The 123,880-nt window shown below is 60.1% G+C and overlaps 2 protein-coding genes across 2 annotated transcripts; both read right to left on the bottom strand.

Moving 5' to 3' along the window:
* Nucleotides 1–9,088: 9,088 nt before the first annotated feature.
* CTDP1 (CTD phosphatase subunit 1) lies at nucleotides 9,089–27,314 on the bottom strand. Its single transcript, XM_054382024.1, has 14 exons — nucleotides 27,276–27,314; nucleotides 25,191–25,274; nucleotides 24,179–24,272; nucleotides 23,650–23,778; nucleotides 22,850–23,000; nucleotides 17,780–17,870; nucleotides 17,043–17,209; nucleotides 15,766–16,275; nucleotides 15,128–15,730; nucleotides 14,438–14,579; nucleotides 13,847–14,077; nucleotides 12,699–12,858; nucleotides 11,100–11,290; nucleotides 9,089–9,866 (listed from the first exon to the last, which is right to left on the bottom strand). Exons 2-14 carry the CDS (start codon nucleotides 25,229–25,231, stop codon nucleotides 9,713–9,715), a joined length of 2,664 nt encoding a protein of 887 aa, XP_054237999.1. The 5' UTR covers nucleotides 25,232–25,274; nucleotides 27,276–27,314; the 3' UTR covers nucleotides 9,089–9,712.
* Nucleotides 27,315–47,912: 20,598 nt separating this feature from the next.
* NFATC1 (nuclear factor of activated T cells 1) lies at nucleotides 47,913–117,924 on the bottom strand. The gene is made up of 12 exons (XM_054381943.1): nucleotides 117,849–117,924; nucleotides 116,706–116,720; nucleotides 109,322–110,510; nucleotides 97,780–97,939; nucleotides 85,180–85,382; nucleotides 82,689–82,861; nucleotides 81,914–82,054; nucleotides 69,798–69,853; nucleotides 68,607–68,739; nucleotides 62,712–63,070; nucleotides 62,402–62,600; nucleotides 47,913–47,962 (listed from the first exon to the last, which is right to left on the bottom strand). Exons 1-12 carry the CDS (start codon nucleotides 117,922–117,924, stop codon nucleotides 47,913–47,915), a joined length of 2,754 nt encoding a protein of 917 aa, XP_054237918.1.
* Between the last annotated feature and the right edge of the window lie 5,956 nt (nucleotides 117,925–123,880).

The raw sequence follows: 123,880 nt of genomic DNA, 5'->3' as shown, positions 1-123,880 counted from the left end.
CAGGAGGCTGGAAGGTCTGGGCCTGACCTCATCTGCCTGGCATGCAGCAGGACCCTCCCTGGGGGTGTGGGGCTCAAAATACTCCCTGCATGCCAAGGCTGTCCAGGGCACGCAGCTGCCTTGGGAGAGCAGCCACTGAGGAGCAGCTCCACAAGGCAGCACTGCCAGAAATGACCCCATGGCATCACCCATCTGGCATCTGCACTGCCCCAGCTGCCAGGGGTGCAGGGGGCACCAAGCTGCAACAGTCACTGGCCACAGTGCAGGGGCAGGAGGCAGCCCTGGGCTGTGCTCCTCAGGGCCTCACAGTGTGCCAGAGTGAGGAGCATGCCCAGGGAGCACCACACACAGCCTGGTGCTCCTCTCCCTTTCCAGGAGAGCCAAACAACCTCTCCTGACTCAGCAGTGCTGCCCCTGAGCACCCAGACACAGAGGTTCAGCCAAGCTCTGCCACAGCTGCAGGTGGCACTGCCCAAGCACAGGGACTTCTCACCACTGGCTTTGGAGAGGGGATAAATGCCAGGAGAAGGCAGCTGGCCCAGGTTCTCCTCTTGGGCACTTCCTCAGAGGGACTATTTCCCTGCTCAGTACTCTTCCACCCAGTGGGTGCTGCTTGCTGGGGCACTGCAGTGCTGGCATGACCAGGGAGCAGGAGCTTGGCGCTTTCTGCAGGAGGCAGCTTGGTGCTGCCAAGAGCTCAGGTTCAGCTCTGTACTGTGGCAGCTCTTTGGCCCAGCATCTCCCTGATCTTTGTGCCTGCAGGATCCCAGAAACCCCCAGCCCCAGCACTCCACTACCCCAGAGCACGACTGCCAGGCAGGACTCCATCCCTGTTTGTGGTCCCTGCCCTCTCCTGCTGACACAAAAGAGCCTCTGGAGCCTTACCCCCAGCACCACTTCTGCCCTCTCTCCTGGAAACCCTCAGTGAGGACCAGCTCATGAAATATGAATTCCTCTTCCATCTGCCTGCCCAAGCAGCACAGAGCAAACGAGGCCATGGGGCTGCACAGCCCTGAACCGAGCTCAGGGAAGCAAGGAGCCAGCAGCTCCTTGGTGGAGGAGCCTGAGAGGAGAGACTGTCAGCTGCTGCCTGCAGCAGGGCTCTGCCTCTGCTATTTCTGGCACGCTGGAGGTGACCTCATTTCACTGGATGCATCCAGCACTTGCTCAGCTAACTCACAGCCACTTGGCTTAAGCCCTGAGCAGGCAGCAAGTTTGTTCAGCCCCCTCCCTCCTCTCCCCACACTCAACCCCAAACAGCCACATCCATGCCCTGCCAGGACCCTGCAGCCCTGGTTGGGCTCAGAACCCTCTGAGGAAGCAGAGCATCACAGCCCAGGAGAGCCTGCAGGGCAAGAGGCCAAGGAGGGAATGGTCTGGAGCTGAGGCAGAGCAGGGTCAGAATGGAGCTGAGGAAGTTCTTCAGTGCCAGGATGGTGAGGCTCTGGCACAGGCTGCCCAGGGAGGCTGTGGATACCCTCTGCAGCCCTCCCAACCCTCCCAGAGGGTGTCTTCATGACCCAGAAGTGTGCAATAAATGCAAGAGCTGAGCAATGCCAGCTGTGAGTACAGAGAGAGAGTGGGAGAGAGGCAGCAGAGAGCCAAACCCCTGGTGGTCAGCCGGGAAATGCAAACGGTGCTGGCTGCTGCTGAGATGTGGTAACCACCCAGAGCACCTGGGGGCTTCATGCCCACAGCAGCTCAGACATCAAAAAGAAAGAAGAGATTTCCTGCAAGCCTGTGCAGGAAGAGCAGCAGTGAAGGACAGAAGGCTCTGGAGAGAGAGGGATGTGGCCTGAAGCAGAGACTTGACTATTTTAGAGCCTGGTGCCAGCCTGTGCTGAACCCCTGCCCCTTGCCTCTCAGGCAGCTTGTGAGAGGCTCTGTGCCCCTGCTAGGATCAGGCCCCTGGACTGCTGTATCTAGAAGCAGACTCAGAGCACCTCAGGTCTCCCAAGAAAGCCATCACCAAGTAAATGCACAACAGACCTGGGGCTGAGACATGGAATGCTCCAGGCAGAGCCCTCAGCAAGCACCAAGGCTCACACCAGCCCTCAGCTCTCACTGGCTGCCAGGGCAAACCAGCAGCTCCAGGCTGGTGCCTGCACAGAGGCACCCAGTGCCACCTGAGGGTGGCAGAAGTGGCACAAGTGCCACAGCTGGGTGCCCAGCAGGCACCTAGAAGAGCACTGGAGGCACATCATTGGGCAACCAAAAGTGTCCCAAAGGAGCAGAGGCCTCCAGGCCCTTTGAGAAGCTGCCCAGGGAGCCTGTGGGGATCCACTGCAGGTTTCTGGGCAGCAAGAAAAGATCCTCCACACTCACAACTCTTTGGAGCATGGCAGCCTGGCATCAGCCCTGCACTGCTCCATGGAGAACAGAGACTCCCTCAGACAGCACCAGCGTGGCTGGAAGCCTCCCTTCCTGCCCAGGGTCACAGTGTCCAGGCAGCTCTGGCAGCTCTCCAGGGAAGGAGACTCCATAGCCTCTCTGGGCAGCCTGCTCCAGCACCCTCAGAGCAGGGGCTGAAATGCAGCACTCCTGAGGATGCTGTGAGCCACCAGAAGCAATCCTGAGTGGGTAGCCCAGGCAGGACCTCAGCTGCCTTGAGCTGCTGTGGCCATACCTGGTCTGGCTCTGCTCCAGCCACATGGCTCTGGTGACCTCAGTGGCTTCCTGCTCTCCACCTCATGGCAGTGCTGCATGGACTTGCTGATCCTGAGGATCTTTTCCAACCTGAATGTCTCTGCAATTCTGTGACTCTGTGACCTCCCCAAGGCAATTCACAGAGCACAGGATCCAGATCCCAATGCCAACCTCCCCAGAGCACAGGATCCAGACCCCAATGCCAACCTCCCTGTGCAGCTTGCCAGGCCAGCCACAGCTCCTCACCTTCCACCCAGCTCCAGACTCCTCCAGCCCAGGGACCTCAGAGAGCAGGAGGGAGGAGGGGCTGTGAAGCAGCCGCAGGCTGCAGAGGTCTCCACAGCTAAGTGAGGCTTTTCCTTTGGGTTTGTCCAGCTCAGCAGCAGCTGGAAGCCACTCAGGGGACATTTTTTTTGGCTGTGACTCTTCTTTCTGCATTCCATTATTCCTGCAAAGCTTCCCAGATGTCCCCTCAGCCCTAACCTCCTGGTGTGCTGCCTCCCAAAGCTCCCCTCCAGCATGTGCCACTTGCCTTGGAGCTGGTGGTGCCTTGGAGCTGGTGGTGTCTTGGAGCTGGTGGAGCCTTGGAGCTGGTGGAGCCTTGCCATGTGCAGGAAAAGCCTCAGACAGGGCACCACCAGACCCAATCCATTCATCTCCCCAGGAGAGAATCAGGAGTTCCACCAGCCCCAGTCAAAGGCACCACAGAGGAGGCTGTGCAGGAGGTGCCAGCTGGCAGGGTGCCTTCTCCAAGCCCAGGTGCCCTATGCTGCTGCCTGCCCCCCTTCACTCACAGCCTCTCAGGAGGCTCCAGTCCCCCCCAGGCAGCCTGCCCCTTGCGAGTGGTACCTGGCTGCAGGCAGCCCTGGCAGCAGCACCTCCTGCCCACATGGGACACAGGCAGCAAGGGGCTGCTGGGGAGAGCTGCCAGTCAGTGCCTGTAGGGCTGACACTGAGGAGCTGGAGGGAAGCCACCAGGGTGCTCTGCATCCTGCAGCACAGGAGAGGCAGAGGGAGCAGAGCTGAAGCTCTGCTGGGCTCAGCCTGAGGCCAGCCCTGCAGCATGTGCCCCATGGGGCACAGCCAGCAGCTTGGCCACTGTCCCCCAGGCTTAGCAGCAGCTTCTGCACAGGCACAGCTGCTCCAAGGGCCCCACACCACCACTGCCCACTGCAGGGGCACCCCCAGCTGGGACCCTGGCTTCCCAGCATGCACCCAGCCCAGAACACCTCCTGCCCTCTGCAGCACAGGCACAGTGAGATGGAAGAAGCAGCACCCAGGGCTGAGTTGTGCTCTCCTGGGCATCCAGGCAGACCTGGACAGGCTTTGGCTAACCTCAGCATGGCCAAGGAGAACCTTTCCTTGTGGCCTCACTCCAACAGCTCTGTGCCTTCTGTGCCTTCTTTTTTCCAGCCTCACTGTGTCAGCACCCCCAGCCCCTGGGCAGTGATGGGGTGCAGATGGAGAAGGGCACCAGCAGCACACCACAGCTGCAGCTCCCACTCCCCAGAGGGTGAGCAGTGGGCATCCTGGCACAGGACTGCATGCTCCAGTGCTGGGCCTCAGTTAGGAGCAGTCCCTTTGCTGAGGGTGACAGCAGTGGCTCTAAGTTGGCAGCCAAAGCCCCCACCACAGCCCCCTAGGAGTGCCCCCAGTGGGTGCCCCCTCAGCCTGGCCACCCTTCCCCTCTCCTGCAAGCCCCAAGCTCTGCAACAGCCCCAAGCTCTGCACAGTGCACAGCACCTGGAGTCCCTCACCCCTGCAGGGATGCATCCTGAATGCTGTGCTTTGGGCTGGCCTGGGCTGCTCCAACATTCCCAGCACCTGGAGCACTTCCAAGTGCTGCTGCTCTCTCGGTTTGGTCTCCTGCTGGTTTGCCTCCTTGTCTCTCACTGAACTCATCCCCAGCTGCACCCCTGGCCCTCCACAGACATCCCCAAGGCTGCCAGGAGGACTCAGGGGATGTAGGGCAGCAGCTGACCCAGCATGGAGAGCCATGGCTGGTGGAGCTCAGCACTGCTGTGGCTCCCTCTGCACTCTCCCCATCACAGCCCTCACCTCCCTCGTTCCTCATGCAGTTCCTTAGAACCTGAGCTGGTCTGAGACCTTTCCCTACTCAGGAGCAGGGCCACATGAAAGTGACTTCAATTCAGCTCTGGATGTAGCCTTCTGTCGTGTGGCAAAGCCACGACAAACCTCTCAGCTGCTGAAAGTTTCAGGTCTTATCCCCAGAGGGATGTGGAGAAGGTAAAATGCAGCTGGCTGCTGTGAGCAGAAGTCCAGCTGGGACACTCCACACCTCTCAGCTTCTTCCAGGGTGAAAAAAATAAACAAAAAAACCCTCAGATTTTAAATATTTGATAAGAAAAATAAATCTGCAAGAATGGCTCTTGGGTGGAAGAGCTGCACCCCAGGGTTTGGAGTGCAAAGCACTCACCCTGAAGGCTCTTAGTGAGCCCTCAGAGATGGGCTCTGGGCTGGGGAGGGCAGAAAGCAAAAGGCCTCTGGCCCCTCTGTCATCTTGAGCACCATGGGCAGTGGGCACCAAGCCAGGGCACAGCCACTGGTCCTGCATCAGCCACACTGACCTGTACCAGAGCCTGAAGAGATGGCCTCATCCTGCTCACCATTTACCCACACTGCACAGAGCCTTCCTGTGCCCTGGGATCTTCACTGCCAAAGGAGAAGGTGAGGGGCAAGGAAAGGCCTCCACAGGCAAGACACCACACAGGGGGAGGGCAGCACCAAACCTGACCTCTTGTAGCACTCAGCTGCCTCCTGGGATGGGGAGCTGGCTGCAGATCTGGAACAGGGTAAGAAGGCAGCAGGAAAGCAGTGCAAAGCCCCTGGAGGTTGGCAGCTTCCCCCAGGAGCTCCTTCAGAAAGCACAGATGACAGAGCAGGGAGATGCTCTGCTCCCCAAAGCTGTCCCCAGCCAGCTGGTGATGACATCCACCTGGGCAGGGAGACCTGCAGGCCACACAGCCCCAGGCAAAGCAGCTCCTGCAGGCAGTGCAGGGCACCCTGCAGAGGCACTGCCCAGGGCCTCTCTGGCCCTTCAGTGAAGCCACAAAAGGTTTGGGAAGGCATCAATCCCTCTGGCAAGGCTCCTGAACCCCCTCCTGACACCCACCTGTGCCACAGAGCCACCAGCCTGGTCCTGCACTGGAGTGGGAGGAGGGCTCCTCAGCCACACCTGCAGATTCCTGCTCCCTTCAGCTGTCCCTCTCCCCCCTCAGTGCCATGAAACTGAACATTTATCATCTGCTGAGCCCTGAGGTGCTTCTCCCTCTGCCAGCAGCCTTAGGACGCAGAGCTCACCCAGGATGCTCCTCCCGCCAGCTGCTCTGAACAAGCCACCAGCAGCTGCCAGCACAGCAGTTCAGAAGCTGAGAGCTCTGCTGAGCATGCAGGAGGCAGCACCCTGCAGCCCTTCACCAGCTGGGCACCCTGCCCCTGCAGTGCCCACGGGTGGTACCAGCACAGGGCAGCCACAGCACTGCCAGTTCCCAGCAGCTCTTCCTGCTCCAGCACCTCCAGCCAGCAGGCTCTGTGCTGCAGAGGTGTGAGAGGTGCCACAGGCTGTAGGGTTCACCAGCACCAGCTTGGTGCCTGGTCCTGCCTGCCCCGGGCTGCCAGCTCTCAGCCTCTCCTGCAGTCACAGCCAGGAACTGAAGAGGACTTCTCCCAGGACCAACCACCAACAAGAAAGGGAAAGATGAGAAGCACCCAGGGAGCAGCAGCAGCCTGCCTGAGTGCCCTGCTCAGCACAGAAGCCCGGCAGCTGCTGGAGGGAAACACAACACAGAGCTCCTCCACCCGAGGGCTTCAGAGCCAAAGCCACAGGACCACAGCAGGACTTGGGTGGTGTGGAGGCTGCTGGCAGAGCCCAGGAGCTGTTCACAGAGCGCTGGAGCTCTCCTCAGGGCGCTGTGCTAAACTCATTCTGTGAGTGGAGCCCCAGAGGTGCTGGACATCTGCTGCAGAGCTGCCACCACCTCTCCTCTCCTTCCCCACCAGGGCAGCGGCTCAGGACCAGGTGCTGCTCCTGTGCCAGGCTGCCCCAAAGCATCTCCTGCTGCACAGCAGTGCTGGGGGTAAACCCCCCCAGGATCATCCAGCCCAGCACCACCATGGCCTCTGGGCCATGGCCCAGGGTGCCTCTGCTCACAGGCAGGCCTGGAGCTGCCACAGAAACTGAGTGACCCCCAAAGGTGTCTCAAAGAGAGGTGCTGAGCCACTCCCCTGCTTTCTGACCCCTAACACCTCACCAGCAGTGGGGGATGAAAAAGGGCTGCCCTGAGCTGCTCCCTGCCCTGCTCCCTGCCCTCTGCCCTGCTCTGCTCCCCTCCTGTTTAACTTCTCCAGTGCCAGCCCTGATCTGCTGTCCCTGCTTAGAAACCTCTCCAAGGGCAGAGGGAAGTCTTCCCAGCTTGTGCCCAGGGGAGAGAGTGATTCACTCCCAGTTTCCTTTCCAAGTGCTCTCTCTGATTGCTTGTTTGAGGGAAGCCTTCAGAAGAGCAAAATGAAGGAGGTCTGAAACCCCCTGAGCAAAGCTAACTTCTGCCTCTGAAGGTCACCCTCAAGGCACTTCAGAACCACAGAAGTAGCTGGGGGGGATAAGCAGACTTGAAGGACACCTCCTTTCCCTCTGGTGTGAACCACAACCGCCTGGGGTGGTTCTGGAGCAAGGCAGATCCCTGCTGCCCCTTCCCCGCATGAGGTCTGATCCGAAGAGGACACTTCAGTGGCACTCTGAGCAAACCTCTGCCTGCCAGGCAGGCAGGAGGGAGACCTGCTCCGGACCCAGACTGAGACCCACCCGAGGTGCACAGGTTCTGGCCAGGGGTCCCAACCTGCCTAAGAGTCACTTGGTGTAAACCCTGACAGAAACCCCAGAGCCCAGCAGCAGCTCTGCCTAAACGACAAGCCACAGGACTTGGGTCTCCAAGCGACTCCGATGGGATTTGGGGGTCCTGTGGAGCTGCAGCAGGATTTGGGGCTCCTGAGGAGCTCCGATGGGGTCTGGCACCCCCGCGCAGCTCCGTGCTAGGGTTCCCCACCGTCACTTCCAGCGCCAGCCCAGCTCACCCCGACACCACCACTGGTGCTAACTACTGGTGTCGACCCTTCACGGACCCCACACGCACCCGAAGTGCCCTCAGGGCCGAGCAGTCACCGCCGTTGACGCCCCCCCTCCCGCTCCGAGCGCCCCCGGTCCCCGCTCCCCGCGCAGACCCCGGGCGGTACCTGGGGCTGCCGTCCACCCGCCGGAGCCGTGCCGGTGTCCGGCGGGCAGCAGCAGGGTCTTGTCGCGGCGATTCCCGGCGGGAGGGACAAGGAGGGAAGGAGGCAGCGGGACGGCTCCGGCTCCGCTGCCGGCGGACACAGCAAGCTGTCGTCCGGCGCCGCCTGCCAGCCGCGAAGTTGCCGCTGCCCAGAGCCCGGCGGGAGGCACCGGCGCAGCCCCCGCCCCCCGACTCCGGCTCCTCGCCCACTCTCCGCCCCCCGGCTCCGGCTCCTCGCCCACTCCCTGCGCCCGGCCCCACTCTCACCTGGGGCACCGCCTGCTCCCCGCTCCATCGCCGCGGCCGCGCACCCAGGGCAGGGTCCGGGGGCCTCTGGATGACTCCAGAGATGGAGACTCCACCACCTCCCTGGGCAGCCTGCTCCAGGGCTCTGCCTCCCTTCAGTTGCAGAAGTTCCTCCTCATGTTCAGATGAACTTCTGATGCTCCCCTTCGTGCCCACTGCCCCTTGCCCTGTCACTGGGCACCACTGAGCCTGCTGCCACCTCCTGGCAGCCACCCCCTGGCAGTCACCCCCTGGGGCACTGAGCAGCTCTGGGGAGGTTCCAAAGGGCTACAGCTTTCTGAGAAGGGTCAGAAACCACCCAGTTGGGGCCCCAGCCCTGGGCATCTCCATATGCCAGGGCCAGGAGCCACCTCTGCCAGCTGGGGAGGAGCTGCTTTGGCAGTGGAACCTCCTGGAGGCCTCCTGATGCCCTCACAGAGAGCTGGCAGCTGGCAAGTCCCTCATGGGGGCTGTGCCCACAGGCAAGGCAGTGTCACATTCCCCCTGGGGGATGCTGCCCTGGCACCCTGGGCTGGCCAACCAGTGCCAGCCTGAGCAGCTTCTCCACCTCCCTTTGGCTGGTGGCAGGGAGCTGTGTGCCCAGGCAGCTGAGGCTCTCTGGAGGTGCCCTGTGCTTTACTGCTCAGGGGCAGAGTTCAGCATCTCTGAAGCCTCAGAAATTCCACAGCAGAGCAGCAGCTCTCGAGGGACCTCAGCAAGGTGCCAGAAGGCAGGAGGACATCTCCTGAGCCACTCTCCTCAGGGCAGAGGCCCTGGCACAGTGCCCCTTGCTGGGTGGAGGCCAGGGAAGGAGCACCCAGGGGCTTACAAAACAAATATTTTATTAAAGGAGAGAACAAAATCTGCTCTGTGGGTCAGGTAGGAAACAGAATGTACAAAACTTTACAGCAGGCTCCTGGCCAGGGGTTGAGGGCTGCTCCCAGGGCACTGCAGGTCACCAGGGACTGTGCCACACCTCTGGCAGCAGCTGGCAGCATGGGAAGGGATCTCCTGGCAGCAGATCTGGGGCAGGGAGCCAGGTGTGGAGGCCCAGAGCTGGCAGCTGAGGCCCTGCTGCACACAGCCCCAACCCTTGGCTAAGCCTTCAGACCCAGGAGGTTGTCTGGGTGGCACAGGGCACCCAGTTCAGCAGGTCCCTGCTGTGCCACCCAGGCCATGCCACCTCCTCTGCCTGACAACCCATGGCCCAGGGGTGTTCAGTCACTGCCCTGGGGTCACTGCCGCCCTGCAGCCTTTGGCACAGCACAGCGCCAGCCCAGCTCAGCCCCCAGCGGGTTACAAAAGTAGAACCTGCTTTAGCAAAACCCTCAAGAGAGCTCTGTAAAAACACTGCCCCTAAGCTGCTGCTGCTGCAAGCTGCAAGCTGTGCACAGTTCCTGCAGAGCCCTCGGGGGCAGCTCAGCTCCCAGCTGGGCAGCAGCAGGGGTGGGGAAGCTCTGGCTCCAGCTCCAGCCCCAGCTGCAGCTCCTCCCTCACATGAAGTCGTTCAGCTCTGCCTCCAGGGCTGCTGCCATCTCGTCTGCCTCGGAGCTGCTGCCCTCCTCATCCTCGTTGCTGGAGTCCTTGCTGGAGTCACTGCCACCTTCATCCTCCTCCTCCTCCTCCTCCAGCTTGCGCTTGTGACCCCTGCAGCTTGGGCACAGAGGGTGGACATGAGCCCAGGGACCTCCCTGCTCACCACCAGCCCTCTGCTCTGCTCTGGCCCCACCTGGAGAGCCACCTCCAGCTCTCCTGGCCCCAGCAGCAGGAGGACACAGAGCTGCTGGAAAGAGGCCAGAGGAGGCCACAAAGATGCTGCAAGGGCTGGAGCAGCTCTGCTGGGAGCACAGGCTGAGGGAGCTGGGGGTGTGCAGGCTGAAGAGGAGAAGGCTCCAGGGGCAGGGCCTCAGCTCCAAACCATTCCCACTTGTCCTGTCTCCAGAGCCCCTCAGCAAAAGTCACAGGATCAGAGGATGTCAGGGGTAGGAAGGGACCCAAATAGATAACATTGAGTCCAAGCCCCGCCAGAGCAGGACCAGAGAATCCAGCACAGGGCACACAGCAACACATCCAGACAGGGCTGCAAAGGCTCCAGACAAGGAGACTCCACAACCTCTCCGGGAAGCCTGCTCCAGGCCTCTGGCACCCTCCCAGTGCAGAAGTTCCTCCTCCTGTTGAGGTGGAACCTCCTGGGCTGCAGTTTCCATCCATTGCCTCTTGTCCTATGCCAGGGTGCAGCTGAGCAGAGCCTGTCCCTGTCCCCTCCCTCCTGACCTCCAGCCCTCAGCTCTTGAGAGACATTGAGCAGATCCCTCTCAGCCTTCTCTTCTCCACACTAACCACGCCCAGGGCTCTCAGCCTCTCCTCCCCAGGCACTGCTCCAGGCTCTTCATCATCCTTGCAGCCCTCCCTTGGACTCTCTCCAGGAGCTCCCTGTCCCTCCTGACCTGGGCAGCCCAGAGCTGGATGCAATATTGCAGGGGAGGTCTGAGCAGGACAGAGCAGAGGAGGAGGAGAACCTCCCTGGCTCTGCTGGCCACACTCCTCTGAATGCCCCCCAGGACCCCCTTGGCCTTCTTGGCCCCCAGGGCACATTGCTGTGCCATGCAGAACTTGCTGCCCACCAGCACTCCCAGCTCCTTCTCCTTGGGGCTGCTCTCCTAAGTCCCCCTGCAGCTTTCCTGCAGGATCCCTTCAGGTATTGACAGGCAGCTCTGAGGGCCCCCTGGAGGTCTCCTGGTGCTCCAGAGACATTCCTGAGGCTCTCCTCCAGCCAGCAGGGCACTGCCAGGGTGCCAGTGGCTGCATGCAGAGCTGGGCAGCACTGCTGCACACCAGGGGACACCTCCCCAGGCTGTGGTGGCCCTGGGGAGCTCCTACCTGAGCACGCTGCCTGCTGAGCTCCTTTCACTGCCTGCTGCTGAGGAGGAGGATGATGATGATCCAGACCTCTGCTCTGCTTTCACCCCCAGGGGCGCTGCTGCACCAGGCTCTGGCTTCTCCCCTTCCTCTTCTGGCTTTTTTTTTTCACTGTCACTCTCATCGCTGCCCTCTCCCAGGATGTCATCCACCTGCCAGGGAGCAGAGCCAGGCCAGGCCCTCTCAGCCTCCCACCACTGCTGGGCTGCTCTGAGCTCCACCCGGCCTGGGCCTTCTCCCCCACAGAGCAAACAGACCCCAGGGCACCTTCTGGAACAGCTGTGGCCACCTCCTGCCTCAGGTAAGGACATCTGGGCTGGGTCTAGCTCCAGCTGCTGCTGGCCCAGCCACCACTTGTGGCTTAGAGCACATCACAGTCACACAGCCACAGGGTGGAAGGCTGGGAAGAGACCTCTGGAGGTCACCCAGCCCAATCCCCCTGCCAGAGCAGGGGCACCCAGGGCAGGGCACACAGAACACTGCCAGGTGGGTCTGGAATGACTCCAGAGCAAGAGACTCCACAGGCTCTCTGGGCAGCCTGCTCCAGGCTCTGCCACCCTGGGAGCCCAGCAGACAGAATCAGCATCCCCACGGCCTGCCCCACAGGTCCCTGTCCCTCCTGACCTGGGGAGCCCAGCCCTGGCCCCAGCCCTGCAGCTGTGGCCTCAGCAGGGCAGGGCAGAGGGGCAGGAGGAGCTCCCTTGCTCTGCTGCCCACACTCCTGCTGCCCTCCCCAGGATGCTCTCCTGGACGTTCCCTGTGGAGCTTCCCACCAGGGCTGGACATCTGCCCACAGACTGCTTCTGTGGGGACAGTGACAGAGCCAAGTGCCTGTGGCTGGCTGCTTCCTGCTGGCACTGCCAGCCTGTGCCTGTGCCCCAGGGAACAGGCTGCTGAGCAGCAGGGAACCCAAACAAACAGCAGAGCCAAGAGGGCTTTGTCCCTGCCCTTGGAGGCTGGCACCCTGCGTGGGTCCCCTCGGAGCCTCTCTGTGCCCTTCTGCAGGGTGCAGGGAGGGAGGAACCAGCAAGGAGAAGGAACTGAGGCCAACAGTGCTGCAGGCACAGCTGCTGGATCTGTGCCCAGCATGTGGAAAAAGGCCTGAGCCCCCTTGGCCTGGTCAGCCACCTGCTGCCCAGGCAGTATCCACCTTGGCACCAGGGTGGCTAACTAGAGGGACAGGGCCAAGCTGTGCATCCCTTCAGCAGCTGCACCTCTGTGCTGCAGCTGGCACAGGGCACAGGAGTCCCTGTGGGGATGCCCACACTCCTCTCTTTACCCACCCTCCCCCTGTGCCCACATTCTTCTCTTTACCCACCCGCCCCTTGTGCCCACACTCCTCTTTACCCACTCTCACCCCTGTGCCCACACACCCCGTGCCAGGCTCCCCCCTGGTGCTCACTCACCTCCCTGTCTATGCTCTCCTCTTTACCCAGGCTTCCCCCCGAGCTCATGCCCCACCCTGTGCCCAGCCTATGCTCTCCTCTTTACCCACCCTCACCCCCATGCCCATTCACCTCTCTGCCCATGCTCCCTGTGCCCATGCTGGTGCTCGCTCACCTCCCTGTCCATGCTCTCCAGGTCCTCCTTGCAGAGGGTGTAGAGTGGCATCGTCTCGGACATGCTTGGCTGCCGCTTGCGCCTGCAGGGCACTGCCTGCTCCCTGGCCTGCCCCGCTGCCAGCTCCTCTGCAAACAGCTGCTGCTGGGGCTGCACCACCCTGCAAAGGGCACCAAGCTGCCTGGGCTGGCTGGGAAAGGAGTCCTGGCAGCCACGCCAGGCTGCAGGGCACCTCTGCCTTGGCCCCTCAGGGCCTGGTGCCCACCAGCAGCAACCACCCCCCAGCACTACTGCCCCCTGCAGCCTGAGCACTCCAGGGCCTAGCCTCAGCCCTGCTGCTGATCTCTGCTTTAACAGATTCCCCCAGAGCCAAGAGGCTCAGGTGTGGGCACAGCTCCTGGCTGCAGCTGCTGGCACCCATGCAGGCCCAGCACCAACGCTGCAGTGCCCAGAGCAGGACTGAGGCATTAGCTGCCCCGAGCTGCCCTGGCAGTGCTGCACACACCCAGCCCTGCTCTGCTCCTCCCAGCACCACTGACAGCCCAGCTGGCAGCCTCCAGCTCCTGCTGCTGGCTCCATGCCTCAAGGTCCTTGCTGCCATCTCAGGTGCCAGGCTGCAGTGCCACCCAGACCTCACCCACACAGCTTCTAGAGACAAAAGGAAACTCCCCAGGTGCTGCAACAGCCAGCACAGAGCACCAGGTGCCTCCCCCCTCCTCCTGCCCCTCTCCTCCTCCTGCCCCTCTCTTCCTGCCCCTCTCCTCCTGCCCCCCCTTCCTCCTGCCCCCCTCTTCCTCCTGCCCCCCTCTTCCTCCTGCCCCCCTCTTCCTCCTGCCCCTCTCCTCCTCCTGCCCCTCTCCTCCTCCTGCCACTCTTTCCAGTGCCCAATCTGCCCTGGTTTGTTCTGAGGCCCCAGCTGGGTGAGGCCCAAGCAGGACCTGCACCCCCAGGCCCCTAACCTCCCTTCAGCTGATTTCTCATTTTCTATTCCCTGAGTTTTTTTTTTTTTCCCTCAGGAAGCAGCCAAGCTCCCCCACCAGCACAGATGCCCACAGAGAGCAGGCCTCCAGTGCCCAGCAGGCAGGAGGGCTGCAGGGTGCCTTGGCTGGCTGCAGGGTGTCCTGGCTGGCTGCAGGGTGCCCTGGTACCTGAAGGAGGAGTGCTCTCCATGGCCTGGCAGGGTGATGGCAGCAGCTGGAGCCTGTGGGAACAGGGCCTGGCCTGGGCACTGGGCGCCCTTCCTGATCAGCTTGCCCGTGGTGGGGTCGTAGAGCCGAACCTCAGGGCCAGGCTGGCACCTGGGGTGGATGGGGGTGGGGTGGAAGAGAGCTGTCTGGCAGGAGCTGGGAGCCTCAGGGAAGGTGGCAGGGCTGCTCTCCCTGGGGGACAAGAAAGGCAGAAGAAAAGGCTTCAGGGCTTCAAAAGCAGAGGTGGAACCAGAAAAAGACAAAGTGGCTCTGGAGGCTGAGGCATGGAATGGGCTGGAAGAGGCCTCACAGACCACCCTCTGCCACCCCCTCCCACCAGCACAGCCTGCTCAAGGCCTGATCCAGCCTGGCCTGGGGCACCCCCAGGGAGGAGGCATTCCCAGCCTCCCTGGGCAGCCTCTTCCAGAACTACCTACCCAGCAGGTGACAAAATGGCTTTGGAGGCTCGGGCATGGCACAGGTTGGGTTGGAAGGGACTTCACAGCCCTCCCCCTCTAGACAGGGGCCCCCTGCTCCCCACCTTCCACCCACCTGTGTGTTTTGATGTAGTCATCTTTCAGGGGGAAGAGCTGCTCCTCCACCCTGTCCCAGCGCTCCAGGCAGCTCCACAGCCAGTCAGGGTTCACCACGTGCAGGTCCTTGCAGTGCTGGGCTTGCCTCACCTTCTCTGTGCCTGCAGCACAGCCAAGCACCACATCACCACCCCCTGAAGGCAGCCAGCACCAGCCCCAGGCAGGCCCACAGGGCACACCACACAGCCCTGCCCAGCAGCACAGCGGTGCCAGGGATGCCAGGCTGGGGGGGACCCTTCCCACCCCTAACATCCTCTGATCTGTGACCATCTCCAGAGGTCCTTTCCAACCACCACCATCCTGTGAGCCTGGGATGCTTCTCCACTGCTCCAGGAAGAGCCAGCCCTGGGCTCCCAGCTCTGGGCCTGGCTACAGCAGAGCCTCTGCTGCCTGCAGAGGGTGGCAGAGGGGCTGAGCAGGGCAGCGGGTACCACAGGGGGACACACAGGGGCTGGGCAGGGCAGCGGGTGACACAGGGGGACACAGGGTCTGGGCAGGGCAGCTGTTGCCACAGGGGGGCACAGGGGCTGGGCAGAGCAGCTGGTGACACGGGGGCACAGCGGCTGGGCAGGGCAGCGGGTGACACAGGGGGGCTCAGGGGCTGGGCAGGGCAGCTGGTGACACAGGGGCAGCCCGTGTGCCCACTGACCTGTCCTGGCAGCGATCAGGTGCGTAGCCTTGTCAGGGGCGCCGGCGCTTAGAACCAGGTTCTTGACGATCCTGGCGCCCAGGGCCGTGGCGTGGTAGTGCTCGCGGGTGCGCTCCATAGGCACGCCGGTGGGGTAGAGGCCGGAGAAGAGGATGGTGACGTCGGCCAGCACCTTGCTCTTCAACTCGGGCACGATCTTGCGGATGTCGGGCGGCTCGGGGCTCTCCCGCCGCAGGAAGCGGTCGTAGCGCCGATAGTAGTCGGAGTGCACCCGCGCCAGGATCTCCTCCAGGTGGATTAGGTGGTCGTCGTCGTCCGTGTCCTCCTCCTCCTCCTCCTCGCCCACGCTCTGGTCCAGGGACTCGCCCATGGTGATCCCCGACTGCTCGCTGTTCTGGGACTCAGTCTCGGCCTCCTTCTTGTCTGCACAGCCGTTGCCCAGCTCGCCCAGGCCCTCCTCCTGCTCGCTCTCCTCCTGCGCCTCCAGCTCCGCCGCCCCCTGGCTGCCGCCCAGGGCCTCAGCCTCCCCTTTGTGGTTCCCCAGGCACCCCTGCTGCCCCCCGATCCCCTGCTGTTCCCCGATCCCCTGCTGCCCCCGATCCCCTGCTGCTCCCCCCCCATCCCCTCCCCACTGCTGCCCTTCTGCAGGAGCTGTTTGGCTTTCTTCCAGCTCCTCCTGCCCTCGTTCTCAGGCAGGGCAGGGGGTGCCCCCCTGGTGTCCATACCAGGGGGTGCCCCCCTGGTGTCCATGCCAGCCTCGCTCTCACTGTCACTGGACAGCTCAAAGTCCAAGTCACTTCCTGCCTTGGTCTGGCTCTGCTGCTGCTCTGCTGCTGCTCCATCCACCTGCTCCAAGGCCACCTGAGAGCCTCCTGTGCTACTCGGCTCCTCCAGAGCCTTGCTGTGCGTCCTGTGCTGGCTGCCTCCACACGAGGGGTGCTGAGCACCCAGGGGCTCTCCAGAGTCCATCTCCCAGCCAGGGCTCTCCTGACTCCCAGAGCTGCTGCCATTGGCCCTGCAGGAGTCCTTGGGGGCCTTCCTCAGGCCGTTGCTGTGCTCCCCCACACACACCATGCTCCGAACCTCCTCCCCATCCCTTGCTGCTGCCACCACTGGCTCCAGGGCCTCTGCTCTCGGGGAGTGGTTTGCTGAGGCACAGGAGAGAGAAACATGGAGAGGGCTGCTCACTGGGGCTGGTGGGAGCTGATGGGTTGGGCTGGGGCTTCTTTGGGTTGGGTTGGGGCCTGGCTCTGGAGGGATTGGGGCCAGCAGGTTGAGGGAGGTGATTCTCCCCCTCTGCTCCATTCTGCTGAGACCCCACCTGGAGCTCTGTGTCCAGTTCTGGAGCCTCTGTCCCAGGAAGGACCTGGAGGGGCTGGAAGGTGTCCAGAGCAGGGCCGTGAGGATGAGCAGAGGGCTGGAGCTGCTCTGCTCTGAGGACAGACTGAGAGAGTTGGGGTTGTGCAAGCTGGAGAGGAGAAGGCTCCCAGGAGACCTTCTGGTGGCCTTCCAGGATCTGAAGGGGGCTACAGGAAAGCTGGGGAGGGACTTTTTAGGTGTCAGGTAGGGATAGGAGCAGGGGGAATGGACGCAAGCTAGAGGAGAGGAGATGTAGATTAGACCTTAGGAAGAAGTTCTTCCCTATGAGGGTGGTGAGAGACTGGCAGAGGTTGCCCAGGGAGGTGGTGGAAGCCTCACCCCTGGAGGTTTTTGCAGCCAGGCTGGATGTGGCTGTGAGCAACCTGCTGTGGTGTGAGGTGTCCCTGCCCATGGCAGGGGGATTGGGACTGGATGAGCCTTGAGGTCCCTTCCAACCCTGACAGTTGTGTGATTCTGCTGAGCTGCTCTGCCTGGTGCCACAGGAGCCCTCCCCATGGAACAGAGCAGCCTGGGGCAGCCTGCACCCCAGAGTTACCTCTCCTCTTCAGCTGGGGGTCCCTGGAGGCAGGGGGGGCGTTGATGTCCCCAATGCCCTGGAAGTAGACATACTTCTTGACAGTGATCAGGTTGGGGGCGAACTTCCAGACGTCCTCCCGGTCGTCAATGATGCAAACCATGGAGTCCCCGCAGGGGAACAGATCCCTGGGGGCACAGCAGGGACACTCTGGAGCCAGCGTTGGAAAGCTAAGCAGGGCCTGGTGGGGCTCTGCTCTGGGGGGTCTGCAGGCCATGGCCGTGTGTCTCAGCAGTCTGGGCTGGGGGCAGGTGTCCCTGCCCATGGCAGGGGCTTGGAACTGGATGAGCTTGAAGGTTCCTTCCAACCCAAACCAATCCATGGTTCTTTGGCCTTCAAGGTCCCTTCCACCCAGCCCATTCTGGGATTCTATGATCTCTGAGGTCCCTTCCAGCCCAACCCATTCTATGTTTCTATGGCCTTCAAGGTCCCTTCCAGCCCACTCCATGGCCCCAGGAGATGTGGCTCACTCCTTCCAAGAACACCCAAGCAGCAGTGCCAGCACCACTGCCACTGCTGCACTCTTGCTGCTCTAGCAGCAGCTGAGCTGCTGTGGTGCTGTACTGAGCCAGTGGTGACCTGAGGAGTGGCCCTAGGCACCTCCAGCACAGAGAAAGCAATGCCCCTGCTGCTTCCAGAGGTGCCTACAGAGGTGCCCCTTTGCTGCCCTGGCCTCATGCCAGGCCCCACAGACCCACCTGAGGTTCCCTGTCTTGGAGAAGGGGTCGATGCACTCATCCCTCGACAGGATCCGGTGGGAGAAAAGCTTCTTCTCAGGGTCCAGAAAGCCTTGGGAGAGAGGAAACATCCCCAGGTCAGTGCCCAGGGGCTTGGCTCCTTCTCTCACCTTCAGCTCAGGACACAAGGTCAGGGTCAGAGGCAGTCTGCAGTGAGCAGAGTGGATCAGGAGCTGCTGCCGTGTGGCTGAGGTTCAGGATCCCACATCAGGTCCCTCCAAGGCAGCAGCTAAACAGGAGCTGAGCTGGTGCAGGCTGGCAGGGGTGCAGAGGTGGTGGCTACAAAGGACCTGTGCCACTCCCATCCCTCTCCAGAGATGGCTGTCTGCAGCTGACAGCTCTCCTGATCTCCTTCTGCCCTGGGGCTGCAGAAGAGTCTCCCCAGAGCTGGCATGCAGTGGGCAAGGGCGGGAAGGAGCTCCTGCCCTGGCAGGTGCTAGGTTGGACCTCTCATGACTCAACCCATCCAGTCCCACACAACCACCAGCTCCTGGGCTCCCTAGGAGGGGCTGGGCCTGGCTGAGGGAACCTCTCTGGCTGCCCTTTTTAATCCCAAAGGGGAGGAGCTGAGCTGGCTGAGCCTGCAGCCAGCCCAGGGCCCCTGCAGCAGCACCTGGCTGCCCCCAGCCAGCAGCTTCACCCTCAGCAGCAGGACACAAGGAGAAGTTGGCACTTCAGGTGCTCAGCTGGCACCTCTGCCTGGACTGGCACTGCAGCTGGCATCTGCCCCCCTGCTCACCTGGAGAGCACAGAGGCAGTGAGCAAGGGACACAAAGGCTGCTCTGGGAACCCTGTCCTGGGCATTTCCTGCCTTTGCCTTTCCCTGGCAGCCACCTCCCAGCCAGCACCAGAGCTCAGCACCACTCCAAGCTCTGGGGGCAGGCTGGTCTTCCTAGGAACTTGGAGATGTACACAGAAAAAGAACCTTTGTCACTGTGAGGCTGCAGGAGCCCTGGGGCAGGCTGCCCAGACAGGCTGTGGAGTCTCCTTCTCTGCAGACTTCCCAACCCCACCTGGCTGTGCTCTGTGTGCCCTGCCCTGGTGCCCCTGCTCTGGCAGGGGGCTTGGGCTGGATGATCTCCAGAGGTCCCTTCCAAGCACTCTGAGGTTCTCTGACCTGCACAGAGCCCAAGCTCAGCTCCTTGGAGGCAGCTCCCAGGGCCACGCTCTGCTGGCTCTCCAAAACCAGAGGAGCCAGTGAAAAATGAGGAACAAATCACGGAACATACTTCCAGCCACCACCTGTGACAAGCTGCTGCTGAGGGCCCTGACTGGCAGTGGGGAGCTGGAGCAGCTGAGAGGCCCTCCCAGCAAGGCCATTCTGAGTTAAGGACAGAGGTTCAACCTTAACTCACCGACTATGCTTAACAATTGCTGCAGGCTGGAGGAAGCATCCCTGCAGGGGGCCCTGGCACACCTAGGCACAACGGATGAGACAATTAGCTGCAGGCAGAGATGGCTGCACACACACAAGACACAGCTGCACACAGCTGCACACAGCCTGTCCTCAGCAGGCAGGGACCTGTCTGGGCTAGGGCTGCACCAATGAGCAGAGAATGGCAATAAAGGAAGCTCAGAGCTCCTCTCTCTCAGAGCCCCTCCATGCCCAGGGACACCTCTCAGCTACATTCAGCTGCTCAAGGCTTCATCCAGCCTGGCCTTCAGCACCCCCAGGCAGGAGGCAGCCACAGCCTCTCTGGGCAGCCTGTGCCAGAGTCTCACCCCCCTGGCACTGCAGAACTTCTGCCTCAGCTCCAGCCTCCCCCTGCGCTGCCTCAGCTCCAAACCATTCCCCCTTGGCCTGGCTCCTCAGCAAAAGTCCCTCTGCAGGATCCCTTCCTGCAGGATGCCTTCAGGTCCTGGCAGGCAGCTCTGAGGTGCCCCTGGAGCCTCCTCCTCTGCAGGCTGCACACCCCCAGCTCCCTCAGCCTGTGCTCCCAGCAGAGCTGCTCCAGCCCTTGCAGCATCTTTCTGGCCTCCTCTGGCCTCTCTCCAGCAGCTCTGTGGCCTCCTCCTGCTGGGGCCAGGAGAGCTGGAGGCAGGACTGGAGGTGAGGTGTGAGCAGAGCAGAGCCCAGGGGCAGAATTCCCTCTGCTGCCCTCTGCCCACACTGCCCTGGCAGCAGCCCAGCCATGGCTGCCTGAGGGCTGCAGGAGGGCACTGCTGGAGGCCTTCAGAGCCTGCTGGCTGCACAAAGAGTTTGTCACTGACTGAAGGAAGCCTGAAGGGCCATGGCCTCAGCCTGTGCTTCCATTCCAAGCTCTACTCTTTGCCTCCCCAGAGTGATTGGACACTGCCACTGAGCTCAGCAGAGTGGGCCCAGGATGGGGGTTGGGAAGTGGCTGGAAACAGAGCTCAGAGAGCAGCTCAGAGCCCAGCTGGAGGCCTATGTCCAGAGGTGCTCTGCAGGGCTCAGGGCTGGGTCCTGCTCTATCCAACACCTTCATCAGTGACCTGGGTCAGAGCATTGAGAGGACCCTCAGCAAGGTCTCTGATGGCACAAAGTGGGGTGTGGCTGGCACCCCTCAGGCTCTGCTGGCATCAAGGAGTCCTGGACAGGCTGAGAGCTGCCTGGGGACACTCAGGAGACACAAGGACAGCACAGAGCTCTGCACCTGGGGAGGGCAACCCCAGGCACCAGTGCAGACCAGGGGTGGTCCTGCTGGAGAGCAGCTCTGTGGGGAAAGACCTTGGAGTGCTGTTGGGCAGCAAGTTCTGCATGGGGCAGCAATGAGCCCCTGTGGCCAAGAGAGCCAAGGGGGTCCTGGGGGGCAGCAAGGAGAGTGTGGCCAGCAAGGCTGGGGAGGTTCTGCTGCCCCCTGCTCTGCCCTGCTGAGGCCACAGCTGGAGCACTGTACCCACTGCTGGGCTCCCCAGTTCCAGAAGGACAGGGAACTGCTGGAGAGAGTCCAGAGGAGGCTGTGAGGATGCTGAGGGGCCTGGGATATCTCTGCTCTGAAGAAAGGCAGAGAGCCCTGGGGGTGGTTAGCCTGGAGAAGAGAAGGCTGAGAGGGATCTGATCAATGTACATCAGCAGCTGAGGGGTGGGGGGCAGGAAGGGGCCAGGCTCTGCTTGGTGGTCCCCAGACAGGACAAGGACAATGGACACAAAGCGGAACCCAAGAGGAAACTTCTTTGGTGTGAGGCTGCTGGAGGCCTGGAGCTCTGCAGAGCTTCCAGCCCCACCTGGAGGTGTTCTGTGTGCCCTGCCCTGGGTGTCCTGCTCTGGCAGGGGTTGGGCTGGGTTACCTCCAGAGGTCCCTTCCATGCTGTGGTCCTTACTGCCTACTCAAACCTCAGTGGCATTGCCTTTTACAACCAGCAGCTGAGCTCAGCACCAGCCTCACTGAACTTCACCACACTGACTTTGGGGCAGGGGAGGGAAAGCCCTGAAGTAACAACTGACCCAAACCACCTCTGGGCAAGAGAAATGCTGCAGGGGCTCAGATCCAGACCTGCCCTTCACACACATCCTGCCAGACACCAGCCTGGAAAGGGGTCAGGGCCAGCAGCTGAGATCTGCTCCTCCAGCAGCTGTGATGGAGCTGGCAGGGCCCAGGCAGCACCAGGCAGCAGCTGAGGGCAGGCAGCTGGGACCAGAGGATGGCACCTCTGTGCCCCAGGGAAAAGCCTCCCAGGAGGGGGGAGGAACAGCTCCAAGTTCAGCATTCACAGGGCAGCAGAGGACCCTGGGGAGCAGGGAGGACCCCGGGGGAGCAGGGAGGACCCCACCCAGCTCTGTTTTGCTTCTGATTCCTGGTGTCTGATCCCAGCCCTCCCCCTGTGACATGCGGTCCACCCAGCAGCTCCCAGAGCCATCCTGAGCCAGCAGTGCCACCAAGTGTTCCCAGCTGTGCCACCAGGTGTGCCCTGCAGGCAGTCTCTGTGGGCAGAGGGCAGGATGTGGCCCCCAGGCTGCCCCAGCCCTCACTCCATGCCACGCATTCAGTTGCTGAAGATCCTGTTAAGCTCTGGAGACCTCTGCAACCCCTGCCAGATGTGGGCTGCTCCTCAAGGCAGCTGCAGACCACAGCTGGGGAGCTGCTGCAAAGGGACCTGTGGCAGCCAAACCTCCTTTGCTGGAAGGACTCAGTGACCTCAGAGGTCTTATCCAATAAACCATCTGTGACTCTGGTGCTGTGCCTTTGTCTGTCTGCTCCACAGAATTACCCCAGGCAGGGTGAGTAGAACTGGAAGGGAGCTCTGGAGGTCATCCAGGCCAAGCCTCCTGCCAGAGCTGGGACACCCAGGGCAAGGCACAGAGGACACAGCCAGCTGGGGCTGGAAAGTCTCCAGAGATGGAGACTCCACCACCTCCCTGGGCAGCCTGCTCCAGGGCTCTGTCACCCTTCAATTGCAGAAGTTCCTCCTCATGTTCAGAAGAGCTTCTGATGCTCCAGTTGTGCCCTTTGCCCCTTGGCCTGTTCCTGGGCACCATGGAACCCAGCCTGGTGCCACCCTCCTGCCACCCACCCTTGAGGTATTGATCAGCACTGCTCAGATCCCCCTCAGGCTGCTCCTCTCCAGGCTCAGCACCCCCACTCCCTTGGGTCTGGATGTTCTAGAGATGTTCCAGTCCCCACTCCACCTCCCCAGCCCTTTGCTGTCCCCTATCCAGCAGTTCCCTGTCCCTCTGGAACTGGGGAGCTCAGAACTGGCCACAGCACCCCAGGTGTGGCCTCAGCAGAGGGGGAGAGGCAGCTCCCTCAGCCTGCTGCTTGCTCTCATGCTGCTGCTGTGGCTGGAACTGCTGCTCCCCAGGCAGCTGATGTGCAGCACAGTGCTGGACCCCAGCAGCCTGAGCCCCTCAGGGACTGCTGCTGCTGTGCCAGCAGCTGACTCTGATTCCCCAGCAGGGAAAACAAGGAAGGGTGATGGGAAAAGAGAGAACAGGAAGAGACCTGAAATGATGGAGCCTGAGCTGTGCAGAGGACCTGCTGCCAGAGCTGCAGCCATGCAGAGGGCACTCTGCTGAACTGGTGTGTGCAGAGAGCCTGCTGCCAGAGCTGCAGCCATGCAGAGGGCACTCACCTGCAATGGTGTGTGCATAGAGCCTGCTGCCAAAGGTGAAGACATGCAGCTCATACAGCTTGGCAATCTTCTCCAGGAACTCCTTGCAGTGAGGCCGCAGCCTGGTGTGCAGCATCGGCTCCCCCCGGCCCAGCTGGAAGTGGAAGATGCCCTGCAAGAGACCAGCAGGCTCTGGACTCACAGAGTGGCTCAGGTGGGAAGGGAGCTCAGAGCTCTTCTCCTCCAAGCTGCCCTCCATGCCCAGGGACACCTCTCAGCTACACTCAGCTGCTCAAGGCCTCATCCAGCCTGGCCTTCAGCACCCCCAGGCAGGAGGCAGCCACAGCCTCCCTGGGCAGCCTGTGCCAGAGTCTCACCCCCCTGGCACTGAAGAACAACTGCCTCAGCTCCAGCCTCCCCCTGCTCTGCCTCAGCTCCAAACCATTCCCTCTTGGCCTGGCTGCAGACCCCCTCAGCAAAAGTCCCTCTGCAGGATCCCTTCAGGTCCTGCAGGATCCCTTCCTGCAGGATCCCTTCAGGTCCTGGCAGGCAGCTCTGAGGTGCCCCTGGAGCCTTCTCTGCAGGGCTCACCATGGGCCCCTCAGGCCTGCAGGGAACAAAGGGCTCAGTCCTGAGTCCTCAGCTTCAGAACTGCACAGGCAGGGCAGCAGAGCTTGAAACTGTCACTCTGCCAGGCTGAAAGGTGGCCCCAAGCCCTCCCTGTGCCAGGCTGCTGGGTGTCCCCAAGCCCTCCCCGTGCCAGGCTGTGAGCTGGCCCCAAGCCCTCCCCGTGCCAGGCTCAGGTGCCCACAGGCCCTCACCTTGTTGGACATCTGCTGACAGTGCTGCTCCGTGGTGTGGATCAGGGTCTGGTCCAGGTCCACCATCAGCACCAGCTTGCGGCTGCGGTGCAGGCGCTGCTGATCCTCCCTGCCCAGCTGCTCTGCTTGCTGCCAGGGCACAGGGGCAGCCTCAGCTGGCTCACAGGGCACTGCCCTGGCACGCACTGACTGCCCAGCAGGCCTCTGCTGCGCCCAGCAGGCCTCTGCTGCACCCAGCCACCCCCTGGCCTACCCTGGGGCTCAGTGCCACCAGCCAGAGGCACTCAGCACAGCAAACTGAGCAGCAGCCACCAAGGGAGCTTCAGGGCAGGAGGCTGCAGGGGGCTGCAGGGGAGGGGGCAGTGGGAAGCGGGGCTCCAGGAGGCCAAGCCCAGGGCTGGGCTGCAGCTGCTGCTCTCCAGGGAGAAGCCAACCTCTGTGCAGAGCCCTGAGCCAGCTGCTGGGCTGAAGCTGATCAGCTGTGGGGCCACAGGGTAGGTGTGGGGCAGGAAGGCCGAGGGGGACTCACCTCAGAGCTGACCTTCAGTTCTGGCACACTGTGCACCATGGACACAGTTGCTGTGGACAGAGGCAGATTCTGCTTCCCGTTCTTGCTCTGGATCCTGCTCGCCAGGGGGAGAAGAGCATCAGCAGAGCAGCAGCTGGGCAGGGGGCTGGGCACCCCCAGACCCCAGCTGACTCCACTGCAAGCCTCCAGAGGTCTCCTGGGACACCAGCAGCTTGGATGGGCTTGGATGTGGCTGCACCCAAAGCTCACACCAAGCACCCTGCCTCCAGCTCTGCTGAACCTAGCAGGAGGAGGCCACAGAGCTGCTGGAGAGAGGCCAGAGGAGGCCACAAAGATGCTGCAAGGGCTGGAGCAGCTCTGCTGGGAGCACAGGCTGAGGGAGCTGGGGGTGTGCAGCCTGCAGAGGAGAAGGCTCCAGGGGCACCTCAGAGCTGCCTGCCAGGACCTGAAGGCATCCTGCAGGAAGGGATCCTGCAGAAGGACTTTTGCTGAGGGGTTCTGGAGCCAGGCCAAAGGGGAATGGTTTGGAGCTGAGGCAGAGCAGGGGGAGGCTGGAGCTGACGCAGAAGTTCTGCAGTGCCAGGGGGGTGAGATTCTGGCACAGGCTGCCCAGGGAGGCTGTGGCTGCCTCCTGCCTGGGGGTGCTGAAGGCCAGGCTGGATGAGGCCTTGAGCAGCTGAGTTTAGCTGAGAGGTGTCCCTGGGCATGGAGGGCAGCTTGGAGGAGAAGAGCTCTGAGCTCCCTTCCCACCTGAGCCACTCTGTGAGTCCATGAACCTCCCTCTCCCTCTCCTCACAGCACCACTCTGGGCAGCCTCACCTGTGTGGGGCTCACTTCTGAGTCACCTCCCCAGGTGCAATTTGAAGGCTGTTGCCCTGCCAGGCTCTCCAGCAGTGCCCTCTGGGCAGCTGCTCCCTGCCAGGGCCTCCAGGCTCAGCTGCCCCTGCAGCCAAGGCTCAGAGGGAAGGAGGAGCTTGGGGCCCCCAGCAGAGGGACAAAGCACAGCACTTACTGGGTCAGGTCCTGGCCACACTCTGCACAGAGGCCTTTCATCACCACGGGGTGGCTGCAGCCCTCCAGCCTCACCAGGACACCCCTGCAAGAGACAGATGGCACTGCACTCACTGCTGGGCACCACTGCAGCCTGGCAGAGCTCAGGGCACAGCCACTTTTGGCTGGAGGCTGAGTGAGTGGCAGCCCCCCTGGCACTGGGCTTTGCCCCAGCCTGGGGGAGTCACCCAGCAGGCAGATGGCTCCAGACTGCTGCCAGCTCCTAGCCCCAAGGCAGCCAATGCAGTCATCCCCCAGGGCAGGCCTGGGGGCCCAGCAGAAGCTGATGCCCACAGAGGGACAACCACCTGGGACCTGCTGCAGAGCTGCCCAGGCCTGGAGCGAGCTGGGACTGAAGAAAGTGAGGAGAGACCCTCTGGAGTCTACTCAATCACAATGGGCTGGCAGGGACCCTCCATGGTCAGCTGGCCCTGCCCAGAGAGCAGTGCCACTGCTGTCGTGGGTCAGGGTGTTTGCAGGGCACTCTCCTTCCCCTCCTCCCCAGCCCCTCTCCTCCTTCTCCTCCTCCTCCTCCTCCTCCTCCCCAGCCCATCCCAGCAGTGATTATCCATCAGTGGTTACCTCTCAGTATTTATTATCTAATCAGTAGGTTATCAGCATTTACCTATCAATGTTTATTATCTGCTCAGTGATTACCTATCAACATTTTTCTGATCAGTAATTCCCTGTCAGTATTTTCCCCCTAATGGCCTCAGCCTTGTCAGCTCCCAAGTGCCTCACAGCAGACATTGTACACCATCTGGTGCCCCCCAGCCCTGAAGCTTGCCCTGGGCCCTGCCAGCCCTGCAGTGCTGCTCCCCCAGCCCAGGCCCTCACTAGTGCCTTCCCTTCCCCATCCCCCACCCCTTTTGGGGTTGGTTTTCCTCCCCAGAGCACAATGAGAGCTACCTTCACCTCCCACCCAGAACCAGGCCAGGCTCTGCTTTTAAGGCGTTTTAAGCCTGCCATAGCCACAGGCTGGCCCTGCTCTGCAGCAGCTGCTGGCACTGCCTGGCACCAGAGGACCTCTCTGGGCACCCCCAAGTCACAGGTGGCTTCCATGCACTGCTGATCTGCAACCAGCAAAGCTCAGGACCCCCAAAATCAGAAGAACTGCAATAAAAGCAAACTTGCTGCCATCTCAGGGAGCAGGTTGGCAGTTCCAGGAGGTTCCTGCTGAGAAAAAGATCTACTTGAAGTGCAGGGCAGAGCAAGCCATGGGCACAGCCTGCCCCAGAAATCCAGGAAGTCCTGCTTGGGAGCCAGGGGAGAAGTGAAACCTCACCCACAGCCAACCCTGGCCAGGCAGAGCCCTGGGTAAAGGGTGGAAAAACCTCCCTCAGCAGCTCCCCTGCTCCCCAGCAAGCAGAGCCCCATCTGGGCTGTGGTACCGATGAAGATCCCTCCAGCACTGCCCTGCCTGTGGCACCTCAGATCCCTCCTGCTGCGGCACGGCCCCAGAGTGAGGCCTCCCGCCGAGCCAGCCAACGCTGCCTCAGCTCTGCCCCAGCCCGGCCGGGGCTGCCAAAATGCGCGGAGAAAGCGATTCCCCCCGGGGCTGCAGCCAGAGCAGCCTGCAGAGCAGCCCACAGCACCTCCAGGGGATGCTCAGCTCCCAGGCAAAGCTCACAGCGAGGGTCCCAGCCCCGAAACCAGCAAAGGGACCACGACCTCCCCTGGCCCGGCCTGCCCTGCCCCGCCTGCCTCCCGAAGGTTGGCCGGCGCGGAGCTGCGACGGAAGGGCTCTTCCGGGCCCGGTTTAAGCTCCGCCCGAAGGGGCAGCGGAGCTTACGGCCGGGACAGGGCTGCTGCTCCACGCCGGCGATCCCATGGAGCCCAAGAGCAAGCAGCGGCGACAGAGAGCGCCGGTTCCACGGGTGGCATGGTCGCGGCAGGTCCGGGCTTGCCGCGGCGCCCCGGCAGCCAGCCGCCGTCCTTCCGGACGCCCGGCAGGTCCGGCACGGCGGGCGGAGAAGCAAGGGCCCGGTGCAGTCCTGCTGAAGAACCCTGATCCCTGCTCCCGGTGACAGCTCCTGCTGGCACTCACCCTGGCGCGATGACCTGTCCAGGCCGCGCACACAGCTCCCGCACCACTCCGGGCCGCTCCGCCTTCAGCTTGCGCTCCGGGCCCGCCCGCTGCGGCCGGCTGCTGGCGCCGCTGGCGGCCGGCGGCGGGGCGGTGGGCCCGGCGGCGGGCCGCGGGGCGGGCGGCATGGGCGCACACAGCGCCAGCACCGACCCGATTTGCACCGCCGTCCCCACCGACACTTTCCACTCCAGCAGCCGCAGCGGCCGCGGGCCCGGCGCCCGGATCTCCGTGATCACCCCTCCCGGGCCGTCCGCGCAGGCCTCGCCGCCCCTCTCCGCCGGCCCCTCCATCGCTCCAGCGCGGAGCGGAGGGGCGGGTGCGTCACTACGGCCCGGCGGCGGGGCCAGAGCCTGGGCCCCGGGGGAAGTCGGGGTCGCCCCAACAGCCACCGGCAGCAACGCCGATCCGCAGCGAGGTCACGGCCGCTCTGCGCAGGCGCGGGGGCTACCGGACGGGCTTAAAGGCACAGGCGCGCCGGGCCCGGCCCGCGCCGGCGGCGGGGCGGAGGCTGAGGAGGGCGAGGAAGGGGAAAGAGCAGAGAGAGCAAAGCAGCCCCTGGCGCGCGCCTGCCGCGCTCCTAGCGCCTTTCCGGGGCCGCGCTGCGGAAACTACGGCTCCCGACAGGGGTCAGGAAGGGTGCCGCGCGGGAACTACGGCTCCCGACAAGGGTCAGGAAGGGCCGCGCAAGGCCTGCCGGAAGCGGAAGTGATGCGGCGGGCGGGAAACGCCGCGGCCTGGCTGGGCGGTGAGTGGTTCCTGGACTCTGAGCAGCCCCTGGCTGCCGGGAGGAGAGAATCTCGGAGTCAGCACCACGAGAGGGCACTGCAAGATCTGCAGCTCGGCGGCTGGCAGCCGTGCCCTGTGCTTGCCAGGGCCGCCGAGAGGGCAGAGGAAAGCCAGCAGAGCGCAGTGGCTGCCTGCAGACACAACCGAGGAGGGGACAACGGCGCTGCTGCTGCTGCTGGAGTTGTTCTACCCGGGACCACCAAAGCCTGTCCTGAAGTGCCCTGAGGCTCAAGATTTCCTTAAAATTCATTTTTTTCATTCCTTGACGCTCACGATTTCCCTAAAATTCCATTTTTTATTCCTTGAGACTGCAGCCATGCAGAGCAACGGAGAGGTGTTGGCATCAGTGGCACCTTTGGTCCTCTGCTGGTCAGGACTCCATTCCCGGACCCCTTCTGCTGGTTGGGCTTTGGTGCAGAGCCCCTGCAGGTGCTGCAGCCTGCAGGGCTTTGGCAGCCTGCTGCTTTGGCAGCTGGTGGTACCCCGCGATGGCACTTCTGGGCTGCCAGGCTGGTCCTAAAGCACCTTCTGTCATCAGGCAGGCAGAGGGCAGGGGGTGTGTGAGCTGCCCTGGCAGCAGGCAGAAGGCAGGGGGTGTGTGAGCTGCCCTGGCAGAGCGTAGGGGTTGTGTGAGCTCCCTGGCAGCTGGCAGGACGTTGGGCACAGGACTGAAGGGGAAGGAGGAGGAGAAATGAGCAGGGCAGAGGAGCTGGCGGCGGGTGGGGAGCGAGCAGGCGAAGTGGCCATCAACAACGCAGGGGCAATAAAAAGATAAAGATCTTCGCATTCCGGTGCGAGGAAAAATGGTTGCGGGGATCGGAGGTGTTGGAGAGGCTGAGTCGTCCTCTGCGGGCAGCAGATAAATCCCTGGCCCGCCCCTCCGGGCAGGTGTTAACCCCCGCGGCTCCGGCAGCCAGCGGCAGAGAACCACCGCAGGGCTTTATCCTGCAGCCCCCACGTCCCCCTCCTCCTTTGCTGGTCTCTGATCAAAACTCGGGGCCAGTGCACGAGTGGGGTACAGGCAAACCAAGCTGCTAGGAGGTGAGCATCTGGGGAAGGTCTGGAGCAGGGTGGTTTGCTGATGGCACCATGCCAGGGGGTCAGCTCTGCACAACAACGTCTGAGGAGAAGCAGAGCCAGGAGGTTGCTCACCCAGGCTCCAAACAGCAATCCCCAGAGTGTGGGGTGAGCTCTGTGACACCTGCACAGCTGCGCAGCCAAGGGGCCCACAGCAGCTTTGCCTTCAAGGGGGTGCCCAAGGGTTAAGCACACGACCTGCCAGTGCCAGTGCTAGGCAGCTGGAGGGATGAGCAGGGAGCCTGGCAGCTCCCCGGCTGGCCTGGGGCATCCATCCTGCAGATTGCTGCTTTGTCCGGAGTCAGGAGCTGGCATTGATGCAGCTCCCGGGGCAGGATGCTCCCTGCTCAGCCCAGGTGCCAGGGAGGAGGTGGGCAGTGGGCAGTGCTTCACCCTCAGCTGCCCAGGGTGGCCCTGCAGCCTGGCAGGGGCTCGGGAGCTGTGTGGCAGCTGGGAGCTGTGTTTGGGGCAGGGGCACAACAGAGGGGGGCTGCTTCCCAAGGAGCAGGGGGATGGAGAGAACCTCAAAATGTGGGAAACACAAAATTCCAGCCCCAGTCTGAGTGCCCCTGGGAAAGGCAGAGCAGGGACTAGGGTCCCACAGTATCCTCCAGAGCAAACCTCCCACTTTGGGTCCAGCTCCTGCTGGGGACAGGATAGAGGTGTGGGAGGGGTGGGCTGAGTGGTGGACATTGCTCAGGCAGCTGGGAATGCTGGTGGGAAGGGAACAGAAGAAACATGGAATATAGGAAATATAAACTGTATGAAATGAGTGAAAGTTGAAATATGTGACATAGAGTCACAGAATGGCTCAGGCTGGAAGGGAGCTCAGAGCTCCTCTCCTCCAAGCTCCTGTCCATGCCCAGGGACACCTCTCAGCTACACTCAGCTGCTCAAGGCCTCATCCAGCCTGGCCTTCAGCACCCCCAGGCAGGAGGCAGCCACAGCCTCCCTGGGCAGCCTGTGCCAGAGTCTCACCCCCCTGGCACTGCAGAACTTCTGCCTCAGCTCCAGCCTCACCCTGCGCTGCCTCAGCTCCAAACCATTCCCCCTTGGCCTGGCTCCAGATACCCTCAGCAAAAGTCCCTCTGCAGGATCCCTTCCTGCAGGATGCTTTCAGGTCCTGGCAGGCAGCTCTGAGGTGCCCCTGGAGCCTTCTCCTCTGCAGGCTGCACACCCCCAGCTCCCTCAGCCTGTGCTCCCAGCAGAGCTGCTCCAGCCCTTGCAGCATCTTTGTGGCCTCCTCTGGCCTCTCTCCAGCAGCTCTGTGGCCTCCTCCTGCTGGGGCCAGCAGAGCTGGAGGCAGGATTGGAGGTGAGGTGTGAGCAGAGCCCAGGGGCAGAATCCCCTCTGCTGCCCTCTGCCCACGCTCCTCTGGCTGCAGCCCAGCAAGAAATAAATGAAATATGGAATACATGAAACATGAAATACAGGGGGTGTGAAATGCAGGGAGCTTGGGATGCAGGGAATGTGAGGTGAAGGCAGTATGGAGTGCAGGGAATGTGGGGTGCAGGAGCACTGCTGCTGGCTCTGCAGGTTGGAGGCTGGAGGCCCTCCCTGCCCTGCTGACCGATGTCAGTTTCCAGTGGCACATCCATTCCCCAGGCTCTCTGAACAGTTCTTATATTCATCAGCTCCCTAATGCCAGAGCCTCTCCTCCAGCACTCCCTTTCCTGTGACAGCCTCTGATAGCTTCATTCCTTCCCCCTCATTGCCTCATCCTTCTTGCCAGGTGCAGCCCCAGCTCCACTGCAGCAGCTCTGTCTCCTGTCCCCCCCGCCAGCAGCTCTCAGCAGCAACCTGAGCTGCCAAAGCTGCTGAGGAGGCAATCAGGGCTTTGTGTCCCTGGGGTGGAAGGAACCTTCGGGATCATGGAATCATGGAATGGGTTAGGGTGGAAGGGACCTTTGCACCCACTGCAAAGTTGTCTTGGGCAGCCCATGACCAGAGCTTCCTGAGCAGCACTTGGCAAGTCCAGTCCTGGGACCACTGCCTGCCCCTGCTGCAGGTGTGAGGGGAGTGCTGCAGCAGCTCAGCTCATAGAATCAGAAAGGTTTGGGTTGGAAGGGAGCTGCAGAGGCCACCCACCCCCACCCCCTGCACTCAGCAGGGACATCCTCCCCTACAGCAGGTTGCTCACAGCCTTCTCCAGCATCCCCTTGAACATCTCCAGGCCTGGGGCCTCAACCCCCTCCCTGGGCAACCTGCTGCAGTGTTCCAGCAGCCTCCTGCTGCACAACTTGTTCCTCACATCCAATCTCCATCTGCTCTGCTCTCATTTCAAACCATTGCCCCTGGTGCTGTCCCTGCAGCCCTTTGGGAGCAGTCTCTCTGCAGCCTGCTTGGAGCCCCTGCAGGTCCTGGCAGGCAGCTCTGAGGTCTGCCTGGAGCCTTCTCCTCTCCAGGCTGAACATTCTCCAATCCCTCCCTGGCCTTGTGGCAGAGCTGCTCCACCCTTGGATCATCTTGGTGGGGTGTCCCTGGTGGGGTGCCCTTGGTGGATGTTTATTCTGCAGTCTCTGGGCCAAAGCAGCCCCCACCTGTGGAGCTATCTATAAATACAACCCCAGCTGCTGTTCCAGGCAAAGATTCCTCATGCACGTCCCCAGCTGGTGTCTCACACTCATGCCCTGTGGTCAGTGAGTATGGTGTGAGTCCACCCTTAGTAGCAGGCTGAGAGTCACTTCCTCATGCCAGGGGAAAACCCAGAGCAGGGCTGGCAGCTGCCAGCTGCAGGAGCCTTGTCCAGCTGATGGAGCCTTTGCCTTCTGCAGCTCTCTATGGAAACATCTCCAATGCTGCTTGCACCTCACCTGCTGGGTGGTGCAAAGAGGCTTTGCAGTGCTGCACAAAGCCTGAGGAACCTTCTCCTAGCCCTTAAGAGACTCCAAGAGTCACCTTAGCAGCTGAGGTGCCTGAGAGCCAAGGTTAGCCCTGATGGAGCCTCATGCAGAGCCCAGAGAGCCTAACTCCCTCTGCCAACTTGGGTGCCCGAGGGGGAGTCCTCCCTGGTACACAGCTTCCATTGATCTCAAAGATGGAGCTGGAACTTGGTCTCTAGTGGCTGCTGGAATGAGCAGGCTGCTGCCTCATGGGGGGCAAACCTCTACCACCCCACTGAGTAAATGTCAATGCCAACAAAACTCCCCCACCCCTTAGTATCTATAAATACCAACAAACCTCTCCTACCGCACTTAATAAATACCAACAAACCTCTCCCACCCCACTTGGTATCAATGAATATCAATAAACCTTTCCCACCCCACTTGGTATCAATGAATATCAATAAACCTCTCCCACCCCACTTGGTATCAATGAATATCAATAAACCTTTCCCACCCCACTTGGTATCAATGAATATCAATAAACCTTTCCCACCCCACTCGGTATCAATGAATATCAATAAACCTTTCCCACCCTACTTGGTATCAATGAATATCAATAAACCTTTCCCACCCCACTTGGTATCAATGAATATCAATAAACCTTTCCCACCCTACTTAATAAATATCAATACCAACAAACCTCTTCCATCCCTCCTGGTATCAATAAATATCAGTAAACCTCTCCCACCCCACTCGGTATCAATACTTTGGTGCTTATTGAGGGGATCCTGGGCTCTGCCCTGCTCTGTTTCCCCTCTACGAGGCCAGAGCCCCCTCCTCACTGCCCCCTGCAGCGCAGCAGAGCTTCATCACTATGTGAGGTGGGGCAGTGCCAGCAGTGAGGACGGGAAGCAGGCAGCCCCTCGGTGCCTATCTCAGACCCGACCATGCCCCTAAAGAGAGCTCTGGGAGCAGAACCTGGGAGCCTGCAGCTATCTTTAGACAGACAAAACTTTGCGTCCAGCTCAGGCTGCTTCGATAGAGTCGAGCTCAGCACTTTATGGCTCTGCTCCTCCTCTGCCGGTGCCCTCCTGCTCCCCTGGCCCCTTCCCCACACGAATTCCAGGGGAAATGAGGGGAGGCTGAGCCAGAAGAAAAACCTATTTTAGGAGCTCTCGCCTCAAAAAAAAAAAAAGGCAGCTGGGAGCTGGCTGACTGCGGGGCTGCTGCCTTGGGAGGCTGTGCTAAATGGGTTCCCCCGGAGCTCCTTCCAAATGTTATGTTCCTCCCCCTGGTTATTTTTTGCTAACTGCCGATGCCTGCTCCTGCTGCCGAAACGCTGCGGTGCAATTTCCAAAGGTTAAGGTTTCCTTTTTCTGCTGCCCTTCCCCCGCCCCCACTTTGCATCTCCGGGGCTGCCAGAAATGCCAGCAGGATGCGAGCGCACCCTCGGCCCGGGCTTCTCCTCTGCCTCCGCGGATTCCGCTCCAAACTGAGGCCGGGAGCAGACACCTGGCAGCCTGGAGGGGCAGCTCCGGGAGAGCCTGTCAGGCTCTGCCTCGACGGGCACCAAGGGCTCTGTCCCCGACGGGCACCGAGGGCTCTGTCCCGACAGACAGCAATGGCACAGCTCTGTACCGACGGGCACCGAGGGCTCCGTCCCGACAGACAGCAATGGCACAGCTCTGTACCGACGGGCACCGAGGGCTCTGTCCCGACAGACAGCAATGGCACAGCTCTGTACTGACGGGCACCGAGGGCTCTGTCCCGACAGACAGCAATGGCACAGCTCTGTCCCGATGAGCACCGAGGGCTCTGTTCTGACAGACAGCAATGGCGCAGCTCTGTCCCGACAGACAGCAATGGCACAGCTCTGTCCCGACAGACAGCAATGGCGCAGCTCTGTCCCGACAGACAGCAATGGCACAGCTCTGTCCCGATAGACAGCAATGGCACAGCTCTGTCCCGATGGGCACCAAGGGCTCTGTCTCGACAGACAGCAATGGCACAGCTCTGTCCCGACAGACAGCAATGGCACAGCTCTGTCCCGACAGACAGCAATGGGGCAGCTCTGTCCCGACAGACAGCAATGGGGCAACTCTGTCCCGACAGACAGCAATGGGGCAGCTCTGTCCCAACAGACAGCAATGGGGCAGCTCTGTCCCGATGGGCACCGAGAGCTCTGTCTCGACAGACAGCAATGGCACAGCTCTGTCCTGACAGGCAGCAATGCCACAGTTCTGTCCCGACAGGCAGCAATGGGGCAGCTCTGTCCCAACAGGCAGCAATGGCGCAGCTCTGTCCCGGTCGGCTCCCCCCGGGGTGCCTGGAGAGCTCCCTGACCGCAGCACCCTGCAGTTCCCATGTCCCCTGCAGGTTTCTCTGCAGGCTGTGGGTAGGCCCAACCCAGAAGCTGCTCAAAAAAGGGGAAGTTCAGCTCAAGCACAACTTATTTTCATCCTGCTGCTTCCTTTTTCTCCTGCTCTGAATAGTTTGCTGAGTAGTGGCTGAGACGCCTGGGCCAGGAAAGTCCCTGGGGGAGTTCAGGCACCACTTGTGCCCAGGGGTTTGGCATTACAAAAGATCTAAGCAGCAGCTGGCACTTCCCTGGCAGCCTGTCCTGCAGCTTCGGTGACCCTTGGGCAGAGCTCTCCTCTGGGGAGACCATCCCCAGGGTTCTGCAGCTCCTTCCCTGGGAGCCAGCAGTGCCACCCCAGCACCAGGTGCTGTGACTTTGGCTTGAGGGCCCCCAGGGCTGGGCAGGGTCCTGCCATTGACAGCTCCCAGGCAGTGCTCTCTGGGGACGGAACAGAGACACCTCAGCTGCTGCTGGGCCACCAAAGGCCCCTGAGGAGGTCAGGTGGAAAGAGCACCACAAACCAGGAGGGGTTTGTGACATCCTGGGGACTGTGGTGCAAAGAGCACAGGAACAGGAAGGGCTGGGGCAGGGCCAGGGAAGGAAAAGCCCTCCAGGACCATCCAGCCCAACCCCACCCATGGCCACCAAACCATGGTCCCTAGTGCCATGGCCATGCCCTCAGAGATCACCCAGCAAAACCACCAACCCACCCCCACCATGGCCACCAAACCATGGTCCCAAGTGCCATGGCCACAGCTTCCTGAAGCCTTCCAGGAATGGGGACTCCACCACCTCCCTGGGCAGCCTGTGCCAGTCCCTGACCACTACTCCTTCCACTCTATCTTTGGAGGGGGAATGGAACATCTTGCTGGTAGCCATTGCCTTGGTGGCCACCACCTCACACTGGGCTCCTCCCAGGAGAGGAGATTCCTGACCTCCTGGGGGTTAACATTGGCCATGGTGGTGTTGGGTTGATGGTTGGCCTGGATGAGCTCAGAGGTGGTGGCCATGGCTCAGCAGGGCTTGGTTGGAAAAGCTCTCTAAGGTCACAGAGTGCCTCCATGAACACAGGACCACATGGCCATCAAACCATGTCCCAAAGTGCCATGGGTGTGACATGGACCTTGAGGGTCATAGAATCATGGAATGGTTTGGGTTGGAAGGGACCTTCAAGCTCATCCAGTTCCAACCCCACCAGCCCAGGTTGCTCAAGGCCTCATCCAGCCTGGCCTGGAGCACCACCAGGCAGGAGGCAGCCACAGCCTCCCTGGGCAGCCTGTGCCAGTCTCACCCCCCTGGCACTGCAGAACTTCTGCCTCAGCTCCAGCCTCCCCCCTGCTCTGCCTCAGCTCCAAACCATTCCCCCTTGGCCTGGCTCCAGATCCTCTCAGCAAAAGTCCCTCTGCAGGATTCCTTCCTGCAGGATGCCTTCAGGTCCTGGCAGGCAGCTCTGAGGTGCCCCTGGAGCCTTCTCTTCTGCAGGCTGCACACCCCCAGCTCCCTCAGCCTGTGCTCCCAGCAGAGCTGCTCCAGCCCTTGCAGGAGTGTGGGACAGAGGAGATGAAGAAGAAGAAAGAAGAAGAAAGACGAAAGAAGATAGACGAAAGAAGAAAGAAGAAAAAAGAAGAAAGAAGAATAAGAAGAAGAAAGAAGAAGAAAGAAGAAGGAGAAAGAAGAAGAAAGAAGAAGGAGAAAGAAGAATGGAGACCATGAGCAGGAACCAAATGTGGGAGAAGGGAAAAAGGCAGAGGGAAAGGGGAAGGAAAAAAAAACTGTGGGACCAAAATACTTAACAGGGAGGGAAATGATGTGGAGGGGAAAGAGCCCCTGGAAAGGAGCCAAGAAAGAAGAGCAGGAGGTGAGGGCTTGGCAGGGAGATAAGGAACAGCAACAAAGGAGCAGATCGGAGACTTTATCTGCTGGGGACTGCTGCCAAAACAAGATAGAGCCCCGCGGGAGCCTCTGCTGCTCAGCTGCCCCGGGGCATTGCCACGGGGGGGGAGGGCACGACCCAGGAACGCAGCTCTGGAGGGCTGCCAGCGCTGGGAACCCCACGGGAGGGAAGCCCAGACCTGGCACAACCCAGACCCAGGAGGACAGCCCAGGCCCAGGAGCTGTGGCTGTGCCAGGGCCTGAGAACCCTTCCAGACCTCTCCTCACCTCCAGCCCATGCTCAGGTGGTGCTAGCACAGCAGCAACTCTTCCCTGCTCCTCCTGCAGCAACCTTGCTTGGCACAGTAATCCTCCCTCACCACCACCACGCTGCAGCCTAGTTACAGCCTGAGCTAATTGCAGCCTCCCTCAGCTGCCAGGAGTGCCACACCTCAAAGCCTTCTGAGCATTCCTCCAAGCCCTGCTCTGCTCCAGCCACTGCTGGTCTGCAGGGTGGGGATGGTCATAGAACCACAGGATGGCTTGGGTGGAAAAAGCCCTCTGAGGTCATCCAGTGCAGCCACCAGCCCAGCACCACCATGGCCACCAAACCCTGGCCCCAGGTGCCACAGGTCCCTTGAACCTCTCCAGGGATGGGGACTCCACCACCTCCCTGGGCAGCCTGTGCCAGTCCCTCACCACTCTTGCAGCAAAGAAATTTTTCCTCCTCTCCAACCTCACCCTCCCCTGGCACAATTTCAGGACATTTCCTCTTCTTCTATCACCTGATCCCAGGCAGCAGAGCCCAACCCCCACCTGGCTCTCAGGGAGCTGCAGAGAGCAATGAGGTCTCCCCTCAGCCTCCTCCAGGCTCAATCCCCCCCAGCTGCTCCTCCCCAGCCCTGCTCTCCAGACCCTTCCCTGAGGCTGCCCCTCCCTGACCCTCTCCAGCCCTCAGTGTCCTGTGCTGGTTGGGGCTGGAGCAGACTCTCAGCTCATGGAGCCCAAGCACAAGGCAGTGATGCCAACTGCCCTGTGGGCCCTGCAGGCAGAGCCCTGCTGGGGGAAGGTTCCTGATGCTGCCAGAGGGACATCTGCTGAGTCAGCACCACCCTGGCACCTCAGGTGCTGTGCCAGCAGAGAGCAGGGCAGGGCCCTGCTATGGGGGATGCTGAGGAGGAGAAGGAGACCAAAGTGCCCAGTGCTGACCAAGAGCAGGCCTGCCAAGAAACAGCTTCCAGGGCCCAGGAGTCCATGGGGCTGGTGCCAGTTGCACTGTAGGGCACTGGGCACAGGGATTGGCTGCAGCCTGCTCTGCTCACTGTGCCTGGTGCCAGAGTTTGGTGGCCATGGTGGTGCTGGGCTGCTGGTTGGAGTCAATGACCTTCCAGGCCCCTTCCACCCAGAGCAATTCTCTGATTCCCTCAGGGTGCCAGGCTGTGGTGTGACACCCACAGCAACCACCTGGTGCCTCTCCCTTGTCCTCTGCACCCAGGGCAGGTGCCCAGGCCCCGCTGGGGTCTCCTTAAGGGGGCTGCCCTGTGCCTGCTGCCAGGCTGCAGCCGGGCATGCTGCGGGCAGGTTCCTTTGGCTGCCTGGCGCCTGGGCTTGGGGAAGAAAGGAGCCTTGGAGAGAGCCCTGAGGGCTGCGGCTGCTGGGGAGGGGTCGCCACAGCCGCAGGGAGCAGCGAAGCGGCTGCAGCAGCGCCGTCTAGACAGACTCCCACGGCCTGACCTTTGGGGTGCTGCCCGCCCGGCCCCGCTGACTCAGCGCAGCCCCTCCGCCCCGCGGCCCTAGGAGCGCCCGGGGAGGCTGCAGCCAGGCGCCGGGAACCGCCTCCGGCTGCCGGGCAGCTCCCGGTGGCGCCCTCCAGGGGCAGCCCTCCAGCGGTGTCCTCCAGTGGCGGCGGCCTCCAGTGGCGGCCTCTAGCAGTGCCCTCCAGGTGGCGCCCTCCAGCGGCGCCCTCTAGCGGCACCCTCCTGTCTGCCTCCTGTCCTCTGAGCTGTGCCCAGGGATCCTCTGTGGTTATCACTCAGGGCTCTGTGGCACTTTGCATTCACACATTCTTCGCACGGCTTGGGCTGGAGGGGACCTTGGAGACCATCCATGGCCAACCCTCCTGCCATGGGCAGGGACCTTGGAGACCATCCAGTCCCAGCTTCCACCTCCCACTAGCCCAGAAGTGCCCTCCTGCACTGGCAGCCATGGCTGGGCTGCAGCCAGAGGAGTGTGGGCAGAGAGCAGCAGAGAGGATTCTGCCTCTGGGTTCTGCTCTCCTCAGACCTCACCTCCAATCCTGCCTCCAGCTCTCCTCTCCCTGAGAGGAGGCTGCAGTCAGTGGGGGTTGGGCTCTGCTCCCCAGTCTGAAGTGACAGAAGGATAGGAAATGACCTCAAGCTGCACCAGGGGAGGGTTAGATTGGAGAGGAGGAAAAAAATTCTTTGCTGCAAGAGTGGTCAGGGATTGGCACAGGCTGCCCAGGCAGGTGGTGGAGTCCCCATCCCCAGAGGTGCTCAAGGGAGCTGTGGCCATGGCCCCTGGGGACAGGGTTTGGTGGCCCCTGGGGATAGGATTGGATGTCCCCTGCAGGCCACCCCAGGCCCCCACAAGTCACAGGCAGTTCCCAGCCTGCTTTTAGCAGCACCTTTGCCATCCCCTTGGCTCTGGTGGTGCCACCCACAGCTCTCAGGAGGGGGCTGTGGGGAGCCCAGCCCCATGGGCATGAAGGGATCAGCAGAGGACAGCTGCCCTCCTGTGCTGTGCCCTGGGGGCTGCCCTTCAGCACAGCTCTCAGCTCACACTCACAGGCGTAGGAAGCCCCAGAGGAGGTCCTGCCAGGTGGCATCCTCCTCCTGCCTGCTCCTCAAGGTTGGAGGAGGGCTTGGCACAGCTGGCAGGAGAGGAGGCTGCAGAGCTTCTCCAAGGCCACCCTTGCCTGAGGTCTCCTGTGGGGACCAAAAGCTGCACCACGAGGCCACCAGAAGAGAGGTTCCTCTGCTGCCGGCTGCCTTGGTGATGCTCTGCTGCTCTCCAGGCTGGCTCTCACCCGGGGGCTCCTGTGTCAGGGCTGGGCTGTGCTGGCAGTTGGAGCTCTGCCAGCCCTCCACCAGCTCTGCCCAGGGATGAGCTCCAAGTTTCCCTGCTCCCCTCCATGTGCCTCCAGGGGTCTTCTCCCCACACCTGGCTCCAGCTGTTTGCTGCCCACTGCCTGCAGGCTACTGCTCTGCTCCTCCCGCACAGCCTCCTGGGCTGGGCCCCCCCAGCGCTGCAGCCCCCTCGCCCCTGCCCCCTGCCCTGCTCAGCAGTGCCCAGCAGTGCCCCAGCTGGGGCTGTGGGGTCAGCTGGGTGAGGGGAGGGCAGCACCATGTTGGTGGTGCCAAGGGCAGGGGCAAGGCAGCAAGGAGCAGCCTGGCTTGGTGAGGCTGCTCACAGCTGGCTGAGTGCCAGATTGGCTCTGCTCCTGCCAGCCTGAGAGGAAGGGGCAGGAATCTTGGAACCATGGAGTTGTTTGGGTGGGAAAAGTCCTCTGAGGTCATGCAATCTGCCATCAGCCCAGCACCACCATGGCTACCAAACCATGGCCCCTGGTGCCATGGCCATGACCTCTAAAGGTTATGGAGTCCAAGCATCAGCCCAGCACCACCATGGCCACCAAACCCTGCCCCAGAGTGCCATATCCATGACCTCTGAGCTCATCCAGGCCAACACCAACCCAACACCTCCATGGCCACCACATGTCCCCAAGTGCCATGGCCACAGGGTTCTGGACCACCCCCAGGGGTGGTGACTCCACCACCTCCCTGGGCAGCCTGTGCCAGGCTCAGAGCTCCAAGGCTCAGAGGCTGCTTGAAGCTCCTTAAAATGAGTGCCAGAAGGAGCAGGAGGAGGCCCAGCCCCTCTCTGCCTCCTCCTCCTCCTCCTCCTCTTGGGGAGCCCTCCCTGGGGTGCTGCTTGGGGTCTCCCCCAGCTCTGCTGCCTTGCTGCCTGCAGCTGCCCTGGCAGCCCCCAGCTCATTCCAAGCCGAGCCTGGGGCTGCTTTGGTGCCAACCTGGGCTCAGTTTCACCTCCACTTGCTGCCCTGGCAGCCCTCCAGCACATTTTTGAGGCCCAGAGGAGCCAGAGAAGGGAAATTCTGAAGTTTTTAACAGGTTGAGGTTTTTTTCTTTTTTGGGGGGGCTTGTTTTTTATCATCCAGCCAAACCTGGCTGGAATTTCAGGGATGAAAGGAAAAAGGCTCTGCTCCAGCCCAGGGGCTCTGTCCCTGCCAAGCTCAGACAATGGAGGGGTTGGAGTCTGCAGAAGGGTGAAAGGAGGCTGTTTTACAACGGAAAAAGTGAGGCAGGCTGGGCCCAGGCCAGCTGGTAGCAGGCAGGAGGACACAGAAGGGGCTGGGAGCAGAGCTGTGCACAGCAGTGGGTACCCAGCACCACTGCCCTGCCGCCTCCAGGCTCCTGCAGCTACCCTCTGCAGGTGCCCAACCTGCCCAGCTCCAGCTCTCTCCTCAGCTCTGGGCTTTGCTGCTCCCTCCAGCAGGTTTCCTGCCCACACCAAACCCTCCCTGCACCTCCAGCTCACCCCTGGCTTGGCTCCTGAGGCCTCCTTCACCACCTACCTGGAGCCTGCAGCTCAACCTTGCCCCAAGCCAGCCTGGCCTGAGAGCTTCCCCTGGCAGTGGGCAGGGCAGCCTGGCCAGCAGCTGCCACAAGCCCTGCACCAGCCCCTGGGGGGCTGAGAGGCTCAGGAGGTGGTGGTTGTCAGGCTGAGCCTTCACTGGACCTGCAGGAAAAGGGCCTTGGGGGTGCTGGGTGCCAGCAGCTGGATGTGAGCCAGCAGAGTGCCCAGGTGGGCAAGGAGGGTACCAGCAGCCTGGCCTGGAGCAGCAGCACCAGGGCAGGGATTGTGCCCCTGGGCTGGGCACTGGGGAGGGCACACCTTGAGAGCTGGGTTCAGTTTTGTGCCCTCACTGCCAGAAGGACACTGAGGGGATGGAGCAGGGCAAGGGAAGGGCAACCAGGCTGGGGAAGGGTCTGGGGAACAGGGCTGGGGAGGAGCAGCTGAGGGAGCTGGGGAGGGGGGGTTGAACCTGGAGGAGGCTGAGGGAGACCTCATTGCTCTCTGCAGCTCCCTGAGAGGAGGCTGCAGCCAGGTGGGGGTTGGGCTCTGCTCCCTGGTCTGAAGTGATAGAAGAAGAAGAAGAAATGACCTCAAGCTGCACCAGGGGAGGGTTGGGTTGGAGAGGAGGAAAAACTTCTGTGCTGCAAGAGCAGTGAGGGACTAGCACAGGCTGCCCAGGAGGGTGGTGGAGTCCCTGTGCCTGGGGGTGCTCAAGGGAGCTGTGGCCATGGCTCCTGGGGACAGGGTTTGGTGTCCCCTGGAGACAGGGTTGGGTGTCCCCCAGGGACAGGGTTTGGTGTCCCCTGCAGGCCACCCCTGCCCCTCAGACGTCAGAGGCAGTTCCCAGCCTGCTTTTAGCAGCCGCTTTGCCTTTTCCTCCCCTCTGGTGGTGCCACCCACGGCTCTCAGGAGGGGGTTGCGGGGAGCCCAGATTTGGTTTTACCAGGCCTGAGCTTCTCCTGCGTGGTGGCCCTGCCTGAGCCATGCACTTTGTCCCCACACCCCCCTGGCATTGCAGCAACCCCCAGGGGTGGATCTGCTGAGGGAAGCTGGGGTGGCTGCTGGAGGTACCCCTGGCACCCTGTGCCCAGCAGCACTGCCAGGGCTCTCCTGTGCCTGCTGCCTTATGCTGAAGCCAGGTGGGCACTGCCATGGATCAGCCTTCAGGTGATGCCTTGGGGGTGAAGGTGGCACTGGGCAGGGGCAGGGGCAGGTCCCTCCTGCAGAGCTGCTGTGTGCCAGGAGAGCAGCAGAGGGTCCTGGCCCAGGCTGTAGGCTCAGCCTGGTGGGTCCAGCCCCTGACTCCCCAGACACTGAGTGAGGGCTTCCTGTGCCCCCTCCCCTCCTGCTGCTGCCCTTCCAGGGCAGTGCTGCCACCCACAGAGAACCTGGGGCACAACCTCCCACACCACTCTGCAGCCTGGGGCAGTGCCAGGGCCTGTTTGCATGGCAGAGCTCAGCAGCAATCATGTGAAGGGCTGCACCCAGGGCAACACCTGGGCCCCCCATGCTGCCAGGGCAGTGAGGAGGGCATGACCCAGTGCTGGGCTCCCCTGGCAGGGCTCCTGTGCCCAGGTCAGCTCCACCTCAGCTCAGCTCCACCTCCCCTCAGCTCCATCTCACCTCAGCTCCAGCACAGCTCAGCTCCACATCACCTCAGCTCCATCTCAGCTCAGCTCCACCTCCCCTCAGCTCCATCTCAGCTCAGCTCAGCTCCACATCACCTCAGCTCCATCTCAGCTCAGCTCCACCTCCCCTCAGCTCCATCTCAGCTCAGCTCAGCTCCACCTCAGCTCAGCTCCAGCACAGCTGAGCTCCATCTCAGCTCAGCTCCACCTCAGCTCAGCTCCAGCACAGCTCAGTTCCACCTCAGCTCAGCTCCATCTCACCTCAGCTCCACCTCAGCTCAGCTCCATCTCACCTCAGCTCCAGCACAGCTCAGCTCCCCTCCATCTCAGCTCAGCTCAGCTCAGCTCCATCTCAGCTCAGCTCCATCTCAGCTCAGCTCCACCTCAGCTCAGTTCCATCTCAGCTCAGCTCTACCTCACCTCAGCTCCACCTCAGCTCAGCTCCAGCACAGCTCAGCTCCACCTCAGCTCAGCTCCACCTCAGCTCAGCTCCATCTCAGCTCAGCTCCACCTCAGCTCAGCTCCATCTCAGCTCAGCTCCACCACACCTCAGCTCAGCTCCATCTCAGCTCAGCTCCACCACACCTCAGCTCCACCACACCTCAGCTCCACCACACCTCAGCTCCATCTCAGCTCAGCTCCATCTCAGCTCAGCTCCACCTCAGCTCAGCTCCATCTCACCTCAGCTCCACCTCAGCTCAGCTCCATCTCAGCTCAGCTCCACCACACCTCAGCTCCATCTCAGCTCCACCACACCTCAGCTCAGCTACTCCTCAGACCCACTTCAGCGAGGCAGGTCCTGGCCAGGTGCCCATTGTGCCCAGCTGTGTGGGCAGCATCAGCCCCAGACCTCCCCCCCTCCACACCCCAGGCTGCTGGGGCACAGCTGCAGGCAGGGCAGGGCTGCAGCTGCCACCACAGCACCACACACCTCAGGTGAGCCAGCACCCAGAACTGCCCCAGAGGACCCTCCTTAGCCCCCAGCACGATGCCTGCCACGAGGCCTTTCCCCTCCATACCTGGTGGGGGGAACCATGGTGAGAGGCTGCCAGCAGGACGCCCCGTCCTCCCCTGCTACCCCACAAAACGAGATGGTGTCCAAAATGTTCTGCTTTTGGCTTTATTTCATCAATACAGAGACAGGAGAGGCAGCATCTTCCATTATCCAGCCTTGAAGGGAGGGAACACCTGCAGTGGGTTGGGTTGGGTTGGGTTGGGTTGGGTTGGGTTGGGGTGGGGTGGGTTGAGTTGGGTTGGAGTTTGTTTTCCCCCCCCTCCCCCCCAAAATAGCTTAAAGGGGAAAAATCCCAAGAAGGATGCAGGAGGTACAACATCTGCAAGCCATGCAGCTGAGAACCTGGCTGAAAGGGAAGCTGTGGAGCGTCCTGTGCTGGACAAGCCTCACCCAAGGGCTTTATCCAAGTCCCACAGCAGGCAGGTTGGAGCAGATGACCTCTGGGGGCCCCTTCCGACCTGGGCCCATTCCATGAGCTACGAGTTTAAAAAAAAATAAAAATTGCTTTGGCATGAGCAGAGGTTCCCTGTCTGCACTTTGGGGACCTTTCTGAGAGAACAGAAGGTGAGGAGTCTGTGGAGCCCATCCCCTCCCCTCCTTGGCAGCCAGCATCCTTGGGTGGAGCAGAGTCTGTCTAGAGCAGGCTGCCAGGCCAGGCTCCAGGCTGCTGCTGTCAGCAGGCTGCAAGCAGAGGAGCTGGAGGTACCTGGGTTTGTCTACAGGCCAAGGAGAAATGCTGGCTTGAGGTGAAGAGAAGGAAGATTTGTCGAGATGCCTTCAAAGGAACCACTCTAAGGCTGGTGCCCAGCAGAAGGTGGCTTCAGTGAGTCTATGTCCTAGCTACAGGGCAAAGCTGCTCGGCTGGCAGCCTCCGGGAGATGCTCCATGCAAGGGCTACAGAGCTGAGTACAAGGGCTGGGCTTAAACAGGGCTGGGGGTACACAGCTGAGCAGGACCAGGCCACGAGGAGGACCTGGCTGTGGGGAGGCCTAGGCCACGAGGAGGACCTGGCTGTGGGGAGGCCTAGGCCAAGAGGAGGACCAGGCCAGGAGGAAGAGCAGGCCAGGAGGAGCCCCAGGCCATGAGGAGGAGGCCCAAGCCAGGAGCTGTCCTGCACAAGCCAGGAGCTGTTCTTCACAAGCCCCGCCGGCTGTCCTCGTCCCCCAGCGGCGTGCCAGCCGTGCCCGCTATGGCCGCGGCGGAAGCTCCCTGCGTCTGGCGGCGTGAGGGCGAAGCGCGCAGGGAGCTGCAGTGCAGGCGGAGGCCAGCAGGGGGCGCAGAGGCCTAAGGCACAGGGCGGCTGCAGCGCTTCCTGCGTGTGCCGAGGTCCGGAGCCCGGCGGCTGCCGGAGCGCTCCCGCGGGGCGCGGGTGTGGGAGCACAGTTTGTTTAATGTTAACTTTATTCTTAGTTCAATTTTAATTTATATTTAATTTTAAAAGGCTTTAATTTTTATTTTTTATTCTCCTTTTTCTCTTATTTTAATTTTAATTTTTTAACTTATAATTTTGTTTTCACCTTCATTTTTTCATTTTAATTCGCATTTTGATTTTTATTCTGTTTAAAATTTATTTTCCTTCCATTTTTATCTTAAATTTTGATTATTTTCCTTTTAGCTTTAATTGTAATTTTAATTTCATTGTTATTTCTCATCTTTAATTTTAAATTAAACTTTATTATACATTTTATTTACAATGTAATTTAAAAGTTAACTTCAGTTTCATTTTAGTTTAAATTTAAATTTTAAATTAAATTTTAACTCTTCATTTTATTTTTCTTCTAAATTGTTTAAAATTTTCATTTTCGTTCAAATTTAATTTTTAATATTAATTTTTCATTTATATTTCATTTTATCTTTCATTCAAATTTATTTTATCTTTCATTAAACTTTAAATTCTATTTTAAAATTTCATTTGTCATTTAAATTTTCATTTAAATGTTAATTTTAAATTGAACTCTAAATTTGATTTAAAATTTCCATTTAATTTTATTTTAAATTTAAAATTTAATTTCAATTTTAATTTTTATTTTAAAATTCTGGTTTAATATTTTTATCTTTAAAATTAAAATGAGAATGGAAACAAAAATGAAAACGAGAATTCAATGGAAAACAGAAAGAGCTGAGTCCCAGTGCACACCTGGGCCGTGCACACACCCCTCTGCCATGCCCACACCCCGCTGTCCTGGGCTGCCTGCTGGCTGTGCCCAGCCCTGCAGTGCCCAGCCCCAGCCCGGGGGCAGCCCCTCCAGAGCCGCAGGGCAGACTGGGGGAGGAAAGGAGGTGGGTTGGAAACCTCTGCCCCTTGCCAGGCAGGCAGCAGCAGCTCTGGGGCTGAACATCAGAGCTCAGCGAATTGTCCACCTCCATAGCTCCAGAGGTTACCTCCTGGGTCCACATCCCCAGAGGTTACCTCCTGGTTCCACATCCCCAGAGGTTACCTCCTGGTTCCATCTCCAGAGGTTGGCTCCTGGTTCCACATCTCCAGAGGTTAGCTCCTGGTTCCATCTCCAGAGGTTAGCTCCTGGTTCCACATCTCCAGAGGTTAGCTTCTGGTTCAACATCTCCAGAGGTTAGCTTCTGGTTCCATATCTCCAGAGGTTAGCTTCTGGTTCCATATCTCCAGAGGTTAGCTCCTGGTTCCACATCTCCAGAGTTTAGCTCCTGGTTCCATCTCCAGAGGTTAGCTCCTGGTTCAACATCTCCAGAGATTACCTCCTGATTCCGTCTCCAGAGGTTAGCTCCTGGTTCCACATCTCCAGAGGTTAGCTCCTGGTTCCACATCTCCAGAGGTTAGCTTCTGGTTCCACATCTCCAGAGGTTACCTCCTGGTTCCATCTCCAGAGGTTACCTCCTGGTTCCATCTCCAGAGGTTAGCTCCTGGTTCCCCATCTCCAGAGGTTAGCTCCTGGTTCCATTTTGAGAGGTTAGCTCCTGGTTCCACATCTCCAGAGGTTAGTTCTTGGTTCCACATCTCCAGAGGTTAGTTCTTGGTTCCACATCTCCAGGGGTTAGCTCCTGGTTCCCCATCTCCAGAGGTTAGCTCCTGGTTCCACATCTCAAGAGGTTAGCTCCTGGGTCCGTCTCCAGAGGTTAGCTCCTGGTTCAACATCTCCAGAGGTTAGCTCCTGGTTCCCCATCTCCAGAGGTTAGCTCCTGGTTCCATCTCCAGAGGTTAGCTTCTGGTTCCCCATCTCCAGAGGTTAGCTCCTGGTTCAACATCTCCAGAGGTTACCCCCTGGTTCCATCTCCAGAGGTTAGCTGCTGGTTCCCCATCTCCCGAGGTTAGCTCCTGGTTCCACATCTCCAGAGGTTAGCTCCTGGTTCCACATCTCCAGAGGTTAGCTCCTGGTTCCATCTCCAGAGGGTAGCTCCTGGTTCCATCTCCTGGGGCTCAGCTCAGGAGAGTCCTTTCCCTGGTGCCCAGGAGGTTCCTTTCCCTGGTGCCCAGGAGGTTCCCTTCCCTGGTGCCCAGGAGGTTCCTTTCCCTGGTGCCCAGGAGGTTCCTTACCCTGGTGCCCAGAAGGGTCCTTACCAAGCTGCTCTCAGGACTCCAGGGCTCATCTGCAGGGCATTAAGGTGCAGATGCAGGGCAGAAGAAAGCTGAGATGATGCCACCAGCCAGGAGGCCTCCTGGCGTGGGCTGGGCTCTGGTGGCCGAGGCCAGGCACAGCTAGCAGAGGCTGGGCACAGCTAGCAGAGGCTGGGCACGGCTGGCAGAGGCTGGGCACGGCTGGCAGAGGCTGGGCACGGCTGGCAGAGGCTGGATAGTGCCAGCAGAGGCTGGACATGGCTGGCAGAGGCTTGGCACTGCTGGCAGAGGCTGGATAGTGCCAGCAGAGGCTGGACATGGCTGGCAGAGGCTAAGCACAGCCAGCAGAAGCTGGGCACCGCCGTCAGAGGCTGGGCATGGCTGGCAGAGGCTGGGCACTGCCAGCAGAGGCTGGGCACAGCTGGCAGAGGAGGAGCTGCAGGAGCTCTGGAAGGCCTGCAGCTGCCTGGCTGGAGCAGGAGCTCCTCTCCACACCCTGCCCCAGGATGCCAGGCTCCAGAGCTCCTGCACCTCCCAAGGCTTCCCAGGCTCAAAGCCTGCTCGGGTAAGGCACTGCCAGGGCCGTGTGCCCCTGGGGCCATGCCCAGAAGGGCAGCGCTGGGCAGGAGCTGCCAGGCTTTAGGCAACCTCCCCTGGTTCTGTCCCCTCTGAGCCTCTCCTCTCCTCCCTCCCTTTGAGATGAAGTCCTTCCAGGGGCTCCTGCTGCAGCAGCTGGAGGCTGAGGAGCTCTGCTGTGAGCCAGAGGTGAGTCTTCAGTTCCTGGGGTGGGGTGAGGTGGAAGAGCGGAGTGGTGCCAGGCCTGGGTGCCTGCTGCTGCCCAGCAAGGCCAGAGGTGTCTGTGGGTTTGATGCCAGGTCTGGGGGCGACAGCTAGGAGTGGGCATTGGTGCTGGAGAGGTCGTTCCTTATAATCTCATTTACTGCAACGAGAGAAGAGAAGAGGACTTGGTCAGCAGTGTCCTGCTGCAGGAGGTTCTCTGCAGCACACAGCCCCCCCCCCAGGCCTGGCATCTGCTCCTGGGCTCAGCCCGGGGCCTGTGGCACCAGCAGGAGGTCAGCAGAGGGCTGCCCAAGGCAGGGGAGGTACTCAACGCCCTGGGCAGCAGCACGACCACAGCAGCTCCCTGCAGCCCGGGGGGCATCCAACACTTCCCATTCCCAGGGGCACAGACTGGGCACTGTCCTGGGCACAGGCAGCAAAGAGCAAGCCAAGGCAGCCCAGAGGAATCCACTGCCCTGGAGCTGGCAGCAGCCAGGAACCCCTCCTGCCATGGTGCCCAGCACATGTGGGCATCCAGTCCCTGCTGCCACCCACACAGACACATCACAGAATCATTCTGGGGCTGGGAGGGACCTCTGGAGGTCACCCAGCCCAACCCCTGCCCCCAGGGGCACCCAGGGCAGGGCACACAGAACACAGCCAGGTGGAGCTTGAAAGTCCCCAGAGCAGGAAACTCCACAGCCCCTCTGGGCAGCCTGCTCCAGGCCCCCAGCAATCTCACACCAAAGAAGGTTTTCCTCATGCTGAGGTGGAACCTCCTGGGTTCCAGTTTGTGTCCCACCACAGGACACCACTGAGCAGATCCTGACCCTTCTCCTGGTCCCCACCCTCCAGGTGCTTGCAAACACTGCTCAGGGCCCCTCTCAATCTTCTCTTTCTGAGGGGAGGGCTGAGCAAGCTCCAAGCCTTGGCAAGAGGCAGAGGACAAAAGACCCAAGCCTGCCATCTCCACTGACAACGTCCTGTTTGCTCTCCTCAGAAGCCTTCTCCTCCCCCTCCCTGTGTCCCCCTACAGCCCACCCAGCTCCAGAGCTTTCCCACACTCCAGCCCTGGCCCTTTATCAGCTATGAGCTCTGGCAGAGGGGCAGGAAATGACTGCACTTGGCCAAGGCCCTCTGCAGCCTGCACAGCACTCCCACCCCTGCCATCTCCATCCTGCCATTTCCACCCCACCCCTGTCAGCTCAACCCAACCCCTGCTAGCTCCACCCACCCCCTGCCATCCTGCAATGGGTTGGATTGGGTTGGACACCATTGCATTTGGTTGGGTAGATTTGGGTAGGATTGGGTTTGATTGGGTTGGGTAGGGTAGGGTTGGGTTGGGTTGGGGAGGGTTGGGTTGGATAGGATTGGGTTGGGTAGGGTAGGGTTGGGTTGTGTTGGGTTGCATTGGGTGGGGTAGGGCAGGGTTGGGTTGGGTAGGGCTGAGTTGGGTAGGGTTGAGTTGGGTAGGGTAGGGTTGGGTAGGGTAGGGTTGGGTCTGGTTGGGTTTGATTGGGTTGGGTAGGGTAGGGTTGGGTTGGGGAGGGTTGGGTTGGGTAGGGTTGGGTTGGATAGGATTGGGTTGGGTAGGCTTGGGTAGGGCAGAGTAGGGTTGGATTGGGTAGGGTTGGGTTGGGTTGGGTAGGGTAGGGTTGGGTTGCGTTGGGTTGGGTAGGGTAGGGTTGGGTTGGGTATGGTTGAGTTGGGTAGGGTAGGATTGGGTTGGGTATGGTTAGGTTGGGTTGGGTTGGGTCTGGTTGGGTTGGGTTGGGTTAGGTTGGGTTGGGTTGGGTAGGGTTGGGTTGGGTATGGTTAGGTTGGGTTGGGTTGGGTAGGGTTGGGTTGGGTCTGGTTAGGTTGGGTTGGGTTGGGTAGGGTTGGGTTGGGTAGGGTTGGGTTGGGTTGGGTTGGGTCTGGTTGGGTTGGGTTGGGTTGGGTTGGGCTGGGTTAGGTCTGGTTGGGTCTGGTTGGGTTGGGTTGCGTCCCACACTGAGGGTTCTCAGCTCTGCAGCCACCAGGCTATGGCAGCCACCAGGTTATGGCAGCCAGGCAAGAGCAGACTTCACAGACCCATAGGAGATCATCTTCCCTCAAAACCATCCAGCCCCAACCCCTGCCATGCCCAGGGACACCTTCCACTGGGGCAGCTTGCTCCAGGCCTCACCCAGCCTCGCCCTGAGCAGCTGCAGGGTGTGGGGAGGGGAGCTGGGAGCTGAGATGTGCAGCAGCTCCTTCCCTTGGAGCCTCTGACTTTCCAGAAACAAAGGGGAGCAGCAAGCTTAGCCCTGCATGGTGGTGCCAAAGCCTGCCCTGCATGGTGCCAAAGCCTGCCCTGCGTGGTGCCAAAGCCTGCCCTGCGTGGTGGTGTCAAAGCCTGCCCTGCGTGGTGGTGCCAAAGCCTGCCCCGCATGGTGCCAAAGCCTGCCCTGCATGGTGTCAAAGCCTGCCCTGTGTGGTGGTGTCAAAGCCTGCCCTGCATGGTGCCAAATCCTGCTCTGCATGGTGGTGCCAAAGCCTGCTCTGCATGGTGGTGTCAAAGCCTGCCCTGCATGGTGGTGCCAAAGCCTGCCCTGCATGCATGCAAATCCAGCCCAGAGCACTCCTGCTTGGTGGCAAGGAGCAGCCAGGCCTGGGGTGCCCATGCCAGTGCTCTGTGCAGCTGGGCAAGAGCAGAGTGGCCTCAGGGGGCAGCCAGACCTCAGCCCAAGGGCAGTCACTGCCAGCAGAGCTCACAACCAGCCTGTGCCAAAGAGGATGCCCAGCACCCCTCAACCATGGTGACACATGGGCAGCGTGGCTCAGGCACAGGGCTCCTGATGTCACTGCCACCTGCTCCCCTGCTCCCACACACCCCAGGGGAAGGTCTGCAGGGAGGGCCAGGGGGCAGGGAGCAGGCCCAGGGGGCACCATGCATGGTCCAGCAGGGCAGCCAGGCTGGCACAGCTTCAGCACCCACAGAGAGTACCGAGGCTGGGTGTGCAAAGGGGAAGCGTGCCCAGGGTGGACTTTCCCCCCCCAGGGCACCTGGGGCTGGGAGGAAAACCCTCTGGTGGGTGGCAGTGGTGGCAGCAAGGCCACGTGAAGGGACACCTGCTGGGGGGGCTCAGAAGGTTGCTCCCCACCCTGGCTCCAGCTCTGTGCTCTGGCACTGCCATGCTGACAACTGCTCCTTCCCTGCAGCTCTGAGACACACAACCACGGAATGCTTTGGGGTGGCAAAGCCCTCTGAGCTCATCCAGCCCAGCACCAGCCCAGCACCAGCATGGCCACCAAATCCTGGCCCCAAGTGCTATGGCCACAAGTTCCTTGAACCCCTCCAGGGATGGGGACTCCACCACCTCCCTGGGCAGCCTGTGCCAGTCCCTGACCACTCTTGCAGGCAAGAAACGGTCCCTGGCACCCAACCTATCTGCAGGTGTCGTGATTGGGACCACACAGGATGGGCTGGGCTGGGCTGTTTTGCACAGCCCCAAGCTGCTGCTTTTGGTTCTGTCAAGAAAACATCAAATATCCTGTGAGAGATTGGCCTCAGGTTGTCCTTCCCAACAGCAAATCACAGAATGGGTTGGGCTGGAAGGGAGCTTCAAGGTCTTGGAATGGGTTGGAAGGGCTGATCTTGAAGGCCTCTTCCAACCCAACCCATTCTGTGACTCCTCATCGCCCAGGTCAGCAGAAGCCTCCCCTGAGAGCAGCAGGCTGGTGCCAATCAGATGAGACCCACAGCAGGCTCTGCAGCAGCTCTGTCAGCAGCTCTGGCTTGAGGTGGCTCTGGGGGCAGCCCTGCTGCTCCCAGGGGCACCACCCATGGGGGAAATCCTGGTGGGGATTTTCCATGGCCAGCTGCAGCCTTTCCACCCACAGCACAGCCCCAAGAACCCACAGTGGTGCAAAGGGAGAGGGCTGAGGGCAAACAACCCAGGATGGGAGAAAACTGTGAGTGCTGGGGGGTTCCACACTTAGCTGTGACCTTCCTGGGGAGTGAAAATGGATTTCTAGCACTTGGTGGCTCTGTGTGAACTCTAGCACCTGGCAGAGCTTGCAGCTTCTGCAGCTCCCAGCTGCCCTCCCCCTGGCTGGCAGCAGAGATGGCAGCACGGCCCTGCTGTGCCACCTCCCAGCTCCCATTCTGCTCCCACTCACCCCACGGAAGCTGCAAGGTCAGGGGTGCATGGCCCGGGGGGATCCCACCTCTGGGGATCTCTCTGGGGCTACAGGAGCCTGGGAGACTTCATGCTCCTAAAGATGTGACCCCAAGAGACTGAAACAATGGCTGGCAGGAGACTGAGCCAGCCCAGGTGACCCTGCTTGGGCTGGGGGTTGGACCAGGACATCTTCAGAGGCCCCTTCCCACCCCTGCCACTGGGAGACTGTGAGCTGAGTCTATAACCATGGAGTGGTTTGGGTGGGAAAAGCCCTCTGAGGTCATGCATTCCAACCAGCACCCCAACACCACCATGGCCACCAACCCATGGCCCCACGTGCCATGGCCATGACCTCTGAGATCCTTCACTGCAGATGAAAATGCCACAGGAAGGCTGCCCAGGGAGGTGGTGGAGTCCCCATCCCTGGAGGGGCTCAACAAAGGTGTGGCCATGGCACCTGGGGCCAGGGTTTGGTGGCCATGGTGGGGTTGGGCTGAAGGTTGGAGTGGGTGGTCTTAGAGGTCATGGCCATGGCTCCTGGGGCCATGGGTTGGTGGCCACGGTGGTGCTGGACTGCTGTCTGGATTGGATAATCTCAGAGGGCTTCTCCAACCTTAATGGTTCTGTGATTGCAGAGGAACTGGAAATAGAGGGGGGGAGGGGAGGGAAATGTTCTCCCAGCTCCCCAGCCAGATTCTGCTTAAAAGAGAAAAAAAATGGCCAAATATAGACAAAAATCAGCCAGGAAAGAAGTTCAGCTGCTGCCATCAGCTCCCCAAAATGAGGAGAACCCTCCTGCTCCTGTCACTTCCCCACTAATTAGCAGCAACCCTCCCCAGGAGCTGCAGGCTGCAAGGAGCAGCCCTGAGCTGGGGCTGAGATCCTGGAATGAGTCAGGAAAACTCCTCCTGCAGAGCTGCTCCTGGAGACATCCTTTCTGCAGTCACAGAACTGCTTGGGTTGGAGAAGCCCTCTGAGATCACCCAGTCCAGACAGCAGCCCAACCCCACCACAGCCACCAAACCATGGCCCCAAGAGCCATGGCCATGACCTCTGAGACCATCCAGTCCAACATCACCCCAACCCCACCACGGCCCCAAGAGCCATGGCCATGACCTCTGAGACCACCCAGTCCAACATCAGCCCAGCCCCACCATGGCCACCAAACCATGGCCCAAAGGACCATGGCCACTATCTCTAAGCTCATCCAGTCCAACCATTAGCCCAACCCCACCATGGCCACCAAACCCTGTCCCCAGGTGCCAAGGCCACACCTTCCTTCATCCCCTCCAGCAGCTCCCTAAAGAGCAGCAGGGCTGAGGCCACCTCATGGCCCCAGGTGCTGGCAGCTCCTGAAGCCCAGAGGCAGTGGGGGACACACTGCAGAGCTCTGAGCCCAGTGCTGGAGGTGGCTGCTTGGGGGCCTCGTACCCTGCCACAGGAGCATCCCATGGGCATGAACCCAGCACCAGAGCACCAGCAGCTGCCCCCAGCCCTTGGCACCTCATGTGGCAGCAGGCAGCAGGCACATGGCACAGGAAGAGGTTTCTCCATGTGCTGGAGAAATGACCACCCAGAGGTGGTGAAGCCTCCCTCCCTGGAGTCACTCAAACCCCACCTGGATGTGGCCCTGCTCTGGGTGATCTCCAGAGGTCCCTTCCAGCCTCCACCACTCTGGAATCAGGTTTGGAAACAAAAAATACTGCTGGGAGAACAAGAAAGGGAGGGGGAACGGGAAGGTGAAAAGGAAAGGGAAGGGGAAAGGGAAAGGGGAAGGGGAAAGGGAAAGGGGAAGGGGAAAGGGAAAGGGGAAGGGGAAAGGGGAAGGGGAAAATGGAAGGGGAAAAGGGAAGGGGAAAATGGAAGTGAAGGCGTCAGGCAGACCTGCAGGCTGCAGAGGGACTGCTCACAAAGGAGCAATGGTTTGAAATCAGAGCAGAGCAGATGGAGATTGGATGTGAGGAACAAGTTGTGCAGCAGGAGGCTGCTGGAACACTGCAGCAGGTTGCCCAGGGAGGGGGTTGAGGCCCCAGGCCTGGAGATGTTCAAGGGGAGGCTGGAGAAGGCTGTGAGCAACCTGCTGTAGGGGAGGATGTCCCTGCTGAGTGCAGGGGGTGGGACTGGGTGGCTTCTGCAGGTCCCGCCCAGCCCAACCCATTCTGTGACTCTCAGGTCTTGAAGGTCCCTTCCAACCCAATCCATTCTAGGATGCTCTGACCTAGCTCCTCCTTCAGAAGCAGCCCTGTGACAGGAGCAGCCCAACAGCAAGGGCCAGCTCTAGAACCTCTAGGAGCACAACAAAGCCTTCCTGGGTGGGGGCCCTGGGGGCACAGAGGGCATTCCAGGGAAGGGAGTGTGACAACAAAGGCCCAGGCAGTGCAGGCTGCTGCTTGTGTGTGCCACCACTGCAGCCCTTCTGCTGCACCAGGCCTGGTGCCCAGACCAGCCAACATCAAACAGCCACTGCAGCAGCTCCACCTGCACACATTGCTGGCATTCCTTCATCCCACCCTGGGGCAGGGGGGACCACAGGAAGTCGTTAGGAAGAGTGGAAACCTGGCAGGGATGGGATGGAAACCTCTGTTTGCATTGAGCAGAGCAGGATGAAAACAGCAGGAAAAAAAAAAGAAGATAATGAAAAAAAAGATTAAAAAAAAGAAGATAATGAAAAAACAAGCAAAGAGGGAGAGATCAGAACCATGGCATGGCTCAGGCTGGAAGGGAGCTTAGGGATCAGCTCCTCCAAGCTCCCCTCCATGCCCAGGGACACCTCTCAGCTACACTCAGCTGCTCAAGGCCTCATCCAGCTTGGCCTGGAGCACCCCCAGGCAGGAGGCAGCCACAGCCTCCCTGGGCAGCCTGTGCCAGAATCTCACCCCCTGGCACTGAAGAACTTCTGCCTCAGCTCCAGCCTCCCCCTGCTCTGCCTCAGCTCCAAACCATTCCCGCTTGGCCTGGCTCCAGACCCCCTCAGCAAAAGTCCCTCTGCAGGATCCCTTCCTGCAGGATGCCTTCAGGTCCTGGCAGGCAGCTCTGAGGTGCCCCTGGAGCCTTCTCCTCTGCAGGCTGCACACCCCCAGCTCCCTCAGCCTGTGCTCCCAGCAGAGCTGCTCCAGCCCTTGCAGCATCTTTCTGGCCTCCTCTGGCCTCTCTCCAGCAGCTCTGTGGCCTCCTCCTGCTGGGGCCAGGAGAGCTGGAGGCAGGACTGGAGGTGAGGTGTGAGCAGGGCAGAGCCCAGGGGCAGAATCCCCTCTGCTGTCCTCTGCCCACACTCCTCTGGCTGCAGCCCATCCAGGGGCCAGCAAGTTGCTTGCCCTTGGAGGTGGTTGTGAAGTGGGACCTGACATGTCTTTGCTGCTGCCTCTCCTAACCCCACACCTTCCTGCCAGCTGCAGATTCTATTTCCTCCCCAACTCACCAAATAACTGCCCTGAAATTGATTTTTTTCTTTTCCCTTTCTTTTTTTTCCCCTGGCCAAGACACAGAGCAAATATTTACAGGTGCTGGGGAGACTCTGCTTCCTCCTGCTGCCTGCCACAGCTCCTCCTCCCCTCCACTACACTGCTTTAGGGCTTTGATATCCCTTTTTTTTTATTTCCAGGCAGCTGCCAAGAGGAAATAACTTTGCTGGATGGGGAGGCTGGGGACCCTCGGAAACAAATCTTCCATCCATAAAAGAGCTGAAGTGCAGCTTGGGGCTGGGGGATTTGCAGCTGAAGCTGCTTCAGTCTGAGCCCTGATTTGGGGTTTTTATTGCAATGTCAACAAGGAGTTTAATTTGGTCTCAAGGTTTGGGTTCTTCAGGTCTGAGTGAAATATGGGAGGGCTGCAGCTGGCTGGCAACAGCTACTGTGGAAAAGGGGAAAAAGAAGGAGGGGAAAAACCTCCAAAACTTTCAGTTCAGGAGAAAAAGAAAATCTCCAAACCTTTCAGTTCAGGAGAGAAAATAAAACAAACTCCAAACCTCTCAGTTCTTGAGGGAAAAAACCCAAAAACCTCCAAACCTCTCAGTTCAGGAGAGAAAATAAACCCAAACTCCAAAGGTTTCCATTCAGGACAGAAAGCTCCTGAACTGCTTTGGAGCTGAGGCAGAGCAGGGTTAGACTGGAGCTGAGGCAGAAGTTCTTCAGTCTCAGGGTGGTGAGACTCTGGCACAGGAGGGAGGGAAAAGTGGCTGAAGGAGGCTGGAAGGAGGCTGTGGCGGCGAGCAGGAAGCGCTGCCAAGAGCAGCAAGCGGAGAGGCTCCCCCAGCCCTGCTCGGGGATCCAGCTCCCTGCTCCATCCCTGCAGCTACGAACCAGAGAAGTGCCTCAGAGTTGGCTTGGGCTTTGGCTCTCTTTTCTCCCTCTCCCCTAGAAACATTCACAGACGTTGAGGAGCTGGCTGAGCGAGTGGGGGACGCCCGGGGAGGGCATCTGCCTCTGTGTCTGCTGGGGCAGGCAGGAGGATGCTCCACAGCCAGGTCAGAAAGTTAGAGCTGGGGAAGGGGGTGGAGGGTGGGGGCCTCTCTTCTTGTATTCTGAGAGGTTTTGCTGAATTGAAAGGTTTGGAATTTTTGGTTTTCTTTTTTTTCCTTTCCTGAACTGAAAAGTTTGGAGTTTGGTTTTGGTCTTTTTTTATCTCCTGAACTGAAAGGTTTGGAGTTTGGTTTTGGTGTTTTTTTATCTCCTGAACTGAAAGGTTTGGAGGTATTTTTTTCCCCTCCTGAACTGAAAATTTTGGAGGTTTTCTTTTTTTCCTCTCCTGAACTGAAAGGTTTTGAGACTTTTTTCCCCTTGAACTGAAAGGTTTGCAGATTTTTTCCTCCTGAACTGAAAGGTTTGGGGATTAATATATAAATAAAATAATAATAATAATAAATAATAAAAGTAAAATAATAAAAAAGGAAAATAAAAAATAATTAAAAAAAAAAAAAAAACAAAAACAGAAGTTTCTTGCTCTAGAGACTTGTCCCTCCCCATTGCCTCTGGCTGCTGCCCTCTGCCAGGTGCTGCTAAAAGCCTTTCTGGACCCTGCTGGGTGAGCTGACCTGCCCCAGGTGCCCACTGGGCATGAGGAGGGAGAGCTTCAGGAAGAGGAGAGCTTCAGCACTGCCCATCCCTGGCGACGTGAGAGAGGTTCTCTGGGCTGGCAAAGGAGGGCACCAGGGCTGCCCAGGTGCCGGAGTGCCAGCAGGGCACCCTCCTCCCAGCCAAGAGCATCTCCTGCAGCTGACCCTCTCCTCCCTGGCACAGGCAGCCCAGGCACAGCTGTCTGCTGGGGCCCTTCCCAACACCCCCCTTCAGCTCTGCCTTTAATTTTGGGTGGCTTTGGTGGTTTTTTGGAGCCAGCCCTGCCGGGGGGCAGAGCCCAGGGCAGGGCAGAGGCACTGCGGAGCTGCCCCTGGCCGCCCCCTGCCACCTTCCGCCGCCTGCTTCCTGCCCTATCTGCAGCAGCAGCAGCTGCCAGGGCCTGATAGAGAGCAGCTGCAGGGGGCCAGGGCTCACAGCTGGTCTGGGAAACACCAAACCCCCCCAGAGCCCAGGGATGGAGCTCCCGGGGGAGCTGATAGCAGCCAGGGCCAGTGCCAGGCACAGCTCCGCGGCGATAGCAAAGGCCCTGCCCGGCCATGGGAATGGTCCCTGGGTGCCCGCTGGGTATTGGGGGGGGGTGTCTGCAGCCCCCCTCCCATTGTCTGCACTATCTGCCTCCAGGAGCTCCTGGCTCCGGGGCCAGATAAGCAGCGCTGAAGGCTCTGCCCCCAGGAGCTTTCCTGCTGCCCCTCGGTCATGGCTGCCTGTGGAGGGCTGCAGCAGACAGACAGAGCCCTGCAGGGACAAGCAGCACAGGGAGGGGGCAGTGCTGCAGGGACCCTTCGGGGGTGGTGTCCTTGGCCTCCTGCACAGCACCGGGCAGGGGGCAGCAACTCAGGAGAGCTCCAAGAGGGCACAAAGGGCCTTGCCTACCTGGGGAGCAGCTACTGCAGGAGATCCATCAACTCAGAATGGTCTGGGTTGGAAGGGACCTTAAAGGTCATCTACGCAATCCCCTTCAAGATCAGCAAGTCCCAAGCCCCTTGAAAACCATCCAGCTCCAACCCCCTGCCCTGGGGGGTTCCCTCAGACCAAGTTGCTGAAGGCCTCATCCACCCTGGCCATGTACACCCCCTGGGAGGGGACATCCAGCACCTGCCCCAGTGCCTCCCAACCCTTCCTCACTCCACCCTGAGCCCCAGGCAGCCATTTGCAGGTGGTGCTCAGCTGCAGAGGGCAGAGGCCTGGGGGCTCTGCAGGGCAGAGTCAGTCACTGGGAGCATCCTGCTGAGCTCAGCACTCCACAGACTTTGTGAAATCACAGCACCACAGAGGAGCAGAGACTGGAGGAGGCCTTGGACACCATCACCCAGCTGCTCACCTTCAGCTCCCAGCCTCTTTGCTGCTGAGCCACTGCCACTAAACCACAGACCATGGAACTGCTTGGGGTGGAAAAGCCCTCTGAACTCAGCCAAGCCACCAACAGCCCAGCACCACCATGGCCACCAAAGCATGGCCCCAGGTGCCATAGCCATGACCTCTGAGCTCATCCAGGCCACCAACAGCCCAGAACCACCATGGCCACCAAAGCATGGCCCCAGGTGCCATAGCCATGACCTATGAGCTCATCCAGGCCACCAACAGCCCAGCACCACCATGGCCACCAAGCCATGACACCTTTCTTGACCCCCTCCAGGGACAGGGACTCCACCACCTCCCTGGGCCACCACAGCCATCAGACCCTGCCCCTCAGCACCACATCCTGGGGGTCTCCAGGGATGGTGACTTCTGCCTCAGATGTGAAGCCTGCACAGCTTCCCTGATGCCACCAGACCTACCTCTGGCACCTATAACCAGAGAGGACATCCCTGTGTCTGTCTGTCCTGCAGGGTGTGGAGGGGCAGGTTGGTCCTACAGCTCTCCCCACCTTCCAGGGGCCACTTGGAGAGCCTTGTCCCCAAAAAGAGGCTCCCTGTCCCCCAAAAGAGGATTCTTGCCCCTTGAAAGAGCCTGGCCCCCTCCCCTTGCCCCCAAGCCCTCAGCTCTTGAGAGACATTGATCAGATCCCTCTCAGCCTTCTCCTCTCCACACTAACTACCCCCAGGCCTCTCAGCCTCTCTTCACAGGCTAGATGCAGGGACGGGGGCAGGGGCAGGAACGGGGCGGGGCCGAGGGTGGAGGCTGCGGGGCAGGACCTCGGCCAACCCCGAGAGGCACTGCCAGGCTCGGGGACCAGGGAGCAGCAAGGAAGCAGCTTCAGAGCGCTGCAGAGCTGCCAGAGCCCCTCAGGAACAGGGGGAAAGGAGTGGAGGAACAGAGGGGAAGGGGGAGGAAGAGAGGAAGAGGAGGAAGAGAGGAGGAAGAGGGGAAGGGGAAGCGGAAGCAAAAGAGGAGGAAGGGGGAGGAAAAGAGGGGAAGGGGAAACTAAAGAGGGGAAGGGGAAACTAAAGAGGGGGAGGGGAAACTAAAGAGGGGAAGGGGAAACTAAAGAGGGGAAGGGGAAACTAATGAGGGGAAGGGGAAGGGGAAGGAAAAGAAGGGGCTGAGAGCAAGCTCAGCCAGTGTCACCTGCAGCTGGAAATGTCACCTGAGTGCCAGGGTTGGCAAGGCTGGCAGCAGCTGGAGCTGGCAAGGCTGGCAGCAGCTGGGCCTGGTAAGGCTGGCAGCAGCTGGGGCTGGCAGGGCTGGCAGCAGCTGGGCTGCCACTCCCCGGGGGCTTGGTGCTGCCAATTTCCCTTCCTCTGGGGTTTGCTGAGGGGAAGTGGAAGCTGCTGGCAGCAGCCAGAGCTGTGCTAAGCTCTGCAGCAGAACAAAGGCCTCCTTGTCCTGCAGCAGGGGATGGGCAGGAGGAGGAGGAACAGGAGGAGGAGGGTCTGGTCCTCTCTGCTAGCCACAGACCAAGCTTGGGACACCTCCCTCCAGGACCTGGGCACTGCCAACTCCCTGCACTGAGCTTTGTGGCTCTGACCCAGCCCAGGGCAGGAGAAAGCTCCTCCCCAAGCTGTGTGGAGAGGAGGAGGCTACAGAGAGCTGCAGCCAGGTGCTGCCGTGCCAGGCAGGGCTCTGGAGGGCAGCTGCTTCACCAGGGGGTGCTACCCTGTGCCCCACTGCCTGCTTCAGCAGAGCTGAGCTCAGCACCAGCTGAGACCTCCCTCAGCTCCAGGCCTCCAGCACAGCTTGAGCAGAGTCCTCTGCTCTGCCCTCAGGGAAGATCTCCTTTGGGCAACCTCTGGGCACAGGAGAACCTCAGGAGGTTTCACAGGACCCTCAGGGGGCTTGGACCAGATGATCTCCAGAGGTCCTTTCCAAGCCCTGCCAAGCTGTGACCCTGATTCTGCCCTGTCCCTGGGCAGCAGCTCCATGGAGCAGGACCTTGGAGCCCTGCTGGGCACTAAGCTCTCCATGGGCCAGCAATGAGCCCCTGTGGGCCAGCAATGAGCCCCTGTGGGCAGAAGCATCCTGGAGGCAGCAGGAAGAGTGTGGCCAGAGGATGAGGGAGGTTCTGCTGCCTCCACTCCACCCTGCTGAGGCCACTTCTGGAGTCCTGTGCCCAGTTCTGGGCTCCCCAGTTCAGGAGGGACAAGGAAAGAGTCCAGGGGAGGCTGTGAGGGTGCTGAAGGGCCTGGGACAACTGAAGGACTTGGAGCTCAGCTCTGTGTTCCCAACTGGGCCCAGGAAAGGGCAGGAGGTGACAAGGGAGGTGGTCTGAGGTCACCTTTAGCATCTCCTGGCCTGAACCTGCTGGGAGCTGAACTCAACCCCTCTGCCCTTGGGGCTTCTTCGACCACTAAGGAAAGCAGCAACCCCTTGGGGAGGTGACCTGAGCTGCCCTGGTCACCAGAGAAGCAGCAGGAGCAGGCCAAGAGCATCCAGCCTGGCTCCTGGGTGCCAGCCAGGGGGCCATGGAGAGAAGCAGCTGTACCCCAGCACATGCCCTTGGCAGCAGGGCAGGCTGGGGGCACCAGGAGCAGGTGCCAGCAGCTTCCCCAGGCTGAGCTCCATCTCAGGGCTGCACCTCAGACCCAGCCACTCCCAGGTGAAATGTTTGGAGCTCTGCTGCAGAGGTCCCCCAGGCCTGCCCAGCCACGAGCTCCTCCAGCCCAGCACCCCACAGGTCAGATCTGGCAGGGAAGAACATCAGTGTGCAGGGCAGGGCTGGCACAGCCAGAGCCTGTGTGCCAGGCTGGCCTCTGCCAGGCTGCTCCAGCACTCTGCAGCCCCTCCTGGTGTGGAGGGCAGGAGAGAGCCTGCGGCTAAGGAGCTGCCAGAGAGGAGCAGCCCAGGGCAGCCCTGCAGGGAGAGCAGCACAGGGAGAGCAGCACAGGGAGAGCAGCCACAAACCTTCCAGGGAGGCTGAGCTCAGAAGCCTCTCAAAGGAGGGCTGGGGGCCAGGCCAGGCACCTTCCAGGGGTCCCCTCCTGGGGTGGTGAGGTCTGAGCACATCCTCCATGGTCACTCTCACAACCACAGGGGCAGAGCACACTTCCTGCTGCAAACTTCCTTCTCCACACCAAGCCTCTCCAGGTGCTCCCTTCAGGTCACCCCAGGTGACCACCACTGCCAAGCAGAACCCCTGCCTGGGGCTTTCCCATCTGGATGGTCCAGAGCTGGAGGCTCTCCAGACCCAAAGGAGTTCAGATTTGCTTTGATTCCAGAAGCTGAAGCCCAAACATCTTCTGTTAGATTCACTGAGGTTGGGAAAGACCTCCAAGATCATCAGCTCCAACCTCCTACCAGCACCTCCATGGCCACCAGACCATAGAGTCATTAAGGTTGGAAAAGACCTCTCAGATCATCAGTTCCATGGTACCCACCCTCACTTAGTGCTTAGATGACATCCACCGGGGGTCAGAAGGGACCCTTGGCCAACCCCCAGCACAGCTGCATCACCTCACACAGACCTAAGGAGGCCCTCACTGTGTAGAGGCAACCCAAGCACAAATCCACAGTGTCCTACCAGGCTCTTCATGGACCCTTTTTGATCATCACCAGGCTGCTCCTGGACCTTTCTTCCACCAGGCAGCTCCTGGACCCTTTTTCCCACCAGGCTGCTCCTGGACCCTTTTTGATCAACAGGCAGCTCCTGGACCCTTTTTTTCCAGCAGGCTTCTCCTGGACCCTTTGTTCCTGGACCCTTTTCCCACTAGGCTGCTCCTGGACCTTTTGCTCCTGGACCCTTTTATCCACGAAGCTGCTCCTAGGCCCTTTCTTCCAACAGGCTGCTCCTGGGCCCTTTTCCCACCAGACTGCTCCTGGACCCTTTGCTCCTGGGCCCTTTTCCCACCAGGCTGTTCCTGGACTCTTTGCTCCTGGGCCCTTTTCCCACCAAGCTGCTCCTGGACCCTTGTTTCCCACTGGGCATGAGAAGGAGCAGAGGTTTAATGGAGCTGACTGAGAGAGCAAAGAGGCTTGAAGGCCAAACCTATGCTGTGGAGGACTCACCATCATCCAGGTACATCTGGTCCAACTCCTCGGGCTCCCTCTTGATGGTTACAGGGATTGGGGCCAGGCTATGCTTACTTCCCTCGTGCCCCTCTGGCAGTGCCAGGGCTTGGCCGGGCGGAGCCTCCCTCCGGGGAGCCTTCGGCAGGAGCTGCTGCAGCGGAGCCGTTATGGAGGAGCAGTGAGCTGGGCTGCAGGGCTGCAAAGAGGTCGGCTCTTGGGTGAGAGGTGGAGCTGGAGCAGAGGGGCTGCCGGGACAGAGTGTTTGCTGGAGGCCCAGGGGACAGCTACCGCTCCCGTGCTGACTCACCTGCGGCTCGGGGGGGCTGGGCTGCACCACCAGGGGCCTGGGCACCTCCTGGATGGTGGCGACGCCTCCAGCGGGGTGCTGAAGTCCCAGGTGGCCATAGGGCGAGGAGGAGGAAGAGGAGGAGGAGGAAGAGAGGTCGTGCAGCTTGGGGCTGGCGCTGGGGGCGGGCGGCAGCAGGGAGCTGCGCTGCTGGCAGGAGGCGAAGACTGGCACCAGGCACGGCCCCGGCGGTGGCTCGGGGGGCAGCAGCAGCCCCTGGCTGTAGTAGGGCTTGGAGAGAGGGCTGAGCCCTTGGGGCATTGGTCCACAGGGCTGGGCAGGCTCGTAGTCATCCGTGGGCTCTGTCTTGATGATGGGAACTGCGCGGGGAGGGAGGGGGAAGAGAGAAAACACAGACCCCGGCAGGGGGCTTGAGCCGGGAGGGGCCGCGGGGCTCTGCCCAGCACACCCTCAGCCAAACCAACAGCCCTGAACAAGCCTCTCTGTGTCCTGGGTGGCTGCTCCCACCCCACAGAGAGCCCAAGAGAAGCCAAAAAAGCTCTGCAGCAGCAGTGAGTCAGCAGCAGCCTGAGAAGGGCTCTGTTTGCCTTGGCCCTCTCATCCATCCCTCCTGCACTCACAGCAGAAGGAGATGAGCTGCATGGCAAGCTCTGCACCCAGGGGTTCTCCGTGGGCTTGGAGCAATCCAAGCAGCAATTCCCACTTGGATCTAACAATTCCTGCATGGCTCCAACTGCTGGTGGCCTGGGCACAGCAGTGTCCACACCAGAGATGGAGATGGGAAGTCACAAAGGTCCCAGGGACTGCTGGGGCCAAGGAGCTCCCAGTGGTGAGGAAGCTTCTGAGACAGAGGATTTGATTCATTCTCTTTGCATGACTCTGCTGAGTCCTGACTGAGCAGGCAGAGAGGTGCAATGCCCAGCAGGCTGCAGCCAGCTCTCTGTGATTGCAGGATCAGTGCATCCTGGAATGGGTTCAGCTGGAAGGGACCTTAGAGATATGGAATGGGTTAGGTTGGAAGAGACCTTAAGAGATATGGAATGAGTTGGGATGGAAGGGACCTTAGAGATATGGAATGGGTTAGGTTGGAAGAGACCTTAAGAGATATGGAATGAGTTGGGATGGAAGGGACCTTAGAGATATGGAATGGGTTGGGTTGGAAGAGACCTTAGAGATATGGAATGGGTTGGGTTGAAAGAGACCTTAGAGATATGGAATGGGTTGGGTTGAAAGAGACCTTAGAGATAAGGAATGTGTTGGGTTGAAAGAGACCTTAGAGATATGGAATGGGTTGGGTTGGAAGAGACCTTAGAGATATGGAATGGGTTGGGTTGGAAGAGACCTTAGAGATATGGAATGGGTTGGGTTGAAAGAGACCTTAGAGATATGGAATGGGGTGGGTTGGAAGGGACCTTAGAGATATGGAATGGGTTGGGTTGGAAGAGACCTTAGAGATATGGAATGGGTTGGGTTGGAAGAGACCTTAGAGATATGGAATGGGTTGGGTTGAAAGAGACCTTAGAGATATGGAATGGGTTGGGTTGAAAGAGACCTTAGAGATATGGAACGGGTTGGGTTGAAAGAGACCTTAGAGATATGGAATGGGTTGGGTTGGAAGAGACCTTAGAGATATGGAATGGGTTGGGTTGGAAGAGACCTTAGAGATATGGAATGGGTTGGGTTGAAAGAGACCTTAGAGATATGGAATGGGTTGGGTTGGAAGAGACCTTAGAGATATGGAATGGGTTGGGTTGAAAGAGACCTTAGAGATATGGAATGGGTTGGGTTGAAAGAGACCTTAGAGATATGGAATGGGGTGGGTTGGAAGAGACCTTAGAGATATGGAATGGGGTGGGTTGGAAGAGACCTTAAGAGATATGGAATGGGTTGGGTTGGAAGGGACCTTAAGAGATATGGAATGGGTTGGGTTGGAAGGGACCTTAGAGATATGGAATGGGTTGGGTTGAAAGAGACCTTAGAGATATGGAACGTGTTGGGTTGAAAGAGACCTTAGAGATATGGAATGGGTTGGGTTGGAAGAGACCTTAGAGATATGGAATGGGTTGGGTTGAAAGAGACCTTAGAGATATGGAATGGGTTGGGTTGGAAGAGACCTTAGAGATATGGAATGGATTGGGTTGAAAGAGACCTTAGAGATATGGAATGGGGTGGGTTGGAAGAGACCTTAGAGATATGGAATGGGTTGGGTTGGAAGAGACCTTAGAGATATGGAAGGGATTGGGTTGAAAGAGACCTTAGAGATATGGAATGGGTTGGGTTGGAAGAGACCTTAGAGATATGGAATGGGTTAGGTTGGAAGAGACCTTAAGAGATATGGAATGGGTTGGGTTGGAAGAGACCTTAGAGATATGGAATGGGTTGAGTTGGAAGAGACCTTAGAGATATGGAATGGGTTGGGTTGGAAGAGACCTTAGAGATATGGAATCAGTTGGCTTGGAAGGGACCTTAGATTTATGGAATGGGTTGGGTTGTAAGGGACCTTTGATGCGATCTAGTTTCAAACTAGACCCAGGGACCCCTCCCAGGGACCCCTCCCATCAGCGCAGGCTTGTGAAGGCCTCATCCAGCCTGGTCCTGACCACCTCCAGGGTGCTGGGAGGTGAAGGCAGAGCTGATCTTTCTCTCGACACTCCCATGGAGTCCACCTCAACTGTTCCAAACCCAAAGGGAACCCAGCACCACCATGAGCACCTAACCTTGGCCACAAGTGCCATGGCCACAACTGCCTTGACCCCCCCCAGGCATGGAGACTCCATAACCTCCCTTGGCAGCCTGTGCCAGTCCCTCACCACTCTTGCAGCACAGAAACTTCTCCTCCTCTCCAACGCCATCCTCACCTGGCACAATCCCAGGCCATTTCCTCTCCTGTCACCTGAGACTGGGGAGCAGAGCCCAACCCCACCTGGTACCAACCTCCCTTCAGCTATCTACAGAGATTCAGGAGCTCTCCCCTCAGCCACTAACTGCTGGCTGGCACCAATTAACAGCTTGTTGCTGGCACTGCTTTGAACTGCCCCTCCAAACAGATCAACAAATGCCAACAGGCCTGGCCAAAGTCTGCATTTCCAAACTGCCCTGCTGGGCGAGCAGACCCTGCCCTGCTGGGGGCTCAGATCCTGCCTTGCTGGGGGACCAGACCCTGCCCTGCGGGGGGCTCAGATCCTGCCCTACTGGGGGCTCAGTCCCTGCCCTGCTGGGGGACCAGACCCTTGCCCCCCAAGAGAAGACCCTCAGTGCCAGCTTGGTCCATGGGGTAAAGTCTGAGGCTAAGGCACTGAGGTAACTTCAGATGGCCCTGAGCTGTGAGTACTGCACCCTGGCAGCTCTCAGCACCTCCAGGGGTGCTGAGTGCTCTGCCAGGGCTGCCCCAGGCCTGCTCAGCCCCTGGGCTCCCCTCAGGATCTCACCAACTCCTCAGCAGCTCTTGCTGGCAGCAGCCCCAGGGGGCTACAAATCAAAGGCTCTGAGTCAGAGCAGGGCTGTGACATCACTCTGGAGGGCTGGGGACAATGGAGCCTCTGTGTGGGGCTGGCAGGGAGCCTGTGTGGGGCTGGAGGCTCAGCACCCCCAGGCCCCTCAGCCTCTGCTCACCAGAGAGGTGCTCCAGACCCCTCAGAGCTTTGTGGCCCTTTGCTGTCCCCTCCCCAGCAGGTCCCTGTCCCTCTTGACCTGGGGAGCCCAGAGGTGGCCACAGCTCTCCAGGTGTGGCCTGGGGCTGTGGATGCTTCCTCCCTGCAGGTGTTCCAGGCCAGGCTGCAGATCATCCAGATCCAACCCCCCTGACATGGGCATTGCCCAGTGGGTCAGAACAAGATGGTCTTCAAGGTCCCTTCCAACCTATTCCATGGTTCCATGACCTTCCAGGACCCTTCCAACCCAACCCATTCCAGGACTCTGACATTCAAGGACCCTTCCAAGCCATTCTACGTCCTCCAAGGTCCCTTCCAGCCCAACCCACTCCCTGATTCTATGACCTTCCAGGACCCTTCCAACCCATTCCATGATTCTATGACCTTCCAGGACCCTTCCAACCCACTCCATGATTCTATGACCTTCCAGGACCCTTCCAACCCACTCCATGATTCTATGACCTTCCAGGTCCCTCCCAGCCCACTCCATGCCACCCCTGATGCCAGCAGGAGCAGCTTCACTCCACCTCTGTCCTGGGAGCACTGCAGGGGCTGTGAGATGTTCTCAGCAGTGCCAGAGTGAGGAGTGCCCAGCCCGGGGGGCAGGGGAGGTGCCATGGGCACCAGGACCATCTGCTGCCCTCCCCCCTGCTCTGCTCTGCCAGAGATCAGGGCCCTGGAGCAGAGGAACCCAGAGGCAGCAGCAGCCCTGCAGCAGCCACAGCAGCAAGGGGGCAGCAGCAGACTGCAGCTGGGGCTGTGCTGCCTGGCACAGGGCACAGAGCACAGAGCACAGCTGGGATCACTGCTGCCTGGCACACAGCACAGCTGGCATCACTGCTGCCCAGCACACAGCACAGCTGGGATCACTGCTGCCTGGCACAGGGCAAGGCTGGGATCACTGCTGCCTGGCACAGGACACAGCTGGGATCACTGCTGCCTGGCACATAGCACAGCTGGCATCACTGCTGCCTGGCACACAGCACAGCTGGGATCACTGCTGCCTGGCACAGGACACAGCTGGCATCACTGCTGCCTGGCACACAGCACAGCTGGCATCACTGCTGCCCAGCACACAGCACAGCTGGGATCACTGCTGCCCAGCACACAGCACAGCTGGGATCACTGCTGCCTGGCACAGGACACAGCTGGGATCACTGCTGCCTGGCACACAGCACAGCTGGCATCACTGCTGCCCAGCACACAGCACAGCTGGGATCACTGCTGCCTGGCACAGGACACAGCTGGGATCACTGCTGCCTGGCACATAGCACAGCTGGCATCACTGCTGCCCAGCACACAGCACAGCTGGGATCACTGCTGCCTGGCACAGGACACAGCTGGGATCACTGCTGCCTGGCACACAGCACAGCTGGCATCACTGCTGCCCAGCACACAGCACAGCTGGGATCACTGCTGCCTGGCACAGGACACAGCTGGGATCACTGCTGCCTGGCACACAGCACAGCTGGCATCACTGCTGCCTGGCACAGGGCACAGCTGGCTCCCAACATTTCCACCACCCCCCAGGAGCCTGCAGTCCTTGTGCCAAGAGCTCTGTGCCACCAATAGAAAGACCAAAAGTCCTTGCCCCAGGAACTCTCTGTCCCCAAATCAAGGGAGAACCCCAGAGGCCTTGCCCCAGGAGCTCTGTGCCCCCAGAGGCCTTGCCCCAGGAGCTTTGTGCCCCCAGATTCCTTGCCCCAGGAGCTCTGTGCCCCCAGAGGCCTTGCCCCAGAAGCTCTGTGCCCCCAGATCCCTTGCCCCAGGAGCTGTGTGCCCCAGAGGCCTTGCCCCAGGAGCTCTGTGCCCCTAGATCCTTTGCGCCAGGAGCTGTGTGCCCCCAGATCCCTTGCCCCAGGAGCTCTGTGCCCCCAGATCCCTTGCCCCAGGAGCTCTGTGCCCCTAGATCCCTTGCCCCAGGAGCTTTGTGCCCCCAGATCCCTTGCCCCAGGAGCTCTGTGCCCCTAGATCCCTTGCCCCAGGAGCTCTGTGCCCCTAAATCCCTTGCCCCAGGAGCTCTGTGCCTCTAGATCCTTTGCCCCAGAAACTGTGTGCCCCCAGAACAAGAGGCAGAGCTCCTGCAGGGATGGTTGGGGGGCTGCAGGGGGTGGCTCTGATGCCCTGCTCCTCTCCTGCCCCTTCCCAGCCGCAGCTGTGCCCCCAGGTGCTCAGAGCCAGCTGCCCCAGCCCTCCCCGTGCTGCCTGTGGGTGCCAGGGAGGAGCAGGCAGGGTGGGTGGTTACCAGTGGCAGGGAGGTAGGTGAATAGCTGGTACTGGCTCCTCTTCCTCTTGCCATTGCACACGTAGAAGTTGACCTGCACAGGGCTGCTGATCCTCTGGTTGCGGAAGGGAGGCACCTCGACCACCAAGGAGTTCTGCCAGGGCAGGAGGGCAGCAGCAGGTCAGGGCGGGGCTGGGGCAGGCCAGCTGTGGGCAGGGGTCTGCTCCCAGCACCTTCCACCCCCACACCAAGCAGCCCAGGGGTAGGGAGGGAAGAGGTCAGCCTGGCTGAGCTCTTCACAAAGACCTTTGCCACCGGGCACCGGGCACAAGCTGGGCACGGAGAAGGCTCTCTCTGGGGTCAGCAGCTCAGCCCCAGGATCCCTCTCCCTGACACAAAGCTCCCCAGGGCAGGCAGGTGGGCACTGAGGCACTCCCACTGCCACCCAACACCAAGGGGAGCTGGCAGCAGGCAGCTGCTGCAGGGATACCTCCTGCTGCAGGGCACAGGGCTGGAGGGCATGGGGATGGTCTCCCACTGCCAGGAGCCACAGGGCTAAGGGAAACCCTAGGGATGCCTCAGGGATGCCTTAGGGATGCACTAGGGATGCCTATGGGATGCCTCAGGGATGCCTATGGGATGCCTCAGGGCACAACTGCACAGTGCCATCTGCTGTGGCCACCAGAAGCTGCCTTGGCACCATGTGCCAGAGCAAGGGGCAGACTCCTCTTGGCCTGCCCTCAGCTGAGCTGCTCAGCAGCTCCTCCAGCAGCTCTGCAGCTGCCCAGCTGCCACCTGCTCCTGCAGGGGCAGAGCAGTGGCCCTGGCTCCAGAGGGACCTCCCCCAGCACAGGCTGACCCTGCAGTGAGGGCACTCAGCAGCTCTTGTGTTGCAGGCAGAGCCCAGCAGCAGCTGTGGGGAGCAGAGGGCTCCCAGCAAGGCAGAGGAGGCGCAGGCAGGGCTGGCCCAGCCTGGCCCAGCCAAAGACATTTTTCCAAAGGGCCTCTCCTGCTCCTTGGGATGGCTCCCAGCCCAGTCTCCCTGCCCCAGGCTCCCACCAGAGAGAGGCTGCCAGCAGGGGAGGCCTCAGCACTTGTTCTGTGTCAGGGAGGGGAGACAGTGCCAAGGGCTTGGAAAGTCTTCGGCAGCAGAGCTGGAGCAGCCCAGGGCCACTTCTCCCCCTGCTGCTCCCATCCCCCAGGCAGACTTACTGGCTTGCACAGCTCCTTGTCAGTCTTGGCTTCCATCTCCCACACGTGGTGACCATCTAGGAGGCAAAAGAGAGCAGAGCTGAGCTCCTGGCCTTGGCTTTTTCTCTCTCCCACACCTACACCAGAAGGACTTTGGAGGAAAAAGCCCTCTGAGATATTGGCATCTGTGGGGAGACACTGGAGGCCCAAGGAGGCTGTGGATGCCTCCTCCCTGGAGGTGTTCAAGGCCAGGCTGGATGAGGCCTTGAGCAAGCTGGGCTGGTGGGAGGTGTCCCTGCCCATGGCAGGGGGTTGGAACTGGATGAGCTTTAAGGTCCCTTCCAACCCAAACCATTCCAAGATCTCTCTGGTCCCTTCCAACCCAATCCATCCTAAGATCTTGAAGACCCTTTCCAGCCCAACCCAGTCTATGATCCTGAAGGTCCCTTCCAACCCAAACCATTCTGTGGCCTTCAAGGTCCCTTCCAACCCAACCCATTCCATGATCCTTAAAGCCCTTTCCACCCCAATCCAGTCTATGACCTTGAAGACCCTTTCCAACTCAACTCATTCTATCAACCTGTGAACCTCTGAAGGACACTGCCTGCTCAGAAGGGTTGGACAAGATGACCTCTGAGGGTCCCTTCCCCCCCATGCAATCTGTGAACATATGGAAACAGCTCAGTGCCCTGCCCAAGAGCTGCCCAACCAGAAGAACATCTCTGGGTACCTGCCCCAGGACTCCACTCAGCCTTTTCTGAGGAGGGGACCCACAAGGCAGGGTGCAGGGAACCATGATGGGGATCCCCAGGGCTCCCCAGGACACCACTGAGCTGTTTTTGAGGAGGGGACCCACAAGGCAGAGTGCAGGGGTCCGTGATGGGGAAGCCACCAGCAGTCTCTCATGCCACCAGCCTGGACAATTTAACTCTTCTCCACCTTTCAGACCAAACCCCTGCCAGGCCTGTGGCTGTTTATGAAGCAGGTGACAGCCACAAGCATGAGGGCAGCTCCTCAGCCCTGCATGGCTGCATTTTAATGCCCTCCCAGTCTGGCTTGGCCCTAGTTCTGCTGCTTGGATCAAAGCTGCTGGGAAGGAGAACTTCTGACCCTGCTTAGTTGGTTTCACTCAGCCACAGTTGGTGCCACCACCGTGGAGCTGCCTTCAGTGCTGTGCTGGCTCCTCCTAACCTGTTGTATTTCTGCTTTCCAGCAAAAGCCACAGCTCTAAGCCACTGCTGCCTCCCTTGGTGAGGACTCATCTTCTGGAAGGCATTGTCTGGTCATGCTGCCTAGGGACAGGCTGGGGTTGGGTTGATGGCTGGACTTGATTCTGACTCATGGAGTGGTTTGGAATGGAAGGGACCTCAAAGATATGGAGTGGGTTGGGTTGGAAAGGACCTCAAAGGTCATCGAGTCATAGAATGGGTTGGGTTGGAAGGGACCTTCAAGATCCCAAGAGTCACAGAATGAGTTGGGTTGGAAGAGACCTCAAAGATCACAGAATCAGAGTGGTTGAGGCTGGAAGGGACTTTCAGCATCCTGGAATGGGTTGGGTTGGAAGGGACCTTCAAGCTCATCCAGTGCCAACCCCTGCCATGGGCAGGGACCCCTCCCACCAACCCAGCTGCTCAAGGCCTCATCCAGCCTGGTCCTGGACAACCCCAGGGAGGGCGGCACATCCACAACCTCCTTCCCACCCAAACTAATTCCCTGCTTCCTCCTGTGCTCATTGACACTGAGTGGACGAACCCAAGGCTCTTCCCCTTCCTGGTGGCTCCCAAAGCCAGCAGCCAGCAGAACACAAACCACACCACACAAAGCTTCCATTCTGCAGCTCTGGAGAAGCACCAAGGTGTGGGAGAGGCCTCAGGCTGGGATCCATGGAGCTGCACCAGTGCCACCCACTGCCAGCTGCCAGCCACCCGAGACTTGCTGTCCTCTGCCTGTGTGCACTCAGTGCAGCACCAGGAGAGGAGAAGGCAGGAATGGAGCTGCTGGGAGCTTCCCCACCTAGGCCTGGGGCCTGCCTTACACCAACACCTCTGGGGAAGGGGGAAAAAAAAGTGCCTGCAGTTTTTCTTCTGCCTCTGCCTGCACAGCCAGCAGCTGGAGGAGACACACTGGGAGCTGCCTGATTCCTGAGCAGGGTCTGCAAAGAACATCTCTGTGTGCAGCTCTGTCCCACTGGGGCAGGAACACTGCAGGGACCAAGGCCAAACCTAACCCAAACCCTTCCCTTGGGAATGCCTGGGAGGGGCAGCACAAAACCTGCTCAAATCCCACCTGCAGCACTGCCTCCAGCTCTGCTGAACCCAGCAGGAGGAGGCCACAGAGCTGCTGGAGAGAGGCCAGAGGAGGCCACAAAGATGCTGCAAGGGCTGGAGCAGCTCTGCTGGGAGCACAGGCTGAGGGAGCTGGGGGTGTGCAGCCTGCAGAGGAGAAGGCTCCAGGGGCACCTCAGAGCTGCCTGCCAGGACCTGAAGGCATCCTGCAGGAAGGGATCCTGCAGAGGGACTTTTGCTGAGGGGGTCTGGAGCCAGGCCAAGGGGGAATGGTTTGGAGCTGAGGCAGCGCAGGGGGAGGCTGGAGCTGAGGCAGAAGTTCTGCAGTGCCAGGGGGGTGAGACTCTGGCACAGGCTGCCCAGGGAGGCTGTGGCTGCCTCCTGCCTGGGGGTGCTCCAGGCCAGGCTGGATGAGGCCTTGAGCAGCTGAGTGTAGCTGAGAGGTGTCCCTCGGCATGGAGGGGAGCCTGGAGGAGAGGAGTTCTGGGTTCCCTTCCAGCCTGAGCCATTCTCTGATTGTATGAATTAGCCTCCTGGAGCAGGGCAGCTCCTCCTGGAGCAGAACACTCACCTTCGTTTCCTTCTGCTTGCTAAAATTGTGATGCTGGGGAAAAAAAACATCAAAAAAAAGCCTTGCAGTGGTCCTGCCACGTTCTGCTGGGGTGGGGGAGGAAAGGAGGAGCAGCCAGACCATGCTCAAAGCCTCCTTAATGAGGTCTTCTGCGAGTGCCAGCAACGAGCCAGACTGCTCAGGAGGACTGGCAGCCACTCCACAATTTATCTAACAGATGCTGTCAGGAGTGAAAAAAAAAAAAACCGACAAACCAACCAAACCTAAACCGACTGAAATTCAGTGAGCCAGGACCCAGCCCTTGACTGGGACTTGATCTCTAGGCTCTCCCCCTGGAGCCCTTCCTCCTCTCCCCATCTGTTGCAGAAGCAGCAAAGCCAGGACCCATCCCTTGCCTGGGACTTGACCTCCGAGGATCTCCCCCTGGAGCCCTTCCTCTGCTCCCCACCCCCCAGGGGATTCATTCAGCTTTCGAAGGGGCAGAGCCAGGGCTGCCTCCTGCAGCCTGGAGGAACTTGTGCCGTGGCAGGCAGGGCTGGCTGGGGGCTGCCCGGGAGCCTGCAGCCAGCCAGGCTGGAAGTCACTCTCTGCTCAATCTGCTTTGGAAGTGGATTTCCAGAACCTGCAGGGCTTAGGGAGGGACTTTTTGCCCCCCTCTCTTTAGCTGTTTCATTTCTGCTTTGCAAGACGAACGATGTGGGTTCAGGTTTCTGGGGTTTTATTTCCTGCTGATCCTTCCATAAAACAAAACCCCTAACCCCAAGCAGCTCCAACCTCTAGCTAAGCTCTCAATCACTTCAGCCCTCGCTTAGCTCCTGAGCTGCTTGGCCCCCACAGAGAAAAAAAAAGCAAGGTTTTGGTTCAGAAATCTACTCAGGAGCCTCCACTACGAGGAAAAAAGCAAAACGCCTTTGGCAGCTGAGTCAGAACAATAAAGGTTTTCAACTCCAAGGAAGCCTCTTGAGGCTGTCCAGACCGTGGCTGCTGGGGCGAGAGGGAAGAGAGAAGGAGGGTGGGGGGAGAGCAGGGAACAGACAAGGCATTAACAGCTCCCTGACATTCCACTCAACACAAACACAAGCAGGAAAAGTTGTTATGGAGCAACAGACACCAAAAAAAAAAAGACAATTCCTCATCTTACGTCTGGCGAACCAAGAGGGAAATCTCAACGCCCACGGCCCGGGCGCGGCTCCAGCAGGGAAACCTTAGAGCTCTACGTCAGCCTCCCCCCCCAACCTGCCCCCAGCACGTTCGGAGCCAATTAGCAACCCAAGAGAGCTACCAAAAGGGAGCAGGACAGAAGCTGCGGCAGGCTCTGAGGCAGCCCCGCAGCACCACAGCCATCTGCGGGGCAGGATTTAACCCCCCCGACCCCCGGCGATGGGCGGGAGGGATGCCGGCGGCCGGCGGCGCTCCGGCTGCGGGAGCTCTGCGCTGCTCCGGCCACAAAAGTTTCCATTGTCCTCCTGCCACATCTGCAGCAGCCGCAGCAGCAGCCCAGGCAACTCCCTCTGGCCGCCTGCCCAGCTCCACTTGCACGGCAGAGCGATTTATACCTTCCCCCCACCCCCCAAAAGGGAAATAGCTGCCCCGGGCAGACACAACAGCGCGGCCGCCGCAGCGGCTCCCACGGCGCTCCCGGGAACGATGATTCCCGGAGCCCCCCTGCCCCGACGGGACGCTGCCGGCACCGGGCAGGGGCAGGTGGGGCAGGGAGCACAGTCTAGAACCATCATAGAATTGTCACGGTTGGAAGAGACCTCAAGGATCATCCAGTTCCAACCCCCCTGCCACGGGCAGGTCCACCTCACACTGGATGAGGTTGCTCAGAGCCACATCCAGCCTGGCCTTCAAAACCTCCAGGGAAAGGCTCCCAGAAGGGAAAGGCTCCCAAGATCCCCTCTCACTGCCTTCTTGATTCCAGCAAGCAGCAGGAAGTCTCCTCTCCACGGCAGGGATGGAGAAGGGCTGGGAGTGGGGAGGGACATGAACGCTGGAGAGGGTCCAGAGGAGGTGATCTAAGGGCTGGAGAACCTCCCTGTGGGACAGGCTGGGAGAGCTGGGGCTGTGCAGCCTGGAGAAGGCTCCAGGGAGACCTCAGAGCAGCCTTCCAGTACCTGAAGGGGCTCCAGGAGAGCTGGGGAGGGACTTTGGACAAGGGGCAATGGATTGGAGCTTGAGGAGAGCAGACTGAGACTGGAGATGAGGGAGAAATTCTTGTGAGGGTGGGGAGACACTGGAACAGGTTGCCCAGGGAGGCTGTGGATCTCCATTCCTAGAGGTGTTCAGGACCAGGCTGGATGAGGCCTTGAGCAGCTGGGTTGGTGGGAGGGGTCCCTGCCCATGGCAGGGGTTGGCACTGGATGAGCTTGAAGGTCCCTTCCAACCCAACCCATTCCAGGATGCTGAAAGTCCCTTCCAGCCTCAACCACTCTGATTCTGTGATCTTTGAGGTCTCTTCCAACCCAACTCATTCTATGACTCTTGGGATCTTGAAGGTCCCTTCCAGCCTCAACCACTCTGATTCTGTGATCTTTGAGGTCTCTTCCAACCCAACTCATTCTATGACTCTTGGGATCTTGAAGGTCCCTTCCAGCCCAACCTATTCTATGATCTTTGAGGTCTCTTCCATTCCAAACCATTCTCTATGATCTTGAAGATCCCTTCCAACCCAACCCATTCTATGACTCGATGACCTTTGAGGTCCCTTCCAATCCAACCCATTCGATGGTTCTATGATCTTGAAGGTCCCTCCCATTCCAACCCATCCCATGACTCTATGATCTTTAAGATCCCTTCCAACCCAACCCACTCCATGATCTTTGAGGTCCCTTCCATTCCAAACCACTCCATGAGTCAAAAGCAAGGGCTGGAAGAAGGTCCCTGGAGTCCCTCCTGTTCCAAAGAGGCAGGAGGGTGATAGTGACTCTCCCACTGTCCTCAGGCTCTCTGCACAGACAGGTGGCCCCCAGCAGTGTCACCAGCTGAAGACACCAGGCTGTGCCAGGCAGCCTGGCACTGCCAGCCCCATCCCTGCTGTTCACAGCCAGCCCTGCTCTGCCTGCACCCCACCAGCAGCCTCTCCAGCTGTGTTCTGCTGCTGCTGCCACCCCAGCAGCACCTGGGGGTGCTGGTGATGGGCACACCACAAACCCCCCATGCCAGGTGGGGTGGGACTGCAGCTCTGCAGAGGAGAACCCCTGCCCCAGACTGGGCACTGGATGTGCCTTGGAGGCTGCTGCCATCAGCCAGGCCAAAGGAAACTGCACAGAGTCCAGGAGTAAAAATACCCCAAATCCATCAGGGAATTCCCTGCAGCCTGACTCACTCCCTGGCTTCCCCACCACACCCAGCTCCAGGAGCTCCACAGGAAAGGGCCCTGTGGAGGCCTCTTCCAGCTCAGCAAGGGAGCTGCAGAAGAGCCTGGGGCAGCGCTGGGCTGGGCACTGCAGGCCAGGGCAGGGGAAGGCTTCCTCCTGGGAGGGCAACACCAAGAGCCTTAGGGACCTGCCAAGGAGGGTTTGCTGTTGTCTTCTCCAGCAGATGGCACAGAGCCCTCAGGGGCTCCAGGGCTGGGCTTGCAAGGGGCAGTGGCTTGGAACTGGAGCAGGGGAGGATAGGTTCGGGCTGCAGCCAGAGGAGTGTGGGCAGAGGGCAGCAGAGGGGATTCTGCCCCTGGGCTCTGCTCACACCTCACCTCCAATCCTGCCTCCAGCTCTCCTGGCCCCAGCAGGAGGAGGCCACAGAGCTGCTGGAGAGAGGCCAGAGGAGGCCACAAAGATGCTGCAAGGGCTGGAGCAGCTCTGCTGGGAGCACAGGCTGAGGGAGCTGGGGGTGTGCAGCCTGCAGAGGAGAAGGCTCCAGGGGCACCTCAGAGCTGCCTGCCAGGACCTGAAGGCATCCTGCAGGAAGGTGGAGGCTCCATCCCTGCAGGCATTCAGGATCAGCCTGGATGTGGCCCTAGGCAGCCTGCCCTGGTTGGAGGTGTCCCTGTTGCCTGCAAGACAAGCAGGGACCTTAGAAGGTCCCTCCCAGCCTGATGCCAGCTGTGACTCTGTAACTTGTAAGTGTCCTTCAGAGGCTCACAAGCTCCCAAGAGCCCCGGGCCCAGCAGAAACTTCCTTACAGAGCAGCAATGGGAGACAGAAAGGGGAAAGAATATGCAGCACCAACCCCTCCCTGCCCCAAGGCTGGAAGCTCAGGAAGGGAAACAACTGAGCCCCACTTCAGCCTTGCCCTTGTGAAATGGTCCTACTGGGATAGCTCCACTGACAGAGTCACACTGACAGGGAATTGTTTGGCTTGGAGGAAGCCTCTGAGCTCATCCAGGCCAACACCAACACCATGGCCACCAAACCCTGTCCCCAAGTGCCACATCCATGACCTCTGAGCTCATCCAATCCAACCTTCAACCCAACCCCACCATGGCTACCTAACCATAGCCCCAAATGCCACATCCATGACCTCTGAGCTCATCCAATCCAACCTTCAACCCAACCCCACCATGGCTACCTAACCATAGCCCCAAATGCCACATCCATGACCTCTGAGCTCAGCTAATCCAACCTTCAACCCAACCCCACCATGGCCACCAAACCCTGGCCCCAGGTGCCATCTCCACATGCTTCTGGAGCCCCTCCATGGATGGGGACTCCACCAGCCCCCTGGGCAGCCTGTGCCAGTCCCTGCCACCCAGCTGTGGGCAGTGATGCCACCAGCCCCCAGCAGGTGAAGGGCCGCTGGGCCAGGTCTGTGCCTAGGCTGGCAAAGAAAGGGGTGAGGAGGTGGCTGTGGTGCTTGGGCAAGAGCAGCTCCCACAGCAGTGCTGAAGAGGGCTCACACCAGCAGGGCTGTCACACCTGCTGGCATGGGGTTGTCAGTGCCAAATGTCACCCCAGGGGCAGTGGTCCTGGGTGATGCCACATTTGGACCTGGATGACGTCACCAGCAGCTGGGGCACTTTTCCAGGCAGGCCTTGTAGGGCATCTTGCTGTGAACACTGCCCCAGGTGGGCACCAGGAGGAACAGTAAGCTGCAGGGGGGGCCCATGCCTGGGTGGGCTGTGGAGGCACTCACAGGGCACAGGCTCTACGGAGGAGCCAGCCCCAGCCCAGCAGTTTGCCAAGGCAGGCACAGGGAAGATGGAGCAGGAGGAAAACATGGCCCACTCCAGCCCCAGCAGCCAGGGGAAGCTGAGCCCTGCTGGCCTCTCCTGCCAGCCCCAGCCTGGCCCCTGCCTGCCTGTAGAGGGCTCCCACCCTCAGCTGACCCTTCCATGACCACAGCTCTCTGCCCAAGGAGCTGTGTCCCTGGGCTGGGGCCACGTAGCCCTCCCAGCTCTCCCTGCATCAATGGAAGGAGGTTGCAGGTGACCTCCACGTGAACCTCCTGCTCCCAGCCTGGATGCCTCTGGAGTTTCCAGCCATGAGCTTCACCCTCATGGCCCTGAGTCAGAGTGGAACCTCTCAGCTGCCAGCTGGAGCCTGCGGCCTCAGGCGGGGGGAGCTGAGCTCCTGTGCTGCCTGGCCCCCTGACTCGGGGCTGCAGTCACTTGCTCCCTGCTGCTGCCAGCTGCAGCCTGAGCAGCAGCCTGAAACGTGACCCCTGGCTGGCAGCTGCCCCCCAGCCCTGCCTCCTGCTGCCCATGGAAAGAGGAACGGAAAGATCTCGGAGAATCTGAGACCTTTTCCCAGCTGGAGCCCTGCCAGGGCTCCGCTCCCCCAGCTGCCCACCACAGCCCAGCCCAGACCTCCTGACAGCTCCAGAGCCCAGCTGAGCCCAGCCGAGCCCAGCCAAGGGCTCAGGTGATGCCCTGCGTGCCCATTGTGGCCACCCAGCATCTGCTCCTCACCCAGCCTGGGACACAACCTCTGGGAGGATCTCCTGAAGGTAATCAAAACATCCACCTGAGCCACCTGCACCTCAGGGACCTGCCACACAGCCAGGAGGTGACCTCTGCTCAGACAACACACAGGAAACATAGAGTCATGGAATCGGCTGGGTTGGAAGAGACCTTCAAGATCTTAGAGCCATAGATTGGGTTGGGTTGGAAGGGACCTTCAAGACCTCAGAGTCACAGAATGGGTTGGAAGGGACCTGCAGAGGCCACCCAGCCCCACCCCCTGCACTCAGCAGGGACATCCTCCCCTACAGCAGGTTGCTCACAGCCTTCTCCAGCCTCCCCTTGAACATCTCCAGGGATGGAGCCTCAACCCCCTCCCTGGGCAACCTGCTGCAGTGTTCCAGCAGCCTCCTGCTGCACAACTTGTTCCTCACATCCAATCTCCATCTGCTCTGCTCTCATTTCAAACCATTGCCCCTGGTGCTGTCCCTGCAGCCCTTTGGGAGCAGTCCCTCTGCAGCCTGCTTGGAGCCCCTGCAGGTCCTGGCAGGCAGCTCTGAGGTCTGCCTGGAGCCTTCTCCTCTGCAGGCTGCACACCCCCAGCTCCCTCAGACACTTACAGAAGGCAGGTTGGAGGAGATGACCTCTAAGGTCTCTTCCAACCTAAGTCACCCAAGGATTTACCAAATCTTTGGTGATGTCCCCAAGCCACCTTTCATCTGCTGCACTTCAGCACCACCTCCCTGCCTGCATCTTCTGTGGGGCCAGCCTGGATCAGGCCTTGAGCCACCTGGGCTAGAGGCAGGTGTCCCCATGGCCAGGGGGTTGGAACTGGATGAGCTTTAAGGTCCCTTCCAACCCAACCCACTCCATGACTGACAATCTGCTGAGAACCAACATTTTGGTGTTTTTAGCCTTTTTTTGTGTGCTGCTTTGTGTCCAGCAGCTCAGGCTGCCTTCAGCGACCCTCCCTTGGGCAGCACAAAGCTGGTACCAAAGGATGGCAGCCATCTCTGAAGGCCTCCACACAGATCCTCCAAACACCTCTGCTCCTTCTGAATTCCCTGCAGGAAGTAAAGACAAATCCAGGAATGAATCCAAAGGCTTAGGAAGTGGAAGCAAACAAAGCCAGCCCCCAGCATGGACACATGGAGGCCACCTGCAGTGCAGAAGGACAAAACCCTGACTGCAGCCAGAGGCAGCAGCTGGCAGGAGAGCAGGAGGACCCCCAGGCAGCAGCAGAATTGCCACCAGACAGGGTCAGGGTCGGACTCCCCAGCCCCAGCTCCCTGAGACCCTCACAGCCCAGGCAGCACTGTCCCTGCCCCTGAGGCTCCCTGGATGTGGCCTTTCCCCATCGTTCACCACTGGAGAAGGTGGAGCTGAGGTGCAAGCAACAAGACCTTGACCAAGCCCCTCTGAGGTGGGGACCTGCTTGATGCATTCATAGCTCAGAGAATGGATGGGGTTGGAAGGGACCTTCAGGACCAATCAGGCCTCATCCAACCTGGCACTCAGCACCCCCACGCAGGAGGCATCCACAGCCTGCCTGGGCAGCCTCTCTCCCCACCCTCCTCATCTCCAGACCTGCCCTCCTCAAGCCCCAGGAGAGCTCTTCTGGGACACTGTGAGGGGCTGGAGCACATCTTGGTCCCTGTGATCCAAAGGGATGGCTCCTGCCTGGGTGCTGAACCACACTCTGGGGTTCCTCTCAGTGAGGGTGGGGGGAGACTGGAACAGGCTGCCCAGGGAGGTGGTGGAGGCCCCAGCCCTGCAGACATTTGGGATCAGCCTGGATGTGTTCCTGGGCAGCCTGCTCCAGCTGGAGGTGTCCCTGCTGAGTGCAGGGGGTTGGACAAGATGCCCCTGGTCCCTTCCAAGCAGATGCAGTCTGAATCCATAGATCCTCCTCTCAGAGGTCCTTCCCAAGTTCCTTGCTTCAGCCCTCAGCTGCCTCCTTTCCAGGTGCCAGGGCTGCAGAGTCCCTTTGGCTCTGCCTCTGGGCTCAGAAGCAGGCAAGAAAGGGTTAAGCTGCAGCCTGCCAGCAGAAGGATTGATTGGATCGTTCTTGGATCCTTCCTCAGGGATTCCCTCCGGGATGAGTCAGGGCTCAGCCAGGCTGCAGCAGCAGCAGGAGGAGGCCAGGACGATGCCGCTCCTACAGGGGCCACAGCAGCTGAGCAAAAGAGAGAGCCTGGGACTCAGAGAACCTCCAGGAGGTCACAGCAGGCTCAGCAGACTTCCTCAATTCCTTCAGACAGGAGTAGGGGGAGAAAAAAGGCCAACAAATGTCCTCCAAGTCTTTGGTCTTAGCAATTAAACATGCAGATGAGAATTAATCAGCTCCTGAAGCCTACCTCCCAAGCTTGGGGGCTGCAGCCAGCAGCCCAGGGAGCAGCACCACATTTCCATGTCCCAAGAAGAGCTTGGGAGTGCACCAAGCCCTCTGATCTCCTGCCTCGAAGAGCTGGGCTGGGCTGGGCTGGGCTGGGCTGCTGCCCACCAGGCAGGGGCTGAGCAGCTCCAACAGCCCCAGAGCTCATGGACAGCCCCAACTTGTCCCCAGAATCCAGCCCCAGCTCCCCAAGGCACAGAGCTGCTGTGACCTACTTGCACAGCCAGGGCATCACCTCCTCCCCAGGTGACTTAAGCCTCCCAGGGCTCCACCAGGGAATTCCAGGGAAGTCTCCTGCTCGTCTCTTGAGCCCCCTGAGCTCAGGGCTCCAGCTCAGAGCCTCCCTAGGACCTCTGCCCACAGCCTGGCAGGAGATGAAACAGGGAGAGTTAAGGGGGACAGTATCAGTGCCTGAAGGGTGCCCAGGAGCCTGCAAAGCTTAGAGGGGCTGCAGGAGGCAGTTTAGGAATCCTGGTCTGTGTCAGTACCATGGAAACCCTGGCATGGAATGGGCTGGGATGGCCCTCACAGGAGCACATCTGCTCCCCACAGCTGCCCAGCCAGCAGCCAGCAAATGCCACAGCTCTGGCTGGGCACAGGAGGTGCCACCAGCAGCAGCAGAAGCACTGCTGCCCCCTCCACACCCTACAGGAGGCTTCTTCTGGCAGGTCTGCTGGGGACACACCACCAGAGAGCCTTTCACAGCTCCTGCCCAGAACACCTTTAAGACAGCAAACACCAAACCCTGACCTCAAATGGCACCATTGGGAGCCACCTGGCACGGCTCAGATCAGCTCCACAGCTCAGCCCAGGGACATGGAGACCACCTCGTGTTCAGCAGGAGATGGCATCACCCTGCTGGTTGCTTTCATCACTCAAAATGGGGCCAAAAAAGGGTATTTCAGGGCCTACCTGGAGCTCTAAAGCAGGACCAAAAAACGCACTTGAGGGCCTACCTGGAGCTCTAAAACAGGACCAAAAAAGGCACTTGAGGGCCTACCTGGAGCTCTAAAACAGGACCAAAAACGGCACTTGAGGGCCTACCTGGAGCTTTCTCCACGAAGATGACCTTGGAGTCCTGCAGGAAGTTGTGGCCGGTCAGGACCATCCTCTTCCCCCCGGTGACAGGGAAGCTGTCGGTGCTTTGCTTCTCCACCAGAGGCAGTTCCTGGGCAGACCTCTGAGCTGCAGAGGGGAAGAAAGAGGTGAGACAGGAGAAAGCCCCAAGGCACCCAGCCAGGAGGTGCTGCCCTGCTTGGTGCCACCAGCACTGCTGCCAGCAGGCACTCCCCAGGCTCTTCCTCACTGCACAGCCTCCAAGCTGCAGCCTCCTGGCACAAATCCCTCAATCTGAGTGGCTTCCTGAGCTGGGCACCCCCTGCACAGAGCAAGTCAGGATGGACCCAAGCTGTGCTCCTCCTGCGGCAGAGCAGCAGCAAAGCTCCCCCCAGGGCTGCTCACAGCTTGGGCTCTGGTAGCCCAGAGCTTGAACAGGAAGCTAAGGGAGAAGGACTGAGCCATGCCCTGGAGGGGGACAGGGGCCTGGGGCATTCTGCATGTTAGGGGGAAAGCAGGAGAGAGAAAGGGGAGAGAGGGAGGGAGGGAGGAGAGAGGGAAGGAGGGAGTGAGGACAGAGAGGGAAGGAGGGGAGAAATGAGGAAGGACTTCAGCCTGACTAGAGCGGGCAGGAGGGGAAGGAGGAGGCTGAGCCTCACCCAGCCTGCAGGATGCAAACGCAGTGCTGGCAGGGGGCAGGCTGCTGGGCTGGAGCTGGGCCAGGGCAGCAGCCCGGCAGGGGAGGAGTCTGGGGGGTACTCACAGCACTCGATGGGGTTGGAGGCCACCTGGAGGGAGAGGGTCCTGCCATGGGGCTGGGGGATGTGCACCCTGAAGACCAGGCGCACGCGTGTGTTCTTGCGCCCGATGTCCGTCTCGCCCTTGCGCAGCTCGATGTCCGAGTTGCGCAGCTTCAGGATCCCCGCGCAGTCGATGCTGCCGGGGCAAGCACGCGGCGCCTCAGACCCCCTCAAACTCCCTCAGCTCCCCTCAGACCCCCTCGAACCCTCCCAGCGCCCCCACCCCCCAGAACCTGAGTCAGACCCAACTTGGACCAGGCTGGGGCTGTGCCGAGCCTGCAGCCGCACACGGGGCTGGGCGGGGGGGAACAGGCTGCTGGTGGCCACCCCGATGTTGGATGGTGCTCAGCTCCTTCTACCCAGCACATCCTGCCAGGAAGGGGCTGCAGCATCAGCCAAAGAAAGAGCACGGCCAGGAAAGGCCACGAGGAGGGGCAGCAGTGCACCAGGACCCAGGGCGTGGGGGCTGCCTGCGACTTCACTTGGCACAGGTGGGCTGGAGAGGGAAGCTTCTGTTGAGGGCAAAGGCCTGCAGGTGCTCATGGACCACAGAAGGGGGAGGGTGGGAAAGCCCTTTGAGGTCATCCAGCCCAACATCAACCCAACCCCACCACAGCCACCTAACCCTGGCCCCAAGTGCCATGGCCACAGCTTCCTTGAATCCCTCCAGGCAAAGGGACTCCACCATCTCCCTGGGCCAGTCCCTCACCACTCTTGCAGCACAGAAATTTTACCTCCTCTCCAACCTCAGCCTCCCATGGCACAATTCCAGGCCATTTCCTCTCCTTCTGTCACCTGAGACTGGGGAGCAGAGCCTAACCCCCACCTGGCTCCAGCCTCCTCTCAGGGAGCTGTAGAGAGCAATGAGGTCTCCCCTCAGCCCTCATGTCCTACCTAGTCCTGCCCTGGATGTTAGAAGATGAAGCCATCAGAGCTGTGAAATATTTCTACCCATCTGAAAATCCAAAGATCCAGAAGATGCAGAAGCCTCATCCAGCCTGGTCTTGGACACCTCTCAACTAGACTTTGGTTGCTCAAGGCCTCATCCAGCCTGGTCTTAGACGCCTCTCAACTAGACTTTGGTTGTCCAAAACATCTTCCAACCTGGCCTTGGACACTGGATACAATCCTGTGTGGACTACCCTAAGTGATGCTGTTCTGACAGGGGGGTTGGCTCTGATGATCTCTTGAGGTCCCTTCCAACCTCTGATGTGATACTGTGAGACTGTGATACATCTCAACTAGACTTTGGTTGTTCAAGGCCCCATCCAGCCTTGACTTGAACACCCCCAGGGAAGGGACAGCCCCAAGCACTCTGGGCAGCCCTCTGTGTGATGAGGGCACTTAATTAGCATCCAGACTCCTACTCGTCAGAGGCCTTCAAGCATCCCCTGCCTGCTGATGTGCCCAGGCCTGAAGCTACCCCAGCCCCAGAAGGCAACCTCCAGGCTGTGTCACCTCCACTCTCTTGGCACCTCTGGAAGCTTTCCCTTCCCAAGAGAGTAGCCTGGAACCTGCTGCCCTTGCTGAGCTAAGCAAGCTGGGGGGGAGGCTTTGACCTCAGCAAAGCCTAGACCATGCCTGTAGCCTCTGGAAACGCTGTCGAAGAGTTTCCTGTGTGCCAGCCAGGGCTGGATGCTCCTTGTGGGCATTGCGCGGGAGGTGTCGGGTTCGGGCCCTGACAGCAGGAGCTGAGGGCAGGAGATATTTAGGGCTTGGAAACTGAGATGCTCCTCCTGAAAGGGCAGAGATGCACAGGGCTGAAACCTGAGCAAGAGGGAAGCAGGCAGCAGGCAGGGAGGTGCTGGGCAACAGTGCTGGGCTGGGGACCTCTGTCCTAGCCAGAAGATGACTAAGTGCTGCTGGGCAGGGGACTGGGGCAGGGAAGGGAAGGCAGGGCACAAAAATACCCACCCCAGCCAACTGGGACTGCTGCGATGGAGGGGACCTTCCAGATCATGGAGTCATAGAATGGCTTGGAAGGGACCTTCAAGACCATAGAATGGGTTGGGTTGGAAGGGACCTTCAAGACCCTCCAGTTCCAACCCCTGCCAAGGGCAGGGACACCTCCCACCAGCCCAGCTTGCTCAAGGCCTCATCCAGCCTAGTCTTGAGCACTCCGGGCAGGAGGCAGCCACAGCTTCCCTGGGCAACCTGTTCCAGTCTCTCTTCACCCTCACTCAAGAATTTCTTCCTCACCTGCAATCTCAATCTGCCGTCTCCCACCTCAAAGCCATCGTCCCTTGCCCTGTTACTCCCAGCTCTTATCACAAGTCCCTCCCCAGCTCTCCTGCAGCCCTCCAGGTACTAGCAGGCAGCTCTAAGCTCTCCTGAAGCCTTCTCCTCCCCTCACTGAGCATCCCCAACCCCATTCTCCCCCTATCCCCAAGGCGGAAGCAGAGGAGCAGCAGGGCTGTGGGGGGGCTATGTGGGGCTGTGGGGGCTGTGTCTTACATGGCTCTCATGTTGTTCTCGGGCAGCAGGGGGATCTCCAGCACCTTGGTGTTGCAGAGCAGGGCCTCGTGGCTGCTGGTGGCCACGGTCTTGCCGGTGATGCGATGCACCTGGTAGAAGGCGTGGGGCCGCAGCAGGCGGTCGTCAGCCGTGCCGATGAACAGCTGCAGCGTCAGCGGCTCGCTGCCCACGTACCCCTGCAGCTGGGCACAGCACCACGGACACTCAGCACCACCCACCTACCCCTGCAGCTGGACACAGCACCACGGACACTCAGCACCACCCACCTACCCCTGCACCTGGACACAGCACCACGGACACTCAGCACCACCCACCTACCCCTGCAGCTGAGCACAGCACCACAGACACTCAGCACCACGGACAAACTCAGCACCAGAAACAGGACTCAGCACCGGGGGACACCCTCCCACGTACCCCTGCAGCTGAGGCACAGCACCACGGGAGACTCAGCACCAGGGCAGAGCACCCGGCACCAGGGACAGCACTCAGCACCGGGGGACAGCACACTCATCCACGTAGCCCTGCAGCTGGGGCACAGCCCCGGGGGACACTCAGCACCAGGGACAGCACCCGGCATCAGGGGACAGGACACCCATCCAGCTACCCCTGCAGCTGCGGGGACAGCACCACGGGACAGCACCCAGCACCAGCCGACATTCACTCACCACCAGGGGACACCCAGCGCCAGGGCACACCCAGCGCCAGGCCTGGGCACGGCCAGGAGCCCCTGGAACATTTACAAGCACGCCCCCGTTCCCCCTTGCCCCTGCTGCAGTGTTGGTGCCCGGAGCACCTCAGGCAGTTCAGCCTGGGCCAGCTGCGGAGCTGCCTCTGGAGTGCTCCTCAGCCAAGTCCCACAGAGCCAGTCACAGGGACTTCAGGTCGGCAAAGGCCCTCAGGGTCACCAAAGTCAACCTCCCATGCAGCCAGGGCTGAGAGAGGCAAACTGCTGCAGCCTGCAGGTGGGGAGGGCACAGCTCACCCAGCCCTGAGCTCCCCAGGCCACCCCTTGGGACACAGATTGGGGTGGAAGGGACCCTCCAGGGGCACCTTGTCCCACCCCCTGCACTCAGCAGGGACATCCTCCCCTACAGCAGGTTGCTCACAGCCTTCTCCAGCATCCCCTTGAACATCTCCAGGCCTGGGGCCTCAACCCCCTCCCTGGGCAACCTGCTGCAGTGTTCCAGCAGCCTCCTGCTGCACAACTTGTTCCTCACATCCAATCTCCATCTGCTCTGCTCTCATTTCAAACCATTGCCCCTGGTGTTGTCCCTGCAGCCCTTTGGGAGCAGTCCCTCTGCAGCCTGCTTGGAGCCCCTGCAGGTCCTGGCAGGCAGCTCTGAGGTCTGCCTGGAGCCTTCTCCTCTCCAGGCTGCACACCCTCAGCTCCCTCAGACACTTACAGAAGGCAGTTTGGAGGAAATGACCTCTAAGGTCTGTTTCAACCTCAACAGCTCTGTGGTTCCATGGTTTCTAGAGCAGTTGGACCTGATGACCTCAAAGGTCTCTTCCAACCCCAGCAGCTGATTCCATGGCTCTACCACCAGTGCCATGCTGCAAGAAGAGGGTCTTCTGCCCTTCACCCCCACAGGTGAAGGCCCCACAGGCCAGCAGCCTGGGGCAGCCCCCACCAGGCCCCCTGCCTGGCTGCCCTGGCTGGGCACTGCTTCCCTGGGGGCTTGAAGGGTGACCTGGACTGGGCCCAGGCTGCTCTCAGCTCCTGTAGAGGTGTCCAGGGATGGCTGTGCCCTGGGGGATGGCTGTGCCCTGGGGGATGGCTGTGCCCAGTGGTGGCTGTGCCCTGGGGGATTGCTGTGGCCTGGGGGGTGGCTGTGGCCTGGGGGGTGGCTGTGGCCTGGGGGATGGCTGTGCCCAGCGGTGGCTGTGCCCTAGGGCTGGCTGTGCCCCAGCAGCACCCAGGCCCGCAGGGCACAGGCTGAGTGTGATGCAGCAGCTGACGCCACCTGTGTGCCACGTCATGGGCAGAGCGTTTTCAGGGAGAGGGCACAGGAAAGGCAGCAGGGCTCAGGTCACCAGGCTGCTGAGGGCTTAAAAATAGAGCCAGGGGTAACCCAAGCCCAGCCTGGCAGCCCTGGGCAGCTCCTGTGCCAAGGTGCCCGCAGGCTGCACTCAGCACAGCCAGGAGGCCGCAGCTGGTGGCCTTCACCTGGGCTCTGCTGTGCCAGCCAGGGACTGTCCAGCTGCACTTGGCTGCTGCCCTACCTCAGAGCCTGCTGCTGAGCCTCAGGGTTTGCTTTTGATAGGACCCCATGAGACCTCCAAGATCATGGAGTGCAACTACCAGCCCCACACCACCGTGGCCACCAAATCCTGTGCCCAGGTGCCATGGCCATGACCTCGAAGATCATCCAGACCAACACCACCATGGTCACCAAACCCTGTCCCCAAGTGCCATCTCCACAGGTTTCTTGCACCCAGAACCCCAAACTGCTGTAATATCCAAAGCTGCTCCGCAGCTCCATCTCAGCTGCTTTCCTCCTGCCAAGGGCCGAGCCTGGGCACAGGGTGGGGGGTGGAGAGGGGCAGCAGGGGCCAGGTTTGATGTGGCACTTGGGCTCCACCTCAGCAGGGCAGCACCAGGGCAGCACCAAGGTGAGGACAGAGCCCTGCAGGCCTGGCAGCTGCACAGAGGCTGTGAGCAGTGACTGAGCTGAGGCTGCCTCCAGCCTCCTCCCAGAGCAGCAGCAGCCTCTGCAGTGTGGCTCCAGCACAGGCAGGAGACCTCCTGCCCCAGGCAGCTCCCTGGCCCTTTGAACCACAGCCCAAAGTGCCATGGCCAGGACCTCTGAGACCATCAACCCAGCACCACCAAGTCCACCAAACCATGGCCCAAAGTGCCATGGCCACGACCTCTAAAGATCATTGAGTCCAACCATCAGCCTGAGACCACCATGTCCCCAGGTGCCATGGCCACAGCATCCTTGAGGGAACTCCACCACCTCCCTGGGCAGCCAGTGCCAGCCCCTGACCATTCGTGTCAGGCTGAAGTCCTTCCTCCCCTCTCTCCTCCTTCCTCCCCTCCCTCCTCTTTCCTCCCTGCTCCTGGGAGGCCTCTTCCTCCTCAGCAGCAGCTGGAGAGCAGCAGAGGAGCTGCTGGCAGGAGGCACCCCTGGGACCAGAACACCTGGGCAGTCCTTGCTGCTGTGCTGTGCTGCCATGAGGCCAAGTAGATGTCCTCCCCCCAGTGCTGCTGCCTGACCAGGCTGCCCTGCCCCTTGCTGGCAGTGAGCAGAGGCAGCTGCGGTCCCTCTGCACCCCCAGCCAGTTCCTGCTGACCCTCTGCACACCCAGCCAGACCCTGCTGACCCTCTGCACCCCTAGCCAGGTCCTGCTGACCCTCTGCACCCCCAGCCAGACTCTGCTGCCCCTCTGCACACCCAGCCAGGTCCTGCTGCCTCTCTGCACCCCCAGCCAGGTCCTGCTGCCCCTCTGCACCCCCAGCCAGACCCTGCTGACCCTCTGCACACCCAGCCAGGTCCTGCTGACCCTCTGCACACCCAGCCAGACCCTGCTGACCCTCTGCACACCCAGCCAGGCCCTGCTGCCCCTCTGCACACCCAGCCAGGTCCTGCTGACCCTCTGCACACCCAGCCAGACCCTGCTGACCCTCTGCACCCCCAGCCAGGTCCTGCTGCCTCTCTGCACCCCCAGCCAGGTCCTGCTGACCCTCTGCACCCCCAGCCAGGCTCTGCTGCCCCTCTGCACACCCAGCCAGGTCCTGCTGCCTCTCTGCACCCCCAGCCAGGTCCTGCTGCCCCTCTGCACCCCCAGCCAGACCCTGCTGACCCTCTGCACACCCAGCCAGACCCTGCTGACCCTCTGCACACCCAGCCAGGCCCGGCTGCCTCTCTGCACCCCCAGCCAGACCCTGCTGACCCTCTGCACACCCAGCCAGGTCCTGCTGCCCCTCTGCACACCCAGCCAGACCCTGCTGCCCCTCTGCACACCCAGCCAGACCCTGCTGACCCTCTGCACACCCAGCCAGGCCCTGCTGACCCTCTGCACCCCCAGCCAGACCCTGCTGACCCTCTGCACCCCCAGCCAGACCCTGCTGACCCTCTACACACCCAGCCAGGTCCTGCTGACCCTCTGCACCCCCAGCCAGACCCTGCTGACCCTCTGCACACCCAGCCAGGTCCTGCTGCCTCTCTGTACCCCCAGCCAGGTCCTGCTGCCCCTCTGCACCCCCAGCCAGACCCTGCTGACCCTCTGCACACCCAGCCAGGTCCTGCTGCCCCTCTGCACACCCAGCCAGACCCTGCTGCCCCTCTGCACCCCCAGCCAGACCCTGCTGACCCTCTGCACACCCAGCCAGACCCTGCTGACCCTCTGCACCCCCAGCCAGGTCCTGCTGACCCTCTGCACACCCAGCCAGACCCTGCTGACCCTCTGCACACCCAGCCAGGTCCTGCTGCCTCTCTGCACCCCCAGCCAGGTCCTGCTGACCCTCTGCACCCCCAGCCAGACTCTGCTGCCTCTCTGCACACCCAGCCAGGCCCTGCTGACCCTCTGCACCCCCAGCCAGGTCCTGCTGACCCTCTGCACCCCCAGCCAGACCCTGCTGACCCTCTGCACACCCAGCCAGGCCCTGCTGACCCTCTGCACACCCAGCCAGGTCCTGCTGACCCTCTGCACACCCAGCCAGGTCCTGCTGCCCCTCTGCACACCCAGCCAGACCCTGCTGCCCCTCTGCACACCCAGCCAGACCCTGCTGACCAGCTCCCTGAGCTTTCATAGCCAGCCCAAAGCCACATCTCCATCAGGCTGCTGCCTTCAGACCCCAGGCTGTGGCCCAGGCCACCACCCAGGGCAGGGACAGGAAGATCTGAAGGCTTCAAAGCCAACTGGGTGAGCAGCCTGGGCTGGTGGAAGGTGTCCCTGCCCCTGGCTGGGGCTTGGAACTGGATTGATCTTCAAGGTCCCTCCCAGCCCAGCCCATGCTGTGAGTCACACCCAAGCCTGATTTGGGTACCTGAAGCCACAAAGCCAACCTTGGTCCCGGGGAACTGTTGAGAGCTTCAAGCTTGGTGGCCCCAGGGACACTAATTAAGCTGTCCAGTGGCCAAGGGCCAGGCCAGGTGGTTCCAGACAGCAGGGTCTAGCCAGCCTGGCTGCCTTCAGAGGCAGGCTGAAGGTGTGACCTGCCTGAGCTGCTTCAGATCTTCCCACCAGAGCACAACCCCCAGATCCCCAAGCTGCCCTAATTAGAGGGGAAACTGAGGCAGGCAGCTCGGGCCAGCCAGCTGCAGCCAGCCCCAGAGCACAGAGCTGCCCTGCAACCCAGCTGGGACACAGCCAAGGCTGCTCCAGCACCCCAGCAACCCTGGCCAAGGAGACATGGAGCAGGGCTGCTGGGAGGAGACCCCTGCCAGGGCAGTGCCCACCCAGACTCCCCCTGCCCTGCCCTTCACCAGCAGGCTCCTGGGGGCCCAGAGCCCCTCACAGAGCTTCCCAGCCCCTTGCAGTCATAAGGTGGTGGAGCTGTTGGGGTTGGAAAAGTCTTCTGAGAGCAGAGGAAGATCTTCAGCACCAGGGTGGGGGAGACACTGGCAGAGGCTGCCCAGGGAGGCTGTGATGTGCCCTCCCTGGCGTGTTCAAGGGCAGGCTGGATAAGGGCTGGGGGGAGGGGGCTGGAGCTGGATGGTCTTGAAGGTCCCTTCCAAACCAACCCAATCTGTGATTCTGTGATGCCAAGGCCAACTACCAGCCCAGCACCACCATGGCCACCTAACCCTGGCCCCAAGTGCCATGGCCACAGGTTCCATGACACCTGCAGGGGTGGGGATTCCACCACCACCTCCCTGGGCAGCCTGTGCCAGTCCCTCACCACTCTTGCTTCTTCCTCTCCTTCCATCACCTGAGACTGGGCAGCAGAGCCCAACCCCCACCTGGCTCTAGCCTCCTCTCAGGAGCTGCAGAGAGCAATGAGGTCTCCCTCAGCCTCCTCTGCTCCACACTGCACACCCCCAGCTCCCTCAGCCCTGCTCTGCAGACCCTTCCCCACCTTGGCTGCCCCTCTCTGGCCCAGCTCCATGCCCTCAGTGCCCTCCATGGAAGGGGGAGGTGCAGGCCCTTGGGGCACAGAAGGCAGGGAGGCTGCTCTGGGAGGCAGGGCAGGTGGGAGCTGCTCTGGGAGCCCCAAGGAGCTGCTCTGGGAGCCCAAAAGGAGCTGCTCTGGGAGCCCCAAGGAGCTGCTCTGGGAGCCCCAAGGAGCTGCTCTGGGAGCCCCAAGGAGCTGCTCTGGGAGCCCCAAAGGAATTGCTCTGGGAGCCCCAAGGAGCTGATCTGGGAGCCCCAAGGAGCTGCTCTGGGAGCCCAAAGGAGCTGCTCTTGGAGCCCCAAAGGAGCTGCTCTGGGAGCCCCAAAGGAATTGCTCTGGGAGCCCCAAGGAGCTGATCTGGGAGCCCAAAGGAGCTGCTCTGGGAGCCCCAAGGACCTGCTCTGGGAGCCCAAAGGAGCTGCTCTGGGAGCCCCAAAGGAGCTGCTCTTGGAGCCCCAAAGGAGCTGCTCTGGGAGCCCAAAGGAGCTGATCTGGGAGCCCAAAGGAGCCACCCTCACTAAAACCATGCTGGGAGCTCCTCCTTCCTCCCACCCCCAGCAAGCAGGCAGCCTCCAGAACCAGTCCAGCAGCTTCCCAGCCAGCCCAGGGCTGCACCACACACGGAAATCATCTCCATGGCAATCACTAAAACAGCAGCAACCATCACCCTGCAGTGGTAGTGGCACCTCTGCCCCTCCTGAGCTGCCAGGTCCCTTCCACCCCATTCCCTGATTCTATGATCCTTGAGGTCCCTTCCACCCCATTCCCTGATTCTATGATCTCTGAGGTCCCTTCCAACCCATTCCATGATTATCACTGATCCCTGAGGCCCCTTCCACCCCATTCCCTGATTCTGTGACCCTGCAGCCTTGCTTTGGGGCCAGGGCAAGCAAACTCCTAACCCCCCAAGGAACCAAAGGCTTGGCACAAAGCAAACCCAGGAGCTGCTCTGCTTTATGGGGCACTGAAACCTGAAACATGAGCCCCAGCTGCTTCCCAAGGGGCTGCCAAAGCTGCCTGCAACCTGGAGCAGATTTACTACCTGCTCACTGCTGCCACTGCAGCTGCTGGAGAAACAGCAAGGAGGGAGGGAAGGAGGGAAGGATCTGGAGCTGCTCTTCCCAAGGCAAGAACTGCTGCAGCCCTGCTGGTGCTAGGAGCTGCAGCCAGCCTCTGAGTAATCTGAGCCCACACTCTCCACTGGCTCAGGACTGTCAGCTGAGAGCCCAGCCTGGGGTCACAGCCCTGCCTGGGGTCACAGCCCTGCTCAGGGTCACAGCATCCTGCTCGGGGTCACAGCCCTGCTCAGGGTCACAGCCGTGCCTGGGGTCACAGCACAGCCTGGGGTCACAGCACTGCCTGGGGTCACAGCACTGCCTGGGGTCACAGCACTGCTCGGGGTCACAGCACTGCCTGGGGTCACAGCCCTGCCTGGGGTCACAGCACTGCTCGGGGTCACAGCACTGCCTGGGGTCACAGCACTGCCTGTGGTCACAGCACTGCTCGGGGTCACAGCACTGCCTGGGGTCACAGCACTGCCTGGGGTCACAGCACAGCCTGGGGTCACAGCACTGCTCGGGGTCACAGCACAGCCTGGGGTCACAGCCCTGCCTGGGGTCACAGCACAGCCTGGGGTCACAGCACAGCCTGGGGTCACAGCACTGCCTGGGGTCACAGCACAGCCTGGGGTCACAGCACTGCTCGGGGTCACAGCACAGCCTGGGGTCACAGCACAGCCTGGGGTCACAGCACTGCCTGGGGTCACAGCACAGCCTGGGGTCACAGCATCCTGCTCCTGGCTGCTGCCCATCTGCCTCCTGCTCCCAGCAGAGCTCCAGCTGCACAGATGCAGGCAGTAAGCTCAGCCTGCCTGCAAGGAGGCCACCAAAGCCTCCCTGCCTGCCTCTGCTGGAGGTTCTCTGCTGCCAGCTGCAGCCTGCACAGCCTGCTCTGTCCCCCCGGAGGGGAGGGTCCTGGTCCCCTCTGTGGGAGGGGAATGCTGCCCCCAGAGAGGCAGTGCCTGGGGCAGGACCAAGCTGAGTCCCAGCTCAGCCATGAGCAGTCACTCAGGGAAGGGGGAAGCAGCCAGCAGGAGTTTTCCACACCCAGCAGGGTTTTTCCACATCCACTCCTCTTGCTCAGGTGTCAGATGGCCATGAGCTGGAGCCAGCTCCTGCCAGGGCCTCTGAGGGACCCAGCAGCAGTGGCAGCCCTGCTGGGGACAACACCCTGGAGGACCCCTACCAGGAAAAGCACCGAGGCACAGAGTCACTGTGGGGTGGAAAGGACCTCTGAGAGCACTGAGTGCTCCCAGCACTGCCAGGCCACCCCTGAACCATGGCCCTCAGCATCACAGCCTCAGGGCTTCTCCAAGGATGGGGCCTCCAATCCTCAGCTCCAGGTAGCTGAGGAGTCCCAGGCTGTGCACTTCAGCAGCAGCCAAGGGCACTGCTCTGTCTGCAAGGGTCTTCCTCTCAGCTTCCTTAACCCCTCAGCTCCTTCTTGCCATCAGTGGTGGCTTCCTTAACCCCTCAGCTCCTTCTTGCCATCAGTGGTGGCTTCCTTAACCCCTCAGCTCCTTCCTGAACACCTCTTTCTCCTTCAGCTCTCCTCTCTCCCTCCCACCTTGCCTCCTGTGTGTCTGCCCAGCCCTACTCCTCAGGCCCCTGGCTCTTTGTGAGGCCATGTGCAGGAGAAGTGGCTCTGCCAAGCTGGGAGATGTTCACACACCAAGTCCCAGCTGCATCTGTAGCTTGCTGAGCTGGCTGCTGACCCCCCCAAGGTACAGCAGTTTGGAATCATGGAGTTGTTTGGGTTGGAGAAGCCCTCTGAGATCATCCAGTCCAGCCATCAGTCCAGCACCACCATGGCCACCAAATCCTGTCCCCAAGAGCCACGGCCATGACCTCCAAGATCACCCAATCCAACCATCAGCACACCACCACCATGGCCACCAAACCCTGGCCCCAAGTGCCAAGGCCACACCAGGGATGGTGACTCCACCACCTCCATGGGCAGCTGTCTCAGTCCCTGGCCACTCTGGCAATGATGTGGAGATAGAGCAAAGAACTGAGGCAGCAGCTGCTGGAGACAAGAGCTGGACCCTTGCTAGTCAGGAGAGGGTTCAGAAGCCCAAAGCTGTGCCTCAGAGACTTTGAAACCTAGACCCAAAGTGCCTGGCTGGTGGGTACAGGGCACTTGGGGCCACGGTTGGATGGCTGTAGGGAGCCCTTAGAGCAGAGGAGTCTCAGGAGAGCTGGGGAGGGACTTTGGACAAGGGCTGGGAGGGACAGGACAAGGGACAATGGCTTTGAGCTGGGAGAGGGGAGATTGAGACTGGAGATGAGGAAGAAATTGTTTAGAGTGAGGCTGGGGAGATGCTGGCACAGGTTGCCTAGGGAGGCTGTGGATGTCCCCTCCCTGGAGGTGTTCAGGGCCAAGCTGGATGAGGTCTGGAGCAAGCTGGGCTGGTGGGAGGCTGAAGATGATCACCTTGTTCCACCCCCCTGCCAGGGCTGGGTGTCCATGGCAGGGGGGTTAGAGCTGGATGACCTTCAAGATCCCTTCCAACCCAACCCATTCCATGACCTTCCAGGTGCCTTCCAACCCAACCCATTCTAGGATTCTGTGACCCTGAAGCTCCAGGAGGAACACAACTCCTGGCTGGTTCTGCTGAACTGCACAGAAAAGCAAAACCCTTCAGAGGCCTTTTCCTGCCCAACCTCCCTGCCTGATGCCAGGAGTCACCCTGAAGAGCATTCCTGGCATCTGTTGGGCCAAACCCTGGCTGCTGCCCATGAGCCCTGCTCACAGGCTTCTGTGTGCATCTCAGGGTTGGATTTTCTCCCAGGCTCCCCTGGCAGCAGCTCCTCAGCCCTGCATCAAACATTCCCCAGCCTTTGGATGTTTTATCTGCCAGATGCACCACTCCCTGCTTGTAAAAATTCCACCTGGGGCAGCCAAAGTGCTACCCTGCCTCCAGAGATGCCTTCCCCACTGGAGCACCTACAGACCCTCCATCCATCACCCACTGCTGCCAGCCCTCCCCAGGACCCCAGGCTCTGAGCTGCCAGATTGCTGCCCCCAGCCAGGGCTGGTGGAATGCAGTTCCCCAGCTCCTGCAGCTCCCCAGCACCACTCCTGGAGGGAAGCAATGGGAGGTGGCTTCAAGAGGGAGATGGCTGCAAGGCCTCCTGCAGGGAACCTCTTGGACTGGGTTGGATTCTCCTTTCCTGCAGCCACCTAACTCTGGGGGTCCTCAAGGTCAGAGCCATTGCAGCTTGCTTTCACACAAGTCAGAGGATGCTTTGGGTTGGAAAAGCTCTCTGAGACCATCCAGGCCAAACATCAGCCCAACCCCACCATGGGTACCAAACCATGTCCCTGAGTGCCATGGCCATGCCCTCTGAGCTCACCCAGCCCAACCCCACCATGGGCACCAAACCATGTCCCTAAGTGCCATGGCCACACCTTTCTGGACCACCTCCAGGCATGGTGACTCCAGCACCACCCTGGGCAGCCTGTGCCAGTGCCCAGCCATGAGCCCCTGCAGACACAGAGGTGCCAGCAGGATGCCAAGGGCCATGACTTGGCTGCTCACAGTAGTTCCACCGTTCAGCCTCCCTGGCACAGCACCCACAGCTTCTGAGCACCCACAGCCAGCTGAGGGCCCAGCGCTGCTCTGACTCAGAGCTGGCAGCACCCTGCTCCTGCGCTGGCATCACCAGAGCCACCCAGCACTGCCCAGGCCACCTCCAAGCCCAGGGCTGAGAAGGTGCCAGCCGTGAGCTCAGCAGCACTGCTCCCTGGCACTGCTCCCTTGCCAGCCCTCTGCAGTGCCCTGAGCTCGCCCAGACACTGAGCAACCAGAACAGGGCTGGCAGAGGGCACAGCCTCATACACTGCTGGGCACTCAGCACCCTGCCCGCTCCCAGGGCAAAGCTCTTCAGCCTGAGCCAGGGCACCAGCCTGGAGGAGCCCCCAGGCACAAGGGTAAGAACCTGGTCTGCAACCTTGGGCTCAAGCCACATCCTGCCCTCCTGCACCACCACCCTTGGGCACCCTTGACCCTGGCACCTTCCAGCACCTCCAAGAAGAGATGAAGCAGCAGCAAGGGAGCTGAGCCTGCCTGGCAAGTAGAGACAACCAGGTCCCAGCTGCAAGCAGAGAGACAGCAGCCTCCTGGCAGCTCTGTGGGCACCCGTGCCATGGAGGGTCCCTCCCAGTACTGACCCTGGAGGGTCCCTCCCAGTGCTGACCCTGGAGTGTCCCTTTCCAGTGACTTACTCCCCAAATTTCCTCCTCATCCTCCTCCTCTCATTTACTTCCAAGTACTTTTAAAGTCCTCCTCACTCACCCAAAAAGCACCATTCCCCTCCCCAAAGCACCATTCCCCTCCCCAAAGCATCATTCCCCTCCCCAAAGCACCATTCCCCTCTCCAAAGCACCATTCCCCTCCCCAAAGCACCATTCCCTGCCCTGCAGTTCTCCAGCACTATTCCCATTCCCTGCCCTGCAGCTCCCCAGCACCATTCCCATTCCACACCCAGCAGCTCCCCAGCACCATTCCCTGCCCTGCACACAGCCCCTGGCATGCACCCTGGCATGAACCCAAGCATCAGGAGCACCCCAGCAGTGGCTGCCACCAGCCCTGGGCTCTGCTCCAGCTCTGCCCGAGCTGTGAGTGCAGCTCTGACCAAATCCCACCAGCAGCTGAGAACTCACAGAGTGGTTTGGGTTGGAGAAGTTCTCTGAGATCCTCCAACCATCAACCCAACTCCTCCATAGCCACCTAACCCTGGCCCCAAGTGCCATAGCTACAGTTTCTTGCACACCTGCAGGGGTGGGGACTCCACCACCACCTCCCTGGGCAGCCTGTGCCAGTCCCTGACCACTCTTGCAGCCAAGAAATTTTTCCTCATCTCCAACCTAACTCTCCCCTGGCACAATTCCCTGCCTCGAGGCTCATCCCCAGCTGATGATTCATAGATTCACAGAATGGGTTGGGTTGGAAGGGACCTTCAAGCTCATCCAGTTCCAAGCCCCTGCCATGGACAGGGACATCTCCCACCAGCCCAGGTTGCTCAAGGCCTCATCCAGCCTGGCCTTGAACACCTCCAGGCAGGAGGCAGCCACAGCCTCTCCCCACCCTCACTCTAAAGAATTTCTTCCTCATTTCCAGTCTCAACCTCCCCTCTCCCAGCTCAAAGCCATTGTCCCTTGTCCTGGCACTCCCAGCCCTTGTCCAAAGTCCCTCCCCAGCTCTCCTGCAGCCTCCTTCAGGTATTGGAAGGCTGCTCCAAGGTCTGGAGCCTTCTCCAGGCTGCACAGCATCCCCTCTCCCAGACTGTCCCCACAGGGCAGGTTCCCCACCCCTCTGATCACCCTGGTGGTCCTCCTCTGGGCCTGCTCCAGCAGCCCCTTGTCCTTTGTCCCTGTCTGAGGGCAGGAACAGTTCCCCCATGCATTTTGGGGTCTGGAGAGGCAGAGGTGCTGCCCAGAGGCTCTGTGCTTGGTACCTGCACGATGGGGTGGCCCCCAGCTGATGCCTTCACTGCCCCTCTGCTGCCTTCTGTCTCGTAGTGAGCTCTGTGGTGGGACTTGGGCTGCACCTCGATGCGCAGCTCGTAGGGGCCGGAGTGAGAGGGCAGCTGCCAGTCCAGGGCAGGCAGGGATGGGCTGCAAGGGAAAGGAACACAAAAAACCTGTCAGAAACCAGCAGCCAGAGCAGCTCAGCCCCCACCACCCTGCACAGGCACCTCCCCACCAGCAGGGCAGAGGAAGTGAGCAGGTGATGGGCAGAGGAGGAAGGTTGGTGCTGCTGGGGACACAGGGGTGTCCAACCTGCAGGCAATAGGGCAAGAGGTTAGGGCACAGCTGGCCAAGATCTCAGGGTCTTGGGAGCAGAAAGAGAGAGAGGTTTTGTGCTTGGGTTTGGAAAGGGACATGAAAGTCATTACTGACTCCAGAACTAATTGCTAATACTAACCCTCTAAATAATTACTGAAATCCCATAACCAGCTGCCAATCCATCCCATAACCACCTGCCAATCCCATGACCAACTGCCAATCCATCCCATAACCAGCTGCCAATCCATCCCATAACCAGCTGCCAATCCCATAACCAGCTGCCAATCCATCCCATAACCACCTGCCAATCCATCCCATAACCAATTGCCAATCCATCCCATAACCAGCTGCCAATCCATCCCATAACCACCTGCCAATCCATCCCATAACCACCTGCCAATCCATCCTATAACCAATTGCCAATCCATCCCATAACCACCTGCCAATCCATCCCATAACCAATTGCCAATCCATCCCACAACCAGCTGCCAATCCATCCCACAACCAGCTGCCAATCCATCCCATAACCACCTGCCAATCCATCCCATAACCGTCAATCCATCCCACAACCAGCTGCCAACCCAAATCCCATAAATAATTGCTAAAATTCCATAACCAGTTGGTCATAGTAATTCCATAACCAATTGCTGATAATCCCATGAAAAATTGCTAATACCAATTCAATAACCAATTCCTAATCCAAATCCCATAACCAACTGCTTATACTAATCCTATAACTAATTCCTAATCCCATAACCAATTTCTAATACTAGTCCCATAACCAATCCCTAAACCCATAACCAGCTCCTTATACTAATCCCATGACCAATTCCAACTTCCATAACCAATTGCTAATAATCCCATGACCTATGGCTAATACTAATACCAATCCCATAACCAATTCCTAATACCAATCCAAATCCCACGACCAATGGTTAATACCAATCCCAACCCCACAACCAATTCCCAATATTAATCCCAGTCCCATGACCAATTCCTAATATTATTCCAGGAAGGATCTGGAGGGGCTGGAAGGTGTCCAGAGCAGGGCCACGAGGATGAGCAGAGGGCTGGAGCTGCTCTGCTCTGAGGACAGACTGAGAGAGTTGGGGTTGTGCAGTCTGCAGAGGAGAAGGCTCCCGGGAGACCTTCTGGTGGCCTTCCAGGATCTGAAGGGGGCTCCAAGAAAGCTGGGGAGGGACTTTTGAGGGTGTCAGGTGGGGACAGGACCAAAGGGAATGGAGCAAACTAGAAATGGGGAGATTCAGATTGGATGTTAGGAAGAAATTCTTCCCTATGAGGGTGGTGAGAGACTGGCAGAGGTTGCCCAGGGAGGTGGTGGAAGCCTCATCCCTGGAGGTTTCTGCAGCCAGGCTGGAGGTGGCTGTGAGCAACCTGCTGTGGTGTGAGGTGTCCCTGCCCATGGCAGGAGGGTTGGGACTGGCTGAGCCTTGAGCTCCCTTCCAGCCCAGACAGTTCTGTGAATTCTATAACCTCTAATAACAATAACTGCACAACTAACTCCTCATAATTCTAGGACTCCTAACAGCCCCATGGCCAATCCCTAACACCATTCCATGACCAACTCCTAACACCATTCCATGGCCAAACCTAAGACCATTCCATAACCAACTCCTAACACTATTCCATAACCAACCCCTAACACCATTCCATAACCAACCCCTAACACCATTCCATAACCAACCCCTAATACCATTCCATGACCAACTCCTAACACCATTCCATAACCAATTCCTAACACCATTCCATAACCAACCCCTAACACCATTCCATGGCCAACCCCTAACACCATTCCATAACCAACCCCTAATACCATTCCATGACCAACTCCTAACACCATTCCATAACCAATTCCTAACACCATTCCATGGCCAACCCCTAACACCACTCCATGGCCAACCCCTAACACCACTCCATGACCAACCCCTAACACCATTCCATGACCAACTCCTAACACCATTCCATAACCAACTCCTAACACCATTCCATAACCAACCCTTAACACCATTCCATAACCAACTCCTAACACCATTCCATAACCAACCTCAAACACCATTCCATCACCAACTCCTAACACCATTCCATGACCAACTCCTAACACCATTCCATGGCCAACTCCTAACACCATTCATGATCAACCCCAAACACCATTCCATGACCAACTCCTAACACCATTCCATGACCAACTCCTAACACTATTCCATAACCAACTTCTAACACCATTCCATAACCAACCCCTAACACCATTCCATGACCAACCCCTAACACCATACCATAACCAACTCCTATCACCATTCCATAACCAAATCCTAACACCATTCCATAACCAACCCCTAACACCATTCCATGACCAACCCCTAACACCATACCATAACCAACTCCTAACACTATTCCATAACCAGCTTCTAACACCATTCCATATCCAACCCCTAACACCATTCCATGACCAACCCCTAACACCATTCCATAACCAACTCCTAACACCATTCCATGGCCAACCCCTAACACCATTCCATGACCAACTCCTAACACCATTCCATGGCCAACCCCAAACACCATTCCATGACCAACCCTTAACACCATTCCATGACCAACTCCTAACACCATTCCATGGCCAACCCCTAACACCATTCCATGACCAACTCCTAACACCATTCCATGACCAACTCCTAACACCATTCCATAACCAATTCCTAACACCATTCCATGGCCAACCCCTAACACCACTCCATGGCCAACCCCTAACACCATTCCATGGCCAACCCCTAACACCACTCCATGGCCAACCCCTAACACCACTCCATGACCAACCCCTAACACCATTCCATGACCAACTCCTAACACCATTCCATAACCAACCCTTAACACCATTCCATAACCAACTCCTAACACCATTCCATAACCAACCTCAAACACCATTCCATCACCAACTCCTAACACCATTCCATGACCAACTCCTAACACCATTCCATGGCCAACTCCTAACACCATTCATGATCAACCCCAAACACCATTCCATGACCAACTCCTAACACCATTCCATGACCAACTCCTAACACTATTCCATAACCAACTTCTAACACCATTCCATAACCAACCCCTAACACCATTCCATGACCAACCCCTAACACCATACCATAACCAACTCCTATCACCATTCCATAACCAAATCCTAACACCATTCCATAACCAACCCCTAACACCATTCCATGACCAACCCCTAACACCATACCATAACCGACTCCTAACACTATTCCATAACCAGCTTCTAACACCATTCCATATCCAACCCCTAACACCATTCCATGACCAACCCCTAACACCATTCCATAACCAACTCCTAACACCATTCCATGGCCAACCCCTAACACCATTCCATGACCAACTCCTAACACCATTCCATGGCCAACCCCAAACACCATTCCATGACCAACCCTTAACACCATTCCATGACCAACTCCTAACACCATTCCATGGCCAACCCCTAACACCATTCCATGACCAACTCCTAACACCATTCCATGACCAACCCCTAATACCATTCCATGGCCAACCCCTAACACCATTCCATGGCCAACTCCTAACACCATTCATGACCAACCCCAAACACCATTCCATGACCAACTCCTAACACCATTCCATGACCAACTCCTAACACTATTCCATAACCAACTTCTAACACCATTCCATAACCAACCCCTAACACCATTCCATGACCAACCCCTAACACCATACCATAACCAACTCCTAACACCATTCCATAACCAAATCCTAACACCATTCCATAACCAACCCCTAACACCATTCCATGACCAACCCCTAACACCATTCCATGACCAACTCCTAACACCATTCCATGGCCAACCCCTAACACCATTCCATGACCAACTCCTAACACCATTCCATGACCAACCCCTAACACCATTCCATAACCAACCCCTAACACCATTCCATGACCAACCCCTAACACCATTCCATGACCAACTCCTAACACCATTCCATGGCCAACCCCAAACACCATTCCATCACCAACCCTTAACACCATTCCATGACCAACTCCTAACACCATTCCATGGCCAACCCCTAACACCATTCCATAACCAACTCCTAACACCATTCCATAACCAACTCCTAACACAATTCCATAACCAACTCCTAACACCATTCCATGACCAACTCCTAACAGCAGCCCCACAACCAATTCCATCTCCTGAGGACAAAATTCAGCAGCCCCCAGTCCCCATTCCAAGCCCCCCCCAGCTGTGTGGCAGAGCCGCAGGGGCACCCAATCAACCCCCGCTGGATGGTGCCAGCCCAGGAGCTCACCTGCCCCATCCCAGCCTGCTAACTAATGGCACTTTTCCTGTTGGAGGAAGCGGAGGGCGCACGCAGGGGCTGGGGCTGCCAGAGGTGTTTCCTACTCTGGCTTTATCTGCCCCTGCACCTCATTTCCTGCAGCCATAGCTGACCACAGGGAAAGGGTCCCCCAGCAAAGGGGGCAACCAGACCTACAGGTGAACCTCAGCAGCATGGGGAGCCCCAAGCCACCTCTGCCAGCCAGGAGCAGGCAGAGGGGACGAGAGCCTCCAAACAAAGGTCAAGAAGAGCAATCAAAGGTCCCCACACAGTCTTCCTATGGCTCTGTTTCCCTCAGACCTGACTTTCCTCCTGCTGGAAACCTGTCCCCTGCCTGCTGTGCCACCAGAATTTCAAGGCCAGGAGGCAGCCATGGCTGGACTGCAGCCAGAGGAGTGTGGGCAGAGGACAGCAGAGGGGATTCTGCCCCTGGGCTCTGCCCTGCTCACACCTCACCTCCAGTCCTGCCTCCAGCCTTCCTGGCCCCAGCAGGAGGAGGCCACAGAGCTGCTGGAGAGAGGCCAGAGGAGGCCACAAAGATGCTGCAAGGGCTGGAGCAGCTCTGCTGGGAGCACAGGCTGAGGGAGCTGGGGGTGTGCAGCCTGCAGAGGAGAAGGCTCCAGGGGCACCTCAGAGCTGCCTGCCAGGACCTGAAGGCATCCTGCAGGAAGGGATCCTGCAGAGGGACTTTTGCTGAGGGGGTCTGGAGCCAGGCCAAGGGGGAATGGTTTGGAGCTGAGGCAGAGCAGGGGGAGGCTGGAGCTGAGGCAGAAGTTCTGCAGTGCCAGGGAGGTGAGACTCTGGCACAGGCTGCCCAGGGAGGCTGTGGCAGCCTCCTGCCTGGGGGTGCTCCAGGCCAGGCTGGATGAGGCCTTGAGCAGCTGAGTGTAGCTGAGAGGTGTCCCTGGGCATGGAGGGGAGCTTGGAGGAGCTGATCCCTGAGCTCCCTTCCAGCCTGGACCATCCTATAGTAGGTGCAGGTCTCCTCCATGCTGCTGCTCCCAAGTGTGACCCAGCAAGCCTGGTGCCAGGCTGTGGAGAGCAGGCTCCGTGGCAGCTCCATGCCACAGCCACCAGACCAAAAGGCAGATGAATTGGGATTTATTTTTGCACAGGCCAGGCCCAGGAGGTGATTAAATCAAAAGCAGATTAGCCAGGCTGGCTGCCTGCTGCCTGCTGCAGGAGGATTTGTCAAGCTGCAGGCAAAACAACAGAGAGGCAAAGGAAGAGGCTTCAGCAGCACTCTGGAGCATAGACAGCGAGGAAGCAGTGCCAGGAACTGCTGCTCAGCCCTGCAAAGGTGTTGGAGCCTCTCTGCTGTGTACTTGGGCCTTCAATCACCACTACACCTCCTGAGCTGCCCTCTTGACCAAAGCCACCTGGAAAAGAGATCTGCAAACATTTTTGTCCATACCTAGGCTGCAGTGGGAAACTGTCAGCACAACTGCTGCTCTCACACAGGCACTGACCCTGCTGGCTGGCCAAGCACCAAAGAGCTTGGAGTCATCTCCAGCCATGCCTAGCACTGCTGTCCCCAGCAGGAAGAGGACACAGAGCTGCCTGAGAGAGGTCAGAGGAGGCCACAAAGATGCTGCAAGGGCTGGAGCAGCTCTGCTGGGAGCACAGGCTGAGGGAGCTGGGGGTGTGCAGCCTGCAGAGGAGAAGGCTCCAGGGGCACCTCAGAGCTGCCTGCCAGGACCTGAAGGCATCCTGCAGGAAGGGATCCTGCAGAGGGACTTTTGCTGAGGGGGTCTGGAGCCAGGCCAAGGGGGAATGGTTTGGAGCTGAGGCAGAGCAGGGGGAGGCTGGAGCTGAGGCAGAAGTTCTGCAGTGCCAGGGTGGTGAGCACAGTGCCAGCTGTGCTCCAGCTGTTCTGCAGGAGCAAACAGGACTGCAGTTATTTGTGAGTCCTGACCTGTGCCTCCCATCCCAGCAGCTGCCTGCCTGCCATCCACCCTTGGGTGTCTCTTGGAAGAGCAAGACAGCAGCCCCCATGGCTCTGCCTCTCCCAGCCTGCCTGTGGGCAGGGAAAACCAAACCTTCCTGTTTCCCATTCCACCTCTGAGCCGCTCTGGGCAAGGCTTTTGCTCCCTTTTTCCCCTCCATTTGCACATTTCCTGTCTGACAGTTGAGCAATCCGGCTGGGAGCTGCTCACAGAGCTGCTGTGTCCCACCCCAGGCCTGGCTGCCTTCTGCTGGCCTGCAGCAGGGTTGGAATCGCTCCCAGACAACAACTCTTCATCCCAAAAAGCCACATCCAGACCTGGGATTGCCTCTGGAATTCTGCATTTGGGGGTTTAGGGAATGGACCAGACACTGCTGCTGAGGGATGGAGAGACAAGTGGCTGGGGAAGCTTCCCTGCTCCTAGAGTGGCTTGGGTTGGAAGGGACTTTGAAGACCATAGGATCATGGAATGGGCTTGGATGGAAGGGACCTTGAAGATCACAGGATCACGGAATGGGTTGGGATGGAAGGGACCTTGAAGATCCTCCAGTTCCAACCCTCCTGCCATGACCAGGGTCACCTCTCCCTAGACCTCATCCAACCTGGCCTTGAACACCTCCAGGGAGGGGGCATCCCCAGCCTGGATTTCAACCCACATGGTGCTCAAAGGAGCTGGAGAAGGGAGGTCATGAGAAAGATGCTCACAAGGATGAGTGAATGACCTGAAGAACAGGCAGGAGAAAGTGTGGAAAGGACCACATCCAACTGACAAAAATCAGCTCACTGGGAAAGGCTCCCAAGCAGCCTTGAGCCTTATGGTCCAACCACCCAATACCACCCAAAGCTGATGGACCAACCACCCAACACCACCAAGGTGATGGTCCAACCTCCCAACACCACCAAGCTGATGGTCCAACCACCCAACACCACCCAAAGCTGATGGTCCAACCTCCCAACACCACCAAGCTGATGGTCCAACCACCCAACACCACCCAAAGCTGATGGTCCAACCTCCCAACACCACCAAGCTGATGGTCCAACCTCCCAACACCACCCAAAGCTGATGGTCCCACAACCAACCAACCAGAGTCCCAAAGAGACCTCCCCCAACCAACCAACCAACCAGCAAGCCAACTGAGACCCCAACCAAGCCCCCAAGCAACCAACCAAGCAACCAAAGACCCCAAGCAACCAACCAAGCCCCAAACCAACCAAGCCCCCAAGCAGCCAAGCAAACAACCAAAGACCCCAAGCAACCAAAGGACCAACCAAACCATCCAAAGAAAGACCAAAGGCAAAACCCAAAGAAGCCAACCAAGAAACCAACAACCCCCAACGTTGAGAGCATCTGGAAGGTCCCAAATCCATGAAAAGAAGGAGAAAAGACAAAAGCAGCCTTTAATATGCCAATTTGGAAGGCAGTCTGAAGGCCTGGGGCCTGAGTGCACAACTCTTGCAGGCCTGAGTTCAGAGCTGTCACTCACAGAAGTGGAACCCCAAAAAAGCACCAGAAAAGCCCTAACCAAGTCCATTGCTGCAGCTAGAAAGCAAATGTCCTCCTGCAAGGGGTGGGCAGGTGCCAGCCACACCTGCTCTGGCTGCAAACTACGACCTCCACATGTCCAGCCCTGTGCCTGTGAGGCCAAGAACATGCAGGGATGTTGAAAGAGAGGCTGCAGCTCAAGCAAATGTGGCCTCCAACGGTTCAAAACCCTAAAGTGGTCAAGAAAATACAGCAGGGAACTTTCAAAAGCTACCAGGAACTGGGTGTCTGTCCCTGGAAGCTCCTCTCTGGGTGGCAGACCTCCTTCATGCCATACACCCAACCCTTGCTCTTCCCCCACAGCAAACTTCACTACATTTAATGCAAGTTCAAGAGCTGGAGGTGTTGGGTAGAAGGTAGGAGTTGATCATCTTGGAGGTCTTTTCCAACCTTAGTGATTCTGTGGTCTAGTGACCATGGAGGTGTTGGCTAGAACGTTGGAGCTGATGATCTGAGAGGACTTTTCTAACCTTAGTGATTCTGTAGAAGCTCAAGCAGAAGTCCTCAGGGGTATGCATGGGCCCAGACCTGCCCTGAAGAGACTAAGGACTGGGAAAAGTCTCCAAGCTCAGAGTCCTTGTAAGCAACCAGGAAAATGTAGAGGCAGAGCAAGGCTGGGCTCCTGTGAAGGTGGCCATGAATCCCCTGCTCTGGGACTTGAAAAGCCTCAAGCATAGAATCAGGGAATTGGTTGGGTTGGAAGAAGCCCTCCAAGATCATCCAGTCCAGCCAGCAGGCCAACCCCACCATGGCCACCAAACCCTGTCCCCAAGTGCCATGGCCATGACCTCTGAGCTCAGCCAGTCCAACATCAGCCCAGCACCACCACGGCCACCAAACCCTGTCCCCAAGTGCCATGGCCATGACCTCTGAGCTCAGCCAGTCCAACATCAGCCCAGCACCACCATGGCCACCAAACCCTGTCCCCAAGTGCCATGGCCATGACCTCTGAGCTCAGCCAGTCCAACATCAGCCCAGCACCTCCATGGCCACCAAACCCTGTCTCCAGGTGCCACGGCCACACATTTCTGGAACACCTCCAGAGGTGAGGACTCCACCACCTCCCTGGGCTGCCTGTGCCAGTCCCTCACCACTCCTGCAGCAGAGAAATTTCTCCTCCTCTCCAACCTAAGCCTGCCCTGGTGCAACTTGAGGCCATTTCCTCTCCTTCTATCACTTGTTATTAGGAAGAGCCCAACCCTCACCTGGCTGCAGCCTCCTCTCAGGGAGTTTTAGAGAGCAATGAGGTCTCCCCTCAGCCTCCTCCAGGCTGAACACCTACAGCTCCCTCAGCTGCTCCTCCCCAGCCCTGCTCTCCAGACCCTTCCCCAGCTCTGTTGCCCTTCCCTGGCCCTGCTCCATCCCCTCAGTGTCCTCCTGGGAGCAAGGAGCAGGCTGAGCTTTGATCACAACAAATAGGAACCATCACCTCTGTCAGCAGCACCACCCAGCCAGCAGCTTCCCTCCCAGACTGATGTCCACCCTCCAAGCCCCGGAAGGGAGATGGCTTCTGGCCAAGAGCTGTTGTGTCCCCAAAGAGGTGGGGACACAGGAGCAGGAGGGAAAGGCCTGGGGCACGCTGTCTGGTGATGGAATTTGTCCCATCGAGGCAGGAAGAGGCAGAGGAGGCAACCAGCTCTGCTTATCTCCAACCGGTGGCCGGGAGGGAGGCTCTGGAGCTGTTTGCTGGAAGCCACCCTGCAGCCCTCACGTTTGAAGGGGAGCAGATGTGTCACAGGACAGGAAGGGAAACAAAGGACCCCAGCTCTGGTGTGACAGACCCTGTCCCAGCCTGGGGGAGAGGGAGGGGTGGGGAAGGGCTCAAAACAACATCACTGCCCCCGCAGGGGTCCTGACCCTGCTGACGTCCCTGCCCAGCACCCCCCACGGAGCACCCCAGGGCTGCTGTGGCTGGCAGGAAGCGTGGCCATGCCCCTCTGGTTGGCAGCCACCACCTCAGCAATCACACTGCAGGGGGGCAGCTTCCCACCAGCCCCCCCTGCACCAGGGATGACATCAGGTGGAAACACCTTTAAAGCCAGGAAACAGCTTTGCACCAGCCCCAGACAGTGGAAAAAAAACCAAAACACTGAGGAAAAAAAAAAAAAGAGAGAGATAAACACAGGAGGTGGTGGTGGTGGAGCTGGGGCTTGGGCTCTGCACCTCTGCTCTTTGGGTGAGCCTGGGCGTCATGCTGCTGGGCCTGGCACAGCTGGTGATGGACTGGTAAAGCTGGTGCTGGGCTAGCAAAGCTGGTAACGGGCTGGCACAGCTACTGCTGCTGGGCCTGGCACAGCTGGGGCTAGGCTGACCCTTCCCAAGGCTTTGCTCTTGGCTACATCACACCAGCACCAGGTTTGGATGAGTGGATGAGCAGATGTGGTGAGAAGGAGAAGCAAGAAGGGGAAGGATCACAGATCAGAGGATGTTAGGGGTTGGAATGGACCTCTGGAGATGATCACAAGGTCACAGGATGTTAGGGGTTGGAAGGGTCCTCTGGAGATCTTCCAGTCCAAGCCCCTGCCAGAGCAGGACCAGAGAATCCAGCACAGGGCACACAGCAACACATCCAGACAGGGCTGCCAAGGCTCCAGACAAGGAGACTCCACAACCTCTCTGGGCAGCCTGCTCCAGGCCTCTGGCACCCTCCCTGTGCAGAAGGAGAAGCAAGCAGGCAGTCAAGATGGTGTCAAGGACCTTAGAGTTGTTGAGCTTGGAGGAGACTTAGAGGGGATGTCCTCACTCTCTCTACAACTACCTAAAAGGAAACTGTAGTCAGGCTCTGCTCCCAGGCAGCTTGAGCCAAGACAAGAGGGCATGGCCTGAAACTGCACCAGGGGAGGTTTAGTTTGGGTGTTAGGAAGCAATTCCTTATGGAAAGGGAAATTAGGCACTGGAATGGACTGCCCAGGGAGGTGGTGGAGTCATCATCCCTGGAGGTCTTTAAGAAAAAATTGGATGTGGCATTTGGTGGCCATGGTTTAGCAGATGTGGTGGTGTTGGGTCATAGGCTGGGCTTGATGAGCTCAGAGGTCTTTTCCTGCCTCAGTAACTCTGTGATTCTGTGCTTGGAAGACTCTGAGGTTGGGGAGATTCAGATTGGACTTTAGGAAGAAGTTCTTCCCCATGAGGGTGGTGAAAGACTGGCAGAGGTTGCCCAGGGAGGTGGTGGAAGCCTCATCCCTGGAGGTTTTTGCAGCCAGGCTGGAGGTGGCTGTGAGCAACCTGCTGGAGTGTGAGGTGTCCCAGCCCATGGCAGGGGGTTGGGACTGGCTGAGCCCTGAGGTCCCTTCCAGCCCTGACAGTTCTCTGGTTCCATGATGTAAGTGCCCACAGCGCTGCTCACCTCACGTAGGACGCTGGGGACAGCGCCTTGGGCTTGGCCCACTGGTAGGGGTGCTGGGGCACGGCCAGGTACTGCTCGCAGAAGTTGCCCTTCCTGATGTGCTGGAAGCCGGAGAAGTCTTCAGGAGAGAGGTCCGCGGCGGGCGAGGCCGAGGCGGCAGCGGCGACCTGCTGCTCCTCGGCCGCTGGCTCCGCCTTGAGGGCCAGGCCGGGGCCGTGCTCCAGGCCGGGGCTGTGCTCCAGGCCGGGGCCGTGCTCCAGGCCCGTCCTCCTGGCCTTCAGGGGGATGCCGTCGCCCATGTCCAGGGTGCTGTCGGTGGTGAGGGCGTTGATGGCTGCCACGATGGCCGAGCTGGCGTAGTGGCTGCCGCCGCCCACCCCCAGCCAGGTGTCGTCCGTGACGCTGACCCGTGGCGAGCCCTGCGGCGACGGCGTGGGCGAGCGGTGCGGCGAGAAGGAGGCCTGGCGCCCGTTGAGCCCCAGCTTCCTCTTGTTGCAAGGGGAAGGGGGCCGGGAGGAGCCCCGCGCCCCCAGCCAGCTCTCCTCCGTCACGCTGGGCCGCGGGGAAGCGGAGGGAGAGTGCCGCGGGGAGCCCAGCAGGCCGCAGGCCGCCATGCCCCGCGGATAGCCTTCCACCTCCGCCTCGGTGGTCTTGGGGGACACGCAGGGGGACTGCCAGGGGGAGGTCTGGGGGGAGGCGTAGGGGTAGGAGTAGTTGGACTCGTAGGAGGAGGCCTCGGAGTTGCAGCTGCGGGAGGAGAGGCTGCTGGCGGGGCTGAGGCAGGAGGGGTCCCGGTAGGCCTCCATGTTGGGCAGGTGGAGGGTGGCGGTGGAGGGCGAGCGCTTGGCGCCGGGCAGGGCCTCCTCCGCCACCTCCTCCTGGAAGAAGTGGCTGCCGCCGCCGTGGTGCAGCCCCAGGTAGGAGGTGATCTCGATCCGGGGGCTCTCCAGCGCCGGGGGGCCCCCGTTGGGCCTGGCTGCGGGGGGCGGCGGCAGGTAGTAGTCGGAGGCTCCTCCGCCGCCGCCCTCCAGGTGCCCTCCGTAGCCCGAGGCGTGGGTGGCCGAGGAGGGCACCACGGAGATGAGAGGGTTGGGCGTCTGCAGGCCGTGGCACGGGGCGGGCAGCGACGGGTGCGACACGGTCAGAGGCAGGCCGGGACCCACGTTGGCTGGGGAGTAGCCGTAGTGTTCTGCAAGGCAAACAGAGACCCGGGGTGAGAATGAGCTGTGCAGAGAGAGAGACCCGGGGTGAGACTGAGCTGTGCCGAGAGAGAGACCCGGGGTGAGAATGAGCTGTGCAGAGAGAGGCCCGGGGTGAGACTGAGCTGTGCCGAGAGAGAGACCCGGGGTGAGACTGAGCTGTGCCGAGAGAGAGACCCGGGGTGAGACTGAGCTGTGCAGAGAGAGAGACCCGGGGTGAGACTGAGCTGTGCCGAGAGAGAGACCCGGGGTGAGACTGAGCTGTGCAGAGAGAGAGACCTGGGGTGAGACTGAGCTGCACCGACAGAGTCCCAGGGGGACAGAGAGCCTGTGCCAGAGTCTCACCCCCCCTGGCACTGCAGAACTTCTGCCTCAGCTCCAGCCTCCCCCTGCTCTGCCTCAGCTCCAAACCATTCCCCCTTGGCCTGGCTCCAGACCCCCTCAGCAAAAGTCCCTCTGCATAATCCCTTCCTGCAGGATGCCTTCAGGTCCTGGCAGGCAGCTCTGAGGTGCCCCTGGAGCCTTCTCCTCTGCAGGCTGCACACCCCCAGCTCCCTCAGCCTGTGCTCCCAGCAGAGCTGCTCCAGCCCTTGCAGCATCTTTGTGGCCTCCTCTGGCCTCTCTCCAGCAGCTCTGTGGCCTCCTTCCTGTGGAGACAGGATTGGAGGTGAGGTGTGAGCAGAGCAGAGCCCAGGGGCAGAATCCCCTCTGCTGCCCTCTGCCCACACTCCTCTGGCTGCAGCCCAGCTCACAGCTGCCTGAGGGCTGCAGGAGGATCTTAGACTGGATTGTGTTGGAAGGGACCCTCAAGATCCTCCAGTTCCAACCCCTCCAACCCCCTGGCCATGGGCAGGGACACCTCCCACCAGACCAGGTTGCTCCAGATCTCATCCAGCCTGGCTTTGAACACCTCCAGGGATAGAAATCCACAGCCTCCCTGGGCAACCTGTTCCAGTGTCTCCCCACCCTCACTGCCAAGAATTTCTTCCTCATCTCCAGTCCCAATCTCCCCTCTCCCAGCTCCAAGCCATTGCCTCTCATCCTGGCACTACAAAAACTCTTCCCCAGGACCATTTAAAGCCCTCCAAGCTCATCAAGCCCAGTGCCTGCAGAGGATGCTCCAGGGATGTGCTTTTAGCAAGGCAGCTTCATTCCCTTCTTGAAAAGTTGGGATACACCAAAAAAAACCAAAACCAACCAAACAAAACCCCCAAAGCACACACCCCCCCAAAAAAAACCCCACCAAACAATCCAATGGACACAACAAAAAAGTAAAAAGAAACCCCAGGAAAATAAAAAAAAGTGGAGTCAGACTGCAGCAAAGCCCAGGGCTGGCTGCATCCTGCTGAAGGAATTACTCTCAGCCCAGATTTCCATTACAGCAACTTTCCAACTGGTTCCAGTTAACGAGGAGCTTGGAACCAGACAGACCTCCCGACCTGCTGCTCTGCTTTCTGGGACCACTTACCCTGCAGCCCAGCTGGCAGAGGCCAGGTGAGGGATCTGGAGGCAGCTCCGCCACAGCTGCAGCTCCACACAGGGCTCTCCCCTCCCCACTGCACAGCTCCAGCTGCACCACGGTGCTGGTGGCACCAGCAGGGTGGCACACTCAGGGTGGAGGGCAGGGAGCTCAGAGCCAGGCTTGTGCCAGCTGCCTGCCTGCCCCAGCTCAGGGGGAGGAAGCTGCCCTCTGTGTGCCTCCAGCCCTGCTGCACTACAAGGACCAGCACACCACGCCTGGTCTGTAGGATACCAGAGAATGGGAAGGGTTGGAAGGGACCTCCAGAGATCATCCAGCCCAAGCCCTCTGCCAGAGCAGGGGCACCCAGAGCAGGGCACACAGAACACAGCCAGGTTGAGGCTTGAAGATCAGAGGAGGAGGAGACTCTACAACCTCTCTGGGCAGCCTGCTCCAGGGCTCCTCACCCTCACAGTAAAGTTTTCTCTGTTGTTGAGGTGGAACTTCCTCACTGCTGAGCTGCTGAAGGGACACCTCCAGCTCTCCCCCCCCCCCATGCCAGGGCTGCACCTGTCTGTCTTTGCCATTCTGGAGGGCCACAGGCCAGGAGATGGGCAGCCCTCAGCCAAGGGGAATGTGGCTCTGGTGTTTTGAGCAGTAGTGGGGCCAGGAGCCATCCACTCTGTGCCTTCTGATATAAAAGCACAGAATGGTTTGAGGTGGAAAAGCCCTCCGAGATCTTTCAGTCCAACCACTGACCCAACACCGCCATGGGGACATTGTCCCCAAGAGCCGTGGCCACAGATTTCTGGAACAGCTCCAGGGATGGTGACTCCAGCACCCGCCTGGGCAGCCTGTGCCTGATGCAGGGACAGCACCAGCACCCATGGCCAGAGCCCCCCAGTGCCGCCACCTCTTGTCTGGCTGGGGACAGACACCAAAACCTTTCCATCAAGGCCAGGAGCTGCTCAGCTTGGAGCCTGAGGTTCCTCTCAGCAGGTTGGAGATGCCTCCAGCTGCAGCCTGAGCTCTGCTTGCAGAACCCTCTCTGAGGTCCTCTCCAGTGTTTCCCTGCAGCACAGAGGGAACCCCCATGGGAAGCTTGTCCCCTGCACTCCCCCAGATGAGCTCCTTTGGTGGCCACCTTCCCTAGGGACATCCTGGGCTCCAAGCTGGTAAAACATGGGATTGATGGATGGACAACTCAGTGGATACAGAACTGGCTGGATAACAGTGGCTGTCAGTGAGTCCATGGCCAAGTGCAGGCCAGGGACAAGTGGAGTCCCTCAGACTCCTCAGACCAAACCAATACTGGGATCAGGTTTGGTTAACATCTCCGTTGGTGCCATGGACAGTGGCCCTGAGGCTCCCTTAGCACCAAGCTGTGTGGTGCTGCTGACACCAAGCTGGAGGGAAGGGATCCATCCAGAGGGAGCTGGACAGGCTGCAGAGCTGGGCCCAAGCCAACCTCAGGAGGTTCAACAAGACCAAGGGAAAGGTCCTGCAGCTGGGTCAGGGCAATGCCAGGCACCAATACAGGCTGGGCAGGGACTGGCTGGAGAGCAGCCCTGAAGAAGAGGCCTTGGGGATGCTGGTGGAGGAGAAGATCAGCAGGAGCCAGCAGTGAGCGCTTGCAGCCCAGAGAGCCAAGCAGAGCCTGGGCTGCAGCAAGAGAAGTGTGGCCAGCAGGGCCAGGGAGGGGATTCTCCCCTCTGCTCCACTCTGCTGAGACCATACCTGGAGCTCTGTATCCAGTGCTGGAGCCTGTGTTCCAGGAAGGATCTGGAGGGGCTGGAAGGTGTCCAGAGCAGGGCCACGAGGATGAGCAGAGGGCTGGAGCTGCTCTGCTCTGAGGACAGACTGAGAGAGTTGGGGTTGTGCAGTCTGGAGAGGAGAAGGCTCCCAGGAGACCTTCTGGTGGCCTTCCAGGATATGAAGGGGGCTCCAAGAAAGCTGGGGAGGGACTTTTGAGGGTGTCAGGTGGGGACAGGACCAAAGGGAATGGAGCAAACTAGAAATGGGGAGATTCAGATTGGATGTTAGGAAGAAGTTTTTCCCCATGAGGGTGGTGAGAGACTGGCAGAGTTTGCCCAGGGAGGTGGTGGAAGCCTCATCCCTGGAGGTTTTTGCATCCAGGCTGGATGTGGCTGTGAGCAACTTGCTGTGGTGTGAGGTGTCCATGCCCATGGCACAGGAGTTGGGACTGGCTGAGCCTTGAGGTCCCTTCCAACCCTGACAGTTCTGTGATTCTATGACAGGCTGGAGAAGCCCAACACACCCTGCTGCCCAGCTGCCCTGCAGATGCCGGGGAGCCTCTGGGAGCTCCTCACCCAGCAGCTCCTCTCCTGCTCTTGTTTACCAGCAGCTCCTCTCCTGCTCATTCAGCAGCTCAGCCCTCTCTGGTGTCACCCTGGCCGTGATCCCCTTTGCAATGCCAACCCCTCCAGGGCAAACTGGGAAACAATGGAGGTGCTGTCAGGGCTCCACACCAGCCCTGCCCGGCTCTGTGCCCAGCCAGGTAAAGCAGGAAGGGTGAGCAGCACCTTCCGAGCCTCACTCTGCAGCCTGCCCTCACAGACCTGCCCATTTGTGGCCACCGTGTGCCAGGGGAGAGTGGCAGGGATGAGGCAGGGGCACCAGGAACAGCTTCCCGCTGCAGCCCAGCCCCGGGGCAGGGCAGGAGCTGCGGAGGCAGTACATGGAAAATCCTGCTGCAGGGAGGCACAGGGCTGCCGGGGGGTGGGGGAGATCAGCCTTCCCTCCTTCCAAAATTAGCCCCTGTGGTGGCTGCCCTGCCACATGGCCATGCCACTCAGCCTCCCTACAGCCACTGCTGCTTCCCTCTCACTCTTCAGGGGAACAGAAAACCACCCCCGAGGTGCCCATGGGAGACCTCCTCCGGGGCAGAAATCAGCACGGGGAGAGGATCCCAGCAGTGTCTTCCAGTGCCTCCAACCCTCCTCCAGCTCCAGAAGAAGGTGATGCCCCTGGCACTGCCTGCTGCCCAGACCGTGGGTCGGCTCTTCCACAGTATCCTGGTCTGGCATCTGTGTGGATGTCACTGGTGCCATGGCATAGCTGGGCACCACCTCCACTCATTCCCCCCTCAGACAGCTGGACACCCTGGGCAGGGGACTGTGGGCTCCACAGGCTGCCCCAGCTCTGTGCCAACAAGGTGGGCTTTGCAGAGAGGGTGGTGCAGCAGAACCAGGGCCTGCAAATCTTGGATTAGATCAAATCAATAAGCAAAGGAACAGCCCAGCAGGGCTAATTGGCACCTGTGAGAGGGGCACTGGGAACCCAGCAGCCCTCTGCAATCTCCACATGAGAGTGAAACTTGGAAACGCTGAAGCCTGCTGGAGATCTGCAGCCCAGGCCAAAGAGGCAGTAAAAGTCCTCAGCCCAGGATGGACAACTCAGGTTTCTTTTTTTTTTTTTTTAATTAGTAATTATAAAAGAGAGCCTCAAGAGCTCCAAGCAACAGGTCCCCCCCAATGCACGTGGCGAGGAGTTGCCTCTTTTAGAGCCACGATGCAGGTTTTTAAAAGGTCAACTTTTAAAGGGCCAAGAAAAAAAAAACAAACAAACAAGCAAGGTGTGCCACAGCTGCTCACACCACAGCACCCAGCACTGAGGAGCACTGAGGAAGACCCAAAGCCTTCCAAAGACACTCAGCTGGGTTTGCAGGCAGAGGGCCAGAAGCCAGCCCAGCAAACAGAGGAGCCCCAAAGCCAGGAGCAGGAACAGGAACCAAGGTGAGTTGAGTTGTGAGCTCAACCCCACCAGCTCCAGCTACTGAAACAGCACTTCCTGCCCCAGGGCTTCTGGACTCACCAATCACTGAATGCCAGAGGCTGGAAGGGACCTTGAAAGCTCATCCAGTCCAACCCCCCTGCCAGAGCAGGAGCACCCAGAGCAGGAATGCATCCAGGTGGGTTTGGAATATCTCCAGAGGGAGACTCCGCAACCCCCCTGGCACAGCCTGCTCCATGCTCATCAGATGTACCCAGAATGTGCTGCTGTTTCCTCACCAGGGTGAAGATGTCTAGAAGCTAACTGCCAGCCCTGAGGGATGGAAGGTGGAAGTGGGCTGCAGAGGCAGGGACCTGCACCACACAGCACAGCTGCTGGGGGCATTTTTCCTGCTTGTGGTTTGAAATGGTCCCAAATCAGTAGAATTGAAGTCATGCCCCAAAACCCTAAGTCAAATATTGTTATTTAAGGAAAATTTTACACTGAGGGTAATGAAACACTGAGCTAGGCTGCCCAGGGAGGTGGTAGAAGCCCCATCCCTGGAAGTATTCAAGGTCAGGTTGGACCAGGCTCTGAGGAACCTGATCAAGTTGAAGATACCTCTGCTGACTGCAGGCTAGTTGGAATGAGATGACCTTTAAAGGTCCCTTCCAACCCAAACTGTTCTCTGATTCTGTGAAGGCAATGCTTGAAGATGGAGCTACTGCCACCACCATGACCCATGGAGGACCTCCCCTAACCAAGGCACCTCCGTGAGAGCTTTGAACCCCTGGAGCCAAACCCCAGCAGTGCAGCTCTCTGCAAGGCTTCTCCCCCAGCAGCCCCCCAGGCTGGGGTGTAAGTAGGACATGAAACTGGACCCCTTGCTTTGTGGATCACATCTCCACAGCTTACATTTCACCGGGGGGACAACACGAACAGGCTCCTCTTTGTCTCTTCCCCTCTGATTCACTTCACAGAGCAAAGGTTTGACTCCTTGCTGCTGCTGCTGCTAATGGGCCTGACCCCAGCGAGACCTGGGCACCACCAGCTGCTGCTCGGCTGCCCGACAGGGAAATGCTAAACGCCGGCAGCTTTCCAGCAGGTGGGGGACAGCTCACATGAGGGAAACTAAGCCACCTCCAGCTCTGTGTTTCAATTCACTCTTCCCAAGCTGCCTGTTGGAGCTGGGGACTTCCCTCACTACCACCTGGACGCTCAGTTTGCCGAGGCCACTTTCCAGCTGTCCAAAGCTTGGGGTGAAACGCTGAAAAATGCTTTTAGTTAAAAAAAATAAAACCTGAGGAGCTCCTAACAAGGGTTTGGATGCTGACAGTGTTCCAGAGAGCATAAGCCAGGGGAGCACCACACCTTCACTGCACCCTGGCAGGACGAGCTATGCAGCAAGGGGCTGCAGGCAAGGGTCTGTGGACCCTGCCTCAAGGTAAAGGCAGAAGATGAAGCACAGAGTCGGTGCCAACCTTAATCCGAGGATGCATGAAACCATCTGCTCAGAGGAGAGCTTTTATGGTGAGCAGCTACCAGCAGCCAACCTCCTACCATGGAACAACTTTCTCTGGGTCAATTCCACACTTTTTTTGGCCTCACTTCTGCCTCAGCTATTGTGAAAAGTGATAAAGGCAGGCAGCTGGAGCCAGACACCAGAGCTGGGCATGCTGTGACCCACAATAAATTCAGCCCCATAGATTTGATTCCTGGGTGACCTCCAAATTAACCCTCAGCCTAACGAGATGCAGCTCATGGTGGGCAAACGAGTGGCTTTTGAACTGACCCAGCCCTGTAACGGGCACGAACCAAAGCCCTGCTCGTCCCCTCGGAGGATCTGCCGGCAGCGAGGGCTGTGCCAGGGACCTGCAGGGAGGGCACAGCTCGGCCGGGCAGGCACCGCTTGGGCTGGAGGAGCTCGAGCAATCCCCAGCCTTCACAAAACCCGGACCCGGCTGCTGCCAGGGCAGTGTTTCCCTCCCTCTCGCCGCTTCCCGTCACGGCGGGGCCGGCTCCCGGCCACCTTTTGCCCTGTCCCGAACGGCGCTGCTCCGCGGCGAGCTCCCCGCCGCATCCCCGCCGCCAGCAACCCCCCGGGGGTGCCCCGGCTGCCACCCACCTCCTCCTCCACCGCCGCCCTCATCGCTGTGCTTGAACTCGAAGAGGAAATCAAAGTCAAACTCCTGCTCGGCCTCCACGCCGGTCATGGCTTCTGCGGCCGCCACCTCCGCCGCCCGCCCCGTCCAGCCTGCCCCGTCGCGCCCGGACACCTGCTGCTAGCGGGCCGGGCTGGGCCGGGCCGGGCCGAGTTCCCCCCGGGCAGCGGTGGCCGCAGCTGCGCCCAAGTCCCGGCGAGGCACAAGACGACGGCGGCGGCTGGGGCGGTAACGTGAGCCCGGCCCCGACGGGCGGCCTATCTCGGTGCCGCCGCCTCTGATCCGCCCTCCGCCCTCCTCCCCGCCGCTGTTGATGTTTCCGGGTCTATGCAAACAAGCTCGGTGCCCGCGCTCCGCCGCTGCCCCGGGCTCTGCAGCTTACGCGCTGCGGGGAGACCCCTCCCCCCCGAGCGTGGGCGTCCAGGCACCGGGGATTGGGGGGCTGGGGGGTGCGCCAGCTCCCCGGCTCGCCGTGGGTGGGATGGGGAGGCCGGGGATAGCCAGACAGCGGCATTGCCCCGGCGGCCGCCCACGCTAATTAACTGGCACAGGTGCCAGGCCGCCGCCGCAATGAGGGCGGCAAGAGCGGCACTTCCCGCCCCCGCGGGACTTTGTGGGGAGGGGACTCCTTTGGGACCATCGGCGCGGCCCCCTCTTCGCTGAGAGCTCCCAGGGCTTCTTCCGAGGGTGTTCCCCCCTCCCCTCCCCGCGTCCCCCAGCACCACGCCACGTCGGCTTCGCCTTCCTGTCTTATTGATTTGCCTCCCGCGCAGCACCCACTAGTGCCAAGCGCCACACGGGACGCCACCGGCTTTGCCTCGGGGTGCAGGGCACAGAAAGGTCCCCGGGGTGCTGTGCGGTGGGCACGGTGCTCCCCCCGCCTGCCACTTTTCCTGCCTGGTAGGGGTTAAAAATCAACCCGCAGCCAACACGTGAGACCCTTTCCAGCGAACCCCAGACTGCCGGCTTGGAAGGGACCCAAAGCACCATCGGGTCCGACCCTTAGAATCATAGAATTGTTAGGCTTGGGAGGGACCTCAAGAATCATCCAGTTCCAGCTCCCCTGCCATGGGCAGGGACACCTCACACCAGATCAGGTTGCTCACAGCCACATCCAGCCTGGCCTTAAAAACCTCCAGGGATGAGGCTTCGACCCTTCTAGGCCACAGCGGGGCTGAAATGAGCTGGCCCTGCACCCTGGCAAAGCTGACTCTGAAACTTGCCCGACGCAGGAGAATCCTCTGCTTCCTGGCGTCCCCTGTCAGATGATTCCAAGCATCTCTTCTCCAGCCCTTCCGTCCCGTTTGCATCGCGGGGCAGGCAGGGCAGCTCCCGGCCCAGCGGCTGTGCTTCCGCCCGCCCCGCAACTGCCCCGGGCCGGGATTCGGCGGGGATGGAAAGGCTGCACTGCCTTATACAAAACTCAGGGAATACCAATTTTCCAGGCTGCCGGCTCAACTCTCCGCTGCGCAGTGCCAGGAAAACACCGGGGTTTTTTTCCATCAGAGCCCGGGATGCTTTTTCCTCCCCTCGACGGGGCGAGCCGCGCTGCGGTCCCGGCTCTGGCAAGAGCCAGCGGGCAGCGGCAGCCCGAACGGACACCCCTGGCTGGGCTTTGGCCCCGAGGGGGCAGAGGGGGACGCAGACGAGATCTGCTTTGGGGCAGAGGTGAGGGGGCTGCCCTCGGGCCCCCTGCTCGCAGCAGCTTCCCCGAAGCGCCGAGGCTGAGTCACCCCAGTGTGCAAAAGGCCTTGGCAGCAGCAGAACCACTCTGGCTGGGGCTGGCTGGGGCTGTGCTCGCCCCAGGATGCCAGAGCAGGCCAGGAGCAGCCTGGCTCAGCCTGGGAGAGGGGATGAAAGGACCAGGGACTCACTGGACCCTCGCATGTCCTGCTGTACCCTCACAAGAGCCACTGCACCCTCACACATCCCACTGTGCCATCACACATCCCACTGCGCCCTCACACATCCCACTGCACCCTCATGGCACCCTCATGCCCCCACAGGACCTACTGTGCTCTCACAAGACCTGCTGTGCTCTTGCATGTGCCACTGCCTGTGCCCTGAGAGCAGAGCCTGGCACCCCAGGCCTACAGCAGGACAGCCTCTTGCTGTCACCATGCTCACCCCCCTGCCACCCCTCTGTGCCAGGCTGCTGCTGCCTGCTCCCCATCTCCTCCATGGGGGAGAACCCCCCCCCCCCTCCCAGTACCCCTTGGTTCTCACTCCTTGGCCTCCACCAGGCCTGGCACCTGTGGGAAGGGTGAATTGTCCCAAGCTGTTTGGGGCTGGCTGGGTCTGCCGCTGCAATATTGGCACTGCCAACGGTTGGCAGCCTTCTCTCTTGGAGAGGGAGCAGATGCGTGTGCCAGGAGGTAAAACCAAAGCAATGCCACGTGTGAGGATGGGAAAGCGGCAGTGTGCCAGTCAGCAACCCAGTTCAAACCAGTGCTGTGAAACTGGGCAGGAGGGAGCAAGGCATCAGCGAGGCTGTCCCCCTGCCACTGGGTACCCACCCACCCAACAGCCACACTGCTGGGGGAGCCTCCCCTGGAGTTAACCTGAGTTGTGCCCACTCCCCTTGCCTAACAAGGTGCCCAGCAGGTGGGTGGAGAACAGGGGCTATGCCACCCATCTCTGGGGCACCAAACTCTGCACCCTGCTGTCACCCAGAGCAGAGAAGCAAGGGCCCTGCCACCAGGGCACTCGGCCTGGGTTCCTTCCTAGACTGGGCAAGGGACAGGATTTGCTTTGATTGTTGTAGCTTGGCACTTAAGGGGCACCTCAGTTCCTGACTCACAGGGCTCCCCGACGTGTTTCCTGGATTGGGTCACACTTTCTGGCTGGCCTCATTTTCTCAGTCCCTTACAAAAGACATCAACAGGGAGGGAGGAGAGCCTTGAGTGAGGGCTTGAAGACGTCTTAACGGCGGCACCGGGAACGCCACGGGAATGAGGGGTTCGGGTTCTCACAAAGTGACGATTTTTGGGTCAAACCAGAGGGGCTCCGGCGGTGCCACCTGCCCCTGGCCGTTCATTTTTACGACTCCTGAAGCCCAGGAAACGCCGAGCCTGCAGCCCTCGCAGCTCCGTGCGTGTCAGCGGCGCCCGGGCCGACTCCATTTAATAAAAACCTAATTAACTCTCATCCAAAAACCTAATTAACTTTCACCCAAAAAGGTGCTTGCGTGCCTCAAAAGCGGAGGAGCCGCAGTCACGGCTTTCGCCTTGGCAGGATCCTGTCAGCTGCGACGGACCCCCGGGGGTGAAAACATCTGTTAAAAATAAATTAAAAAATAAATACGTTCGAGTCCCGAGCGCCCGGCCGGCCTGCCGGGCACGGGGATGCCAACCGGAGGGGGGCGGGGGCTGCGAGGGTCTCCCCGCCGGGCACGGCGGTGCAAAGGCTCCGTCAGGGAATGGCGAGGCTGGCCAAAGCTTGGCCGGTGGGCAGAGCGGTGCCGGGGAACGATGCTCCGGCGGGACAAAAATGTCGCGACTGGCACAAGGAGGGTCCGCGGCCGGTGCCAGCCTCAAGCCCCAGGCTGCCCCTGGCATCAGCGAGCCGGGCAGTTGCCCGCGGAGCGCTTCCCGAGCTCCGTGCCCACCGCCTCTCGCCGAAAAACTTCGCCGCTGTGCGCTTTCCGCGGCAGAGGTTACCGCGGGACACCGAAACGAGTCGCGACAGAGCGCCGGGGCCCGGGGCGAGCGCTGCCCTCCGGAGCCGGGTCGGCGGCGGCAGGGAGCCCACAGCCCCGGCCGGGACGCCGCTGGTTTTCGGGGGCTCCCCTTTTCCCTCAAGGCCTGCAGGGTGTATTCTGACCTCCCCCCTCAAACCAAACCCAGGGCTGAGCAGGGGACCCCCGAGCCGCCTCGCTGCCTTCCGCCCTGCCCGGACCCCTTGGCGCTGGCACCGGCAGCGGTCACCGGCAGCGGCTCCGAAGCGAGAGGCGCAGGAGACACCTATTGGCAAGCGGCCGCCGGCAGAGCTCCGGGCCGCCGCCGCCGCCGGGGAAACACCGGGGGGACACCGGCCCACCCGCTCGCCCGCCCTCCCTCCCGTCGCCCCGCCGCACCGTCCGTTACCTTCCTCCGCCGCCTTCATGGTGCTGCCGAGCGGGCGGGCTCCGCGCTGCGGGGCGGCCGCCGCCGGTCCCTCTCTCCTGCTGGCTGCGTCCCGCGACGACGACGGCGGCGGCGCGGCGGCCGGCGGGGCAGCGCTTGGCATCCACCCACCCGGCAGCGCGACGGGAGGGTGTCCGGCGGTCCCGCCGCTACCCAGGCCGCTGCTGGCCCCCTTGGTGTTCCCCCCCAACCCCCCTTTCTCCGCCCGCCTTCACGCCCCGGGGGCTGGGGCCGCGCCGCCCCCGGCGTGGTAACCGCGCTGGCAGCGGAGGTACCGGAGCTCGCCTCTGCCGCCGCCCCCTCGGGGCTGGGGCATGGAGAGGAGGGCGGGTGTGCGTGGGGACTGCGAGAGGCACTGCCCGGGCCGGGCCGGCAGGCGCTGCCCGGCAGCCGGCGGCGGGACACGGGGGCGGGTGGGTGTGCTGAGAGGGGCAGCCTGGCTCTGACGCAGGGCTGCGCGCCCGGCACCGCCTTTTTAAAGCTGGAAAACACCCCCCCCACCCCTCCCCACCGCCCCCCTCGCCACCACCTCCCTCCCTTCCCCTCCCGGCCCCTCTCCCCGCCCCGGCCCCGTGATGTCAGCCGCGCCCCGCGGCCAGCGGGAGGCGGGCTCCCGCTGGGGCACCAGTGGGCACCAACGGGTCCCTGCCACCCGCTCCTCCACGTGGGGCACGATGCCCGCTGGCCCCACGGCCGGGGAAGACTGGGGGAGAGAAGAAGGAAGGCGGGAAGGGGAGGAAAAAAAAAAGCCCCTCGGAGGCAGCTCGCATGCTGGAATCATTATGTGGGACTCACAGGCTTCCCCCGCGCTGGAAATTTGGAAAAGAGCAGCCACTGGCAGGCGAGGGAAAGGAAAATCCCATCCTGCTAAATTGCTACCAGACCCCTGGCGCTCGGGCTCCGCCGCCCCGCGTTCATTATCCTCGGCCCTTATTAACTTTATTTATTAGTATGCCGTAAATAGCAACACGCTTGCACTTTATCACTTGGTGGCAGGGAGCGGAGACGTTCCCAACAGGCAGGGACTCCTCCTGCACCCACCTCCCAGCCGTGGCATGCCCCGACCCAGCTCCCGACGGCTCCCCGACACCTCGGTCCCCGGGTGGGGGCTGCCGAGAGGGGCCCCCGACGCCGCTTCCAGCCCCGTTCCCCTCGACCTCTCTTCCCACACCGTCCCTCTGCTCCCCTCGTCCCCTTCATCTCGCCGCTCCCCAGTCCGTCCTCCCCCTGCCCTCGCCGCTGGCAGGACCGCACCGTACTTTCCGGTTGGGATGGGAGAATCGGGGTGGGTTTGAGCAGATCTGGTGTAGGATGAAAAAAAAAAAAAAAAAGCAGAAAAAGAAGGAATAAAATCATAAATCTAGGGGCTGACAGCCGTCCGTGTGCGGCTGAAAACAAACCCTGGGAGAAACGGAACCCTGCGTGCTCCCGGGGAATGGGAGGCCGCCAGGGATCCCTCGGAGTGCGCTCCACTAGTGCACCAGTGGCAGCCAGTCCCCATCAGCGGCCCCTACCCCTGCCCCACCGGTGACCCGGCCCCACGGGTGGGCAAAGCACAAAACCGGGCCCCAAAGGGCGACGCTTTTCTCTCAGTGGTTAAAAGGGGGGAATGGGTAAAAAGAGGGAAAATAGGTAAAAAAGGGGTAGGCGGGTGGAGAGAGGGAAAATGAGGAAAAAAGGAGGAAAGAGGTAAAAAGGGGGATATGGATCAAAAGAGGGAAACGCAACCTTGAGGCCTCCCCTCAGGTACCCGGTGTGGGGCTCCTGGGCGTGGCGAACACGGAGTCCGGCGGCCCCCGCCCCCGGCCCGGAGGGTGCGGAGCGGCCCCGGGTGCAAAGCGAGGTCCCCGTCGCAGCGGGGCACCGCCAGGGGGCGCTCGCTC

The sequence above is a fragment of the Indicator indicator genome, chromosome 6 (assembly GCF_027791375.1).
Source record: "Indicator indicator isolate 239-I01 chromosome 6, UM_Iind_1.1, whole genome shotgun sequence".
In the NCBI taxonomy this organism is placed as follows: Eukaryota; Metazoa; Chordata; class Aves; order Piciformes; family Indicatoridae; genus Indicator; species Indicator indicator.
The sequence above is the reverse complement of the archived record's forward strand: the minus strand, read 5'-3'. Positions and strand labels throughout refer to the sequence as shown.

What these genes read in the sequence shown, in the direction of transcription:
- CTDP1 (XM_054382024.1), bottom strand. Translation starts at nt 25,231, where the DNA reads ATGAAAGGCCTCTGTGCAGAGTGTGGCCAGGACCTGACCCA. An exon ending in CTATGCACACACCATTGCAG is followed by an intron (nt 17,871 to 22,849) that starts GTGAGTGCCCTC and finishes CTCTCTCCCAAG; the next exon opens with GCTTTCTGGACCCTGAGAAG. An exon ending in GACTACATCAAAACACACAG is followed by an intron (nt 14,078 to 14,437) that starts GTGGGTGGAAGG and finishes CTTGTCCCCCAG; the next exon opens with GGAGAGCAGCCCTGCCACCT.
- NFATC1 (XM_054381943.1), bottom strand. Translation starts at nt 117,924, where the DNA reads ATGACCGGCGTGGAGGCCGAGCAGGAGTTTGACTTTGATTTCCTCTTC. An exon ending in TCCCCAGCGTCCTACGTGAG is followed by an intron (nt 97,940 to 109,321) that starts GTGAGCAGCGCT and finishes TTTCCCTTGCAG; the next exon opens with CCCATCCCTGCCTGCCCTGG. An exon ending in CTTCGTGGAGAAAGCTCCAG is followed by an intron (nt 69,854 to 81,913) that starts GTAGGCCCTCAA and finishes TTTGCCTCCTAG; the next exon opens with ATGGTCACCACGTGTGGGAG.